Source organism: Ascochyta rabiei, chromosome 2 (genome assembly GCF_004011695.2).
Source record: "Ascochyta rabiei chromosome 2, complete sequence".
Taxonomy (NCBI): Eukaryota; Fungi; Ascomycota; class Dothideomycetes; order Pleosporales; family Didymellaceae; genus Ascochyta; species Ascochyta rabiei.
In genome coordinates, this window is record NC_082406.1 from 2,626,474 (window position 1) to 2,761,189 (window position 134,716).

The following is a 134,716-nucleotide window of genomic DNA, read 5'->3' on the forward strand; positions in this document are numbered from 1 at the left end:
TCCAAAGCTACGATCCCCTTGCCAAACGGTATCTTAGAGCGATTGCGCATCTGCAAGCCGCTGGCGAAGCTCACATGAAGCGCCGGTGTCGAGGTCGAATGGAGACGCAAGGATATGCGACGACCCGTATTCCGAGAGTGTAGACAAGAGCAGTCCAACGTGGGGCCCGAACATTGGTCAGAGCGGTGGCTGTATCTAAAACGTTGACGCACAGACATCACGGCAATTATGTAAGACCCAAGCAAGTGATGTGATTGGCTCTTCTCTCATAAATTACCAGATAGACAGAGATGACTTACCCCTGTCCAGTCTGTGTCAGCACTGACCAATGTACACTACTTTTGCCGGATACCATAGTACAGCACTTTCGCCGGCAACCACAGTATGTCGACAGACCTTCCCAAACCGAGGGTTGTAAGGCCTCAGGGACCCCGAGGGCTCCGTGGTGAAAGAGGGGTCGCAACTTCTCGCCTATCGGAATGCTTCTGATACCGGGTCTTCCCCACATTTCGGGAACTCCCTTAGCCCGTCCATATGATCGACAGAGCGCCAAGACGGGGATGCTTCGAGCCGAGTCGCTCTAAACTCGCGAGAGACAGCAGTCATGTGGTCGATATACATTATGACGTGAGTCGGCCTACGTACTCTCCGCCCTGTACAGTCGGTGGTCGCGATTCAAGACCACCGATTGTTTAATTTACTCCCAACATGTATAAAGCCAGTCGCAACTCGGTTCGATGTTGTCACAAGAGCACGATACGCCATGGCACCTTCCCTACACCTCTTACAACCAGCCGACGAAGGTTCGCACGGGCGATATTACCTTTACGCCGTCGTTGCTCTGCTTGTACTCGGTGTCGCCAAATACGTCTATCAGACCCTGACCTCGCCTCTTCGAGACGTGCCTGGTCCTTTCCTCGCCCGGTTTACCCGACTCTGGGAGCTTCGAGCGGTGCAAACTCAGGACAACCCGACCTTCAACATCGCGCTGCATGAAAAATACGGTAAGGCGGCGACACCGGATTCCTACCGTGATTCGACACCCCGGTGCGAGCAAGTCCCGCTGACAACTAAAAGGTCCAATTGTGCGCCTCGCACCAAACCGATACAGCATCAATGATGCTGAAGCCGCCAAGATCATCCTCGGACACAACGCTGCTCTTGACAAGTCGCGATACTACCATCCGTTTGGCCGGGCTGACGAGTACAACTTGTTCTCTGAGCCGAGCATCTCTGCCCATGCCAAAGCCAGACGTCCGTTTGCGCAGTTGTATTCGCAGACCACACTGCTCTCGTACGAGCCGTTTGTGGACACGTGCAACGCCATCTTGCTGAAGAGATTCGAGGAGTATGCTCAAGAAGGGAAGCCGCTGGATGTCCGGCAGATGATGCAGTACTATGCTTTTGACGTCATTGGCGAGATTACGGTCGGATCGCGATTCGGGCTTATGGAGAACGACGGCGACAGCTCTGGGATCATCAAGGCTATCGATGACAGCGTGACGTACGGGTCCATCATAGGCCTAATACCCGAGTGGCACGCGTTCATCTTCTGGGCCCTGAACACGCTTAGACTGCCAAACAGCTTCGAAAATGTCACAGACTTCATCGCCTACCACGTGGACAACCGCGTCTCGGGACGCACGAAATCGCCCCAAGACCGCAGCGACTTTCTCGACAAGATGCTGCCCTTGGAGCAGGAAGGCAAGGCAACACGCTACCACACGCGACAGGCCACCCAGCAGAACATCACAGCCGGCTCAGACACGACCGCAATCTCCTTGACTGCCGTCATTGCCATGCTCACGCAGCACCCCGACACTCTCGCCGCGCTCCGCCACGAAGTCGACGAGGCCACCAGGTTGGGCGCCCTCTCCGACCCAGCGACGTTCCAGGAAGCGCAGAAGCTGCCGTACCTGCAAGCCGTCATAATGGAAGCGCTGCGCGTCCACCCAGCCGTCGGCGCGCCCTTGGTGCGCATCGTTGGCCCCCAAGGCCTGCAAGTCGCAGGCAAGTTCTTCCCGCCGGGCACCGAGGTAGGCGTCAACGCGTGGGTGGTGCACAACAACAAGTCCATCTTCGGCGCGGACGCACACGTCTTCCGCCCGGAGCGCTGGCTCACGGACAACCAAGAGGAGCGCAGCGTGCTGGACCGCAATTTCTTTGCCTTTGGCGGCGGCCCGCGGACGTGCATCGGCAAGAACATCAGCCTGCTCGAGATGAGCAAGGTGATTCCGCAAATCGTGCGCAGGTACGATTTCGAAATCGTGGAGAACGAGCAGGGGGAAGCGTACTCGTGGACGACGAGGTGGTTTTCCAAGCCGAATTTCAAGGCCACGGTGAGGAGGAGGAAGGATGTGCAGGCTTAGTGATGTTTGTGTTGGACGGTGCATTAGGAGTATATAAGAGTATATGAGAGTATTATTTTTAAGAGTTATAAGAGTTATAAGAGTTATAAGAGTTATAAGAGAATATAAGTTATAAGAGTATATAAAAGAGTATGTGATAGAATATGTAAAAGAGAGTGTAAGAGAGAATGTGAAAGGAAATGTGAGAAAATATGTGAAAGAGAGTGTAAGAGAGAATGTGTGAGTGTGTGTGAGAGAGATGTGGATATGAAAGATGCGTCAATGTGAGGGAGGAAAAGGTGGTGGTGGTGGTGGTGGCGTGATTGCAAGGGGGTTTCCCTAGGCATGGGGCTGAACGAAGCATGGAAGGAAGGATGATGTGCATGTGCATGTGCATGCGGCGTGTGCAGCGTTTCGGTTGGCTAGGGCGGGAAAGTTTCCTTGCTGTCGGTTAATGGGATGGAATTTTGTTTTTGCTGGGGATACCCTTGAGCTGGCCTTGCTCCTCGACAGTCTGTGGGGAGAGTAGGGTATTTGTTTGGGCGTGTGTGTTTGGGTGTGCAGCCATGTGTCTGCCTAGGAATGGTAGTGTTTCTGCTTGCTTGGAGGGCTGGGCTGGAAATGCGGGTTGGGTGCTTACTGTCGGCTCAGCTGCGAGTGCGCCGTGTTCCACAGACGTGGATCGACGGCATCCGTGCTCTCAGGGTCTTTGCTCGTGCTACGGCCGGACGACAAGTCGAGACGGCTGAATAATGTTAGGGTGGAGGGAGTCGATGAGGAAAAAAGGAATTGGATGGGGTTGGATCTCTCACAGACACGCGTAGCATTGCGCAGACAGGTATCGATGGGTAGAGGAGATGGAGGTGTGCGTGTCTCAGGTCTGCTGCATGGTTTGCTGATGGGGAGGTCGACGTTTGTGCGACGGCATGGTCAGCTTCTGCCAGACAACGGCTTCAACGGCATACATCCGTCGGAGCCCTTGGTCGCACGCCGTGTCGCAGCCAATACAAAGAACAGAGCTAGCGTGATTGATGAGCGGAGTTTCTGCTGTAGAGGATGTAGAAGGCGTTGCTGTCGTCGTAGCGTGAGGCTGTGGCGGCTAAAGGCTGGGGGATGAGCGTGCATGTGCCGAGCGATGTAATCAGTAGGCTGCATGACAGGTGAGGTGGTGCGGGCCGTTGATAGTATGGGCGTCGGCCCGAGAAGGAGTGATTCAGCCGGTGCTTGGTTGGGGAGAGGATGACGGTGCAAGACTGCTGTGAGTGAGGAAGCACGTTGCAGGTGGATGGAGGTGTTTATGCCTATCGATGGAGGTGTGGATGAGGCATGTTGCAGGTGGATGTAGGTGTTGGTGCACATGGGGATGGATGGGATGCAATGGCTCAGGGTCTGTGTCGCCGTGGTCAGCCCTATATGGAGGCAGACAGCGTGCCATTGGAGAGGAGGTGGTGACGCAGACGGGCTTGTGCCGGCCGAACGCATTGACGTCGAGGCGCGTCGCTGCATGTGCGGCACTGGCAAGCCAACACGGGCACGGCATAAGCAGATGCGGCGGACCAGGGCGTTGCCCGGCTCAGGCGCGCAGGCTCGGCGTGGGTGCAGAGGCACGACGCGTCGCAGGCTGATTTGATGGACGGAAGCACGGCTTGCAGTGGTTGTGGTCGTCGTCGACAATGGACGGACGGTATGCAAAGCACGTGATGGCGGCAGGGGGGGCTAGCGTGCCCTTTGAGTCTTTGACTTTTCTTTCGATTCCTTTCCTCTGCAGTGCGCTGGCTCGAGGCCAAAAGCCCTTTCGCCTTCACTTTCTTCATTTCTCGCGCGCCCGCCCTCGCGCGCCCGTCACCGCCGGCGCTGCCTTGTCCACGCATCGAGCGGCAGAAGACAGAAGAGGTGCCGTTGCGGCCAGTAAGCGTGGCAGCGGGAACGCTTGAGCGCAGGGCCTTGAAGCGACATTTGGCGAGCCCGCTAAATCTAGTCGTCTGTAATCTGTAATCCGTACTGTGTAAGTCGCAAATCCCCAGCCGGCCGTCCGTCCGTCAGCCATGCACGTCTGGCGGCGCACTGCGCACGCTTCTTGTTTTCTGCTCTCTGCTCCCTGCTCCCTGCTCCCTGCTCCGTGTTCACGACCTGCTCGACGCGGCTAGTGGGCGGTGCGGTGCTGGGCAGTGCTGGGCGCCTGCCGTGCCTCGCGTCGGCCTCGTCGCCAGGCCGCCCGCATTTGCGCATTCTTGAAGCTTGGGTTGGTCTTGCAAGCGTCGTGGGTCGTGTTCTGCGAGCGTGCGCCAGGGGTGTCCGCCACAGCCAGGGCGCGCGCAGCGATAGGACGGGCGACGGCGACACGAGCTCCTGCTAATCTTACCCGCGCAGTGCACGACTGCAGCTTGCGTTGCAGCGAGGACCAGCGCAAACCGGCAACCGAGGCACACCCCTGGCCGCGTGGTGGCTCTCCTAGAGTCCTAGCTCGGTCGTCTGCTAGTCTGCTCGTCTGCTAGTCTGCTCATCTGCTAGTCTGCTCATCTGCTAGCTGCCCCATCTGGTTGGGCCCACGCCTCGCCTCGCCTCGCCTCGCCAGCAATCCTAGTCGCGGCCGTCCCTCTTCCTCTTGCTGGCGTCCGACCCTTAAGCTTTCAAGCGAGCTGCGGCTGCGTGCTCCCCCAGCGTCCACGTCTGCATCTGCGTCTGCGTCTGCGTCTGCGTCTGCGTCTGTGTCTGCGTCCACGTCCACGGCCAGCGTCCACGTCCCGCCTCCAGCGCCGACTCGACTCCAGCGTGCGCCGCGAGTCTGCGCCGAGCGTGGCTTCGACCATTGCTACTGCTAGCCCATGTCGCACGGCTTTTCCTCGCAGCTCGACCCGCCGCCCAACCCGCCCGCCGCCTCGCACTTTTCGCACGCCAGCATGGCCGACCTGAACTCCCAGCAGGCGCGCCCGCAGCAACACCCGCACCCGCACCAGCACCAACACCCGCACCAGCACCAGCACCAGCAGCACCAGCAGCACCAGCAACAGCAACAGCCCGGAGCCTATGCCTCGCCGCACGCCTACCCGTCCCCCACCTCGATGCAGCCCACGTACTCGTATCCCCCCCCAGGCCAGCCCACCGGCGAGCCCTACCGCGCATCACCCCCCGGCGCCAACATGTCCCTGCCGCCGCTGAACCTGCCGCCCATACGCCTGCAAGACGGCCAGCAACCGCCGCCGCCGCAACCACCACAGCAGCAACAGCAGCACCAGCACCAGCACCAGCAACCACAGCAACCCATGGGCTCGCCGCTCCCGCCGCCGCAGCATCCAATGCAGCAGCACTACCCCCCGCCGGGCTATGCGCACCCAGCCCAGCCCATGAACATGGGCCCCGCGCAGTACAACGCGATGCGCTACCAGCTGCCCCCGCAGCCCGACCAGCGCGTCCTGTCCGGCGGCCGACACAAGAAGGAGATCAAGCGGCGCACAAAGACTGGATGTCTGACGTGTCGCAAAAGAAGAATCAAGGTGAGTGCGCACCCCAATGGCCTGCAATGGGCAGACGCGTCGCGACGCGTGAGCCTCGAGTTGGACGTTTCGCTTCGCAGACAGCCGTCGCTGCTCCTAACCGAGCCACCATGAAGCGAGCGAGCCAAACAATCCACATCTCTAACCTGACCTCACACCTCATCTCACCTCACCTCATCTCACGCCTCACCTCACCTTACACCTCACCTCACCTTACACCCCACCTCACCTTACACCCCACCTCACCTTACACCCCACCTTACACCTCACACCTCACACCTCACACCTCACCTTGCCTCGTCTCAACTCCACGTCCAATTGCACGTGCGCTAACACTTCCTGTCACAGTGCGACGAGGCGCATCCCACCTGCAGAAACTGCCAAAAAAGCAAACGCGAGTGTCTGGGCTACGATCCCATCTTTAAGCAGCAGCCCGGCCCCGCCCAGATACAGCCTGCCCCCAACGCTGCACCAACACCACATTCCTTGACGCCGCCCGTGCCCGCTGCTGCCCCACCCGCCTCTGCCAACTTTCAAAGCCAGGTTCCTCAAGGGTATGCCCCCGCCTCGTCCGCCGGTTACGCACCCGCTGCAGCCGCTACCACGGCAACCCACGACCCGCAAGCTTTCAACGCCATCGACCCTGCACTCGCTGCTGCTGCCGCTCCCGGAATGCATCCAGCCCAGTCCCAGTACAACGGCATGCCAATGGACCCCGCCATGAGACAGCAGAGCTACGCGCACCCGCCGCCTCTACCGGAGCCACACAAGGGCAGACGCCTCGACATAAGTGACATCTTTGGCATTTGCAACCACAGCCCTCCAGACGTCCCGCCCCGGACGTCGCCGCCAGCCCCTGAAACCGACGAGCAGTTCTCCCAGATCTTCGTCAACGACTACGTCCAGGGTCTCGACTACATGCTGCAGACGACGTGGTTCTCAAAAGACAACAATGCCATCCACCGCATCTTCACCAACCAGGCTCTGCACGAGGAGGCCGCTTTCTTCACAGAAACCATCAAGACCCAGAGTGGTGCTGCAGACATGTCAAGCGTCTTTAGTCAAGAGGCCCGGCTCATCTGGCGCCTGCTAGGGTCGTGCAAGCTCCCCTCACTCGCAACCAACGGCGTCAAAGCGGAGGAGGGCGATGCCCACCCTGCCGAGACGGAAGACGCCGCAATAAGAGAAGCCCGCGCGCGCTTCGACGTCCTGGAAGCCCTACTCACCAACTCGAACGTCGAGACAAACCCGCTACGTGACATGGTCTACCCTGCCGACATCCACGAAGAGAAGAAGCACGAGGTCGATTTCTGGCTCAACCTCGGCGATTTCGTGCGCTATGCAGGCGACGAGCGAGCCCCACCAGGCGCTGCAGACCACGCGCTCGCTACGATGCGCACAGTCCTGCGCGTGCAAGAAGTACGAGACGCCATTTACTCAATAGCCATTGCTCGCCACTACGGAGCGCGCATAGGAGGCTTCCCCAACGCGCTACCGCAATCAATGGACCCGCACGAAGACAGCGATCTGAACAAGCTTCTCGTTGCCATGTCCTTCATCAGCCACGAGAGCCGTGCTGGCTCGCAGCAAGTCTTAGCTCGCATCTGTGACATGGCGATGCTGTCATGGACGGTGGCCAGAAGTCCTTAGTACGGCAGTTTGTCAACATGGAACCCCGCCATTGCCTGGTAGCCTCTCAGGCAGTCTCTGTACCACTAGCCGTCGGATCAGTGTCTTCACGTTATTGCATGCATGCCGCTTGAGCGGTCGTTATATCCCCCTGCTTTCTTTTCTCTTGCATTCGCTATGCTATTCTTGACTACCTTTTGTGGACTATACACACTTATCCCTACGTTTTGTCCAACCGCAATCTCTGAATACCTGCATATAGCGAGGGAGCTGGTGGTTCATGGCAGTCGGCACGTATAACAAATACCCATTTCGGTTCGACTCGAAACTGTACCGTCGAAGTGATGACTTCTTCCCGCGACTTCGTTACCCAGTTGCTTGACTGGTTCCAGCATGGTGGGAAGCAATGAACACGAAACCAGCGGGTCCTGGCAGACATGTCGGATTCACCGCCACTCTAGTGCAACCTACAAAGTGTCTTGTCGGCATCTCTCCAGAAAGACGCGTGGACATGGTTGGGGTTCAAGCGTGCAATACTCTCTCAGCTTGACACTGTTCAGCATTCGTCCTACGTACCTCAGCTTCAATGGCAATGTCACCCAACCTGTACAGTCAGACGGAAAACTACAACTACGACCGGCATTCACCCAACTCCAACACCACAACAGCGATGCGTCCCACACAACGGCTGCCTCGGAGAATATCCACTCTCTCGGTTCACATGCCAGCGCCTCACCGCTGATTACCGCTGCCGTGACACACCACTCTAATGAGCCTACGCCCCAGGCACCGACAGCTCAGCCAGAGCGACCAATCGGATCCGTCGCCGCGGTCGCACAACCGCAAATCGAACATGTGGTCTGTGGCCGTGACACCGGAGCATTTGGATTTGACCGGCCACGCCACTTGCATAAGTGGGGGGCCCTCTCCCATCAACCAAGCAACGACAACGTCCCTGTAGCACGCCGCCAGCAGGCTGGTCGTTGCAGTCTGAGACGGGCCAGATGAGCGAGTGAGATGGGCACCGCATATGCGCGGCCCATCTCCACTCCACCCTTAGCCGTGGGATCCTGGCCTGACAGCTCCGGTGTCTCCAATCCGCATCAAGAGGGCGCTCTGGATGCTGACGTGCTTGGGGTGCTGCGCATCCTGGTGTTGGACGCGAAGAGGGCGTCATGTTACACCGCAGCGCTAGCTAGCATGAACGTACAGTACTTGTAGACTTTAGGCCCAGGACGGGATGCGCGGCAGAGAGCGTTGGGATTGCATCTGAAAAACTGGTTGTCAACGTGCTGGGACTTGGTGAGCATGTCTGGGAGTACAGTGCTGTATTGTTATAGTGGTACGAGTTGTAGTGTGTAGATGGTATTACAAGTTCCGGCAACCCCAACCACTCACTGCATCTCCGCTGTACCCCACCACCCCAACCCAGCATTGAAAGCAGACCATTATAGATCAACCAGTTTTGAATCGCAGTGTTCTCGCCGGCAGGCAATCTTAGGCTCACGCAGACATCACCACTGGTCGTATGATATATCCTTTTCAACGTCAAAGGAAACCATCGAACATGAGAAATTCAGGTCGCTTAGCTCAGTTGGTTAGAGCGTGGTGCTAATAGCTTTCATCCTTGATACGCCAAGGTCGCGAGTTCGACCCTCGTAGTGACCATCCTTTTTTTTCGTTTTCATCTTTCGCCGCCCCCATGCTAAGAATGACCTTGTGTTTGCCTGGGTCACTCGTGCGTCTTTTTTCTTTTATTCGTGGAGTTGTGGATCGCTGAAGGTATTGCATGGGCTTCCTTGACGTGGTTGTGACTTGTGAGGACGCATTACCTCGATTGTCAGAACGCAGAGTGCACTCGGTGTTGGTTGATCGTTATCTTTATCTCGTACGAGGGTTTTCTTGGTTTGCCTGGTGTTGACGGGGCCGGGTTGTGGAAAGACATTGATGCGCTGCGCCGTGTTCCTGTCGGCGTCCCTGTGCGGTATCTCCTCGAACCTTCTTTTTTACAGTCGTACGAGGTTCTTCCAATCCTCCTCGTCTCTGGAAAGCGTTTACGGGAGATGCAACGCCGGAATGTGGGGGGCTCGACGAGGCTCAAAAGCGAGCTAACTCCACGCGGCATGACAACCGGCTGGCCTGCGCAGCATGAGCGTTGGCTGACTTAGCGATACAAGCGACTTGTGGCTTCCATACACACGCGCCAAGCCTGATCTGGCTGCGGCTAAGCGTAAAGCAGGTAGCGGCATCGTTCTCTTGGCAGCAAAGTGCCGTGAAGCAATTCCGCCCGACTCCCCGCAACATGACGGCACGCCTAGTCGGCGCGCCCACCACGTCCAGCCTCGCGATCCCCTACAACCGATTTTATTGCCGGCCAGATTCCAGTCCCGTGTTCCTTGCCATGGTGCTCTCTGACACTAGCGGCGTCCTTGCTGGGCATTTCTTAAAGCTGTCGATGCCGCTGCTGCTCCCTCACTGATCAGCATTGTATATACCACCAATTGATATCTGCGAGTTTTTTTTCCTGATTGCCTCGTACATTCCCTTCCTTCCTCACGTAGACACGATACTTGCAAGATGGCGGTCGAAAACTACGACATCGTCATCGTCGGCGCCGGACCGGTCGGTCTATGTCTCTCCACGTGTCTGTCGAGATGGGGGTACAAGATCAAGCACATCGACAACCGGCCCGAGCCCACGGCCACTGGGCGCGCAGACGGCATCCAGCCGCGGTCGTTGGATCTCCTGCGCAACATGGGCCTGAAGCGCAAGATCATGGAGCACGAGCCGGCCAAGGTCTACGAAGTCGCTTTCTGGGACCCGAGCTCCAAGGGCGGCATCGTTCAGACCGGCACATGGGCTAGTTGCCCCAAGTTCATCGACGCGAGATACCCGTTCACGACGCTGCTGCATCAGGGTCTGATCGAGAGGGTCTTCATCCAGGATATCGAGAAGAATGGAAACACGGTTCAGCGGCCCTGGACGATTACCGGCTTCGAGAACGACGGGAAGGATCCTACATACCCGGTCGAGGTCAAGCTTTCGCACGTTGATGGCACATTGTCCGAGACTGTACGGGCCAAGTATCTCTTCAGTGGAGAGGGCGCGAGGAGTTTTGTGAGGGACCAGCTCGGCGTAAAGATCCGGTACAAGGATCCCATTGCGCACGTATGGGGTGTCATGGACGGCGTTGTCAGGACGAACTTCCCCGATATCAAGGTGCGTCAAGTTCCGATTGTGATTGTGAATGCGACTAACAGACTTCAGATGAAATGCACAATTCACTCAGACGCTGGATCCATCATGATCATTCCTCGCGAGGACAATATGGTCCGTCTCTACATCCAGATTGCCAGCTCCACAGACAAGGACTGGGATCCCCGCAAACAAGCCACAGCAGAAGAGGTACAGGAGAAGGCAAAGGCTATCTTGAAGCCCTACGAGATCACTTGGGACCGTCTTGAGTGGTTCTCTGTCTACCCTATCGGTCAGGGTATCGCCGAGAAGTACACGCTGGACGAGCGTGTCTTCATGGGTGGTGATGCCTGCCACACACATTCCCCCAAGGCCGGCCAAGGCATGAACACCGCGTTCCTGGACGCAGTGAACCTCGCCTGGAAGATCCACCACGTTGAGTCTGGATGGGCGCCACGCTCCACCCTCTCCACCTACGAGTCTGAACGCCAGCTCATTGCCGAAACCCTGCTCGACTTCGACGCGCGGTACGCAAAGCTCTTCTCCGCACGCATCCCCTCCGCTGGTGAGGTCGCCGGCGCGTCCTCCAGCGACGCTTCTGAGAATGAGTTCATCAAGACATTCAAGGCTAGCTGCGAGTTCACCTCAGGATACGGCGTAGCGTACAATCCCAACGCGATCAACTGGGGCCCCGAGCATCCCGCACAGCACCCTCTGATCCTGCAATACGAAAAGGGTACCACACTCCGAACCGGACGCATCCTCATCCCGGCAACGGTAACGCGCGTCGTAGACGCCAACGTGGTGCATCTCGAGCAGGAAATCCCCCTCAACGGCTCCTACCGCGTCTTCGTCTTCGGCGGCGCCCTCAGCCAGACCGCGACCGCGCTCAATGACCTCGCATCCCACATGTCAGCCCCCTCCTCCTTCTTCTCCAACTTCCTCTACAAGGACGTCGACACAGCCGACCGCTACCACGAGCAGCACAACCCGCACACGTCCTTCCTCTCGCTCGCCATCATCCTCAACGCGCCCCGCGCCAAGATCCACATTGACCAGCAGCTCCCCAAGATCCTCGCCCGCTACGCCGACCACGTCTACGCCGACGACGTGTGGGACGTGCGCGTGCCCGACGCCAAAGCCGCGGCGCACGCCAAGATGGGGCTCAGCGAGGACAAGGGTGGTATTGTCGTCGTCCGGCCCGATGGGTATGTCGGCGTTGTGGTCAAGCTGGAGGAGGGCAGCGGGACGGCAGACGCGCTGAACAAGTACTTTGGCGCAGTGACGGGGAAGAAGCTGGGCGGCGAGCGAGCGAGCTTGTAGTGCGCGTATGATGTTGTGGTGCTGTAGTTTTCACTTGCCCTTTGGACGGCGTTTTAGCATAGCCAGCCTGGTTTGTTCACACAGTTGATATATCGAATCGAATCGAATCGAATCGAATCGCACGATTTCACCTCCCTCTCTCTCTCTCATCCTCTACTCGCAACGTAAACACCCTGGCTATTGCACAAGTGCTAGCAGATCTCGCACCCCTACCAACAGACTACCGCGTAAAGACCGTAAGCCGCAACCCCACATCCCAGACGATCCACCCTTCGCGCTCACCGCCCATACCGAGTATATCCTCTTCCCCGACCCACGGACGCGTCGCTATGCCGTAATGGCGCCGAGTGTTTCCCACAGGATGAAGATACGTGTGGGAGGGGATGAAAGAGGAGAAGACCACCACGCCAACGCCAACGCCAACGCCAACGCCAACGCCAACGCCAACGCATCACTCTTCCGCACCGCCACCAGCAACAGCCGGCGCGGCGACCTCCCCTCCTCCTCCCCTCGCCCCGCGCGTCCACGGCGCAAGGACCGCCGCTCTCACCGCGCACGACGGCGTGACAGACGACGTCGTTGCACGCTTGTTCTGGCACGCTTAGATCTCCCTGTGCTGAACACGGAGAGAGATGCACGGTGGCTTTCGCGGCGCCGTAGCATGCAATGCAATGCAACGCACTACACGACAACGAGATGCGAGGCTTCTGTCGAAGAAGTATGTGGATGTGAGATGCTAGAAGATGAATGATTACGCCCAGAACGAGTCACTTGCCATTCCTGGAGAAGCTTGGGTTGGGTCTAGATACAGCTAAACTAGCTGTGTAGACTCGTAGGCGGTGCGTCATGTTAGCGTGGCGAATGAGGATGGTAGTGGTAGTGGTTGTGCTGGCTGTTGGATTGTGGGGGTGGAGGATGTTTTGAGAGAGAGAGAGAGAGGGATGTCGACGATGGGAGAGACGAGTATGCAGATGCAGAAACACAAGATGATGCTTGTAGTACATCATCACATTGCAACATTACGCATTAACCATTAGCCTGCTCTCACGGCAGTCCTTTCCCCGAATTCACCGCGTCGGCCAGCTGGCTCGTGCCCGGCCGATTCTCCGCATACCGCTCGTAGCTGTCGAGATACAGGTCGTCGGTGCTGGTCGTGGCCACGACGCTCGGCTCGCTGTCGATGGCATCGACCCACTGCTTCCAGCGGCTGCCGTCGTCGGGCTCGGGCCACCCGCGGTACGGGCCGAGGACGCGGCGCAGGCGGAGCACCCAGGGCGCGATTTGCACGTCGACGAAGGAGAGGCGCGGGCCCAGGAAGAAAGGACCTGTTTTGTCGGCGGCTGCAACGAGCTTGTTGATCTGGTCGCGTAGCTCCTTTGCGTGCTCGACCTGATCGTTTTGGTCTTGGGCTTGCAGCAGCTTGTAGAACATGGGGATCACGTGTCGGTTGACGTGATCGGCCCACAGGCGGCTGGTTGCCCGGGTCTGCGGGTCTGGAGGCAGCAGGTGCGCGCCGGCGTTCAGGTCTTCGAAGTACTCCATGATGACGGTCGACTCGTGGGTGCTCCATGTTGGGCCGTGACGGATGGCGGGGACGAGGCCGCGCGGGTTGACATCTAGCAGGGACTGCGGTTTTTTGTACGGGTCCACTTCAATGTACTGGTAGGGGATGGATTTATGCTCAAGAGAGATCCAGACGCGCTGGACGAAGGGGCTGAACATGTTAGCATTTCCGATGGCCGGGGATGTGTAGGCAGTACGCACCAAAAGCAGCTCCCGTACAGCTTCAGGTCGTCTTCTTTGGCGTGGTTCCTGACTGTGATCAAGGCGTTGCCCGTGGCTTTCTTGTGGTATGTCTTCTTGGAAGAGTCCCCACCCTGGTTGGTGTCGGTCATTGCGAATTCAACGAACGACGATGATGCAAAGCAGACGGATAATGATGATGATGGAGATGGGGAATGCAGGGCAAAGCGCAAAGACAAAGGACGTAGGGGAAGACCGTGTGCGTAACAAATTGGGTGAATACATGAAGGATGGTGGAGGTGCACGGTGGCTGATATACGAGGTGGAGTTGCAGACGCATCCAGATGATGTCATTGGCGAGCCCAGCACCACGAGCAACGAAGAAGCGTATGAACGATCAAACAAACGTACCTGCACTCTCCTCACCTCCTTCTCGTTCTTGGCCAGCGTCCGCATCACAATGTTCTTTTTCAGGCGATCACTCTCCTCAAGCGTGTGTTTGTGTGGACCTGCAACGCCATCACCCTTCCCGTTCCCTCCATTGCCGTTGACCCGCTGGAAGGTGTAGAATTTCTGCGGCGGGGGCCCAGGCAGCGGCGGCGGTGCAGGCGCAAACATGCTCATGCCCGGCTGCACAAGGTTGCACGACAAGTCCCACGGCGACATGGGCTGTTGGGCTAGCATCTGCGGTTGGCGGAAGAACATGGACTGATCTGGGGCTGCGCCTGCTGGCCCGGGCTGGTGCGCGCTCATAGCCATGGGATCGTCTCCCTCGAGCACGGGCGGTGGATGGCCCATGTGCTCCTCGTACTCCTTCTGGTTGAAGAACTCTGTGATTTTGATCTTGACATCGCACAAGTCTCGCTCGCGGGCGACTCTTCTCCGTTTCTTCTTGTCTGGGTCTGTGGACTTTTTGGTGCCTGGCGGGCGGCCCTTCAGACGGCAGTCCCAGTAGTGGGAGACGAAGCTCTTCCGCTTGTGGCGCTGGGTGGAGCGGTGCGAGTAGATGTTGTCGATGTGGGGGAAGTAGGTCTGGAACTGGTGCTCGGTCAGGGTGATTGTGTCGTCGACGTCGAACAGGCGCTGGCGCCATTCGTCCAGATACGGGGGGTTGGGGACGAGCTTGAGGCCTTTGAACTGGCCGTGGTTGGCGAGCGGGGTGTTGTCATCGCTGAGGGCGCTCGGCAGCGGCGAGCTGTGCTGCTGGGGTGATTGCTGGACGGGCTGTGGCTGTAGCTGTGGCGGTCGCTGTGGCGGTCGCTGGGCAATGCGCGGGGTGGTGTGGATAGGCGCGTGGATGGGCGTGTGGACGGGCGCGTGGATGGGCGCGTGGACAGGCGCATGGGCGTGGGCGTGGGCGTGGGCGTGGGCGTGGGCGTGGTGCGCGGGGCCCGGCAGCGGGGCAGCCGTCAGCGCATAGGGCGGGCTTGATGCGAGCGCATGAGGGTGAGGGTGAGGGTGAGAGCCAGGGCGAGAGCCAGGGCAAGAGTGAGGGTGAGAGTGGGATTGTTGAGCGTGGTGGACGTGCTGGATGTGCTGCAGCTGCTCGTAGGTGTGGGGGGGGAATGCCTGTGGCGGCAGGCCGTGGTGTTCATAGTGCAGCCCATGGGCGTGGGGTGCCAGCGGTGTCTGCAGCAGCCCTCGCTGCAGCTGCTGCGGGGGTCCGCTTAACGTGTATTGTTGCTGCTGCTGCTGCTGCTGCTGCTGCTGCTGCTGCTCCCGCCGCCGCCGCTGCTGCTGTTGGTACAAGGCGGCGCTGTTGGCGTGGAGGCTCTGCAGGTCCTGCGGGTGCAAAGGCAGCGCTTGCGCATGGTACAGCGTGCCATCGGGCGCCTGCTGCAGGTCGCTGACGCTGGTGAGGCTCCGCGGCTGCACCGTCGCATGGTGTGAGTGGTGCAGCTGCAGCTGGTCCTGGTCCTGGTCCTGGTCCTGGTCCTGGTCCTGCTCCTGCGAAGGCTGCATGCCGCTAGCTGAAGAACCACGGCTTCGAGGCAGCGAGTGGATCTGATCCAGAAATACGGGACATGCGGATCAGGCACAGGCACAGGCGCAGCAAGGGACAAGGTGCGCATGAGTACGGCGGCGGGAGGGGGGCTTGCTGCACCAGCACGACGCATATGGCTAACGGCTTCTTCTTTGTCTGATTTCATTCCGCACCACGCTCCCAGTGGCCACGCTTTCTCCATCCGTCGCCCGCCGTCGTCACTAACGAGACCCTCGTTTTAGCTCTCCACGCAGCAGCAGCACCACCACCACCACCACCACCGAACAAAGACATTTCCGCAGCCTCGTCCCACCGGGGCTGCTTGACTGTACCGAACGCCGTGCCATGCCCTGACCAAGAGAAGCATTATCATTGAAACATAGACCCTGCCACGCTCCCTCGACCTTCCCCTCAAGCATCCCCCGGCAGCAGGTTCGACTTGACCGCAAACATCTTGGACGTCACGCCCGCCGTGAAGCCGTCCACCTGCCTCGCGTACTGCTCCACCTGCCTCGAGTTGAGCAGCGTCTCCAGCCTGCTCGGCTCCTGCGGCAGCTTGAACAGCCGCTGCCACTCGTCCTCGGGCAGCAACGGCTGCTTCGACGCCGACCGCGCTGCGTTCTCCGCCTTGCGCTTCGTCTGCCACGCCGTGATCTTGGTCTGCTCACGCGCGAGCGACCGCTGGTAGTACTGGTAGTTGTTGAGCTCCGTGTGGTGGTTCTCGATGCTCTCCAGGAGCAAGTCGCACGTCTTCTCCAGGAACGGGTCGATGGACAGGTCGAGCGAGTCGTAGTTGGGGTACAGCGGCGGCTGCGGCGTGTTCTGGTCCTGCAGCAGCGCAGACAGGTTGGGCGGGAAGGCGAGCTCCTCCCTGGGCGCCTGCGACGGCAGCTGGTGCAGCAGCGACGTGAGCAGGTGCGAGTTGCGGATGGTGACGGGCAGCTCGACGAGTATGTCCGAGTAGCGGAGGCCGCTCTTCTGGAGGCTGTGGCGGTTAGCAGGGATCTAGGCAGATCGACTCGGTGTGCAAGCTCGTGCATACCTCTCCGTTGTGAACTTGCTCTCCTTGTACGCCGTCACAAAGGAAGGCGACAGCCTGTACGCGCGCAGGTTCATGGCGCCCTCGGAGCTCCGGCTGACGTCGTAGACGAGCGCGACCGTCTTCTCGTTGGGCGCGTTCTGGTACAGGTACTGGTTCTCGATCGTCTGCAGGTTGACAAAGTTGCCCATGCTCGTGCTCGTGTACCAGCCCACGTTGTTGGCGTCGACGTTGACTTCGCGCAGGAACTTGATCATCTCGTTGCTGTACGCAATGTTCTGCTTGGCGCGCGGGGCCGACGCCGCCGTGTTGCTCGACGAGTCGCTCTGGCCGTCGTTGGCAGCCGCGGCGGCCTCGGGGAAGGGGAACGAGTTTGTGATTTCGAGCACCCCGTTCTTCTCCATGCCCACCAGGCTGCCCGTCGCCACGCTGGGGAACGACTTTCCGCTGGCCGTAGCGAGCTTGATGGCCACCTGCGTTGCACAGTCAGTCTCCTGTCCGTTCATGCGCCTGTGCCGCCTCGACGTCTCCGTCTCCGTCTCATCGCGAAAAGGAACAATAGCGGGGCGCCGGGCGGGCATTCCGTCGTGGCAGACGTGGCACGTACGAGGGCGTCGATCTGGACCGCCTTGAAGGTCGCTGCTTGTGTGAATTCCGCCATCTTGTTGCTGTTGTGGGTGGCTGAGACCGGGACGTGGGAGGGGCGGGGCTGCAGGCGTTGCACGTTGTTGGCGGTGCGAGAGAATTGTGAGTCTCCGGAAATGCCAAGAGTTACTGTGCGCAACGCCCGCGCTAGCGATTGCACAGCCAACACTCCCTTCCATCACACCTCCACCACTCAACCTTGTCAGACCAAGGAATAGGATGGCTAATGTTCCCAGAATGCCCGCTATGCTAGTATCCACCAACACTGCCATCCTATCCAAACCCCCAATGCTAGATGCACATGCAACCGATCCGTCACACTTCCTAGCTTCTGTCAACCCTGCAAACACTTCCCTCTCACGCCATGTCTTGATCTGGGACCACGCTTGCTTCCTCAACACTACCGTCTCCCCCTGCATCAACATCTGACTCGGCTGCTCCCGGCACAGCATCTTCCACACCATCGACTACTTCTGTCGATACACACGACACCCTCTCAGCCGTATTCTTCCTTTTGTGACCATACGGACTCCACCGTTGTACGGCAGGCGGCCGTTGTGGCTTGCGATTGTTCGAGTTTGGGTTCTTGGCGATGGAACCGTCGTCCATGCGCTTCCACTCCGTCTCCTTGCCGTCAATGTGATCGGATATGTCGGCTTGGTTCTCATCCTCCCACATCATCAGGTTTGCGCCGTTGATCTCGACAGACCGGCTGCCGTTTCGCGGGACAAAGAAAATCTCAGCGCCCGTTTTGCTAAAGTCCTGCTGCCAGGTCTCGTCCTGCTGCAGCTTGAGGATGTAGTCCATGGGCAGAGCGTAGAGAACGTTTTCGTCCTTGTCGTAGAGCTCCTTGAGCGGGTAGTCGAGACATGCCAAGCCCAGGCTGCAGTCAATGCGGCTAGACAGAGGATGTATGCGTCCGCCAAAGACCTTGGTTTCAAAGGCAATGCCACTCTCTGTCCACATGTTGTCGCCCCAGAAGACCTCGGGCTCCGACAGCAACGGATGGTCGTGATGGGGGCCTGACACTTCGCAGAAGTGTGCAATCTCGTGACTGAGGCAGATGGCGAGGAACAGGTTGAACCGCAGGACCATGGCCGGCTCTCGATACCGCAGAAGACTCAGCTTCTTCGCGGTAGTGTAGAAGTCCGAGTGCAAGCAGATGCGACTCGTATGGCACTTGTCGTTCATCTTGCGTAGCAAGCCGTTCTTGTAGTCTCGCACCAGGCCCATCGATGCGTACACGGTTTCTGGTGGCAGAGGGTTGTTGTGGAAGCAGAAGTACACAGTATCCAGCTGATTGCTCAAGAAATTGTTGAAAGCCGCATGTCGCTCCTCGGACCAAGGCACGTCTTCACGGATACGATGGCATGGCTGGCCGTACGCTTCTGAGGTCTTCAGGCACGCTTCTCGTTCGCCAAACACGAGCGTGTGCCAGTAGTGAGCTGTGGCTCGAGAGGTCAGGAACAATGTCGCAAGCTGCATGCCCGGCCTGAGCACTTCGTAAATATTATCAGGGCACCCATGCCAGTTTTCTGGGCGGAAGATGGAATGGACTTCATTCTTGAGCGTACATTCTGGAGAGGGGACGTTCTCAGCAAACGCAACAGCTTGCTTCCTGATCAACTCAACTGGATCGAATCCAAGCTTGACGGGTCTGCGTTTTGCTGCATCTTTGCGATGACCCAGCAGTCGTCGATATTTTTCCAACGCTTGCCGATCTGCTATCTGTGCCATGTGATGATTGATAGAGATCGACAGCTGCAGCCCAAAGTCTTTGGGAACCTCTATTGTGGAAGGAGTGAATGCCGCAGATTTATTGTAGCTGAGCGCCTCCGGCAAATCTTGCACGAGTTTGTCGATACACTCGTCCATGAGTTTGCCCTCCTTTAGTTTTTGGAGCAGTGCAGCGTTGTCCCCTCGATCTATGGCTTGAATATCGCCATCACCACCACCAGGCAGAAGCGGTCGCAACTTTTCAGACAGCGAAGGTGGTGGTCCACATTCTGCAGCCGTGGTAGGCGTCATACCCCCAGTGGGCGTCCAGTCCATGCTATCCGGATCCTGGTCTTGAAACGCAGCAACAGATTCGTCATGCTGCTCGGGCTGCCTGACTTCCAAGTCAACGCTCTGATGGAGTCGTTGCTCAATAAGCTGTGTCGCCTGGAGCATCGCCGCATAAGCCTTGCGGTAACGGAATGGATCCATTCTGCTTGCGTTAGTGTTGAGGATGGAGGTTGTGTAGTTGAGCTGGCATCGAATGCTGCATTCGACCAAGCATGAATTGATCCAAGTGACATGGATGTGTATACATGGACCGCCAGTGGGTCTCTTTACAGAACCAAGAGTCGATCCGGGACAATGCGCCAGAACAGAGGTGTGAAAGGACGTTGTTTCATCCAAATCGTCTACTCTCGATCACCTCCACCCTGTCTCGAGTGAACTACAGGTGACAGCTGACAGCTCCTGCATCAGCCATTTCACTTGATCTCTGGAGCCCAAGTGCTCGGCTAGGCTGCTACGGGGCTGGAAAAGCTTGCGCTAGAGGGCATGTCTTACTCGGATCCGTGAAAGCGGTCAGAGCCCGCTGGAAAGCAAATCGTGTCTCATCCAAAAAGACGCAACGATTCGATAGCGAAATCACCAATAGTGGGTGGAGTTGTTGTCGTCGTCCAGGTCGGTGAGCTGCTGTGTTGTTTGAGGCGCTAAGCACGTGCGCGTTCCCGCTGCTTCCTTCTTGTGGATGTTGGACCCACAGCGCCGGCCTGCTCCTTCCTCCACCAACTTGACATCTTGTCACTCAATCGGTTGGCCGAGGTACTTGCGAGACTTCAATCGATCGAACGGTTCATACAAGGTCAATCACGATTTCGAACACGTTCCTGCTGCTTTCGTAGTCCTATACGGCCGTTCGAAGAGAGCTGAAACATACCACGCTACGAACGCAAGACGTAGCCAACCGATAGGTTGCCAAGCTGAGTAAACCAGAGAACATGAACTCTCTCCGGAAGTACATGCAAGGAATACCGGGGAGACATTGGTATCCTGCTGTAATTTCTGTGATAAACCATGACTGTTGGCTTGGTACCTGCAGTTATGCAAAGTCAGCTCCATCCACCGATTGCTGCGTATGGAAGACCACGAATGGTACATCGCACTGAAAACCTCGGTCGGGAAATTGACAGAACAGAGGTCACGAATATCCCGACAGTACCCACCAGATAAACCATCACGAAAGTCCTGAACAGAATTAGCCCTTTTCGGAAAGATGGCAACACATTGGAAGATGCACACCAACCCAGCAACTACTTATGGGAAGAAAAAAAGTCCAAAACTGTTATGATAGGCGACAAACTGTTGGGTTTTTCGAGACAGATGAATCATAGGTTTAGCGAGTTTGAGGTCCTAGATCACGGATCGAGCTACATGCAAGCTCAAGAAGGTTACACAAACTGAGATGTAGGTGTGCACCTGTTCACGATTGTCACTGCAGCAACATACTGCCTGGATCGTAGGACCTGCAAGGTGCCCGAGCCTTGGCCAATAGATGCTAGCAGCACATATTGTGTGAATCAGCCTGGGCCAAAGCATTAGTTCACACCTTACACCAAGTCCAGCCTGCTTACCTATCAGGCCACGGTAGGTGAAACATCGTGCTGTTTTTACAGCAGCTACATGGATCGGGCTGGAGCCTCGATAAGTCTCCTACACACATGTCCAATCTGTCCTTTTCATGCGCTATATACCGGTATAAGCCTTCGCAGGCTCCTCTATGTTTGGACTGCGCGAGTTTCGCGACTAGGCTGAGGCATGTTGTCTCGGTGGCAAGCGAGGCTGTGCACAATGGTGGAGGGATACATATGGGTGGTCGCACATACATATGGTGGTGCAGCTTGTACGTATATAGAGCTGACTGCTCGTGCAACTCGCTTTCGATTCTCAACTTTCGATCACATACACCCATTGGGCGATACAACACGAGCCAACACTTCCCTCGCAGATGACGACCAAGGAAACTCGAGAGGAGAAACTAGTGACATGGGCGAATCCCTCAGTCGATGAAATCCAGAGCTCGGACTGCTGGAAGGCTCGCTCCAGCTCCAGCTGGACTCCAGTGACCTGAATAAGCGGGCGCATCTCAGAACAACACATTGAAGTCAACCAGATCGAACACCACCCCACAAAGCCCAATGTGAAAAACAAAATCGCTCAAACCAACCCCCCCAAACCCCAGCATTTCAAACCGCCATCCTTTCCGCGTCTTCCATCTTCAACCAGGAAGACGTATAGTCACCGACCCCAACCCCATCCCCCATCAGATCCAACCCCGACCGAGCCTCCCCGCACACAACGAAGAATTCCCCTTCCTCAAAAAAAATAGACTCCCTCAACCTCCAGCGCCAGGTGAGTGCCTCTGACGTCGGAAGAACGTCTCGCATCCTCCAGGTAGCGAAATTTCGCGCACGACCGGGTTTTGACTACACGATCGTAACCTGCAACTGCAACCCTGCCCATCGCATAACCTACAGCATGAGAGCATCCCACCTAAACACCAGTCCATCAGTAGTAGTAGTAGTAGTAGTAGTAGTAGTAGTAGTAGTAGGAAGGAGGTAAAACACCACACTGCTCCACCCAGACACTAAAAGGTTAGTGTAGGCCGGTTCAATGCATACGGGGGTGTTTCACAAGGGGGTTGGCGAAGTATGGGTGGACTTGCTCTTGTATCTCATGTTGTATTGAATTCCGTAACATTATAGATCAAACAATTGACCGTGTCGACGAGTTGTGACGGAAGAGGAAGATCAGGCCAAGTGCCACATGTCACTACTCGTCCACCTCATCATCGTCCCCGAATATAGCTTTGAATACATCCTCCGAGGCACGCTCCTTGGCCAGCGCCTCGTTCTGCTCCACATCCACCGTTGCATGCTCGGTAGCTTGCGAGACGGGGGCAGGCGCAGCGTCGTGAGCTGCTGGGCCCATCCAAGCAGGGCGCTGCAGCGCCGGACCGTTGGTCAGAACCTCGTGTAGCATCTTGTCCATGGCCGATTTTGACACTACTTCTTCCGTCTTTGCTTTGAACCCGTCGTCGCCTCCAGCATCGGCGCCGTGGGGTATATCAGGCGGCGGCTTGACGTTGAAGCGCTTGCACAGCAGCCGAGACGGGTGGAAGGGAAAGCTGGTTCTGGTCATGGCGCCGTACATGCCCATTTTCGCAGCCTGTTCTGCAGGGTCCTCGGGTTTCTTTGCTGGCTGCCGCACGAGCGTCTCGTCCGTACTGGCACTCGTACTGCCGCCCATTGTTGACGAAGAGGACGAAGTAAACCGAGATGCCATGATACCAGTGGTTGGTTTAAAGACCTGAGCGGCGTGCGCAAACTCTTGCAGCTCCTTGACCCAGTCAGACGTTGAAACACTACCGCGTCGCTCTGGCAGGTCGTCTTTTAACCCTGCACGCAGCTCAAGAAAACCAACATATCTCGCACGCTTCTGCAGATCTTCTGCATACGGCATCCATCCCGTGGCGCCTTTGGCCAGCGCAGCAGCAGCAGTGCTCTTATCCAAGGCTGGCACAAGGCTCCAGAGATCCTTTGGCTGCACCCTGGCTGCCGGCACGTGGCCCTCTGGCCCCGACTCTCCACGGCCTTGGGGGAGATCAGCCTTGCCAGAGAGCCCTGCAAGGCGATCTCGCGCGTCTTTGGGAATGAAGTCAAAGATGGACTTGCCAGGCAGCTGTTTTTCTCCGAGGAGCGCAGATCGAGCTTTGGCGTCCAATGTAGAGGCTTTGGCGGCATCCGTGACCGACTGGTATTGTTGCGTGTTTGCGTTGGGCGAGGTGGTTTTTGTGGACTTCCAGCCATCAGGAATCTTGGGCGGCGGGTACTTTGGCCTGCTGGTAAGTTCGGCGATATCAGCAGCGAGGACAAAGCCTGCCAAGGGAGGCCTTCCGTCCATGGATGCTCGATTGAGCAAGGTCAGCGCCTTCATCGACGCCTTCTTCGAGACGAACACTGGCCCTGCACTGGCTCCCGCTTTTGCAAACTTGCTGGGTTTCTTCGCCTTTTTGTCCTTGCCAATGGTCTTGTTGAAGGTGATCTTTGGGCCAAGCTCGTAGGGATCGTCGTCGTCAGAACCAGTGTCGTTCAGCACACCGACGCCAAACGAAGACTTGTTGGTTGCAGGCTTATTGACGGCGGGTGGCTTTCTTGAGCTTTTGGTGAAGTGAAAGTCCAGCGATGGGCCTTGGTCTGCCTTCTTCTCCTCTACCACGGCTAAGCGAGCTTCTGACTGATAGCCCAAGCCTTTTCGACGCACTTCCTCTCGCGGGATCGGCATAGCTCGCGTATCCTCCGGGGCGAACGTATAGCTGGTCGTATCTTCGGCAGCAGCTGTACCCTCTTCCAGGCAAGCTGTGCGACTGATTTTCCGGCCAATGCCCTGGTCGCGCCTCCAGCCCATCTTTTGGGCCAATTTCACCCCCATGGTCTCTTCCTGACTGGCAAAGAGGCCGAAGAAGCTGTGGTTGCCAGGGACCTCAGCACCAGCTATGCCAGCAAAGTTCTGGGCTGTCTCCAGGTGGCGTGTTTCTGCAGCAGCAGCCAGGTCCTCGTCGTCCATGAAGTCTTCTGCGCGCTGGGCTGGTGCTGGGGCTTGGTCTTTGTTGCGGCTCGAGCGCGAGGACACAAATGTCTTGGGCGTCCATCCTTCCTTGGATCCAACTGAGTTGAAGTATCTTAGCATAGTCAAGAAGTCTTGCGTTCGGCCAGAGTTGGCTCTGAGGCTTACCCTGCACTGAAGCCTCCGGTGAATGCGCCGTGCAGCCTCCTGCGGCCTCGGTCGTCCGTCACGGTCTGCTTCCACACAGGCACGAAGTCCCCGTCGTCTTTGTCGTCCGGCAGCTCGGTGCCGAGAGAGACATGGGTCAAGCCTGGGCGAGCACGCTTGTGTGCGTCTGGAGGGGAGGTCGGGCGCGGTCGTTTGTATGCCATGTTGGGTGTTGGGTGTTGGGTTGAAGGTGAAGGTGGATGTGGATGTGGATGTGCAGGTGGAGGGGATGTGATGTGATGGGATGTGTGGTGATGTGATGTCTACGCGGCAAAAGTTGCCCTGCATGTGACTGAGCACCGGCTGGAAAGGAATGCGGGCACAGAGCTCGGAGATCACGCAGGCCGGGTGTGGCTGCTGCGTGCCGTGTGCAAAGACGTCCTGTCGTGTGCGCGCGTTCCACACGGCTCCTCAAGAATCCATCTGGGCACACTCGAAGCTGGAGGCGTGGAGCTGGAGGAGCGGTTCCTGACCATCATCGTCTTGCATGGCCAGTTCCTGTTGCGTGTTAGCGCCACAGCAAGGTTGCTTGTTAGCGCCACAGTAAGAGTGGGCCGCGATGATGTAGGTGTAGGCCAACAGGGGCCGACTATCGAAGGGCTGTTGGTGGAAACTGGAAAGCGTCGGTTGCTCAGTGCAAGGACCCTGAGGATCAGCAGAGCTATTTGCGGCGAGCGCGAGCTGGCGTTTGTCTTGATGGCGACGATGGTTGCACACTACAGAGGACAGAGGACAGGGGACAGGGGACAGGGGACAGGGGACAGGGGGCAGGGGACAGAGGACAGAAGACAGAAGACAGAGGACAGAAGACAGAAGACAGAGGACAGAAGACAGAAGACAGAGGACAGAAGACAGAAGACAGAGGACAGAAGACAGAAGACAGAGGACAGAAGACAGAAGACAGAGGACAGAAGACAGAAGACAGAGGACAGAAGACAGAAGACAGAGGACAGAGGACAGAGAACAACAGGCCTGTGAGACACTCGTCATTCGACATTCGACATTCGACGTTGGACGCAGGCTTCGTTGCTGTGTTGCCCCACGACGCTGGGCCGCAGGACGCTTGTGGTGCCTCTACCGCATGGGTGGAGCTAGCTACGGCGCGCTGCTGCTGCTGCTGCTGCTGCTTCTGCTTGCTGGGAGCCATCGTGCCAGCCTCCAACACGGGCTCAGGCTCCAAGACACGAGATATCGCGCACTGCGCATCTTGGTCTGCGTGGATTCTGCTTGCCTGCCTGCCTGCCTGCCTGCCTGCCCGCCCGCCTGCGTGCCGCCCACTGCTGCCATTGTGCGTCGTGTGCTCTGTGCCCTCCCGCTGCTATTCCTGGCCAGCGCGCATTCGCCCTTCGTCTGCCAGAGCTGCCCTGTCTGCATCGAAACCGCAATCGCAATCAGCAAACGGCCCCTAATCCGCGCACGCCTCGCCCAGCCAAGCCCCTCCGCGCGCCCCTCGGCGAGCCTGTCTGCCGTTCTGCAGTCGTCTCTCCGTCTGTGTTTGCGCCTGCGTCTCCGCCGTCGCTCGCACCGCTCGCCGTCGCCCGTTCCCAGGGCGCCCGCTGCCCTTGCGCGCCGCCATGTCAGCTGCAGCCCCAACGTCGCCCGCCGTTGTCCGCAACACGTCGACCGCGCGACGGCCGCCGCCGCAACAGCAGCAACCACACATCGACCGCCTCGCCCGCTCGCAGAGCACCACCGCCCGGCCCAGCGCCAGTGCCAGCGCCAGTGCCAGTGCCAGTGGATCCTCGCAGCCCCCACAGTCCTCGCAGCCTCCACAGCCCTCGCAGCACCCTTCGCACCCTTCGCACCCTTCGCACCCCTCGCACCCCTCGCACCCTTCGCACCCCCCGCACCCCCCGCACCCCCAGCACCTCCAAGACGTCGCCGCCTACTCCCCCTCGCGCCACAGCGAATCGCGCGAGCCCCCGCCCCAGCGCACCGACTCGAGCAGGCGCCATTCGCGCTATGCTTCAGACGCCTCGACCGTCAGCGCCATGCCCACCAACGGCGTAGCCCCCGACCACCCCAGGTCCTCCCAGCCCCTGCCCACGGCCAAGCGCAGGACCACCATCACCGCACCGAGCACGGGAACATGGGCCCTCGGCAAGACCATCGGCGCTGGCAGCATGGGCAAGGTCAAGCTGGCCAAGCACAACGAGAACGGCGAGCAGGTACGTACGCTTCTCTCGCCCGTCTCCTCCTCTTGTCGCGCCCGACGCGCTACGCGACAGCCGCTCTTGCTAACCCAGCCCAGGTCGCCGTCAAGATCGTCCCCCGCCTGTCCCAGGACCAGCACCAGAGCGCCGCCGACCGCGAGCGGGCCGACCACTCCAAGGAGGTCCGCACCGCTCGAGAGGCCGCCATCGTCAGTCTGCTCAACCACCCCTACATCTGCGGCATGCGAGACGTGGTGCGCACAAACTACCACTGGTACATGCTCTTCGAGTATGTCAACGGCGGCCAGATGCTCGACTACATCATCTCCCACGGTCGTCTCAAGGAGAAGCAGGCCCGCAAGTTTGCCCGTCAGATCGCCAGCGCCCTCGACTACTGCCACAGGAACAGCATCGTCCACCGCGACCTGAAGATTGAGAACATCCTCATCAGCAAGACGGGTGACATCAAGATCATCGACTTTGGCTTGAGCAACCTGTTCTCGCCCCGGAGCCAGCTCAAGACCTTCTGCGGCAGTCTGTACTTCGCCGCGCCCGAGCTGCTGCAGGCGAAGCAGTACACCGGGCCCGAGGTCGATGTCTGGAGTTTCGGCATCGTCCTCTACGTCCTGGTCTGCGGCAAGGTGCCCTTCGACGACCAGAGCATGCCGCAGCTGCATGCCAAGATCAAGAAGGGACATGTCGATTACCCCCCGTGGCTGTCTGCAGGTACCGCGCACCGTCGCCCATGTTCTGGCTGCTGGCTAACGAGATACAGAGTGTCGAAACCTCATCCACCGCATGCTGCAGACAGACCCCGCACAACGCATGACGCTCTCGGAGATCATGAACCACCCATGGCTGACCAAAGGATTCAACAGCCCACCGGAAAACTACCTGCCTCACCGCGAGCCTCTGCAGCTACCGCTCGACACGGAGATTGTCGAGAAGATGACCGGCTTCGATTTTGGCACCTCCGAGTACATCACCACGCAGCTGACCAACGTCATACAATCGGAAGAATACCAGCGCACCGTGCGCCTAGCCGCACGGAGGACTACGGCGCAAACACCAGAGGCCGAGAGGAAGCGCGGCATGTTTGACTTCTACAAGCGACGCAACTCCATCTCAAGCCGGGAGCAGCTGACGGCCTCTTCATCAGAGGAGGTGTCACGCGGCCTGGACCCTGTCAACGCCTACAGCCCCCTCCTCTCAGTCTACTACCTGGTCCGGGAGAAGAGAGACCGCGAGCGAGCTGAAGAGAACCCAGGGGCAGTAGCTATGCCTCAAAGTCCAGGTGAGAAGCCGCTGAAGATGCCTGACCTTCCTGCCCCACCGCCAGCATACACAAACGCCGCCACCTACGAGATGGCAGGCGAGAAGCCTACCGGGGGAAGATCACGACCCAGGGCAAGGACGCACGGCGAAGACGAGGTGACGGACAGCTTGAAGAGACTGGACCTCCACAAGCCCCCCGGCTCCGTTTCACCAGCTGTACTCTCTCCACCCGTGGTGGAACACAAGAAGGAGGGCGCCGTGGGAGGGTTGTTGCGACGCTTCAGTACGCGCAAATACCGAAACCATGAGAGAGGTCAGACCGACGTGCCGCCTACGCCACCTCCTCCCGCTGTTGCGATATCGAGCCCTCCAGAACCGCCCCCGCCTCAGCCACCGGCGACTGTGCCGAGAAAGAGCTTCAGCATCCGCAGGCCCCGCGATAGGGACACGGGCTCTTCGTCCCAGCTGCCCTCCAGCACCACAAATCAACCGGAGCTGCTGTCCCCCCCAGGCAGCACAACCACCGCTTCACGGAAATTCAAGGCTCTTGGACGCTCGACCAGTGTCAACTCGGCTGATTTCCGTCGTCGTCTCAGCCGACGCGGCAGGTCATCCGAGAACACAAACGATCGTGAACCTCCGCCAACCAGTGGGTCGGACAGGTCAGACCTCAGCGGTCAGCAGCCTCGACCCAGCTACGATGCTGGAGCCGACGACATCACAACAAGCCCCCGCAAGAACCACGCATCTCGCGCCAAGTCTTTGGGTCATGCGCGAAGAGAGAGCATCCAGGCCCGACGAGCAAAGCGGGAGCAAGCTAGGGAGTCGGATGTACCGGAAGAGACGGATGCCGAACTCGCCGAGTCTGCAGCTGAGGCTGAAGAGACAAGAAGTCCCGACGCTGTGAAGCCTGTGTTCCTCAAGGGCCTTTTCAGCGTCTCGACGACCAGCAGCAAGCCCGTTTCCTTCATACAAGACGACCTGATCCGTGTGCTTCACCAGTTCGGAGTCACTTTCCAGCCTATCAAAGGCGGGTTCAAGTGTCGACATGCTCCCAGCATCGACCTTGGCAAGGTCCCCGACATGCCTACTTCCCCCCCGAGTGGCAGCCAGAGACGGAAGATTAGCTTTGGGGGGTTGATCGGCGCCGACCGTGACAGAGAGCGAGAGGAGTTCCGGGAGCAGAACCGCAACCCTCCGACGCCAAAGTCACGATCCCGGCCCTCTCCAGTGGATCGCAGCTACACCAACACGGACGAGTCCGACGATAGCGAAGACAGGGAGGACCGGCCACCTCGCTCGGGCCGCGCGCTGGCTGCTGGCGAAACCACGACACACGTGCAGAACGATGTTGGCGAGAGCATGGCTCTTGTTTTTGAGATTTTGATCGTCAAGGTGCCGCTGCTGCAACTGCACGGCTTGCAGTTCAAGAAGGTGGACGGCGGAACATGGCAATACAAGAACATGGCCCAGGCAATCCTGGAGGAGCTACGGTTGTAAATGACGGATTTCGAGCACGGCGTTTGGCATGGTTTGCTATTTAGCATCGATATGAGGGAGATTTGGGTCGCCGTCAGCAGGTCCATGCGAGGATTGTGCACGAAGTGAGCGCACTTTGTGTAAAGCCTATTGTAGAGAAGCATTCGATGGATCCTGACTGTGCCTTTTCTCTTGTCGCGCAACAAGCCTTTTCTCACGTGTAGGCTGGTCGCAAGTGCAGGTCGCAAGTGCAGTGGCCGCCGTAGGTCTGTCCGATGTCTGGCGGCGCCTTTTACTCAGGGCCGCCGTACGTCTGTCCGATGTCTGGCGGCGCCTTTTACTCAGGGCCACCGTACGTCTGTCCGATGTCTGGCGGCGCCTTTTACTGCAGGGCCTCCCTCGCCTATGGGCTCAGTTGATCGGGGCGGCCGTCGATCGCCGTGAAGCTCGAGCTCCCGCACTCGGTCGCCAAGAATACGTGGGGGAGCCGCGAACCTCCTCTCTCGAGGACTGCCCGAACACTCGCATCCCCGCCCCATTCACCGCTCTTCCCCCACCACGTCAGGCACCAGCGTCACCTGATCACGTATTGATCGTATCCATCGATCGCGCGTATTCCCACCACAACACCGAACCCAAACCCAGCGACCGCAGCGACCGCAGCGACCGCAGCGACAGATGCAGCAAATGCAACACCTCTTCACGCAGCAGCAGCAGCAGCAGCAGCAGCAGCAGCACTACCCGAGCGAGTGGTCGCAGGGTCACCACCAGCACCCCAACCACCATGTAGCTCAGCACGGCCAGCTCCAGGCGCAGGCACAGGCGGCGCAGGCGCAGGCGCAAGCTCAAGCACAGGCCGCCGCCGCCGCCGCAGCCGCAGCGCAGGCCCAGCAGCAGCACTACCAACGGATCGCAGGCAACAACGGAAACGCCGTCTCTGGTAACGGCATTGTGCCCCGCGGCCCCGCCAACGACATGCAGGCCAACACGGAGATCGGCATGACGGAGGAGAACAGACGCGTGCTCGACTGGATCGCGCAGCTCATGAAGCCAGCCACGCGCGAATCAGCCCTGCTCGAGCTGAGCAAGAAGCGCGAGCAGGTACCCGAGCTGGCCCTGATACTCTGGCATTCCTTCGGTACGCAGGACGCCTTCACCCGAGACTCCCTGGTAGCTAACAGCCGCAGGCGTCATGGCCTCCCTCCTGCAGGAGATCATCTCCGTCTACCCTCTGCTCAACCCTTCCCAGCTGACTGCCGCCGCCTCGAACCGCGTATGCAACGCGCTCGCGCTCCTCCAATGCGTGGCTTCTCACACCGAGACCCGTGGCCTCTTCCTGAGCGGTAGGCGCTGCCTTGCATCCGAGTGACTCGACTGACGGAATCCCAGCACACATCCCTCTCTTCCTGTACCCATTCCTGAACACCACGTCCAAATCGCGCCCGTTCGAGTACCTCCGTTTGACGTCGCTCGGCGTGATCGGCGCCCTCGTTAAGAACGACTCTTCCGAAGTCATCAACTTCCTCCTGACGACCGAGATCATCCCCCTTTGCCTCCGCATCATGGAGACAGGCTCGGAGCTGAGCAAGACTGTCGCCATCTTCATTGTTCAGAAGATCCTGCTCGACGACATCGGTCTCGCGTACATTTGCCAGACGTACGAGCGCTTCTACGCAGTCGGCACTGTGCTTAGCAACATGGTCAACCAACTCGTCGAGCAGCAGACAGTCCGTCTCCTCAAGCACGTTGTCCGTTGTTTCTTACGGTAAGTCACCTCCCCGCTGACAGCCTGCTTCCTTCACGATTGACGTATCTAGTCTGAGCGACAACGCTCGTGCTCGCGAGGCTCTACGCCAATGTCTCCCCGAGCCCCTCCGGGACGCGACGTTCTCGTCGGTCCTCCGTGACGATGCGGCTACCAAACGCTGTCTCGCGCAACTGCTGATCAACCTCTCTGACAACGTGGTGGACGCCGCCAACAACCAGCAGCTCTTGCACTAGGCGTTTTGAGCAGCCGGGACTGACGTCACATCACCTCTGGGCACCATCCAGTCTGGAAACTCTCACCTTGATTTCTGTGTAATTTACAGGCCTCGGCCTTCGACTTCATTCAGCGTGGCAGCATGCATAGGGGGCGGTTCGGGTACCTATCCTTTCGACCTGGACAGGCTACGGTTCTGGCGTTGGGATCTTTCTGATGCGATACCCGTGGGAACGTTGTCCAAGACAGCTTCACCCAGCATCTTATCATCTTTTACGGGACGACTCATGGCGAGGAGTTATGGGCATTGCGTGGCGTGAATTCTGTGCGTGATTTGGCTTGGGACAAGAGCAAAATGTATACTATTTGGGCAGCTTCGGTTAGCTGGAGCAATGCAGGGAATGTGCTTCTTCTACGATTTGGATTTTGGCTGCTGAATGGACTAGGTAATGCTCACAGTTTCAAAATCCAAAGACTGCAAGAGTGCCATCCTATCGGCCGCGCCTCAGGGTTCGTGTGGATTGTATCGAATCGATTGCTCGAGCCTCGATCGTAACAGAGCACTCCATTGGGTGATGCGAATGGCCAATCAAAGCCTAGCGCGCAGTGGTAAGCGAAAGCTCCGTCGCACCTGTGGCATTTCGCCGCCGCCCCGCCGACTCTTTTCTTCTTCAACCACCACACCAGAGCCACCAAAGGAACCATCCCTTGGGAGACATTCAGCCAACATGTCGAAAATCTCTGTCGCCGGCGTTCGTTCGAACGTCAAGGAGCTCCTTGAGTACTCCAACGAGACCAAGAAGAGGAACTTCCTCGAGACCGTCGAGCTCCAGATCGGCCTCAAGAACTACGACCCCCAGCGTGACAAGCGTTTCTCTGGAACCGTCAAGCTCCCCACCGTTCCCCGTCCTCGTAAGTCGCGCGCACCCAGTACCGCAGGAGCAGCGGCTGACAGTTCCCAGGTATGGCCATCTGCGTCCTCGGTGACCAGCACGATATCGATCGTGCCAAGCACCACGGCGTCGATGCCATGTCCACCGACGTAAGCACACTCCAACGCCACATCGCGCACGAGCACGACTGACACACCAGCAGGACTTGAAGAAGCTCAACAAGAACAAGAAGCTCATCAAGAAGCTCGCACGCAAGTACGATGCTTTCATGGCTTCCGACGCCCTGATCAAGCAGATCCCCCGTCTCTTGGGTCCTGGTCTGTCCAAGGCCGGAAAGTTCCCCACTCCCGTCTCTCACGCTGAGGACCTCGCCAACAAGATGACCGAGGTCAAGTCCACCATCAAGTTCCAGCTGAAGAAGGTTCTCTGCATGGGTGTCGCCGTCGGCAACGTCGGCATGACCGAGGACGAGCTGATCGGCAACACCATGTTGGCCATCAACTACCTCGTCTCCCTGCTGAAGAAGGGCTGGCAGAACGTGGGCTCCTTGACCATCAAGGCCACCATGAGCCCCCCCAAGCGCCTGTACTAGAGCGTAGTCGCCTGGGTTGCTGGGTCCGTCCAGGCGGGCTGCGCCGAGCTGTCGCGAGACGGCTTGCTGTGGTCACGATCTAGCGGAATCTCAATCTCGAAGGAATGAAGGATGGCAGTAATGTAGCTTTGAATGGCATACGTGAACCCGTCATGCAAACTTTACCTCCATGCACGTTGTAGTTGTGATGATTGATGTTGAAGCTGCCGTAATGCAGCCAGTCACGGGCGTTGTAACCACAACATCTGATGGTACTTCCCACACGCTCAAGAGCACAGCGAAGCCCACCGTCCCAGTGCCCTCGCCAGCCCCGCCAGCCCCGCCAGCCTCACAGCAAAAGCCACGAGTGGACCACAGCAAAAAAAAAAAAGCCCCCCCCCCCCCCAAAAAAGGCTTCCTGCCAAGCCTTCCGGCCCGTGCACCCGTGCCCTCGCCAGTATAAAGTCCCTCTCCCCCCCGTCCCCCTTTCGCGTTCCTCCTACATCAGTAGGTAACTTACCAAAGTTACTTTACACCGTGGCTCCGCGCAAGCGGCTTGCTGAGGGTTATCCCGTTTCTCCTGTGGATAGTCCTCCGTTCCCGGCCCCGTAGATGAAAACGCAACCGTTCTTCCTACCAACTGCTGTCCGTGAAAAGATGGATTGGAGTTGTGGGATGGTTGAGACATTTCTTTATCTTCTTTTGTTTTCTTTTCTTCTTCTGCCTTGCTACTACGAGGGCGAGGTGGTGTAGGAGAGGCTTTGCGCTTTGGTGAGGTGGTATTCAGAGAGACGCAGTGTGCGGTGGCTATCATTGAGTTTGCGGCGTTGCTCGCTGCGCTTGAGGATGGTGGTGTTGCTGGTGTGGGCCATTTATTTATTTATTTATTCCCTCCCTCCGAGTCTGGGTGCTTTTCGGCGATGAGCGAGAGTGCGGATTCATACATGGACCGGCACACGCTGCACGGTTCGCTGCGACCGTGTCCCGCACGCTATGCGCAATGGCGACGCTGCTGCTGCTGGTGTTTGTTGCAGCGCTGCTGCGTCCGAAGCAGATTCGCGGTCTTGTAGGCTTGTCGTGGTGCGCGTGGGCACGAGTTGCACGCGGCGGGTCTGGGAACCTGTGGCAGCCTGTGGCAGCCTGTGGTCTGGATTGAGTTGAGTGTGGGTATTGTGTTGTGGATTGTGTACATGGAAGATGAAATCTACTGATCAGATGAGATGAAATGCTCCTGCAACGCCAACATGCATGCGCTCATCACCATGTTCAGATGCAAACACGCTGCTAACTCGATTGCCTCTACTGCTTCGACTTCCTCTGCTGCCTCGACTTCCTCTGCTGCCTCGACTTCCTCTGCTGCCTCGACTTCCTCTACTGCTTCGACTTCTTCTACTTCCTCTACTGCCTCGACCTCTTCGACTGCCTCGACTGCCTCTACTTCCTCTACTGCCTCGACTTCTTCTGCTGCCTCGACTGCCTCGACTTCTTCTGCTGCCTCGACTGCCTCGACTTCCTCTACTGCCTCGACTTCCTCTACTGCCTCTACTGCCTCGACTTCCTCTACTGCCTCTACTGCCTCTACTTCCTCTACTGCCTCGACTGCCTCCACGCGTCAAAGGCCTGGTCTGCCCCGACATGCTCGCTTCCACATCTATCCGCTATCAGCCCCCACGTGCGCATCCTGATAATCTTCTCCACCGCCCTCTCATTCCGCATCAGCGCAGCCAGACTCTCCGTCCTGGCCTCCTGCGGAAAGTAGCGGGCGGAGTACGGGTCTAAGCGCTCATCCACGACGCGCTCGCGCGCCTTGACATGCTCGACCTGCCTCGGCACGCTATCCGGGTCGTCCGGGTCCGGGCTCGTGGCCACGGCTGCGCAGTAGTCCAGGACATGAGAGCGCACGGCCCAGCTGGGGAAGAGCACGCGCTGCTTGAAGTCGTCGCAGTGGGCCGGCGGTGTCGAGCGCGCGGGCACGGCGAGCTGGCGCGTCGACGTCGACGAGGGGTCGAAGCCGCGCTGGGCGGGCGTGAGCAGGGCGTTGAGGTTCTGCGTGATGGAGTCGTCGATTGTGCTTCGTGATAGGCGGAGGAAGTCTGCTCATGGGGCTTGCATTAGTTAGTGAGCGGCTTTGAACGGCGGGCGCTGGCTGACCTCTCAGGGCGGTTTGGTTGAAGCAGAACTGTGGCGTGAGGCGTGGCGCGGGCGAGGGTTGCGACATGTTGGGTGGGGAGGATGGGGAGGAGGAGGGAGGAGGAGCTGTTTTCCACAAGAACTTGGCCAGGGCGGTGTATTCTTCACGGGACCATCTGTGGCTCTGCACGGGGTATTGTATGTGTTGGTTGCAGGCGGCGGTATTCTATTGAATCTATTCTATCCTGTTAGCTGACATGGTCCGATGCACATGCACATGCACCATCTCGGAGTGATGTCAGCACTCGCCGCGGCCTGGCGCACGTCCCGACGCGTCTCACCGACGCGCCTGGTCGCGTTTGCCGCCTGATTCGGTGTGCGCCGTCCAGACAGAGCATGCCCGCACGCTTCAGCGCTCCCAGCTGCACAACGCTCCCATATCGCCTGGCCGCTCGCACCCTTCAGTCAACTCGACCGCAATTGCTCTCTGCTGCCACTCTCTGCCGCCATCAGCCTCGCCGCTCGCCGCCGTGCAGCCTGTCCGCTATGCCGCCCAAGCAGGCCACTCTGGGGTACGTCAAGTCTTCCCAGACCACACTCGGGTGCGGCGACGATCACCAATTGCACGGCGCCTGCCGACTGTGGAGCTGACGTGCGCATTGCAGGAAGTTCTTCGGCAAGAACGGCGCCCCCGCGCAACAGCAGTCGAAGCTGTCCTTCTCCACCAAGACGAAGACCGAGAAGAAAGATGCAGAGCCGAGAGGAGAACCCGGCTCCTCGCCCGCGGATCTGAAGATGGAGTCTGGCCAAGCGGCAGAGGCAAGCGTGGAGGTCGACGGTGCGCCTGTGGAGGCTGGAAAGAAGAGGCAGGTCAAGGAGGAAGAGGAAGACTCGGAGGACGAGCCCCCCACAAAGCGACAGCGACGGAGACCTGCGAAGGAGACCGAGTCCAACAAGACCAAACCAGCCCCGAAGAAAGGCGAAAAGCCAGCCGCAACACCAAAGAAACCGGCCGCCGCCTCGAAGCCTGTGAAGGAAGAAGTCGAAGACGAGGAGGAGGAAGTGCCAGAACCAAAGAAGGCTGTGAAGGGCAAGAAAGAGGCGCAAAAGTCGCCGACACCGGTGGCGGAGGACGACGCCATGTCAGACGCGAAGGACGAGGACGGCGTGCTCAGCTCAGGTGAAGAGCCCGAGGAAGTCAAGACAAAGGCTCGCAAAAAGATCCAGACAACACTCACGTCCAACACAAAAGACTTGTTTCCCGACTGGAAACCCGGCGAGCCTGTGCCCTACGCTGCGCTCTGCACCACATTCTCGAAAATCGAAATGACAACGAAGCGACTCGAGATTTTGGCGCACTGCTCGCTCTTCCTGCGCCAGGTAATGCGCTTGACACCTTCAGACCTCCTGCCTACGGTCATGCTCATGATCAACAAGCTGGCTGCCGACTATGCTGGCATCGAACTCGGAATCGGCGAGTCACTCATCATGAAAGCCGTTTCCGAGAGCACTGGACGGAGCTTACAACACATCAAGAGCGACCAACAGGAAATTGGAGATCTTGGTCTGGTTGCAGCGAAGAGCCGGTCAAAGCAGCCTACCATGTTCAAGCCCAAGCCTTTGACAGTGGCGGGCGTTCACAAGGGCTTGATGGCCATCGCGACCACCACCGAAGGCCAGGGTGCCCAAGGGCGGAAGGTGGACGGCATCAAGAAGCTTCTCTCGGCAGCGGACGCGCACAACGCAGGCAAGCACGTCGATATCGAGGAGAACAAGGGCGGTGCCAGTGAAGCAAAGTTCATCGTTCGTACGCTGGAGGGCAAGCTCCGACTAGGACTTGCGGAGAAGACGGTCGTAGTCGCTCTTGCACAGGCGGTCAAGTTTCATGAGATGTCACAAAATGGCAAGACTCCGTCGACGGCAGACTTGGCTGAGGCTGAGTCCACGCTGAAGACTGTCTACAGGTACACAATGCAGCCTCTCGTCGCCTGCATTCAAACTGACAACAACACAGTGAACTTCCCAGCTACGAAGTCATCGTTCCAGCAATGCTCGAGCACGGCCTCTCCAACTTGCGCGACAACTGCAGATTGCAACCCGGCGTACCGCTGAAGCCTATGCTCGCGAAACCAACAAAGTCGATTACCGAAGTGCTCGATCGTTTCGAGGGCAAAGATTTCACTTGTGAGTACAAGTACGATGGCGAGCGTGCACAGATACATTTCGTTGCGCACGATGCAGATATGGAGATGGCGACAGCGGCTCCTTCTGCGGGTAAGAGCGACCGCGGAGTATCCAACATCTTCTCTCGAAATTCAGAAGACTTGTCCAAGAAGTATCCAGACATTCTTGCCAAGCTTCCTACCTGGGTCCATGAAGGGACGAAGAGCTTCGTCCTCGACTGCGAAACAGTTGCGTGGGATATGGTCGAGAAGAAAGTCCTGCCCTTCCAGCAGCTGATGACACGGAAGCGAAAGGACGTCAAGGTCGAGGATGTGAAGGTCAAGGTCTGCGTGTTCGCCTTTGATATCCTCTATCTCAATGGCGAGGTACGTTGCCCCTATCTTGCTTACAAGCGCGTGCTAACAAATCCAGGCTCTTGTCACCAAATCCTTCCGCAAGCGCCGCGAAGCACTGAACAGCGCATTCGTTCCCGTTGAAGGCGAGTTCGCCCTCGCAAAGTTCGGCGACACAAACGACCTCGACACCATCCAGACGCTGCTTGAAGACTCGGTGAAAGAAGGCTGCGAAGGCCTCATGGTCAAGATGCTCGACGGGCCGGAATCCTACTACGAGCCCTCGAAGCGCTCGCAAAACTGGCTCAAGGTCAAGAAAGACTACCTTGCCGGCGTTGGCGACTCGCTCGATCTGGTTGTCCTAGGTGCCTACTACGGAAAAGGGAAACGCACAAGCTGGTACGGTGCCTTCTTGCTGGCATGCTACAATCCCAACACGGAGAAGTACGAAACCGTGTGCAACATCGGAACAGGCTTTTCAGAAGCCATACTGGAGCAGTTCCACAAGCAACTCTCCACCATCGTCATCGAACGCCCCAAGCCCTTCTACACACACAGCGCCGGCAACAAGGACCAGCCGGATGTGTGGTTCGAGCCGCGGCACGTGTGGGAAGTCAAAACAGCCGACCTGACACTGTCCCCGCGGTACAAGGCTGCCGCTGCAGAAGTCGGGGGTGGAGGCAAGGGTGTTTCCCTGAGGTTTCCCCGGTTCATCAAAGAGCGAGACGATAAGAAACCGGACCAGGCGTCCAGCGCGAGGATGATTGCCGAGATGTACCAGAGGCAGGAGAGCGTGGGGAAGAACAAGGGGCCGAGTGCCGATGATGATTTCGAATACTAAACAGATAGACCATAGTCGGGAGCTTGGCTCCTCGCTAGCCCTACCGTGCGAGTCTCTTGTAATGACGACTCGATACCCGTTTACATTGATTCCCTCAACTCTTCGTCGCAAGACACTAGGATACCTAGGACTCCTTCTTCTTCAACTCTGCAACTGTCCATTTCCACCCTTACAACACACTACTCGCTAATCTCGCGCCCCGTCCTACCCCTCCCGTCTAGTCCAGTCACCTGTCATTCCCATCCACGTCCCAAGCGAAGCCGCCCCTCCAAAAAAAGAAAAAAAAAAGAGAAAGAAAAAAGATAAAGAAAAAAGAGAAAGAAAAAAGATGAAGAAAAAAGAAAAGAGAAAGCCAGCCACGAATCATCCACAGCTGAAATGAACAATACAGCGCGTCTTCCCGCTGGTTTCTGGATCGCGCACTCGTGGCTCGCTTCCTGTCTCTGTTTGTATTGTGCGCTCGCTGTTGCTTCTTGGGTGGGAGGAGGTGTGTGATGTCCTGGTTATCTGTGTGTTTTGTGGTGGGGGTTGTTTTGGTCTTGTTCTTCTTGTTCTTCTTGTTCTTCTTGTTCTTCTTGTTCTTCTTGTTCTTCTTGTTCTTCTTCTTCTTCTTCTTCTTCTTCTTCTTCTTCTTCTTCTTCTTCTTCTTCTTCTTCTTCTTCTTCTTCTTCTTCTTCTTCTTCTTCTTCTTCTTCTTCTTCTTCTTCTTCTTCTTCTTCTTCTTCTTCTTCTTCTTCTTCTTCTTCTTCTTCTTCTTCTTCTTCTTCTTCTTCTTACACCACACCCCTTTCCGCCTCCCGAGCATCTGGAAGCTTGTCTTTTTACTACTTCTACAGCTTAGATGGAGATTGGGGTTGGGGCTGTGAGGGCTTGTACTCCAAGTCTTGTAGAAACTAGACTTATTGCGTCTTGTTGTCTAGTGAGTTTTGTTTTTGCACGGATAGAGGTCTGCGATAGTGCTGAGTTCTGGCAGGTTTATGGAACATATTCGCGTTGTTTTCCACGTATGAATATGCTGGGGCGGGTAGGTTGAGAGATTCAGAAGTCTGATGGCAAGGAGCCGCTCAGCTGATAACATAGAGTGTATGAGTGAAGACTGGGCGAGTCTTGTCTGGGGGTTGTGGGGAAGCTGGTTGTGGACTCGTGGGCTTGCCAGTTTTTGGGTCGGTGGGAGTGTCGTTTTTTGCTTCCTCCACCGTGTCTGGATTATGTATCTCAACTTCCCTTCCCGTATGCAGTTTTCTTCACCTTTGTTTCTTCCTCCTCGTGTATATCGCATACTATGTTCCCTGTAACCTTCCTCCGCTGTTCCCATCTGCATGCCCCATCTGCATCTCATTCTACAAAAATACCTCCTTATCCGTCTACCCTTTTTCCACCTCATCCTCCTCCTCCTCCAACTCCTCGTCCACTTTCTTTTGTACCCGCAGCGGAAGCTTCCCATATCTGTCCCTCCCCTCCCTCATAATCTGCGTGCACTTGACCAGACACATGACACAGCCCAATCCCGCGCTATCAGGAACCGAGATGATGATGTACTCGGGCACGCAGCCTCCAAGCCGCGCCTTAATCTCCTCGAACACCTCGTCCGCGGGTGCCAGCTTCGCTAGGAAGAAGCGAAAGTCCCACGGAGAGACGCGTAGGTTGTTGACGATGTCGACAGGGAGGATGATCAGGTCTGCTGCGAGGTCTTTGATATCGGGCGGCAGCTTTTGGAGCTCCCTCAGTATATCGAACGGGACGCTGGCGCGCTCGCCTTTGTAGTCGGTGAGGTTGGAATATCTGTTTCTTGTCGTGGCCGGGAACGTTCTCTCGCTCATAATTGTGGAGGGGTTGGGGCTAGGAATGCATTGCCGGAGCGTGGCTGTGGTGGTGCTGAGGGTGTGAGACGGTCAAGGGCAGCCGAGGCATGTCTGCGTGAAGTTCTGTTTGGGCGAAGATTTGGTTTTGACCATGGATGGGTAGTTCTTGGTTGCGTTGGCAATATGCAATTACCTCTTGCATATTAATCGCGACTTCGACATCTCCAACAGCATTTGTGAAAATTCACTACCTCTGCCCAGGTACCCTCGGCAAGCGTCTGCTCTCCGTAAACCATTTCGATTGTCGCAGTATCCCCGGATAGGCATCTTCACCGCCAACGTGATTCGCTAGCCAAGCGCGCAAAGTAATGCCCTTGTCCAGCGCATTCGAGGCGGAATAGGTTAGGTTGAACCAAAAGCTGAGAACCCGATCACACTCGAGCCGAGAGAAAGTGCCGCTCGCTGGCGACAGATTTCCAGCTACCGATCATACAGCTGCCCCTATTCCGCCGCATGTAAGTCGTCCCTAGTCGCTTAATCAACATGATCCCCTTAAGCCCACCGTGTGCGAACTCCCCACCTTTTGCAAGCTGAGCGTTAAAAAAACCACAACCATCGGACTTTTCAGCTAATCCTGTCAAACAGACAAGACTTACCACTCGCTTGAATCTTGAGATGTGGTCTTTGGTAAAGGTGCTGTTAGTCTGCAAAATTCGAAACGTCCAGATTGATCCGAGTACGACGTTTGTGTGGCGTGCGAGTGCATACACGACATCTGTGAGGGTTGGTGCTCGATATATTGTCTGGTAGCTCCGAACCCGCTCATGAAGTCTGTAATCAATGATTTGATGAGTGCGGTGTACTTGAAGAAATCATCAGTCGCCATGTCCGCATCCAAGAAAGGTGATTGGAAGTTGTTAAGGTTTACTTCTTGTTCATCGGAAGCCAACCTCATTTTGCTGATTGAGCCATCTCCACGATTGTACCTTCAGGTAGCATTGTACGCATAGAGGTCCACACCACCACAGTTTAGAATTCCTGGTGGAAGGGGTCCAAACCTAGGGTTGTCGATTTCCTGCAAAACGTCTTCGTGGTAGATGGTAGGTCCAACCCTGGCTCTGATTGACTTGTACGCAAACATAAAGCTTACACTGATAGGATCCACAAGTGCTGTTTGAAGCCGTGTAGTCATAGCCTTCATTTGCTTAAATGAAGCTCGTTGCACGTACCTACTCAGCATCAGCACTGGACGTTAGACATGTGTAGGTAGCGAGGCTAGCGTTGTAAGGCGCTATGACTGGATTCTATAGCAAAGTGGAAGACGCTCTGCTAGGAAAAGAGGATCGTTGACAATACTAGTTGCAGTTACCAATGCGCCAATAAACGCAAAAGACCTATCGACGGGTAAGTAGAAGCTCATCAGTGATCAAGCATCCATGTGCGGACTTGAATGATGTGAGAACAGAAGCTTCAAGCTCTCATACAGGCCACTTGCCACACTGCGCTTAGCGTCGTGAATCCAGACAATGCTGTTTCTTCGTAAATTTTGCACGAAACCTGGCCTAGATGCGGAGTTGCCAAACATCGAAAGGTATGATCTTTGACCTTCTGTCCAGCCTCCAACAGCTTGCAGAACCCAACAATGCAGGAAAGCGATGGTTCCCAACAGGTCTGCTTTTCAAGTTCCCAGTCCCAACAGACCAACAAACCCCCACGTGCTATGGGGAACTGATCGCGTTCTCTTGAACTCATCATGTTACAATTTCGGGCTACTCTCACCCAATTTCCTGATCTCCTGCCTAAGCACCTGTCGCATCTCGCCCGCTATCTGGGCCCCCTCTTCATCATCCAGATCATCGCGCTGCCCTCTCCCAAACATGGTCCAGCTCTTGTTCTTGATCTCTGGCATCGTCGCTGGCCGTGGTATTATGTGGAAGTGTACGTGTGGTACGACCTGGGCCGCTCTCGCTCCTAAGGTAGGATGAGCAAACATACTTGAATTAATGTGTGAACGCTCTGATGGCCACTGTGTCGTTCAAGCGCCGAGAGAACACAGCGGTAGATTGAGAGAAAACTTGTTCCTGATGTAAGAGGTGAGTTTCGACGAAACTATCACTCACCGTTGTTTTGTACAATGTTGTAATCGGTTACACCTGTAACCTTCGCTACAGTCCTCGCTAGCAGCGGTAACCAAAAGCCTATTACCAATCAGCTTTTTACATCAAACAAACGACCCTGCCTTTTGAACTTACCCATTTCACGACTTTCCCGCGCCTCCATATCCGCAACCTTGACTTTATGCTTCCTCGTCGTGACTAAAAGATGCCCTGTCCGCCGTCAGATCCCCCATCTCTAACACAGATCTCCTCTTCCACTATTCCACGCCCGTCCCATCTCCTCGCATCAAAAAAAAAAAAAAAAAAAAAAGGGAAGCAAAACTCACCCCTAGTCATAGGCAAGATATCCAAAAACGCAACAACATCCCGCGCCCGCACCACGACGAACGAACTCGGACTTGTCTTCTCAACCCCACACTCTTCCTCTTCGGGAACCGCATCCCTCAACACCTCCGCCTCGCTCCTCCTCTTCTTCCAAAGCCCATGCGATTCCCTGTTGCCGTCGTTGCTGTCGACATGTGTGTCAGGATACGCACCCACAATGGCACAGAACGGACAGGCGTCAGCCGGGTAGCGCAGATCCGTCTCTTGCATGTTCAGCTAGCTCTTCTTCAGACTTTGCATCTCACAAAAAGCAAAAAGGATAGATCCTGGGAAAAGTGAGACGTAAACGATTCGATAGAGTCTGTGCTAGGTGATGTCATGCGATGGGATGGAGTGAGGTTGATAGTCGTGCATGAATGGGGCTAGCGTTGGTGTTGGTGGTGAGTTTGAGCCGAGGTCAAGGGAATCTGCACGCAATCGATCAGCAATGCAACTGGTGGCTGGGCTGGACCGTGAGCGCGGTGTGATGGGGTCGCGAACACGGACGCGGTCGTGCCTCTTTGTGCATGCGTGCACCGCGATTTCGCGACATGACGCGATGCACGCATGACGTACAGCAGAGGCGCGTGAAGCGTGACGCGACCGTGTCACAGCACAAGCATTGGTGGAGAGCTCGAGTTTCAAGGGGCCTTAGACATCACTCAATCCGCGCACAGGGTTGAACGTTCATTGAACTTTAGAAACCTCAATTGCGCCGTTACGACGCAGAAAGTGCTGATCATACAGCCGCGTGTGATCTCTCGTGTTTCCGGTGCCAATATCCCCACACACGCCGCATGTATCCACAAGGAATAACCTTCGTATGTCACCATCATGGTATACCAGTCGCTAGTGCTATGAGCGAGTATCCAGAGTCGCTATCAGAGAAATGATGATCAGAGTGCTGAAAGTCAAAACGCCTCCGCAATGAAATGACGCCGGAGACTCCGCCGCAACATGAAGCCAAGAACATATAGTAGAGCCAATTGCACGCCTTTTATTAACGCCGTCCGAGAGATGGTAGGCCCTGACAGCCGAGATGCAAACATGAAGAAGTAGTTGGATGCAACAGGGGGCTTGCTGGTCAAACCCATTGACGTCATACCGTCCACGTGAACTCGTCAAGACGATAGTGGCTGTGGACGCTGGGGACAAGACCAGGGTTGCCTGACAGGAGAAACCTCTTAGCACTTGCTACGGGGCTGCGAGGACTCTTCATGCAGGGCGTTACCACATTCGACGACGTATTCCTTGGCCCACTTGCGAAGGACGATGGACGCTATGCAAAATCAGCAATGTGTTGAGTTGTAGTGGAAACATGTACTTACCCTTGAGGAACTTCTTGCTGGCATACTTCTTGAAGAACGCCTCGTGAAGGACTGGGCCGGAGAGGTAGTCAATCATCAGGTACAAGACAGGCTGGATCTCCTCTTCACTGTAGCCGGAGTAGTGCGCGAGGGTGGCGTCCCATGGACCGCGTTCGAGTACGAGGCGGGCAAGGAACATGGCAGCGGCGGCGACCTGACTGGGGGGGTGTGCGAGGAAGCGGTGGTCTAGGCAACCAATCTCGAGCAAGTACTTGCCGAGTGTGCGGGTCTGGATGTCGTAGTTGTCGGCTTTTGATATTCTGCGGAGGAAGTTCATGGGATTGGGGTAGCTCAGATCGTAGTTCAAGGCGGTGAGCACAAAGCGCTCTGCACTGAGGATTTCCTCCTCTGTGAAACCATCGTCGGCAACGTGACGGAAGTTCTGGACGTGGGGCGAAAGTACCTCCTCGTACTTGGAGGCAATGAACATGGCGGTGACACCGACCAGCTGCAGACGGTCCAGCTGGACAATCTTGGAAGATAGGAAGCGGTCGATAATGTTGACGGCGAGGAAGAGAGTCTCGGGCAGGAGACGGAAACGAGTGTGAACTTCGAGCAGCCAGTCGACCAAGATACCACGCATCTTCCACTCAAGCTCATTCTGGCTTTCCATGTAATCGGGGTTGGCCATGGTGGCAATCTCAAGCTCCTTCAGGTACTCGAAGATCTCGACGACATACTCGGAGACCATCAATGGGTCGTCGACGTCCTCCTTGTCCAGATCGACGTAGTCATCAAAGACCTCGACGGGCTCTTCACGCTTGGAGATGGGCTCTTGCTCGACAGCCTCGACCTTGGCAACCTCCTTCTTCACTTTGGCAGGCTTCTCTTCCTCTTTTGGTACAACATTCTCCTCCTCTTCCTCTGTGTCCTGCTCCTGTGGCGGTGCCTTGAGCTTCTTTCCGCCGGTCTTGTTGGCGTCGGCAGGGGCGAGGCGCTTGTTGGCGGGCTTGGATGAGAGAGCAGGACGCGTCTTCTCGGCCTGGGATGCTTTCTGCACTCCGGTAGGACGCGCTGCCTTGGCGACGGCGCCCTTGGTAGCAGCGGGCTTCTTGCCATCCTTGGCGCCGGCACCGAGGCCCTCGACCTTGATGGTGTTGCTGACGTCGCCCAGAGCGGCACGCGTTGTTCGTGTCCGTGTGGCGCCGTTCAATGTGGCTGTGGACTTCTTGGCGGCTAGGGTCTTCTTGGGCACGTCGCCGGCGTGCTCAGTCGCGCCCAGGCCAGCGGCCTTTGCACGCGTCATACGCGTAGGGCCGGCGTTCTCATCGTTCTCATTCGTGACAGCACGCTGCCGTGTTGATCGGACCTGACAGGACGTGTTAGTAGGCCTCGACGCGGGCGTGGTAAGCCCCCACTATGACGTTCTGGGACAGGACGACAAGGTGAAGCAAGACGGTAACGTACTGCGGGAGGCATTGCGAGCAATACTAGTTATGCTGGTCAAGGCTAGAGTGGTGTTGCAGAAGACTGGGTGTGTCGTAGGGCGATGTATCGAGTAGAGGTCGTGTTGTGATGCACTGTTTGGGGCGCATTAGCTTCATGTCCTGGCAATAGCATGTGGTAGACGCGTCGACGGTGAAGGCGGGCGAGACTGCAAGAGCAGCAAACACGTGGGAGGGCGTGCAGAAGCGGCTGCTGGACACGCTCCTCGGTGGTGTTTGCGAGTCCTGGCCGACCCAACACGGTCTACGGCGGGCGGCAGCGATGATGTGACGTGTGGGATGAGAGCGCGACGAACCCTTGGATGGCAGCGGCTGCAGTGGTAGACGGACGCGAGAGAAGCCCAGCTCCAACGTGCACAGCTGTGTGGAGTGGAGTTGGCGGGGGAGAGGTGGTGAGGGCGAGGGTCGGGGCTGCACCAAGGTGTGTGTTGATGGAAGACGAGGTGGCAGCTGGTTTGTTTTGGTGTGCGGTAAGTCACGTGTCCGAAGTGCGCCAACGACGCGCGGGAAACGTGAACTCTTGAGGCTGGCGTGTGCCCAGTGCGGGCCCACCCAGCTCCAAAGCGCGTAGGGGACGACGCTTACCTGCAGAGAGGTCCAAAACCAGAACCGACGCGTAATAGATGCCGTGGAGCCGAGGTGAGCGAGGCTGGAGAGAGGCGAGGGGGCAGCGCGAGAGAAGTTGCAGCGCAAAAAGTAAATGGCAGCGCGATTGCAGATGCACGCGCAGCTGGTCGGGGGCAGTTTCGAGAGGGAGAGCCCAGTGAAGCGCGACTGGCGGTTGCCTTGTCCCAGCAACCACGCTAGCACGCATCCGGCGCCGTCTGATTTTCCTGCGACGGACGAGACGACACGCCGTACGCCATCAAGACCGCGCATTGCATCGCCGCGCTCCCATCGCCACGCTCCCATCGCCACGACGCCCCCCGGGCCCAACCTGCCCGCCTGCCCGCCTGCCCGCCTGCCCGCCTGCCCGCCTGCCCGCCTGCCCGCCTGACCGCCTGACCGCCTGACCCCCTGACCGCCGGACCGCCTGGCCATCTGCTACCATGCTGCAGCCCCGGATATGTCGGTTCCAGCCCTCGCGCCTGGGGAGGTCGCTCTTGACGGCCCGCAGCTACTCGCAGGGCTTCGAGCAGCTCATCAAGCCGGCGTCCTTTGCGCCCACGGCCTCTGCTGACGGCGGCGTGCTCACCGCCGAGGGCCCACGCAAGGAGAAATTCACCCCCCTGCGCACGTACAAGCCACGCACACCCGGTCTACGTCACCTGAAGCGTGCAGTGAACGACCACCTGTGGAAGGGGCGGCCGTTTCTGAAGCTCACCATCGCGCGCAAAGGACAGCATCTGGGAGGAAGGAACAACACCGGACGTGTCACCGTGCGCCACCGGGGCGGAGGACACAAGCGCCGCATACGCATCGTCGACTACAAGCGCTACCTGCCCGGCAAGCACATTGTGGACCGCATCGAATACGACCCCAACCGAAGCGCACATCTGGCCCTCGTCACACGAGTCGAGACGGGAGAGAAGTCGTACATTGTCGCCGCCGATGGCATGCGCGCAGGCGACGAGGTGGAGAGCTACAGGACCGGTATCCCCAAGGACCTGATTGCCAGCATGGGTGGCGCCATCGATCCTGGTATGCTTGCCGCAAAGACGGCAGCGCGAGGAAACTGCCTGCCCATCCACATGGTGCCGCTGGGTTCGCAGGTGTTTAACGTTGGCTCCAAGACACAGGGCGGAGGTGTCTTCTGTCGCAGCGCAGGCACGTACGCCATCATCGTGAACAAGGAGGAAGTGGAGAAGACCAAGGGAATCGAGACCAAGAGCGTCATTATTCGCCTGCAGAGTGGTGAGATCCGCAAGGTCTCCCCAGACGCATGCTGCACAATTGGCGTGGCCAGCAACATCCAAAGACACTTTGAGCAGCTCGGTAAAGCTGGCCGTGCTCGATGGCTGGGAAAGCGACCAGAGGTCCGTGGTCTCGCCATGAACGCAGGTCAGTACCCGAGTCTATTGTGGGGCACGTCCGCCGCTAATGCCAAGCAGCTGATCACCCTCACGGTGGTGGTCGAGGTAAATCCAAGGGTAACGTCCACCCCGTCAGTCCATGGGGAACACCAGCCAAGGGAGGTTACAAGACACGATACAAGAGGAACAAGCACACATTCCTGGTCCAGGACCGACCACGAAACCAGGGCAAGCGCAGGCCGAGATAAGCCAGCTGCGTGTGTTGTGTATCAAAACCTGTCTGAACGAGCGTGTACCATATACTGCATAGCCGCACTACAAGCTGTCTCCGAACATACCAACTTGATCATCAGCGGCTTGTTTCTTGCTCTCCGTGAATGTGTTTCGGGGATGACTGAGATGGTGTCTCGCATGCTCACCTGGAAGTTGCAGCAAGAGCGTAGTACCGATCCAAACCAGCCACACGCTGCATGCCTGCAATCAAACAGAGTGGTTATCAACTTCAGTCTGCACAACTTCCAATTCCGCGCCTGTGAGCGGGGTGGTTGCTAGACTGTGGAGTGATTGGTTCAATATATATATGTGTATTCCTTAGGAATGTGGCTACCACGGATGGTAGCTGCTGTAAGCCCGTAAGCACGAGCGAAGGCACGTGACATGGATGCTCAGTATCACTCTCGAAAGGCGCAAGACCCCCCCCTGCCACTCGTCGCATGGCTAGCTGGTTCCGGAGATACGCTAGAGGCTCCGCGCTTCAACCATCGTATCATTGGTGGTCGTTGAACAAGTTCAAAACACAAGATGCGGTTGTACAGCTTCAGCAGAACTTGTATGGACATCTACGGGAAGCAGGTGCTTGACATTGCTCGAATGCAGCCTGGGCGCCGAGAGTTGGGGTCGCAACCGGCGTCCGCGATTATTTGTCCAGGATGGCTTCGATGACACGCGCCGAACTGGACGCCTGGCGAATGTGGTTGCAGGTGAACCACGACGCCAACGGGCGCAGTTCCAGCAAAGCTGACCGTTGACTGTCCACTGACACGTACATTGTTGATTGCGTTCTTCCAGGCCCTTCGTCTCCAGCTTGCAACGCCTGTGCCGATCGTACGCAAGAGTGATGCCTGATTGCCCTGCGGTGAAATGAGCCTCCCAGCGCCGAACCACATAGAACTCCCCGGTCGACGCCAGCTTATCTCGTAGACGTGTCTTGCGTTTTGGTCCTGGCCTCTGCCTGGATTCACAGTCTCAAGAACGAGTCAAGATTTCTTGGTCTCGTGCTGCTTACGCGGGGCACCGGCGCATACGGAGCACCTCGACGCCTAGGCAGCAACCGAAGAAGAAGAGCGCAAAGATGCCCTCGCCAGGCTCCGAGTCGGCAGAAGAGACGTATTTCAACGATCTGACCCAGCAAGCTCCCGAGGGGACCGGTGACAGGCAATCGCCCACGCGCAACAACAGCCAGGACGCGCAGAACGACCATACAGCCAAGCAGAAGCGCATCGCCTGCGTTCTGTGTCGCAGGAGAAAGCTCAAATGCGACGGCACTCGACCAAGCTGCAGCACATGCAAACGCCTGTCGCATGACTGCGCGTACGACGAAGTGCGCAAGAAGAGCGGACCGAAGCGAGGCTACGTGAAGCTGCTGGAGCAGAGGCTACGTAAGCCGGTGCGCTTTCTTGTTTTCATGTCGGCTTACTGACGCCCACACCACAGAACAAGTGGAGACGCTTCTCAAGAGCCAGGACACGACCGAACCGAACAAAGACGCATCCCGTCAGGACACCGCCACCGCCTACGTCGTAAACACCATACAGCAAGCGGCGCCCACCACGAGAACGCAGTCCTCGAACCCCTTCGACAAGTCACTAGAGAGTCTCCTAGATGCAAGGACGGCCTCGGTACCCGCACTTCAGAATGACACAGCGAACACAAATGTCCAGGAGCCAGACTATCCTTGGGAGATGATTGGCTTGGGCTTGGAGGAGCCAATGCCGCCCCAGGATGTCATGGAAGAACTGTAAGTGCCGGCTGAAGAGCTACTGCCAGGTGCGAGTTTGACCGTTGCTGCAGCTATGACATCTACTTCACCAAGATACACCCCTCTCTGCCGCTCATCCACCGGCCCCGCTTCATGGCCGCGCTGAACCTCGCGCCTCATATGCGACCGCCGGTATGTCTGCGATACAGCATGTGGACCATGGCAGCCTCGGTCTCGGACAAATACGATGCATTCCAGGAACACTTCTACCACCGGGCCAGGAAGTATGCACAGCTTGATGAGTTGAGGGGTCATGGAGAGTCCACCATCACGCTGGCGCATTGCCAGGCATGGGCGCTGACGTGCTCCTACGAGTTCAAGAGCATGTACTTTCCCAGGGCCTGGTTGTCGTCTGGCCGTGCGGTAAGGTTAGCCCAGATGATGCAGCTGCACCGCTTGGACGGAGCTGGACTGGACGTGAAGCAATGTCTACCGCCGCCGAAAGACTGGACTGAAAGGGAGGAGCGAAGACGAACTTTCTGGATATGCTTCACCATCGACCGTTACGCTAGCATAGGCACAGGCTGGCCGATGATCATTGATGAACGAGACGTAAGTGTCGCTGTTTGAAGAACCGCACACCCTCTAACACTCGACCAGATCTTGACGAACCTGCCGGCAAGCGATGAAGCATTTGAAAGGAGCAAAGCAATGACGACAGGCTCCCTCGAACAAGCTTTGAAGCCCATGGGTGCGAGCAATCTCGAGTCACTCGGAGCCATTGCCCTAACAGCGGCAATGTTTGGTCGCAATCTACTGCATCTGCACCGGCCGACATCCGAAGATAACGAAAGCGACATCAATGGCGGGTTCTGGACTCGGCATCGTGAAATCGAACAGATCCTCCTTCAAACGTCGCTTGGCCTGCCTGAGCATTTGCGCGTACCGAACGGACTCAGCAACACCAATGTGGTGTTTGCAAACATGTGCATTCACACTTCCGCCATCTGCCTGCACCAAGCAGCGATCTTCAAGGCCGAGAAGTACCAGATGCCCGCGAGCATTGGCAACGAGAGCAAGGTTCGTTGCGTGACTGCAGCAGCAGAGATAGCGTCCATCATGCGCATGATTGCCCACATGGATCTGTCAGCGGTATGTTTCGATTCTACAATGCACACAATATTCATTTCTAACGTGTCTAGATGAATCCGTTCTTAGCCTTCTGCGTCTACGTAGCAGCGCGAGTATTTGTCCAGTACCTCAAAACTCGACCCAACGACCAGCAAATGAATTCTTCGCTGCAATTTCTTCTGCAAGCAATGCAAGCTCTGCGCCGCAAGAACCCACTCACCGAATCTTTCTTAGTCCAGCTCGACCTTGACCTTGAAGGTGCCGGCATCCCGAAACCATATAAGCCCGTGGAGAAGAAGAACTCGGTTATACCCGTCAACACGGACCCAGTGGGTTGCAGTTCGATCTTCGAGGTTCGAGATACTCAGAGCTCAAATGCAGCCATCAATCAATATGCGAACAGCAGATCGACTTGTTCGAACGCAGCACCACAATTCTCGTCGAACAACGGATTCAGCTCCTCGACCGCCAGCAACATCGAAATCGCGCCCCAACCAGCCCCGTTCGTCCCTGTGCGAAACTTCCAGCAGGATGTCGTACAGGACTTTTCACCACACCGAGGCCTGGCCCCTGGCACCAGCACATTCATGTTCAACCATGGCGCAAACGACATGGATACGGCTGGCGATCAGCCCAGCCCGTCCACCATCAACTCACAATCTCGTGGCGGTTCCACATCTCAATCTTCCTACTCACCCGGCCAACCAAGCGAGCACCATCTCCCCTACCGCGCGTCACCGCGTTTTACATCGTCACAGATGTCAACGTCCGGTTTGCCACAGAGCTCGAGCTCTGCGCCTCTCGCGCCGTTATCCTCCTACAGCAACGACATGCCGATGAACACGGTCGGCGAAGAAGCCATCAACAACGGGCAGTACGAGAACAGCTACGATTGGGAGTTCTCCACTATGAACGGGGAGATGAGTATGGGGCAAGACATGGGAGCGGGGCTGACGCCAGGGACGTGGAACTCGATGCTGGAGAGCGTCATGGAGCATGTGCCAATGGGGTGGGACGTCTTGGCCACGCCGCACGGATCGAACGTCGATGCCCCTGGAGCTGGCACCCAGTCTTGAAGTTTTCGATCGAGTTTCTGCCGCGCACACACTTGGATACCCACTCCTTCTGCAGATGTTGTTTGCACTGGCGTTCGGAGACTGGCCGTAGTCACTGGTAGACTCGCCACTTTTGTATAATGAGCATACCTGGTGTGGTGTATCGAAGCCATTCCCTACGCAACGTTTGCCCACGCCACTGATTTGTGATGTTGTGTACGAAGCATTTTAATGCTTTACTAGGTAAGTCTGCGATGTTGTGTACAAAGCATCTTAACACCTTACTAGGCAAGTCTGCGATGTTGTGTACAAAGCATCTCAATGCCTTACTAGGTATGTCTGTAATGTTGTATATAAAGCATCTTAATACCTTACTAAGCAAGTCTGTAATGTTATATATAAAGCATCTTATTACCTTACTAGCCAAGTCTGTAATATCATGTACAAAGTATTGCAATACCTTACTAGGTAAATCTGCAAATCTTAATGCCTAGCTAGGCAAGTCCGCAATGTTGTGTACGAAGCATCTTAATGCCTCGCTGGCCAAGCTCGCGATGTTGGACAGCCTTGGCTCGGACAGCCTCGCTCACGCACGGCCGGCAAACCAAACACGGCCATGGTAATTACCGACCTTACGACCCAACCCTGCCAGCATCATCCCACCCGACTCGCACGCGAACGGAGAGCTATCGATATCGTCCTCGGGATATCCTGCTCCGATTGCAGATCATCTGGGGATCACTTTCATTCCAAGCAAGGATGCAGCTTTGTTCGCGCGTGGAGGGCGGTCTGGACGCTCACGTCACAGGGCTGGTTGCGCCGGGCAACGGCAGCTCCGCTTCGTTGGAGCAACGCAAAAGCACGCCGAAGAGAGACAGGCTGCTGTGTGCTCAACTACCAGTCTGTGTGCTACCTCAGTTGCATTCCATCCTTTTTTTTGGGGGGAGTTGCTGCCTTGCTGTTCTCATTTCTTTTCTCACTTGAATCGTGGTTGCGGACCGTAAACACGCTGTAAACACTGAGCAGGAGGACCGCCCAGCCATTCCAATGCAGCGGCCACAGATGGAAAGGGAAGGCGCAGGATCGCCTGGCCCTGGTGCGCTCCATGCGTCGCAGCAGATGAGTGCGTGATGTCGACTCGGTAATGCGCCTTCTGTCACTGACGTCGCTCTAGAGAGCTGTCTGCAGGACCTTCGCACCAACCGCCCAGCCCGACTGACTGGCTCCCGTCCACCGCCTGCGCACTTCAAGACTTGGGCGAACAGGGAGAGCTCGCGCGTCTCTGAACTACCGACCATCGCCTCGCTACAGGCTGCCTCGAAGGACATCGAGGCCAAGATTGATACACAATCACAGACAGCGCCAACACCGCAACTGCATCGAAGGGGGGCGTCGACTGTCAGCTTAGAGAAGGTCGCAGAGAGCGCAGGCAAGGCCCTTGTGCAGCCGCCGCGGGTGCAGTCCGGCAACGTTGCAGCCGCGATGGAGGACCTGGATCTGAGCGCGGAGGAGAAGCTGTACGAGGCTGCGCGCGACGAAGCCGCAGAGATTGTCTGGAAACACCGCAACCCAAACGCGCCAGAGAACAACCCCAATGCACCCTACGCGTATCCTGGGCCCGGCCGCAGCAATCTGCAACGGCCGAAGCTGCAGCGCACGCGAAGTCGCAGTGTGGGGCCGAAGGAGGATGAAGAGCAGGACTTGCAGCGCGCAAACTCGAAGCTGAGGAAGAGACACTCGATGGGCAGTGAAACCGGCAGCAGATGTGACAGTCTACCAGACGATGCCCTAACAGGCTCAGACCCATGTACCACAGTAGACGTACCTCCCAGCGCCTCTCCCACCATGAGCTCGTTCGACCTCAAGATCGCCAAAGCATCATCAGACCTGCCCCAACAACGCAAAGGCAGCGGCTCCCGCCGCAAAGCAAGTGGCACTCTCTTCCAGAATCCCAACGACCAGATCTACGAAGAGCCTGAGGAGGAATCGCCCCCTGCTCCCGCACCGACCCCCATGGCAGCCGAGCCTCCGAAGCCTGCTCCTTTACCCCTGGGCATGCGGCGGAACCCCTTCACACGATTTCAATCAATCAAGGGTAATCCAATAGTGAGGAGCAATACGGATCCAATCGCAAGCATGAAGCGTTTCGATCGATACGAAATCCATAGAAATGAGCCGACTCAGTCAAGAAACGCGGCGTATACGCTAAATGCGAACAAATCGAAGCTAGCAGCAATGTCCAAGGCAGATGCAGAGAACGAGTCGGAGGTCAAGATGAAGGACGGAAAAGAGATTCGGAGTGATGAGTTGCGCGCTGCCACAGGCTTCAGTCTCAAGGATCGCAGTCCCAAACTGCCCACGCCGACCATGGTGTCAGACCGGCCTGGCAGGCCGATTGTATCGTTCCAGAAGGATTACGGTGTGATTGAGCTCAAGGAGGAAAAGTCCATCTTGCCAGCAGACCCCACGCCGCAGCCGTTGCGCCCAGCCGCTGCACCGAAACAGCAGGAGAAAGCAGCGACAGAGCCTATTATACCGACGAGGAAGAATGTCTTTGAGAGGCCAGGTAGTCGGTCTGGACCCGGTTCTAGTCCTTTTGACAGGCCGACTAGTCGATCTGGAGCAGCTCCAAGCCCTTTTGAAAGGCCAGCAAGCCGATCTGGAGCAGCTCCAAGCCCTTTTGAAAGGCCAGCAAGCCGATCTGGAACAGCATCGCCAGCGCCTTTGAAAGAGTTCAGTCGGTCAAGCTCGCCTGCTCCTCTGGGCAATAGCCGGCCAGGAACACCAAAGGGGCCATTTGCCAATAAGAGTCCGTTGGGCAGACTCAACACAGCCTCCACTGCTCCTCCTGCCACAAGTGGTGGGATACCTCCGGTCCCGGCGGATCCATACGCGCTCCCGGGCTCCTCTACAGCTCCGACGACACCGGTGACTGCACCACCATCCTCCCGTCCTCAACCACATATTCCAAGCATATCAGTCAACGAGCCCGCTCCTGCCAGTAGAGGGCGATTTAGCAGACCACAGTCGATATCCAGCATCCCTACCATCTCTGTCAGCGAGACACCGCCCGTCCGCCATGGCCGAGCTGACAGCATCCCCTCGATCGGTGTCACGCCGCCTGTCCCCACCATCTCCGTGAGTGCTTCTCCTGCTCCGGCCACTGCACTAGCTCGAGGACGCTTCAACAGAGTGTCGACGACACAAGCTGTTTCCACCATCTCCGTCAACGAACCTCCCTCCATGACCAGGGGACACAGTTTCAATGCGCCAGTCATCAACCTGCCTTCAGAGGTTCCCACCATCTCTTTCAACGCCACACCAGCACCAGCCATCAACGCGCCTTCGATTTCCGTCACCCCCTCAGTGCCAAAGATCGACGTCAGCGACTCACCTTCAACACGCCCCCTCCCCGACCCCCGGAACTACACCAAGAGATCTTTTGGAGCACCGCCCATCGGCGCATCCCAGCCCAGCCGTCCCCTCCCCAACAACGCCCGCACCCACTGGACTCCAACCACGGTCAGGACCGGCGCTCAGTGCACACACTGCGCCCTGCCCATCGCCGGCCGCATTGTCTCAGCAGCCGGGTGTCGATTCCACCCAGAGTGCTTCGCCTGCTACCAGTGCGGCGAAAAGCTTGAATGCGTAGCCTTCTACCCGGAACCCTCCGCTAAACACGCCGCCCGCGTCGACCGCATCCGCGCGCGCGCCTCCGGACGCGACATCGAATTCGTCCCCGGCTGGGAAACCGCCGAAAAGATGCAGCAGCTCGAAGACCAAGACGGCACCGACGAATCCCCCCGCTTCTACTGCCACCTCGACTTCCACGAGTGCTTTTCGCCCCGCTGCAAATCCTGCAAAACTCCCATCGAGGGCGAGGTCGTCGTCGCGTGCGGCGCTGAGTGGCACGCGGGCCACTTCTTCTGCGCGCAGTGCGGCGACCCCTTTGATTCCTCGACCCCGTTTGTCGAGAAGGACGGGTATGCGTGGTGTGTGAACTGCCACACGAATCGGTACAGCGCAAAGTGTAGGAAGTGTCGGAAGCCCGTTACCGATACGGTGGTTAAGGCGCTCGGGAGCGAGTGGCATATTGCCTGCTTTTGCTGTGTTGTAAGTCTTTACCCCGTTCTTTTTCCTTTTTCCTTTTTCCTTTGCCCTTTTCTTTTCCTTTCCTCTTCCTCTTCCTTTTCCTTTCAGTAAGGATATCTTGCTAACATTCGAGTAGGAATGCAGTGGCCCCTTTGACGACGGGCGGTATTTTTTGCGCGGCGAGAGTCAGGATCCCGTCTGCGTGCGGTGCGAGGAGAGGCGGTTGAAGGCGTGAGCGAGTCTGTGGGATTTGGGTTAGTTTGGATTATATCGTTTTAGATTGGATCGGATTGTATTGCATTAGACTAGGAGCCTCTGCATTACACAAGATAAGCTTAGTTAAGCTAAATGCAATAAGATAATCTATAACAAGGTAAGATTAGCCCCTTTAACAATAGGCAGTATTCTCTACGTAGTAAGAGTTAGGATCCTATCTATAAGCAGTGTAAGGAGAGGCAGTAAAAGGCGTACATAAGTCTGTAGGGTTTATGTTTTAGTTTAGGTAAGGTTAGGTTAGGTTAGATTGTATTAGATTATAACAGACTAGGGAGTTTTATATTAAAGTAGATAACTATTAAGTTGTATAAGATAAGCTTAGTTAAGCTGAACGCGATGAGATGATCTACAGTGAGGCGAGACGGTTGACTTGGGTTGGCATATCTCGAAATAACAAACTAGACCATTATGCACAAGTACGAGTACAACCCCCAAGTCATTCCTGTACAGCGGTTCAGTAGCTCATAGATGCACATCAGGCAGGCAGTGAGTTGGAGTCAGGTGTGTGGCGTTGCGTACTTGGCGTTGAGGCGTGAGGGGTGGGTTGTAGTATTGTAGTAGTGTAGCGGAGCGTGGGGTATTTCCTTGTGCGACCGAATCATACAGAGATAAGTTCATATGAAAGGGCCTAAGCCTTTTTGTGCAATGCGCGGCTAGAATTGTGTACTAATGGAAGAAATGCTGATGACTACAAAGGGAGACATGGGTCTAAGGAAAGAAGAAGCCACGCTGGACGTTGTTGATCCACGGAGCAAAGTACGTTCTTTGGTGTTTTGGTATATTGTAGTAGTCTGTCCGATGCGGAATGTGTCGTCGAGTTCGAGCCGCGGCTCAGACGAGAGTGATATCCTGGTACTCTGTCCCAAACAATCCTTCGCCCACGAGCTCCACGAGCTCCACCCATCCTATTCTGCGATAGATTTTTCTCTCCTGGTCAACCGGCGTTATCATCATTGCGCCGATTATCATGTCAACATTGTCCTGTGACCGATATTTCCATCCAAGCCACGCAATGCACTTAATGGTTCCACCCTCTGCGGGAAGCGCATCTGCAGACGCGTCGAAGATTGCGAGTTCGTTCGCAGTCTTGCCGGGCATATGCACTGTCTTAGGTTTGACTGGCTGAAACACACATGAGTGAGGAAAGCATCGTTTCCTCCCGAGACTGACCACTCCATCTTCAATGTCCATCTTCCGCAAGTGTAAATATCCCATTCGAGCGCGGATTCGAACCTCGTGCGCGTGGATCGAGGCGTTCAAGGCTAGCTCTCGATTCTCTCTGGCCCTCAAGCATCCAAATCTCAGTTCCTGATTGACGGATCCCCATGACCATGAAGGTATACCTGGCAGTCGAGCTACTCGCGAATCGGAGGGATCATCTCCATTGGACACGGAAAGATCTACCATCCAAGCGAGCTCAAATATCAGATTGTGCTTCCAAACGCCCAACTCATAATGTCTTCCTGTGAGTCTGGACAGCTCACTCATCAAGCCTTCGACGGCTGGAAGTCTGTCCGTTTCCACCGTAAACTTTTTTCGAGAAAATGCTCGGAGAACGTGAAGCCAGGCGATCCTTGAAGACTCATCTATCCTGTAGTCTCTGATCCTATCTGCTACCTCGTGGATTGTCCCAAGCACCCTGTTGTTGAGGGGGGTCCCTTCGCACTCGGAAAGACACATCTCCCCGCACTGCCAGAACAGACCATCGTCCGTCCAGAATAACGTACGCGATGCGAGATACCGCTCCTGCAGTACCCAGCCGCGACTACTAAGCTCAGACTGCTCCACTGATACGTCCCAGGATGGCAGAGTGGGACGTAGTGTCAGGGTCTCAGAATTGTGCGGGCCGTCTTTGTCAACGAGATGATAGTCTTGCACAGGCCAGCGGGACGCTTCTGTTCGGTAGAAAAGCCCGGCATTGCTGTTACGTGCACTACTCGCTGCAATCGTGAACAATGAGTGTTTGTAAATTTTGCCCATATCAGACAGCTCGCGTTGCCAGTCTTCGTTTTTCCCCTCTTTGACTTGAATAATGCAAAGTGCATCAATCCAGAGGTATCTCACGTCAAGGGAACGTGTAATTTCAACAGCGTCCTGTAATGTCTGAGGCATAGTGCTTATGGGGATCTCGGACAACATTTCCCCAATGTTATCTTTCGTGGTGCTTAGTGTGTTCTTAACTCGGCCCCAGCAGTAGCTCAAAGTCACGTAGTCGCTGCTGACCTCGGAATCATGAAGAAGGGATTTCGAGATGATCAGGCGTACTGACTTCTGCCCTGCCTGACCAACGTCCAAAAGTCGTGTAGGTAGGAAGCTTGCATCTTTCTCGAGTCGAGGGCCACATTCCGTGTGTTCAGTACAGCAAGTCTTCAACCATCTTCAAGCTAATTCCACTGAATGTTTGAGGGTGACATCGTGTTCTCGATACTGGTAGGTCAGTGGTTGGTCTCCTATGTTCCCTTTCCTGGGTTCAACATATGCACTCAACTGCCCAAGAGAGAGCTTCCAGGAGCCGACATGCGAGAGCTCTACAACGACGGCGTTTTCTCTTTTCTGTGAGTCTTCATCACATGGTACATCATCCCTTACGTTTTGATAGCAAAATTCCCGACGAATGAACTTGCACAGGTCGCAACAGGTTTCTGCACATTCAGAAAGCTCTGTGAAGTTCGCGTGGATTGTAATGCGTTCTTCTTCTTCAACTGCTTCAAGAAGCCTCGGACGGAACACCCGAGCCCTGAGCTCCTGACATCCCTTGCAAAGGCTCATGTCCAGATTTGAGGAACCGCTTCGGCCGTTCGAAATTTGTGGGCTGGAGATACTTCCAGCTTAGATTATAGTTGGTGACCTGTGATAAAAGACAACTGATCAAGCTTAGCAGTTTATTGTTACTAAAATTACCGAGGAAAGGAAGCTTGCAGCATCAATACCTAGACCAGGGGTTGTAGATGCAGGAGGACCGACTGATCGATTCCAGCAGTCGTACGAGCAATTTTTGTGATCTAAAGCCTGCGAGTTGAGCGCGATAAGGCTGTGAGTACCGGGTATATGGGTATATAAGCTTTAAACCAAAAGGCCATACCTGGCTCCGCCACACACGCATTCCTGTTCCTTGACGCAGACGCGATTGGCCCGATGACCGGCGAGAAGATGACTGCATCTTTGGCCGCCGACGTGGTTGGCCATAAATCCTTCCAAACACTTTGATACGTTGGTTAATACAAGGATGGTGTTTACAATGGTGGTGGAGAGCGGGGGGCAGTGCAACAGTCGCAGCAGAGCTCTGTTGTGTCTGTCGATAACAGCAACCGCGAGCAGACGTAACGTCGGGAGCCAGAACATCGAATTAGATCCTCCAACCAGGGAAACAGAAAAAAATCTCGTCCAAGACTGAAATTCTGAATGTCATGGTCGCTATTGTGACAAGGCAGTTGACAACTATATATCGTCCGCGACAAACTAGAACCTCCCACATCACTCATAGGCCTGGGGTAATTTTCTTATACTTTCGAGTTGAGCATTCTACCTTACCTTGTTCATTTGTATTTTCATGAAGCCCTAGCACCTAAACAGTATCCATAATCCTAATCAAGTACTTCTGTACTTTTTAAACCTCAGAGATAAAACTTCTACCAGCATGTAACAACGTTTACTTTTGACCTAGTATGGTAACATACTTTTCCATTGAGCAGAATTGACAGTGAAGGCGCGGGGACGAAATCTAGAAATCTCCCCTGATTCGTTCGACGCATCAGTGTGTCGATCGCATTACTGCCACGATTGTCTCAGTCGATTTCCAACCTGGAGCACATAATTGATGTTATTTTCAAAAATTGAGAAAAGTTACGGCAACATGATCTTTCCTTGTATCCTTTGCCGCGTTTCTCATTAAACTCAGGACCGCTGCTTTGAGGCTGAGTAAATGGCATATTTTTCCAACCCCTTGGATGAAGAGCATGCTCTCGACGTGTACGGTGTTTGATCCATCGCTAAGGAAGCCCAAATTCTTCGACGCTGAGATCACGTTCAAAGCGCCACGGACAACTACATCCATGATGAAGTTGTACTCTTCAGAGACATCCAAAATGGAGTGAATCCTTAGTTCATAGTCAGAAGTGCCTGAAGATTTGGCAACACCGTTAATATCACTGAAGTTATCCCGCATCGAGGAGAATAGCTTGCGCGGCCGCACGGTTGGTGACGCTGACGACGGAGGCGAGGATGCAATCACCTGGAGGATGAAGATCGTTGGCGGCCTTTTGTGGGCGGTTGTCGTTGAGGTTATAGATACTGATGCAGGAACCTTCTGAAAATACTACTTGACTCATAGCGAGGCTCAATCTCAAGCAGGGTATAAGATGGCGCTGTAATGTGTTGACAGTGAGAAGTGCGTGAATGCATCAGGCTAAAGACGAGGCACTGCGTACAGGCTGGCCTCGAGATCGTGGCCTGTCTTCGTTGATACTTCGTTTAGAGCGACCGCGGGTTCAGTTGACTATGTCACACTTCAGGCGTACTGTCCTTATGCCTGTTGCCGACATTTGATGAGTTCTCGAGCTTACTAGTGCTGACAAGTTCATGACTTGTTGGAATCGTGTACAACGAGAACAAAAGGACATACAGGTGTTACGCACAACAACCGTTCCGACTACGCTTTACTCTGCCTTGCTGAATTCTTATCATTGAACGCAAAGCACTGTGACATTGAAGCCGAAAGTACGGTTGCGCACTCTCACACACCCACGCATTGCAAACACTCGTCACACCAACGCGAACCTTTCACAAGCTGCAAAGAGGTTTATGCATGTAATCCAGAATAATCTAAGATCCTCAACCATGTCCGAGGATTACTGAGGGATTACTGAAGGATTGCGTTCGTGAGGGACGTTCACATGTCTAGCGTGTCTAGCGTGAGCGCGGACCAATCGGATGACGTCATGCAGCGCCTAGCTGCTGCCCTGACAACGCACGACGGGCTCGGCAGGGCAACAACATCCGTTCAGCTGCAGGTGAGGTGGTTGAAGTCGACATTTCGAGAGAGAGACCTTGTCGCAGCCTCGAGCAATTGGTACCACGTCAGTCGCATTGCAGTCCAGTTCAGACGGTGCCTTACATCTACCGTTGGTGATTGTTTACCCCACACTTTCACCGAACCTGGGCCTTGGTACCAGCTGAGCATTCCACGAGCGCATCCACATTCCACGCCACGTTGTCCAAACCCACATTCCCACACTCTCAACCATGAGGACCTCCATCGCGTCTCTCCTCCTCGCCCCGCTGGCTCTCGCTATTCCCGACACCCTTGCCGCCTTCGAACCAGCGCTCGAACAGCTCGAACAACTCCCAACATCCAACAACGACACCACGCCCGTCGACAGCATCGCTGAACTGCTCAAGCGCCAGGGCAACAGCTGCGCAAACAATTACTATGCGTGCACCAACCTGAACGCAGCAGGCCTTTGCTGCCCTCGCACCGCCGTCTGCTCCGCCGACCGCAACAACGTCGTCGCCTGCTGCCCGCAAGGCGCAGCTTGCACCGGTACGCTTGGCGTCTCTGCTACCGGCGCGGTCACGGCATCGACCACCGTCCCCTTCGTTACCGCCTCGACAACCTCTGGGCCATTCGTTCAGGCGACGACCGCCAATGCAGGATCAGGCGGGGCATCAACGGTATCCAACGCTTTCTATCCTTTCCCCTACATCGCCACGACTTACACCAACGCAGCTGCCTGCTCCAGCGCTTATACGCGCTGCCAAAGCGATGCTGCGAGCTGTACGAATGCACTGATGGGCGGCGCGCGGGGCGTTACCGTCAGTGCGCCGAACGGAGGTGCGACGATCACTGCAGTGCCGAGCTTGGGGCAGGCGAGCGCGAGCAGTGTTTGTTCGAGTCTGAGTCAGGAGGCGTGCTTTGGGCTGCAGGTTGCAGCTTGTCAGGCATTTGACGGGAGGGGAAATGCCGCGCCTACTAGGGGATGTGGAAGTTTGGCCGTGGGTATGGGTGTTGCGCTGGGAGTGGCCGGGCAGCTGCTGTGAAGAGATGGGATGATTAATGGATGTGGTCTCTTTCTGTGGATACTTGCGACGAGACGAAAATGGGGTATGAGCACGGCTTCGGCCTTGCGAGAGACAGACTGCATGAACGGCGTTATACGGCAGCGATTCGACTCCACGTCTAACACGACGACCTCAATAGACGACATAGTTATGCTTGCGATGAAATATACTTAGCGTCCAAAAGTTCCACTACAAAATACTCCACAAATCACTAGCGCGCCTATCGATAACACTAGCCCACCAAACTTCATCACCACCACCATCCCGTCTCCTTCGCTCTCCAACATCCATGTTCAACTTCTCCCGCGCCCCCCGCGGCGGAGCAGCATGGTTCAACGCCGGTCCTGTCTCCTCGTACCCAAATCTGACCAGCGATGACGGCCGCCTAGCACAGCAGCACCCATGTCAAGACCAGTACGTGTCCGGGTGTAAAGTCTTTCATGTCCCTAAGGAAGATGCGAGTCAGGCGAAGGAAATCAGGATTGATGAGTGGAAAGAAGGGGAGGGCGACGCGAAAGATCAGGTTATGGTTTTTCGGTATCAGGGGGGGTTTGTGGCTGTCAATCATGTATGTTTTTTTGCTCTTCCCTGAGATCTTAAGCGTCGGCCAGTGTAGTGGCTTCGTGTGGTCGTTGTGCTTCTGCTATCTCACAGCCTCACAGCCTCTCGGTCTTCTGTTCATACCCATCGTTGTTGAAATCTTGATTGCGCGTTTCATCGTCTGACGAATCAAGGAATGTCCGCACTCTTCCTACCCATTGAGTAATGGCACACCCTTCGATATCGAGGATTTTGGTGTCAAGTTGAGTGCTGGCATCACGTGTCCGAAGCATGATTGGAGCTTTGACTTGCATACGGGGAGGAGCGATCGCGGGAGCTACAAGTTGGCGGTTTGGGAGACGCAGTTGCGAAAGTGTGATAGTGGAGATGGTGAGGAGGTGTGGGTGCGGAGAAAGCAGCGGATTGGCTGATTGCTCGTACATTGATAGACTGGATGGGGTAAACTCTCAAGCCTGCCAACGCGCCACGTGCTTGATCTTGTTGACTAACAAGCAGTTTTTCGAGTCTAGGAAGCTGAGTCCTGCTTAGATGCGGCGCAACTCACCAGTGTGTTCTTGGACACGAGCTTTCCTCTCCACGAACGTGGTGCTATGGCGTGCCCTAGAGGAGGTCATTAAGTCCAGATGAAGGGTTGTAGATACTCTAAATGCAGCTGATCCCCAAGACGAGAAACATTGCTGCATACTGGCCGTCCCTGGCCTGCTCTTTTTATTTTAGCTTCTAACTTCAAGATTTGCTAATGAGTGCATATTACAGAAGCTCTGCTAGCACCTACGGCTGTCTTATAACTTCTTGCCCCCAGATAATGTAAAGTCTTACGAAAAACCGAACTCCAGTTATGCCACTCCTAGATCAAACGCCTGACAGTTCACAAAACGTAGTGCTCTCAAAACTTGCCTTACTATAGGCTACCCATGTCAAGGAGTGGGCTCCAATCATGCGGCTGCGATGAACCGAGCAGACAGCTGTTTTGCAAACTTGTGCTCATTACCTTGCGTAGCGAGAGAACTCGGTCGGAGCTGGCATTCAACGTGGTGTTCTGAGGTGGAGTTGAGAGCGAATCCTGTCCCAGCTCGCAACCGAGACCGACTTTAGCCTCGAGAGTATTCTCCATCATCAAGTCGGATGGAGATCCAAATGGATGGCTGAGGAGGTTGACTAAACCTGCAGATGCGCTCACCAGGTGCGCATACGTGCTCTCAGAGGTGCTGAAAAGGTGGTCGAATCCGTCTGGTGGAGTTCCGTCCGAAGCAGCAACGTTTGGCTCTGCTATCGCCAGCAGTACATTGTAGTAGCGAATCGTGACCTTCAGGAAGTTTCGCGCAATCTTGTCGACAAGTGCACAGTATTCAAGAACGTCTATGCACGACTTGGCGTAGGAAAGCTCTTTCTGCCAAGTTGGTTGTGAGTAACCATTGAGTACCAATTGTGTCGTGCTGTGTAACAGCGTCAGGCAGGCCATGTATGCTGCGAACCTACGTCGGTTAGTTTCATCATCTCAATCATGTTGAACGGGAAGTAACTCACTCGCAGCACCAACATCTCTGGTAGATGGTCAAATCATCGAGCTGCAACTGGAGAATACGCGCAGCAGTGCGTGCAGCCACTAACCCATCACCGACCGCAATTCTCATTTCAGCGCTTCGTCCCGGAGTCGAATAGCTGCATAGTTGCTTATGAGCAAGGCGAGCTACGAGGATGTTGGCCGACAAGTAGAACAAGTGAACCAAATAAATCGTTCTTATCGTGCTAGAGGGGCGAGATTCTGCTACGACAAGCGAGTCGAGACGCATCCACACCGGCAGTTCCTCGTACCATTGCAGGAGATCTCTGCGAACATAGGCGAAAAATGGCGATGTGATGGTCTCGAAGCTTGCGACGCTCCGAAGCAGGTCGGCTTCTATGTGCACCACTTTGGCCAGTTTTTGTTGAATGATTTCAGCCGGTGTTGCGGGTTCCTGGTCTAATAAGGTAGATGTCTACTCGAAATTAGCCGTGTGTGTGAAGAACAGACCTAGTTAGTCGGTCGAACGTAATATTCCGTACCTTTGCTTGAGCCCCAAATAGATCCTGTGGTACGAAACCCAAGGTGCTAACGAGCCAGCTGCATCTTCGATTAGACACCGGAAGAGAACGGAGCAAGTTGCAAAAACCTACTCGTGTAAAGTGCCGAGAGTTCTCAACACCCGCTTGTAGCTTGGCCAGTCTTTGGTTTCAATACCGCAAGAGTCGAGAAGGAGAGGAAGACCGTTGTTGAATGCCACATTGATACCCATGTCTAACCGTAGTCAGTGGTTGTAAGCTGGAAGGAAAACAAGGTAGACGGTATTCTTACAGGCATAGTTTAATGCAACTGTCGCATGACCAATGGTGTTGAAAACACAGAAAGCGGCACAGGCTCTCATCGCTTCGAGCACATTCCTCTCAATGAGAACATCCAAGTATCGTTTCGCTATCTCGTAGAAAATTGTGACGTATCGATGAGTACCGTCTTCAGAAGATGGTCGAATGCCTAAAGCAGGAATAGGATACTTTGTGTACTGGAGGCCAAGAGCAGCCATGATACACACAGGGGTCAATATGACTCTAGACTCGTCTATAAGAGGGCTCCCGTAAGATGGCTGGGCCCATGTCTCGCCGACTTTCTCAATGAAGGCTCGAGCAACATTCAACTTGGCTTGCGCATCGCTCGCATCGTAGATATGGAAGATGCATCCGGTGCAGAGCAAGAAAGACTCGACGCCTCGAGTCAAGACTGGAATAACATTAGAAGGATGAAATGCAGATTGCTGGAGTGGTTCAAATTCTGGAGAGCTGCGTTCCTTCGACGTGCTTTCGGTTGTGCTTGCAATTGTGCCTGCAATTACGTTCGCGGATGTGTTTGCGGGTGTACTCGCAGGTATGGTTGCGCTGTTGGAGGACTGATCAACGGTGGGTTCTCCTTCTGACTCAGCAGGTTGCTCTTCAGGTGATTTGTTTGTAGGACCAGGATGTACTTGTTGCAACACCCGAGCAGGCTTCAATCCCGATTGTATAAGTTCCAAAGCCTTCGCAGCATTTTCTCTAGATTGTGTCTGCAGATACCTATGATGAGAGCGCGTCAGCACTGGACGCGCTAATACAGATGGCTGATTAGCGGACGGACCAGTATAGCTCCATTGTGTTGCTCAGATCATCCTGTATGCGATCGTTCTTCAACTTCAGCGCCGCTGAACGCGACATTCCCGGTTGAAATTCATAGACGCATTCTATGCAGCGAGTGCGACACTCATCGCATGTCGGACGCCGACCAGAGCACTAACAGCCGTGAGTATATCAGCCAATCAAAAATCTTGTGACTCAGCATGCTCACCCTTCTCCGTTTCTCTCGGCATATTTGGCACGCTACAACTCTCTTACTCTTGTCTGGTATCTGACTGGACAGTTCCCGCCTGCGAGCAGTTGAGGCTGGAAGCAAGCGTCGGTAGTAGGTGGGCATTGCGGAAATTTTTCTTCCTTGTATTTCGGACCGACTGGGCCTCATATTAAGCAGGACAACAGCACAATTTGTCCTTACAAGTGAGGGGAAAGAGTTGTTTCTAAATCTAGATTGCAGTGTCGCCACGTCGTCGCGGTATCATTACCCGAGCCAATTGTTGTCGTCACAGTATTCTTTCTCCCTTTGCTCTTGAGTTTGCCACCACGCCCAGATCCTTTACGGCGCGGAACCCCTCGTGATGCGCGGGTCTGTATGTCTTAATACTGTTAAAGACTCGCATCCAAAACCTATCTATGAATACTACATACCTGTGCTAGAATAGGCCTTTGTCTGCTGTCGGAACGCTAAGGTGTGGATAATTGGTTTTCGTTGGTGGCCTGGGCTGATTTCTTGACCTACACAGTATCATGTGCAACATTTAAGGATTGCTTGGCACTGACCCTTTCACACAAAATGGCGTGAGAGGCAATAATATGCTCTTTTGGTTTAGTACTCATACATTCGTCATCTTTGCTATTAGCAGTAGGTCAGAAGGTTACGGACGAAGCCACGTCTTTGTTCGCAGCTATTGTATACGCTTATCTGCACCCTGGTTATTAAAAGAGTTAACAACTAAATCAACTGATCCGAGCTACGCGGCATGCCTAATCCTGAACTCTCGCTCAAACACTGTTTGGGAAACGAAACAGAAAGCACAGCAATTCAAGTTTACGTTGGATCACGTGGCACACCTGCTCATTGCCAGTTTGGGTCACTCTCCACTTCAGCATGGTCACGTAATATCTCAGCTGTATCACGTTTGAAAGACTTCCGACCCATCTCTCCCTCTTGGGATCGTTATCACTGTTTTTTGACCATCCCCTGCTCCAATACGTCAAGTCGTATCGACAGCATCGGAACAGCATCGGAAAAGCGTCGGAAGCAGCATCCGAACAGCCCTGTCATCCGTGATCCCAGGTAATACAGTATATCATGCCAATGGATGCCAATGCAAACCCAAGGGATACCCGAGCATCCCGTGCTTCAATCTGGGACCGATCGAGTGTCTGTCGCGCCTGCGTCCAGGCCAGGCCGCGATATCTCAAGCACTCCAGCGGTACTGCAACACCAGCCGAAGGTCGAAGTGGACCAGGACACAAGGAGTGGCTCCGTGCAACCACGCGTCAAAAGCTTGTTCGCCTGAGCGATTCTTTGCTAAAACCAGCCAGCTTCTGCTCTACTCTTTACCACCACAACGCTGGCAGATGGTTTCCAAGACTGTAGGACAGCTGTGATATATCTACATACCGTACAGAAGAATCAAAAAGTGGTTGAAATTAGAGCGTAGGTATATGTCAAGAGCAAAGAGAGAAGTAAGTTCTATCGTTCTTAAATTTATTCAAGGAACCTGCCAAAATTGCAAATAACAATAATACGCAACTTATCATCTGCTTTCACTAAAATAGCGATGCGTCTCTTGGTTACAATATCTCTAATTAAGATTCCCAAGAGTGTAAAAGATAATAAATTCATCTCAAAGTTATGGTATGCAAGGGCCGACCTAGAAACCCAGACACGTTACAAAAAGCTTGCCATAACAATGAAGAGTTTTGGAATTCAATAAAAAAGTAGCCCTTGTTTTGGCCCTGAAAGCCAGAGCGGAGGAAAGTCTCGACCAAGTAAGATGTAGATGAATTTCCATGGCCAAGGACCCGTGCACTGAACACGAACCAGCTATACTCTGCGGTCAAGTCGACGCATGAACTGCGTTTACTGTTCGAGGTCATAGCTGAAGGGAGACCTTGGGGCGGATCGAGGTTGACGTCAACTTGATGCAGAAGGGTTGCCAGCTTTATTCTTGGCAGCAAAGATGTAAGCAACGGCGGCCAAAAACAATAACAACAGTTCTGACGTGTTGGTATTGCATTATATATTGAAGATGCTGGATAGCGGTAATGCAAGAAAGCCAGGATTCGGTCATTCAAGTTTCGTGAGTATTGTGCTGGTCTATCGACAACCAAGCCATGCCATCCCATTCGACTATTGCTCCGCAAGACGCCTTCTGAGTACATAAAACTCTACACATCGGGGAACAGCACGCCAACCACCTCATCCACGAGCGTGAACACCAAATGCGTATTCAGCCGCTCGTTATTCAGCATCCCCCCCATCCTGCGCGCGGCGATAACAGCATTCTGCCTGCCGACAACACTGCTCGCCAGCTCAGGGACCAACGTCTCGAGCACGGCCTGCGCCTCTCTCCGGCTGCGATCACGATCTTTCTGCGTGCGTGGTAAGGCTGCGGGATCAGGTTGCTTGAGCCGGCCGTTGGGCCACATGATGTCTTTGATTTTGTCGATATACGACGCCATGCTGTTGGCCGAAGTGAAAGCCGTGAAGGACTCGCGCACTTTGCGCTCGATTGTGCCGCCGAGGAGCTGGTGCAGCACTACGACGACGGCGCGGCCGCGCAACCAGTTGTTCTGTGCGTTTAGGCTGAAGACTTCGAGGAAGAGGTCGCAGATTGGTTTTACAAAGGGCTCCAGTTCTTTGTTTTCGAAGGCGAGGAGCTCCGCTTCTGCTTCGGCGTCGCCCACGCCGAGACCGGCTTCGAAGCCTGGCGGGGCGTTGGGGTCGGTGGGGTGGCTGTTGGTAGCGGCGAGCTGCGTGGTTGCTGCCGAGATGAGGTTCTGGCCAGCGACGGAGAGCTGGTCGAGGACAGGAATATTGCCGAGAAATTCTTCCATGCCGTCTGCGACCGATGAATAAATGCGGGAGACGAAGTCACTCGTTTCGGCGGCATTCTTCAGGGTATCCGCAGGGTTGATGGCGGAAGCCGAGAGGAAAGCGCGGAGTTCGCGGCTGCGGCAGACGGTTGGTATCTGGAGAAGTTCCTTCATGGGTATCAGCAGGTGAGAAGAGAAAGTAAGGAAGATGAACCTACGCGGAGATACTTCTCGAGGCCTAACCGTCGCTTGTGCAGGAAGTCTTTCTGCAGCTTGAGCATCATCTGCCGCCGTGGAAACTCAAGGTTTCTAACTTGAGGGAACTTTGAACGCAGGTTCTTGTGCAGCTCGTGGAACTCGCTGTAGCGACGGGAAATGACCCACGTTGCGGCCGGCATCTGATCGCCCGCTTTGCGTTTGACTTCAACAACATCTAGGTTATGTTAGTTCCAGCTCGCCGCGATTTGAGATTTGCAATGTACTTACACATGGCATACTCCTTCCCATCTTCCTCGGTACCAACCATGATGGACTGTATGAATACTGTAGCGCGGCCATACAAACTGTTGTCGCTTTCCTGGACAATATACTGTTGACGTTGCAGCTCCTTCCTTTGGATCTCTCTTTGCAAACTGGCCTTACTTTTGCGTAGGATTCGGAGCTCAGCAGCATTGTTCGTCAGCTCCGCTTTCGAGGTCAGCGAGTCCACGATAGACTCCTGCGTTACCAGACGCTCAATATCCGCAGTCAGTGCATCGATGGCTTCCGCAAGACCCAAATCTCCCGGGGCAGCTTCGTGGATGTCTTCGTCGTCGGTCTTATTGCGGGCTACAGGGTCGTCCACTTCGTCTTCGAGAAACTTCTCTTCATCGCCGAAGAGATCATCGTTGAAAACTCCGCGTGTTCTGGGTGCACCAACAAGCCCTAAGGATGCTATGCTTGGCCTCTCGCTTTCTTTCCTATTTTGCATCAAAGGCCTAGGCGACAGGGCTCCAGTTAGATCTACAGAACCTTTTCGAGACTCAATGTCCCGGGGTGGCTTCAGACTGGGGTCATAGAACAACGACCCCTCGGGTTCGTCCATGATGTCAGTCAATGCAGCGTGCATAGCGTCCACAACCTGACTATTATTTCCGTTTGGCTGATTTTGACCAAAGTCAGAGTCCAAGCTTGCAGTTGATTGCACCATGGTATCAGTATCGTAATCGTCATCAAACAGCGGTAACCGAAGAGTGGTGGGTGACTGCACATCCAGCGACCGTCTGAGGGGCGGCTCGAATTCTTTGATCACGCCTTGGCCTTTGAGATCGGAGGACGAAGCAACTGCACGGCGGAGGTCTCCGGCTGGCAGCTTCAGCATGGGTCGCTGGGTCGACTGCGATCTGGTCATCGCAGGAGCGGCAGCAGAAGGGTCGTCCAAGGTCTGCGCAATTGATTGCGTTCTAACGTTTCTGCTGGGATTCGCTGCTTCATCCATTGCAAGCCATTTGTAGTATAGGTTCGATCTCTTGAAGCGCCTAAAGTATGGCTCTTGCAACTGGTCATAGGCATCCGTCTGAGCTTGGAGCAGAGCACGCCGTGCATCGTGGTACTGTTGCGGTGTTGCTTTTCGTCCTGCTTTTAAGAATGTTGTGACCGCTTGTCTAGCTTCTGGTAAGATCTTCAGTCCTGGCTTGGATAGATACGCGTCGTGAATCTGTGCAATATCCGCACGATCAGAATCCGTCCACGAAGGTAGTGGTCCGCTTTGCCCCACAGGCTCCTCATCCATCTCATCCTCGAGAGGGTTTCGAAACCCATCCACGACTATCCAGAACTGTACGAGACGCATCAGATCGGCCTGGTCCATGAACTCCATGAAACAAGAGAGACCCGACGCATCGTAGAGGACTTCTCGAAGAGAAGCATTAGCAAACCGAGAAGACGTTCGCTTGTGCTTAGGCTTTTCCTTTGCCTCCACTTTTGCACGCACTGATCCGCCAGCACTGAGATTTGCGACCTTCTGGTCCAGGATGCTGCGTGCTGTTTCCAAGCGCCGCAGATAGACTGCATCTTGGTCCTCAATCTGCGAGTCCTTGCGCAACTGACTGGAGATTTCGCTGCGAAAGCGCCGGGCGTCGGCGAGTGTGTTCGTTTGTCTGATGGCGCGTATAAACTTCTCGAAACGCCGCTCGTTGTCGCCGGGCGCGAGCTTGGGAAACTGGATGTTCTTGGTGATTTTGGGCGAGGCAGGCGTCTGCTGATCGAGCGCGGCCCGGAGCTTGCGGACAGTCTTGCGTTCTTGAAGAAGCGTGCGACCCTTGACGAATGAGCGGCTGCTTTGGCATAGCGCTTTCTGGAAGATTGACTTACACAACCCTCCATCAACTGGTTCCACATGTCGGGGTCCGCGACCAGTTGCATGATGGGCGACAGGACAGCGCAGGCCACGAGCTCCTTGACCAGCACATTGACCGCCGGGCTGGTCATCATGCTGGGCGGCATGATTTTCGGCAGCAGGCGGGCGGCCAGGCTGCGCAGGTGCTGCTGCTGAATGGGTTTGGTGTTGGAGTACGCCAGGGACGCAGCCGGGTGCAGGCGGCCCTCCTTGTACTTGGCCGCAATGGCAAGGTCCAGCTCCTCGCTCTCGGTGACGTTGCGCATCAGCTTGCGGCCGCGTACCACCTGCTCGGCCTCGTAGGACGCGCGCAGGTGGTCGGTGATGATGGGAATCAGGCGCGACACGACCGTCTCGACCACGTCCACGGCGAGGATGCGCTCGCAGATGTCGCCCAGCGCCGCGCGCACCGCTCGGTCGACCTCGTTGACGAACGTGGGGCTCTTGCTGATGCTGCCATACCAGCTCTTTACAAAGTCGCGCAGAACGAGGCCAACCAGCACGTCCAGGCTGTCGGACACGACGAACGAGGCGGGGTAGATGGGCTCCATCATGTACTCGTTGCGCTTGGTGAGCGCTGCCACCTCGGCCGCCCACCGCTCTGGCCGTACAAAGGCGGCATGCCGAGCACCGTACTCGGCCCTGCTGCACCGCAGCTCTTTGCTCCAGGCGGTCGTGAAGGTCAGCCAGGCCTGCAGCCCAGCGGTTGCGAGTGCGCCGGCAACAAAGGCATACGGCAGGTAGTGCAGCTTCGGTTGCCAGTGGGTGAGGTAGCCCCAGGCGACGAAGATGGCGACGGCGGCGAGGACTACATCTCTGCGCTTCAGGGCCATAGTCTCTTCTTGGCTCGGCGCATCTTGCGCGTGCAGGCTGGCACGTCTCTGGCGGACGGTGAGGTTGACGTCGGCAGCACACGCGCCGCGGTAAACACGGGCCACCACCACTAGCACGAGCACGAGCACGACGAACCTACAAAGCACGAGCACGATGAACCTACAAAGCACGAGCACGATGAACCTACAAAGCACGAGCACGATGAAACCAAGAAGCACTAACGCGGGTACGAGATACGGCGACTTGTGCAAGCACGAGAGCATCCACTCATCCGTCGCTTGTCCTGTGTGCGTCTTTGGCTGCTCTTCTACTCTACAACTATGGTATCTCGTTTTGAACGCCCCAACACCTGTCAATGCAAATGCAAATGCAACGTGCCATCGCCCTCTGTGCACTGCTTAGAACACTGCCTAGAACTTCTGCCTGCCCAGCGTCGGCTGCCAATCCAACGGATGCGTCTCCTCTGTCGCGTTCTCGTCCTTCTTCCAGACCTGGATCGACTTGTCTGAGCCACCGACGATCAACCTGAGTCCGGTCTTGTCGTAGGTAGAGCACATGACGCCTGCCTCTGCGTCCAGGGAACCAGGCTGCGCAATCTGGTCCGTGTGCTGGAATCGATGCCCAGTCTTCCAGTCCCAGAAAGACATCGAGCCATCGTCGCCGCCGGAGAACATGACGTTGTCGTTGTTAACCGACAGGGTGTTGACGATGCTGTTGGCCGGCTGGAAGTTGAGCATAAAGTCACCCCGTGGGCACATCCACTGCTTGATCGACTGCGAGCTGCCGGATGCAAACGTGAACTCCTTTGGGTGTAGCGCTAGCGCTCTGACCGACTTCTTGTGGTGTGTCAATACTGTCTGTGTCTTGCCAGCCGCCAAGTCCCAGAGACGAATGGTCGAGTCCATGGAACCTGTGATGACCTGGGGATCGGCCTCTTGCGCCTTGATGCTCGAAATAGTGCCCTTGTGCCCGCTCAGCACGTGTACGTTTGTCCTGGTTCGCATGTCCCAGACTCTGGCAACACCGTCGCGGCCACCAGTAATCAGCACGTCCAGCGTTGGGTGCAGCGCAAGTGTGTAGACACCACTGAGATGTCCGTGGTAGTGGCGAATGACCTTGTTTGTCTCCAAGTCCCAGCATTTGACCATCTTGTCCTCACCACACGAGAACAGATACGGGTGTCGCGGCGAGATCTCCAACCCACGGACGGCGCTGATGTGGCCAGTCAGTGTAAGCTTGAGCTGTCCACTCGCAAGATCCCAGAGCTTGACTGTGTCACACGTTAGCAGGTAGACCGTGAACACGGGCGAAGCGACACATACTCGTCCTGTCGGCTGCACCACTGGCGAAGAATTTGTTGTCTGGATCCACAGCCAGCGACCGCACCCATCCCATGTGGCCCGCCATGACCCTTGAAACCTTCCATGGCTGGTGCCATTCGGGCTTTGTTTGCCTGACAGTGTCCTTGCGCACCAGCGAGCTCGAAGTTGCGTTTCGATTGGGCGTGGGGCCGTTCGCGTTGGGAGCTGCGCCCTTTCCTCCAGCCCTCAGTGTCAAAGCCATGGACTGTGCGTCCTTTGCCTTGTCCGCCTTCTCAGATGCGCCGTCGATCATCTTGCGCATCTTGGGATCTGACGCCTGCTCTTCCGCGTTCTGGCTCTTGATCTTTTTGCGCCGCTCTGCCGCTGTCGAGGCTGCCGCCGCCATCTTAGCAGCCAAGGCCGGGGGCAGTTGGCGCACATGCTCGTATTCGTTCCGTATGCGCGCAGCGACGTTGACCTGGTCGGCGGCCGTGGATGGCGCGGGGGTAGTGGCGGTGATGGAGAATGCAGAGTTCGCCGTATGATCGAGGGCGACTGACGACGCGAAGTCTGCCGCGAATATCTCTCTTGTCCGTTTGGCTGACATGCGCACGAGCTGCTCGGTTGAGCTTGGGACGGGTGCCGTTGTCGCCATGGTGTTGTGATGTCTTAGGGTTGTGCAGATGGGCTGGAAAGAGTACGGCGACAGCTGAAGAGTGCCGCGCAATAGCCTGAAGGTATTTGGCGCGTCGTTGGTGCTGTGAACCGCGGCATCAAGCTCGAAGAACAAGAACGATTGCTAGCGCAATGTACCAGTCTTGGCATGGCCTTATCGATTACACTTCGTCAAGATCGCGCGAGACCCAAGGCTGATATCGACATCACCATCACCACGCTTCAAGTACAAGATGCGGCCACGTCTGCTGTCTTTTGCTCTCCGGTCGGCATCCGTAACAGGCTGAGCTATACAGATGGCTCGCCACTGCGACACCCGTTCACGCCGCAGTTAGCGCTCAGCTATGCCTGTTCCTCACCATCATTGACACACCCTCGACTGCAGAGTGAACAACATACACACTCAAGCGCAATGTTCTGTGGCCAACGGCTCTCCAGTCGAGCTCAGCAGAAGATTCGTCTCGAGCCATGGTTGCTCGACGCCTGGCTCAACGTTCGAAAGGACTGCTTTCACCCTGCATCATGGTTGGCATCTGGAGCTGATCACACAGCAGTACATGACTCTTGAATATCCAGGGCTCATGCTTATGGCCCTTGGAATAAAACTGTGAGCCTATGGATATTGGCATAGGTTTGAGGCCGGCCAAGTTTGCACCAGCGTTGTGGAGCATCCCACGAAAAATCTATACCTATCAACGAACACATCAAAATACTCCACTGATTCATCAACAAAGAGTTTCGACACAATAAAAATTCTAGGAGAATGAAGAGGTGGTATAGTGAACCGCCACAACCTGCGAACATAACATCTGCCTCCGAATCGAACAAAGAGTGCGGTCAAGGCGCAAAAAGTCAAGAGTTGGAACTTGCTCCTAGGCTGTCAAGCAACGACTCCCAGGCTTGCAATACAAGCGATCCACCTCTCAAAAAGAATTCAATTGGAGCGTATCGAGAAGCGGATACACTTCTCGAACCCTTTTTGGTTAAAGCCAACAATACGGGCGTTCCAGGATAATTTACCTCATTACGTCAAGAATCCCACTAATCCGTGCTCAGTTGCACTGGCAATGCAGAAAATTCTGAAGCCAGCAATGTCCAAACAATCAGAATAGCATTCTGATCGCAGCTAATTACATGCGGAGATCGAGTTTGCTGGAAACACGTTCGCCGTCCCCAGGCTTACCCCAGATTTGTTCGTGCTTGGGTTGGGGTTCATTTGCGCACGCACATGCTGCCGAGGAGCTCCAGTCGACACCGAGCCGTCACACCCGGTATCGTGGAACGTATTCGGATCGGCAAAGACGTGTCAAAGTCACCCTTGGCTGCCCTTCAAATTTGTTTGCCATTGGAGCAAGCTCGTCGCAATCGTCACTTGCAACGACGTCCAAAATGGTGGATATGACCGCATCCAAGAGACTGCAGATGCAGGTATGGCTTGAACGCAGAAGCTCAGGAGATTTGTGTTAGTCCTGCTGGGCGAACACAATACAAGCCACTCGCTACATCCTTGGAAAGTGTTAGGCATCCAGGAGTAACGTTCAGGTGTGCGGCCCGGGAGTGTCATCCGGTCTACGACTGGTCCAGTTTCTGCGCAAATACTTGCCACTTCGGCAGAATGCACGGAAAGGGGAGTCGTGGAGCGGGATGTCGCGAGCCAAGGGATACGATGTATCGTTCGTTGCTGGAATGTCTCTTCCCAAATTCCTGGGTCACCAAACCAACTTCCCAAGCTCTCGCGCAACCTTTCTCTGCGTTTGTAGCTCGAATCGCACGCAAGACGTTCGATTTGAGCGCATGCGAGCTTGTAAATGGCCAAGCCACCCCGGATTTTCTGCATCACGCCATGCCAAAACTAGCTCCCGCCGCGATCAACACCCCTCGGACCACTTACGGAACCACACCCACTCGAGTAAGACTTGTGGCGTCTGGGGCACCGGTCTTGGTGTCTTAACAAGACCTCATCCCCGTCCACGCTTGAACACGCTGCCGCCGCAAGAGCCTAGACGTAACGGCGCATCGACAGCAGCCAATCACCTATTGCCCTGTACTCGCTCTGTGCCGAGACAATAATAATGCCTACCCCAGAAGGTTTTGTTGACTTGTTCGTTGCAGGCAATTGCTCCTCTGTGATCTTCAGTCTCATTTGCGGAGAGGGGCTTTGTGTCGGCGAGCAGGGTTTTCTCTCATCCAGGCCCAAACAAGTCGCTGAACGATCCTCTCCGCACATCGAGGAGTGATGGAAGGCACCGCTTAGCCGCTTCGAACACTTCCAGGTACTGCATGTGATGATGGTGGACAGTGGATCTTCTGAACACGGACTGTGCCTTTACAAGGCCAATGCGGCCTACTGTGTAGATATAAAGCCTTGAACATCCTTTGTGCTCTTCTCCCGTAACCATCACCGTCGTTTACACATACAAACCTAGAACCTTTACTAAGCCGTCAATCCACACACGAATTCATACACCAATCAAGATGAAGACCTTCACTGTTGCCTCCATCATCGCCCTGGCCTCTGTTGCCTCCGCTCAGCTCGACAACATCCCGTCATGCGCCGTGCGTATCCATCATTGCCGTCCTTCAAGATTACAACTAACACATAACAGTTGACCTGCTTTATCACTCCCCTCACCACTGACGGCTGCTCTGGTCTGACCGACTTCGCTTGCCACTGTAAGAAGGGCACCGAGTTGCTGGCCACCGTCCAGCCCTGCGTGCAGAAAGCCTGCTCCGCCGAGGACCAGGCCACCACCATCTCCGGCGTCGAGTCCACCTGCGCAGCCGCTGGCGTGCCCATTGAGATCCCTGACAGCTCTTCCGCCGTTTCATCGGCTGCTGCCAGCGTCACCTCCGCCGCCGCCTCGTCCGCCGCCGCTTCCGCTTCCTCTGTCATTTCTCAGGCAAGCTCTGCTGTTGAGTCGGCAGCGAGCAGCTTGTCCAGCGCTATCGCCAGCGGCATCTCCAGCGCGCAATCTGTAGCTTCCAGCCACGCCGCCACTGCTACCCACTCTTCCAACGGTACTGCTTCCGCTACTCCCTCTGCTTCCCAGAGCCAGTTCACTGGTGCTGCCGCCCAGGCCACACATGCTGCTGGTCTCCTCGGCGCTGCCGCCCTTGCTCTCTTCGCCTTGTAGACGACTAGATCTCGCGTGCGTTATGCAGGACAGAAAACGATCAATGTCAAAATGACGTTCTAATGAGGAGGAGATGGAATTAGTAGTCTGTACTATAATGCAAAACGGTTAAAATCTAATGCTATGATGACGATACTCCTAGCTCTTTACCTCTCAAAGTTACTCTTCCCGCAAGTCCAGCCTTTCCACGTCCTAGCAATTCTCACTAGCCCTGATGATTGCATTGCCCTCTGTGATCAGTCCAACTGCCTCAGCTGTTTTCAGATGCGACGCCTGTGACTCTCCAAGAAACTGTACAGGCGAACCTCCAAGTAGGTGATCCGCAAGGTTAACAATACTAGCTCAACCTTCTAGGAGTGCCAGTACACGCAACGCACTCACACCTCCTCAATTGACAAACTATGCAAGCAGCAATGAAATCAAACACGCTTGGAACGAACCCTCCGAGGCTCGCAAGTACAAAGGGAAATCAATCCTGCCCTTCGCCGCGGCTTCCATGGCTACCCAACTCTAGCGTCCTACTTCACCTTGGTACAATCTGTTCACGCTTTTTTATCCTGCTTTTACTCACAATATAGCAGCTTCTTACCGATACTGTAGCCCACACAGGTCTGCGCCTCGCCAGACGAGCTTGTCCCTTCTTCATCGATGAATTTTCTGTGGATTCGATCTCGAGCTCTATCACTCAAGCTATATGCGCCCAATCGAATAAAGCCGTGAGGAATTCAACAAAGACTAGATCCTAATCGCAACCCAGAGCATACAGAGACAAACATGTGACTCGAGACAAGTCAGAATGAGGGTTACGACACGCAGTAAGTACACATTTATTGCAATCGACCAAGCTCCTCGACAAGTATCCTCCAACCGGTGCCACAATGTTTATACAACGACCTCCAAGGTGGTGTATTCTGCGAAGACTCCAATCGTGGCAAAAATCCGTGCAGTTGCACTCGAGCAAGACTGCACCGGCGCAGCTCCTGGACCAATCACAGAAAGGGCTACCATCTCAGAAGTATGCTACGGAACGCAACACGCAGAGCTCACAATCCAGATGTTAGTCCGCTCGGTGTCGATGCAGCCACAATTATGCTTTACCTCGATCCACCATATATCCAACACGCTGCACTCTTGGAATAGCTTACGTGCGTTGTGTACACCTCGTGTCACGAAGGCCGATCACGCATGCTCGGCTTCACATGCTTGACCGCCGACCGCCGACCATGGCGGGCACGAACTTTCGAAACGTCCTGCCACACAGCGTCGCCCCCTCCAGCTCGCAGTTGAGTTGACAAGACAAGACCATTATCGCAACCCGGAGTATAACTCAGACGTTCCCGCATTGGACTGCGTCGCTCAACCCAACATCGGAGTTCTTGTACACACCGACTTCCAGCCTCGGCCGATTGTGACACTCCGTGGATAGTCTCTGGCGCGGCTCAGTCGTCAGCGAATCAGCGTTCTTACATCTGTCAATACCGACCGAGGCATCGGAAGAGTACCTAGCTACCAGACTGTCTCAAATACCCTTCGGTGTTCGCTACGTGATTTGCGAGAGCTGCACACTGCGTCATTCTTGGCGCCCTTTCCTGCGTGGACGACAAGATTAGCTAGCCTCCGACGCAGCGCAGGGCGAGCATAACGTTCTTACACCCAACAGAAACTTTCCATCAACCAGCAGCGTGCAGTACTTACCAACCAAAACTCCATTTCAACCCAGATTGTGCATTCCATAATTATGAGTTCAGACACAGCGACAATTCCCGGGCCTCCAGGACTTCCTTTCATTGGAAACATATCCGACATTGACGCCGAGAACCCGATACAGTCGCTCTGCAACCTCACGGACACCTACGGTACACCGCTCCGAACGTGTCCCAGAACACTTAAGACTAATAAGCATAGGTCCGATATGGAAGTTTTACATTGCTGGCAAAGAACGTATCGTGATTGGCTCGCAAGCGGTGATGGACGAGATTTGTAATGAGGAACGCTTCTCAAAGATCATCGCGGCTGCACTAAATCAAGTTCGAAATGGTGTACACGATGGACTGTTCACAGCAAGAGGGCCGCAAGAAGAAAATTGGGGAATCGCGCATCGCGTACTACTTCCTCAGCTGGGTCCATTGGCCATTCGCAATATGTTTCCAGAGATGCACGACATTGCTTCCCAACTCGTCATGAAGTGGGCGCGTCATGGACCTGACCATATAATCAAAGTCACCGACGACTTCACTAGGCTAACTTTGGATACAATCGCGTTGTGCGCGATGGACTACCGCTTCAACTCATACTACTCAGAAAATATGCACCCTATGATCCAGGCAATGGCAGATTTCTTAAAGGTCAGTGGAGTGCGTGCACGTAGAGATGTAGTCACGCAGATGTTCTACCGCGCAGAAAGCCAGAAGTACCAAGACGATATCGAGCTGCTTCGAAAGACAAGTTTTGACGTCATCAACACACGAAAGCAGAACCCCACGGACAAGAAGGATCTGCTCAACGGCATGCTGAAGGGCGTGGATCCGAAGACTGGAAAGACAATGACCGTATGTATCGTAGCACGTTGTTCTTGATTTCGTGACTAACCCACCTAGGACGACAGCGTGGTGGACAACATGATTACGTTCCTGGTCGCCGGCCACGAGACCACTTCTGGGCTCCTTTCATTCACATGGTACTATCTCTTGAAGAACGCTGCAGCGTACGAGGCAGCACAACAGGAGGTTGACAACGTGATCGGCAAAAATCCAATCACCGTTGATCATCTCACGAAGCTACCATACCTTAACGCGGTGTTGCGTGAATCGTTACGCCTGTCGCCAACAGCTCCATCTATTGCTCTTACCGCAAAGGAAGATACTATTATCGGCGGCAAATATCCGGTCAAGGCGAATGTACCCCTGCTTGCCCTCTTCACCAAGATTCATCGAGATCCCGCTGTGTATGGAGAGGATGCTGAAGAGTTCCGACCTGAGCGAATGTTGGATGAGGAGTTCAACCGCCGCAATGAAGAATTTCCGAACTGCTGGAAGCCGTTTGGTAACGGTATGAGAGGATGCATTGGCCGGCCCTTCGCCTGGCAGGAAGCTCTCTTGGTGATGGCGATGCTCCTGCAGAACTTCAACTTCTCCATGGACGACCCCTCGTACCAACTCCAGATCAAGCAAACACTCACGATCAAGCCTAAGGATTTTTACATGCGCGCAAACCTCCGAAGCGGCGTATCTGCTACTGCCCTTGAGCGTTCCCTCGCTTCAGCTACACTGAATGACCCTCCACCCGCGAACGGTACACCGCAAGTGCGCAAAGAGAAGCTTGCGAAGGGTAAGCCAATCTCTATCTACTACGGATCGAACAGTGGCACCTGCGAGGCACTTGCGAACAGACTGGCTAGCGACGCTGCAAACCACGGATTCAGGGCTGACGTGGTCGATACTCTGGATACGGCCAAGGACAATCTGCCTAAAGACAGGCCAGTGGTTATAGTAACAGCGTCGTATGAAGGACAGCCAGCTGACAATGCGACGCACTTTGTGCAATGGGTGGGGACGCTGAAAGAGAACGAGCTCAAGGATGTCTCGTATGCTGTGTTTGGCTGCGGACACCGAGACTGGGCGAAGACTTTCCACAAGGTACCCAAGTACCTCAATCAGGAGTTAGAGAAGGCAGGCGGTATTCGTCTTGTGGACATGGGCACTGCCGATGCAGCTCAAGGAGATATCTTTACCGAGTTCGAGACCTGGGAAGATCGAATCTTCTGGCCTACCGTGCGAGAGAAGTATGGCTCATCCGAGGCTGAAGGGGAAGGCTCTTTGGAAGCAACACTTGATGTGGAGATCTCAACACCACGGTCTTCGACACTGCGTCAGGATGTTCGCGAGGCCCGCGTCGAAGAAGTCAAGGTGCTCTCCGGCTCAGATGTCTCCGAAAAAAGACATATCGAGATCAGTCTACCTTCGGATATGACCTACTCGGCAGGTGACTATCTTGCCATACTCCCTCTCAACCCCAAAGAGAACATCCATCGAGCCATGAGATATTTTGGCTTGTCTTGGGATAGTATGCTCACGATTTCCTCGCCTGGACCCACCACCTTGCCCATCGACCAGCCTATCAGTGCTATTGATGTCTTTGGCGCTTACGTTGAGCTCGCACAGCCGGCCAGCAAACGCAACGTGCATGCACTGGCAGATGCAACCCGTGACGAGGCTGCACAGAAGGAGCTCTCATGCCTTGCGGACGAAAGCTTCTCGGAAGAGATCACAGCCAAACGGGTGTCGGTGCTGGACTTGCTTGAGCGATTCCCTTCTGTGCAACTGCCTTTGGGTGTCTTCTTGAAGATGCAGCCACCGATGCGAGTTCGCCAGTACTCTATTTCATCCTCGCCGCTCTGGAAGCCAAACAATGTCACGCTTACGTATGGTGTTGTTGATCAGCCAGCGTTCAGTGGCCAGGGACGATTCGTAGGTGTTGCGTCGAACTACTTGTCACATCTTGCGACTGGCGATAAGCTACATGTCAGCGTTCGATCGAGTCATCAGGCATTCCATCTACCCAAAGATTCGAAGAACGTGCCTGTCATTATGATCGCTGCTGGCACAGGTATGTATTCTGACGTGGAAAGGTAGTACACGTGATTAATGACTCACAGGTCTTGCGCCATTCCGTGGTTTTATCCAAGAACGCGCCGCTCAGCTTGCAGCCGGTCGTGAACTTGCACCAGCCTTGCTGTTTTACGGCTGCCACGGCCCTGACAGCGACTTGCTGTACGCCGATCTTCTCAAACGCTGGGAACAGCTTGGCGCTGTTTCTCTCCGCTTCGCATTCTCTCGCGCCTCTGATCAATCCGAAGGGTGCAAGTACGTCCAAGATCGCCTCTACCACGACAAAGAGGATATTGTTGAGCTTTTCGATGCTGGCGCAAAGTTCTTCGTGTGCGGTAGCAGGGATGTAGGCGACGGCGCCCAGGAGACGTTGATTAAGATTGCAAAGGAGACGAAGATGAAGAAGGATGGTAAGGAAATGGATGACCAGGAAGAACGAGAATGGCTCGAGAGATTGAGGAATGAAAGGTCAGTACAGCCCTGTGATGTTCGGTGCCCAGCTAACGTACGACAGGTTTGCGACGGATGTTTTCGCTTAAGCAAAGCATCGTAGATTGCGATATCGCCAGGTTCGGCGGAAGAGAGTTACGGTTCAATGTAACAGACAAATTGTCACTTTCATAAAGACCCAAATTCTTTGTTACTGCTCGAGAAAAAGTTAATCGCAGTGTATCCGTTCAAAATCTGAACGTAGAATATTATGCAGTCAAGTTCAAAAGGTTAATGTTAGCCCGTCCCTCCATTTGACATAGTTTCGCCATCCTCTCGTCCTTTCTGGCAACACTGCTTTGTGGCCAGATGCGTGGCAGGGCAGCTCGCATACGATAATTATGAATTACATTTTGCATCATGGGACATGGTTATTTACTAACAATGTGATTGTTAGACCAAAAGATCAAGCCAATAGCAGCAGCCCCGTGTCTTACGTATCGACCACCTGCTGCCGACCGGGGCGCATGTCTAAACCGTGAACGCCGATTCTGATGTTCTATGCATGTGCATAAGCGACCAGAAAGAGAACAAACCTTTCGAGGAAGAGAATCCAGCTTTGTCGGCTTCGTGTTTGTTTAAACACCGTTCGTCCCAGAATGACCACAAGTGAGCTGCGTGCTCACCATCTAGCTGTCCAAGATTGCCAGACTTTGCAATGGCATTGCCCAAAACACTCCACTCAATAGTTGCGCTCGGAATGCAACGGTCACACTTTTCGCTATCAGGATCTCTTATTTGATCCAGGCTCGAGGCCAGTATGGATCGAGCTTGATAGTGTCCCATTGCTGGCGCAAATGATCCGGACGATGTTGGCTGGCCTTCGCACGTAACCAGTCAAGAGCAGCGTCGTGAAACTCTCCGTGATTATCAAGCCACAGGAGAATCTCTTCTGCGTTAAGGTATATCGCCCCCATACGCTGTACCTGGTGTCTGCGTTCAACAAAACAGCTTTGGTCTGTGCAAATCGCATCCATCCATAGTCGGTGGTCAAACATCGCTATCGCTCAGACTCGCACCTCCGGTACCTGCAAACAGGTAATACATGTGCCGCAACTCCATTCTCAGACATACGTCCCCAGGACTTAGAGGTACGATTTTGACCAAGCGAATCGAACCAGTGCTCAGGTACAGATGCTGATACACGAAATATGACCTCGTGGAATCGTGAAATCGTTCCACAGTGGATGCTTTTAGGCTATAGATTTGTGTAGGTGAATACATCGCGATAGGAAAAAAATTGTAAAGCGTTTCTTCTGATTTTAAGACTGCAAGGTGATACAGAGTAAACGCAGGCATTGTACGTTATTGTATTTTCATGCTGCTGCAGCTTCACGCTGGTCGTTTGTAAAAGGCAAGAGCGACACGGCTGTGGCCAAACCACCACGAGGCTTGCTTAGCGTATAATTCCACGATAACATCTCAATGTCGGATGAGTGGAAACAAGAAAGCAAGAAAAACTAACTGGCGTATTCATTCTTGAGGTAATCCAGATAAAGGCAATTCGCAGTTCACGGTATTTGTGGTGGTGCCAAGACGCAAAATTTAACGTGAATCTAACACGCATATGGCACCCATGGAACGCTATCTCCGACCTCATGCTCACTCAGCCTTATTTCCTTTCTTATACCTTACACCAATGTTGGCCACATCAGAGCCCAGTGTCAAAGTGTCAGCTCAATCGTGTGAACAGCATCACAAGGAGTGTATATGGTCTTTTGAATATTCCCATGAGGAAGTTGTGTGAAACAATTTCTTAAATTGTCTCACAAGGCTTTGTTTCAGCCTATCTTGCTGAGCGGGTTTAATAGTTGGCAAGCAGATGTATCGTATTGAGGTCCAATAATGTAATGCCGGCCGTTACAAGTTCTGTTAACAGCCATTATGAATTGGATTCTGCGAATAATTATCGGTTATTCCCGGAACATACACAGCTCAAAAAACAAATCTTCAACATGCAAGTGTTTTCCTAACCTGCACTGCAACAACAAAAGAAGCTTACGAGCGCGCTGTGTCCACGCTCGGCCGGAAGCTATGCTACACCCTGGACGCTTACTGTAAAGTTCGGCGAAGTGATATGCGCTGTGCTACCACCTTCCAAAGTCCTGGGTCAATTTGTGGGACGTCGCTATCCTTTTTTTGGGTGGATTGCTGCTGACGCCAAGGCTCACAAAATCTACATGCCTTCGCCCTGTGACGCTCAACAGCATTACAAGAGCAGCTTTGGTTGAACCTAATACTGGAAGATCAAGCCCCAGGCGAGCAACACTCTTATCGATGCGAACTCTCTCTGAAATACAGAAACCCTTCGACGATTTCCCGTTCGACAGGGTCTTTGAGAGTTTTTGGTTCAGCCTGGCTGCCCTTAATACCTTCCATGCGGGGTGCAACATGCGGGGCCGAGCTCTGGAACATCAGCAAGTGATAGAACGAGACCTCAACATCTGTCCGTAAGCACAGGTGAGTCTCCACTTCTTGTACGCTGCGAAACTGGTAACGCGAATGGGCGCAAAGCCACACCGTCAGCTGTACAAGAAAGACCGAAACCTCGTAGCTCTTCTAGAGCTATTCGAACTCCCTTGAATCACTCGCAAGTTCGAAGATGCGCCCGTCATTGCTCTTTGCATGGGTAGCTGTCGTGGCTGCACAGCAGGATCCTATTGAAGATTTTTGCCGCCGCCACCAGCATCAGACGTGTGTGATTGATGACAAACTTTACATTGATGGCGGAAAGGTGTTTTATGGCGGGTCTATCGAAAATGGTAGCATTGCGCAACAAAGTAAGTTTGTCGCGGTTCAACGTGCCAGCCTCGCTGACCAGCAGACACTCGTTTGTTGTGGGAGAACGTTCTAGCCACTGACAATGAGACCGAGTTTCCAACTCAGTATAAGAATCTGACGAAAGTAAGAGGGTCTCCATCGACCTGAATTCGCAGCAGCTGACTATCTTTCAGCATTCAGAGGTGCCTTCCGTAAGTGGCGGCGTCCTGTGGCCCGACATTACCAACAAGTTGTTCTATCTGTTCGGCGGAGAATATAATGATGTTGCAAGCGTACAACCCTTCACAAAGCTATGGTACTTTGACGTCGTCTACAATACCTGGAATCAAACAAGCCCCTCTCCAACTCAGTCCGGCATCTCCTGGCCAGCGTTTGGGTCAGGTATAGTGACGGAAGGAGGTACCGCATATTACTATGGAGGTTATCTAAGCAACAAAACTACACCGAAATGGAACAGCGATCCTTTGATGCTATCCTCGCTGATATCTTTCGACATGGATACGCAAACCTGGTCCAATCAGACGTATGACAGTACTTCGCGGGCTGGAGGATCGCTCCAGTACCTTCCAGCATCGGCGTCGGGTATACTGGTATATTTTGGAGGTATTGAAGGGGACTCTGAAGGGGGAGTACGATATGTGAGTGGTGAAAGATGCGTGGCTAATACGTCCATTAAGCTGACATAGCTAGGCAAACATGAGTGTAAAAGTTGCCGTGTTACTTTTTGTAAATTCTACTTGCTGATGATGAACTAGGAGATACGAGTATTTGACATAAACGAGAACAAGTGGTTCACCCAAATTGCCAGTGGAGACGTGCCTTCCCCAAGACGTGGCGTTTGCGCGGGTGTGGCCTGGGCGAACGATCATTCATCTTATAACATGTATGTTCAGGCAGAGGCTCACGCATTTATATGCTGACGTCCACAAGTTATGTTCAAGGTGGAGTCAGAGATGACGGTGCGACATTCGGGGAGACATACATACTAACAATACCTTCCTTCCAGTGGATACTGGTAAGCTATCCCACCATTATACATACTGGTTGATACTCACGCCCGTAGATATATCCGGAACCTAGTCGCCTCCCGAACATAGCTGCAGGAAAAGGTTGGTCTTCTTGCAACGTAGTTCGGAGGAGTTCCCAAATGATTATTATTGGTGGTTATTATGCCAATGCTTCGTTCACGCAATGCGACGTACCAAAATACTACGGGCAACACGGTCTCCTTCTGGGTCAAGAGAGCGCAGAAGTTGCTCCACCGGAAGTAAAGTGGTTTTGGCGGTTCTGGTCAGGGTACAACAAGTACCGAGTACCTGACAAAATCGTTTCACTTATAGGTGGCAAGTAAGTAGCACACATGAATCATGTTCTTTGTTATCACGCTGACTTTACTGCAGTACCGATGGGCATGCTACCAGAACAATGCCATTACAAGGTTGGACAACCCCATCTCCTCTGGGACCATACTTCCAGCACCTGAATTGGGAGGGTCCACGCACGGCATCGAGAGCTCTACCGGGAACACCAACCGCAAGCAATCAGCCTACTCAAAATTCGCAGAGTGGACCCAATGTCGGTGCTATTGCAGGTGGAACTGTAGGCGGTGTGGTCGCCCTCGTCGCATTGATCTCCACCATATTCTTTTGTCTCCATTGCAGACATAGCCGGGAAGCACCCAATCAAAGCCAAACAGAACTTGACTCCAACACCAAATCTGAGTTGGACGGTTTCCATAAATCCAATCCAAGCCATACCGGCTCCGAGGGTGGGACTGAGATGAGCTCCACGGGTTCAGCTACCTCATGTTCACCCCAATTCTCACTACCGCATGGCACCAATTCCTGGAATAGAAATCAAGCCTACTATCAAGTGTCGCCACCTCAACGTGGTGAAGAATGGACTCAACAAGGTGCCTATTACCCACCGCCCCCGGACCTTTCACAAGCATACAAGCACCCGCACGAGATCAGCGCAGAACTACCGGAAGCTAGAAGTCCAGTAAATGCGGAATTGTCAGATTTGAGCAGCCCAGCATATGCTGATTTACCGGATTCACGAGGGGTCTAGTGCCTCTTCGCACAGTCTCCAGAACGCACAGAGAACTAACACTGGGATTTCAAACGTTGCAGGCTACAGTTTGGATGGCTCATAAGTCTATAGATATTGCTGTAGCTATGCGCAAAAGCTCTGATTGTATAACTGAAATGGATCTAGGAATGATGCCTTCTGCTTTGTCGATTCGAATGAAAATTTACACTTGGCCAATCAAACCGCCTTCGCAACTGTTTCGCAATACATAATAGTTTCGCCAGGCATCAGGCACTGCCGCCTCTTCTCTTCTACCGACTGTGCTAATATCTCGTCTTCGTCTTTCTCTCCCTGATCGTACCGCCGTCGTATCTGGTGCCCGGCGTCTACTCTACTACAAAGTTCTGTGATAATGGTTACTTTGAGTAGCTCTACAACCTGATTTTCTATGTAGGCACAAGGGTAGTTTTCATGCGTAGCACGCCGCTGGGCGTTGCGTGTCCGTGCACAATGGAATCCTGTTTCGCGGGGATTGTTATATAAGTACCATAGCAACCATGCAGTGAACAGATCAAGGGTCGTTCAGAACAAAGGAATATGTTTAATGTTGCCGATGAGTCGGACTGTGGATGTTTCTCACCAAAAAGTCTCTCCTCCACACCACAACTACACAAGCTGACGTCTTTTGCTAAATAATGTTGGGAGAGAAAATCTCATACGTCCTAACCCATCAGTTGCCTGACAATTCAAATCCAGTCTGTACTTCAATCGGTGACAAATCCCATTCGTAGAGATGTTAGCAACATCGCACGTAGGTAATCACCAGACAATTACTACCTCACATAAATCTAAAATACGAACCTGGTGCATTGTACTTGTAGTAGTTAGATTAAGGCTCGTTGTAGCAGCAGCGAGTCGAGATCCAGGGTCCTCTACCCAGACGGCCCGTTCCCGGCTTTACACGGACACTACCGTTCCTGTCACGCAACGTCCACTATCCGTCGAACTATTATTCTCCACCTATTGAATCCAACGAGCAGCGTAATCCCAAGAGTCAGGAGCAATGTACTAGGTCTTAGCGCCTGAAGATACGCGAGATCTGAGCGCCACCTAGCGCCGTCTGGCGCAATCCGGAGCATTACTCGCCACTGGGAAATGTCATGGTCAAGCTACTACTACGGTCTCCAGCGACAGTTGAGTACCATGGCCAGTGCGGTAGGTCTTGTGCAGAAACACCTATTAATATTTATAACAAGCGCGCACAGATGCTGTTGCAGATAACAAAGAGAGAAGACGCCCGCTAATAAGTGTAAAGCTAAAAATACCTCGGAAGTTAGACTTACTAAGCCTCTGCTTTTCCTCCATATTGCACTGGCCATAGAACCCTACTTTTGCCGGAGACCATAGTAAACATCGAGGGCTGTGAATAGCGCTTGAAACCGATTGGCTGACAAGACCGCTCAGCTCGTATAGACCAAAGCTCTATCGGGAAATAGAAAAGTAAGCCATACCTGAAATTAACCATGTATAAATTGTAACTGGTAACAAAAAATGGCATTCTATCGACAGCAACCTGACAAAAAGTTGCGAGTATTCATGACAAGCTGAACGCTTAGAGCCCTCCGGAATATATGTACAGACAATGTGCGTGTTACCCCATTTTTTGAGCTGTCTACGAGAAGACATTGGTACGAGCACCCACATGCCTGGAGACGAAAAATACGAGGACTATGTTAAGCTCTAGTGCCATTGTCGATTCAAGTAGTATTTTCGGCTTCATTCACGGGCGCTCTACAAAGACGCCCTTACGAACCAAGGGTATTGACTGATGAAAAATTGTCACCTGCTGTACATACTATAGCCGTGCAGAGTCTGGATTGTGCAAGTGCCAGTTCTGGATTTGTATAAATGCTGTGTCGACGAAGCGGAAAATGAACATAACAGAGATCTTCAAGAGCTTCGAGCATTACTTCTACCTCACTACCGTACTACAACGTCAGAACCAAAGAATCATACAATGTCTGCCTTGAACCTTAGCCTCATTTTTACCGCCTTGGTGGTGTTCAGCAACGCTGCGCCTACAACAGACCTGGACTCTGCGTCTCTATCGGCAGCTAATATGGCCAAGCGCGCAGGCCCATGTACCTTCAGCGGCCGCATCGATCTCGACAAACTCGTCGCCGGACTGCCCACTTGTACCTCAATTACCTTTGACTCCGTCATTGTTCCTGCCGGAAAAACGCTAGATCTCTCTAAGCTCGCCGACAAGACCACTGTCAACTTCAAGGGCACATCTTCTTGGGATGTCCAGAAAGGCTTTGCCGGTCCTCTTCTCAGCATTGGTGGCAAAGACATTGTTGTTACCGGCGAGGCAAACGCCAAACTCGACGGTCAAGGTGCAAAGTACTGGGATGGTCTGGGTAGTAACGCCGATGTCGCGAAGCCCAAGTTCTTTGCCGCGCATAATTTGCTTGGAGCATCTTCTATCAATAACTTGTACCTTTTGAACACACCCGTCCAGGCTGTGAGCATCAATGGTTGCAATGGTCTGACCGTCAGTCATATGACCATTGACAATTCTGCTGGCGATGCCCTGCCTACCAGCAACGCGCCACACAACACTGATGGTTTTGACATCGGGTCGAGCTCTAACATCCTTATTGATCATGCCATTGTTCATAATCAGGACGACTGCGTTGCAGTAAACTCTGGAACGGTGAGTTGCAGAACCGCCGGGAACGTTGTAGTAACTGACTGTAGAACTAGGGCATCACGTTCCAGAATGGACAGTGTACCGGCGGGCACGGTCTTTCCGTTGGATCCGTCGATCATGGAAGTACTGATGATCGCAACACTGTTAGCAACGTCAAGTTTCTGAGCAGTACTATTACAAACTCCGTCAACGGTATCCGCGTCAAATCCTTCTATGACGGCAAGGGAACCATCGACAAGGTGACCTACAGCGGTATCACCCTCAAGGGTATCTCGAAGTATGTTGTTAAACTCTTGCAATCATGTTCGCGTGCCTCGTATTAACAGTGGGCTAGATACGGTATCCTGATCGAACAGAACTACGATGGCGGAGACCTTTCCAAAACACACGGTCCCGGTACTGGGGTGCCTATCAGCGGCTTGACTATTCAGAACATCACCGGCAGTGGCGGCGTGCTAAGTACTGGAACCGATGTTGCCATTGAATGTGCGAACTGCAGCGGATGGACGTGGAGCACAGTCACAGTCACCGGCGGTAAGAAGTTCAGTTGCAAGGGTGCACCCAGTGTTGTTCCAGCCGGCACTTGCGCATAAGAACACCGATGATGCGTGTTATCGTTATTTGGGGTTTGATGTAGTAGTGTATAACTAGAGTCCTTCAGTACGTTCGAATAAAAAATTGATTTATTGCAATGCAGCGTGGATTCATTGGGTTTGCGAATCCTGAATGATTATTGTTGGACAGAAAACGCTTGAATGACGAAGTCTTGCCTCGCCATGCCCGCCTGGCATTGTTGAAACGCATATCTATCTTGGTGTCGAACAAACTGACGCTGTCCATAACACTACCACTACCTTTTCCCATGCTTAGTGTAGAAGTCAAAATCGAAGAAAATCACTGTTTTGCGGGAAAAAGGCACTGCTGTGATGGCCTTCACCACGGTCAACCAGGAGACAATTGAGATCGCGGCGTCACAACCCCAACCACTGCTACGCTGACTAGCTCAACCTTTTGACTTGGAAATCGACTCAAAAGAAGTGTCTTCACCGACTACTATCTTGTAAGCAATCTTCGCGTACCCTTCCGCTGTTTTTGAGTCGTTCCATAACCCAATTGCTTTGAACGCTCCTTGCGCCTCCATGAATGCTTCGATCAGATGATCGACCAACAAACCCCACTTCAAGATTTTGAATGGTTCTGGCGTACAATCTGCACCGGATACCACGAACCCAAGGAGAGAAAGAACTTCCATAAAGGACTCCAGAGCCTTCTCCCATTTCCCTTGAGCTAGATATATACGCGTCAACAGCGCCTGCGGGTCCCAAAGCAAGAGACGTGGTACTTCATCTGTTGGGCGCGTATAAGTATTTTTCAAAGCCTGGAGAAGATCTTTTGCTTTGCCCAGCTTTGTCTGATGTTGAGAGGCTCTTCGAAGTACCAGCTTCAGTTCTTCGAGGAGCTTGTTTCTCTTGGCGGTTGTAGCAGCTGTCGTCACTCTGTCATCCTCACAGATTGCACAGGTGCAAGCAAACTGCCAATTTTGAAGTTTTTCCTGCAATTCCTTTGCTTTGCCGTTGGGCGCGTGGTACCAGAACGTGATTTCATCGCCAGGTTCAAGATCTCGGGTTGCGCGTACAATCATCATGTCGCCAATGAATGAGCGGCGGACGTTGCTTGTACAACCATGATTGATGTACGAAGCTTGAATCCAGATGCCGCATGAGTGATAGGCTGTTTCTTGCTTAGACTGGTCAGACGCAGCGTTCTTGTAGGTTTGCAGACTGGAACGCGGGCAGCCGAAAACGTTGAAAGTCATGATCTGCTCTACCAAGAATCTATACATGGAATTTCAGTCAGTATTAGTGGTGAGACCTGTGCTTCCCCTCCGAGTAATGCTTACGTGTCGACTACCGGTCTTCCATCCACTGCGGAGGTGCTAGCCGGTTTGTAATTCCCATGGTGTAACGCAGTGAAAGCTGCAGCAAGGGATGGGTTGCAATGCATTTTCTGCACGATGAGCTTGATGAGGCTGGCCTGACCACCTAGGAACCCTCGGTTTGTTTCGGAATTGATCAGCAAGGCAATACTTGAATCTTCAGAGCCACCTTCGACTACATATGCATGACTGAACGCTTTTTCGCACAAGAGAAGGTCTCCAGCCTTAACAGGTTTCGTCACAAACAGACCACGGCCTTTTCCTGGAACTTTCTGAACTTTGACCGGCCCTACGTAAGTAGCATGATCCAGATGTGGAGGCTGAAGCTTTCTTGCCTCTTTCTGAAGCAGCTTGAAATCGTAGACCCCGGTGTCGGCCTCTGAGCGTCGACATTGAGCACGAATGGAAACAGTCGACGCTTGCTTGTTGTGCGGAAAAGTTGAGCGTATCGTATCCAACACATGGCTGCTTTCATCGAATCTTCGAAGAAAGTACAGAGCCTCTGCCGCGCGAAACAGGGCTTTTTCGGAGGGGTTGGGTCCAAAGTTGGGAAACCCTGTATCACACAGGGCATTGTCGAACTGCTTTGTTTTGAGATACGCGAGTGATCTGTTCCGCTTGATGATCTCAACCCTGTCTGATGTTGGTTTTTGGGATATCGCTTCCGAGTATCTGCCGATATCGTTCAGTACATTGCTATGCTCATGCAGCAGAGGGACTTACTTCTCAATAGCTTTCCAATATCTTCCTTCACCCATGGCGAAGTCGCCCTCGGACTTTGATATCTCAGCAGAACCCTCAGTATCGGTTATACGTGGACACCACCGTTTCGGGAGTATGGGATCATTTTGGTCGATACGCAAAACGTCAGAAAGATGATCAACGCGCAGCCCATAGTCTCCAGAAGCCATGATTTTGAAATACGGCTCCTTAATGAGCAGTGTTGTGCCAACGTCGACTACGTCAGTAGCTGGACGGATATTTTCTTCTTCTTGTTGATACAGCTGCAGCACAACAACGTCCTCGTATTCATCTTCAGCAAGTAAAAGTATGCCAGTCATGCGGTTAGGTGGTGTGATAGCCTTGAGCAGGAGGTACTTCCCGCGGTGATGCGTCTCAAGCGTAAGCTGGTCGATTGCAATTGGCGTAAGTTGTGCGAGAGGCGTAATACATGGTAGATATGCCGGTGGAATGAATGAAGAATGTATCAAATTGTTTTTCTTGCTTCGTTCCATCGTCGAAGTGGCCATGAGAGCCATCATGAATTCCATGTACATCTGTCCTTTGGGAGTTCGATCGCGAGGACGCTGCCCTTTTCGGATTTTGGCTTGCTGCAGAACTCGCTTTTGGTTTTCGATTACTTGAAAGTATTGGCTGATATCTGTGTCGACGTCCATCTTGAAGATACTAGTAGTGATGATGATATGCGGGTTGTCATAAGATTTACACAGAAAAATTGGGTTGGACAACTACAGAAGTTGCCTTGATTTTATTACTCCCATCTCTATACTAGTGTATAAGGACTGACTGTTTAGCACATTAATTGACAGTGAATACTGCAGTTGTTCGACGCTATTCTGTATGAGTGTTGGCATCGTGTCGAGCAGCCATTGGCCAGTAGGTCAAAATCGACTCACATACCACAGGGCAGGACTACACGTGCATAATCTATTGAAAGCTCGCTTTGGATCCAATAATCGAAACCCGAGGGTCTTATCAAAATGCTGACAGCGTTGGCAGAGTTGCACAGACTGGTTGATCTTGGCTGTGAGAAGATGGGACAATCGCACCGGGTGTGATATTGTGTGTAGAGGATTCTGTTGAGCAAAGCCCAGCCTGGTACCCCGCAGTGGGGCTTGCTTGGCTTACCAGTGTATTGTTCTAGCCATTGTATCTATGTAGATCGCTGTAGTGAGCTTGACAGCTCAGGCTGTATACCCCAGTGTTGTTGGTGTCAGACAACCAGATCTTCTCTAGCGAGTGTGACAAGCGACACCCGGGCTCCGACCAAACTTGATATGCGCCAACCTCTCAGAGCTTATCAGCCCCGCATTTGACTAGGAATCAATGAATGTATGCGTTGTCACTTTACATCAATACCAGTCCAAGATTTGAATCTTGCAGATCCCATTTAGTTGCCTTGCGGGTTTACCATCTCATGCAACAGCCTGTACATCGACACAGCATGCTGAATTTGCGTCCTCTTTGTCTTCATTTTGGGTTGCATCGTATTCACCAGCAAGGGCGGTCACACATGCCGAATTTCAGCTTCCAATTAGACGCTAGACTTACGCGTTCCTCAGCAAGATAGTACCTTCCTGCTCTGCGCCGGCCCGCGGAAATCTACAGGCCAACAAAGATCCATACAATTCAGTAGTGTGTCTGGTAGGCCCTCAAGCATGAGATTGGCTTAACTGTCATCGCTGGAGGCCACAGTAGCTACTGTGTTTGGGACGACATTGTCTCAGTCGACACGAGTGCGTTCAACCAAGCACACGTTCTTACGACAGAGGAAGGCGAATCGCCCAATCTTGCAATTTTCTCTGCAAAACAAATGTTTTCTGCGGTTTTGACTTCGATCTTAGGTGTAGAAGAAGGCCATGTTAAGAACGTGGACGGCGTCGGATTGTTCGACACCGAGATGTACGTTTTTGACAATGCACGGCGGGCATGACGGGGGCAAGGCATTTTCATCCAAGCACTGTCTGTTTATGGAAGACATAGGTGATCGAACGGTTGCTGAGCAATTGGTAGCAGCCGTAGAGGCTCGGCCGTCGCCACTATGCTACCTTCATCTACTGCGCTGCGGGCTCCGGTAATCTGGTCGCATGCTGATTGAAGGCCAGCATGATATCGACCGAGCCGAAAGATAGATGATCCGGCTAATGCATCACGGAACCTGCGATTTAGGCAGCGAAGTCGTTCAACACCTGGTCATCATCTGCCACGCTTACAATCCCGACGGGGAAAGAGGCAGCTTGATGGCACACTAGGCCGTCAAGGTGTAAGGTTCCGTCACGATGGAAAGTTATCACCATATCGCCTCTCAACTTGTTGAGCTTTCCTAATGCCGTTCAATGCCCTTTTGTTTTGATTGAACGCCGGAAAAGCTGTGGCAAAAGAGGATGACGTCGTATCATCTGTCTTCGTCCCCCAAATTGCTAGTGCTGCCATTTCTTGTATTTTTCTGTGGAGGAAACAGAAAACGATAAATGGTCGATGTATGTTTCAGACAAGAGAATGATGATATCGTATCGTACCCAGGAAGAGCCAATTTTCTAATTCTGCCGCAAACAAAGCCCTAGGCTCAAAAGCATTGTAATCTTGGATTTTTCTTCCTTCATAATCAGGAAGACTTTCAAACACACCTTCCGGACCAGCTCCAACCTCAAGAGCAGCTCTTGACTCGAAAAAAGGAGCTAATAGCTGCGATAATTGCGGAACGATGAAGCTCTGATGGTTCGTTAAGCCTTGCTTTAGAATGTCGAAGTCGGCGGCGTACTGCGCATCTGATAATGCTTGTTTTGAGGAGGTCGTCTATAGTATGGTGTTTGGTCGAAGAACGCCCTCCAAATCCTGGAGAATAGTCATTTTAGGAATGATGTACTAGTGATGGTGGCGAACATTGTGCCAAAGTCACTCGTCGATTGACAGAGACGTGGAGCAAAGCAGGCGATGATAACGCAGCGAATGAAAGCGGCGTGTAATAAAATTTGAGTCCTGCACAGTAGCTGTCATTTGTTCTTAATGTGCTGTACGGCGCAGCAACTGCAGCATCGCCTTTCCGGTGACTATGCCGTTCTGGGGTTGCTGAATATCGAAACGTACCAGAAAGAGTACATGCAGGCCTTGTGATCGGTTATATGTATTACTCTAGTTTAGGTGTGAAATATTGCAGATCAATGCATGTCCTTACTTAAAAATAGCTGGGTGCATGAGGCACAAGCAGGTATGTATGAAGATGGACTTGAATGCTGACCCACAGCAGACTCCAAGTCAGCTCGAGTCGCGCCATAGCAGGGGCCTTCTAATGTTTGAATTGGGATCGAAACACAATGCGAACGCATCTTCTTCCCTGACAAATGAAGATGACACGCGTAATGCGGCAACGAACCTGGGCTCAATGCAATTGTCTTAACATTGACTAGGGCTTAGTCCTTCCTTCATATGATCCAATATTTGCAATTGAATTTAGCCTATGCCAATGTCAAAGTGACACGTATGACTTGAATTTTTGAGAATAATTGGTTCATTTTCATTTCTCAAAGTCATAACTTGATCACGATTCCGAACCTTCTTAAAGAAGTCATCCTGTCTTGGTTTCTAATCATCATGGCATGACTAAAGAAAAATTACTACGTTGTTCTCAAAGGCCACTCCCTACCGGCGATATACACTTCGTGGTTCTTATACGATCTTGCTCAAACCAAGATGTTGTTGCGGGCAGTTCAGAGAAAAGTTACAGGGCTGTTGCCTGCGCTTTCACGCGTGGCGCTGAGGTCAACAAACACAAAGTATTCGCGGATTTGAAGAATCAAAGGTTTAAATGGATAAGAATGAAATTTTTGCATGCCCGGTAGTTAGTAATCTTGGCGAACTAGGTCCGCACACAGTCCCGGGCCATCAATGGTACTACGCTGTAGCAAACGGTCGAAAAAGGCATATACAAATGCTTCCAGTACGTGTGCCACCAACAATCACATGCAGTATTTACATAAGCCAAGAATGAGGCCAAGAAACACGTAAATCAATTCTCGCAAGCATTTCATTAGCGGTTTGACAATCCCGAACAAGTTAGGTAAAGCATTCATCGCGAACTATGAAAATGCGATTGAGGGTGTAACCATACAGGAAACCCCTCAAAGCTTGTCAACAGAAGACATGATGCGACGTCTCGACATTTCATTGATATATTTGATTTTCTTATTAAGAATCTTAAGTTTCTTTCCTCTCACTATTCATAATATTGACTCTCTACACTTAGACATAATGAAATCGTGTACAATAAAAAAGGTTTGCCTTGTAACAGCGAAGGTTTTCTGACCTTACATCGTATTATTCAAACGATGTTGTTCGGCAGCAACTGTGTCGCTATAGCGAAACTCTTGATCAAACCCAATAGCGCTAAGGCATTTACCTGCAAAGCGTAGTCCGTGTCTATCACTGCACATTTTTTACCAGGACTAGAGCCTATGTCCTTCATGTTTGCTCCAGAGACGTTCTCAGGTAGCCGACGCGAACAATCTAGCTCTGCTTTGCTGTAATAAGAGAACTGTCGTAACCATCCGAGTTGCTGACAAGTTCTTGTCAAGGTAGCACGATCAGTGTGGAGAGAAAAAGCTAATCACTTGATCCTATCATCCTTGATGGAGATTACAGCTTCGCAGACCTGGAGACAATTGACATAGTGGCGTTACAAAACCATGCCGCAAAAGCACAAAATCTCCTCCGACTGAATCAATTTCCTGATCTGCGAACAAAATTTGGTTTTGATCAAGTTGTGGATAGAATCCCTACGAATGACAAGCTATGGATCCTGATTTTTGAGATCATGAGTTCAGTAGCACAGCTACGGGCCCTGGCTGCGCAGTGCTTGAGAGTGATCCTCAGAAACTAGTGGGCATAGACTGAGATTAAGTAGGCCTTTGGGATGACTACCGAGACATTGGAGGTCAAGAAGTTCCATGGGATAAACAGTGCCGCTTCCCAGTGAACATGTTGCCAGTGCTACCAGAGAGGGTTCAACAAACTGGCTTAGACTCTTGAGAAGTGGGCCTTGTTCTTGAAACAGCAACTGAGAGAAGTGAACGAAGCTCGCTTCAGTCACAGATAGCAACCTGTTTGCATCAGTCTACGAGAACGCGGTTTAGATGGTCATTGTGCACTTACATGTTGTCGGTCAGCGAGACCGCCCCAAACGATGGTCCCGAAGGAAGGCGAGCCAGTATACCAAAGCCATAGCTCTGGACCAAGATATGGAGGTACTTTGCTAGTTTCCTCAGCCGCTTCACCTTGCGGCGAGCCGTCTTGAAATCTTCTGTCCCAGGCTGTACATCTGGCATGATTCTGTAGAGCAGTTCATTCGTCAGGCTGGCGTCCAGAGCTAAGACAGGATTTCCTGCATTTGGTCTTCCGGATACACCAACTGTACAAAGGGTGTCCATATTCATATAACTACTGTGACGATCGTGTCTTTGTACATCCTCACAAAGGTTAATGGTGTGATATCGCCTCAGGAGAACGCTCAATGCTTCTGACTTTTCCAGACGGCAGATCTCAGTGTATGTTTCTGCAGCATTCCATCCAGAGTTACCTGGGACTCTAAAAACACTTGGGACATATCTTGCTAGCCGGAGTTGATTCTTGAAATCGTCAATGGTATGCCAGCTGCCGATAGTCAGGTATAGGGAGTGAAGCAGGATCGAGGATCTTTTTTCTAGCTCGCGAATCTCAGGATGCTCCAGATGTCTCGTTAAACTCTCTGTGCTATCTTGCGAGACGAATCCCAATTTCTGTTTCTCTGTGTATAACATACCATGGTATATTAAAATAGCCTTGGCTTTGCTGTCTTCGGTTCGTTTTCTCTTTACAGACGGTGTTTTCGTCGCATAGCTGTCCGCATTCTGCCACACTTCAGATGAATGGAAGACGGGCCTTCTATGAAGACTATCATGGCCCACTTTGGGTACTTTATCGAACTCAACACCTGATCTTGCACACAGTACAAGATCTTGGGAGCTCATTGTCATGCTAAGCTCGCTCAAATCGCCTGAATGATAGCTTTCAGAAAAGACGTTTTTTTTCAGTTTCGACAGAGGATTCGTCTGGGAGTCCCTGTGACTCTGGAACAAGACCTCCTTCTGTAAATAGCCTTTGGGGAAATTCATCGAATGCACGGACAAACGAATCGCTTGAGAACGTGTCTATGCCCTTTTGCTCTTGCCACATAGCTAAGCCAGTCATTTCAGGTTGCTCAATCGGGTGTTTTGTCACTATACTGGAGATTCGAACCACCGATTTTACAACATCGTCTTCGCTCAACCTGGATTGTGAGCTTTCTAAGACTGCATCTATAACTTGCAGCACTTCCAAAACAGTACAACGAGTATCTGCAGTTGTTTTCTGCTGACATTCACAATCAAGCCATATAGCTCCGATTACGGCACTAAGTGCATTGTCGAGCACTGTTTCAGACGCAGCCTGATGCTGTTGTCGGGCACTTCGTGTGATGAAAGGTTCGAATCCTAGAGCCCTACACGCTGATGCTCGACCTTTTTTTGTCTTCGACCAGTGACTTTGGCAATTCAAATCGTCTGTTGTTGTCTTTAGCAGCCGCGGTAGCCATCTAGCGCGAACTTACGTAGTGTCCGTCGACTCTCCACAATGGCATTATAAGTTTCTACCATTGATATCGCTGAGACTCCATAGTGCGCTAGGCCCCGGTTTCCGTCATCGATTACTGAATCGTCTCTATGAGCCGATCTGAGAGCCAATTTGACAAGTTCTTTGTCCCCGAAAGTGTATCTGATCTGGTGCTGGACAAAGTCTGACATTCTGTCCAAATATAAGGATATCTCGCTTCACAAGGTGCTATCTCGACCCAAAAGCGTAACAAAAAACTTAGTCTGTCGGAGCGATTGATGGGTATCATGGATGGGGGTTTACTAAGTAATTACTTAAGATACCCATTGGGTATCATGCTCAGTACTGCATGGCGAATGATGGAGCTGATTACCATGCATGGATGGGTTAGCCACTGCCTATGCAGCTAGACTGGTATCGGACAGATCTACGCAATCCGACCCCGCTTTTGTGCGATCAGGTCGGAAGCTGCAGGTCGAACTGCCATTGTTCATCTAGCCTAATATTTATCTCATCCACATCCGCCCCACAGAGCTTCTTAGCGTCTAACCTAGCTCTAATAAACTCTAGCAAAGTCACGCTAACTCTAGCAAGGTCTAGCAAAGTCACGCAAACTCTAGCAGCTAATTAGAGGACGTAGAGGCAGAGTAGGGCAAAGCTCTGCAGAGCGTCTAAGAGTTTTTAGTTTAGTAATATATAGGATGTAATTTTGCGTTTATATGGCGTAAGTAGCAATCTTCTACCCTATAGTTATTACTACTAACACTATTAAATTATATTAGTTTTATGCCTAAATTAGTCCTAAGACCCTAAGATGTTATTTATATATAACTTAGAAAACCTAGCTATATATCCTTAGCTGTTACTGCACATTAAGATACTACCTATAAGCCTACTCTCTAACACACTAACTAATATATTTTTGCCTTAGTATAGCCCTACTAGTAAGTTTATGTTATTGCTAACCCTATAACTTTACAATTCTACTAAACTTACGCCTTAGGACAGCTCTAATTCTTTATTAGATAGTAATAATAGAGCTAATGCTAGTATACTAAGACAATGTAGATATATTAGAATAAAGACAAAGTTTAAAAGGATTCTTTAGACGCTACAAAGCGTTAGCTAGTTATTTAATAACTTTCTTAAGGTCTAGGTTAGTTTAACAGAGTATTAATAGACTATTAAGGTGTGCTATACTAAGTACTAATTATATACCTAGCAGTATAATATCCTTAATTATATAATTAAACACTTTAGAAAGGAGGATATTCTAGGTAATAACATAAGGTTTATAGACAGCATTAGGTTAGAACTAGAGCACCTAATTACAAGAAAGCTTTTTAGCAAATTTAGGTTCCTAGACACTACACCTAATTAAATTAACTACGCTACTACTATTTAGACTATTAAGACTTATACTCCTTAGTAGTACAGCATATTATAGGTTCTAATAGTAAACTGTTATACCTACTAACCCTTATACGCTGCTGCTAAAGACTATATTATAGTTAATAAATAATTAGTCTCTGTTACTAGTATAGTGTACTTCTCTTATATAAGATAAGAATTAGATATAATACTAACTATTATAGATCTGTATCTTTAGGGGTTAGAAGTACTGCAGTGTATAGTTTAGACGCTATATAGATTAGGGTTATGTTACTTATACTATACTAGACTTAAGTAGATAAAAAAGCTTAAAGAATATGCTAAGGTATGTTATCTTACTTTCCTAGGCTACACCTGTGTAAGTCTGCTAGAGTTAGAAAGACATACGTAGGCCTGTTTTTATCTAAGAGGCCTATATAAGTCTGCTAGAGTTTACTAGAGTTTACTTAAGTCTATCTTACTACTAGAGTTTACTAGAGTCTATCTTATATATCTACTAACAGTAGTCTAGTCTATATAACTAAATATTTAGGCTAAATCTATACTAGAAGCTCCTCTAGGCCTAGGCCTTAAACTAATAAGCTGTTACTGTTTATAATAATATTAACTTTACTAATTATAAGCGCTATAAGCAGGTTAGCTATACTATAGAGTTTTATTCCTTTACTAATACTGCGTAGGTTATATATAACTAACTACTAGTACGTAGCCTAACCTAGGATATGCACAACTAGTCTATACTACTAGAGTTTAATAATATTATTACTAGCCTAGGTCTCTATACTAGTAACAGCTTTACTTATAATATCTTAACAGCCTTTATCTTTAAGGCTGTCTAGCGCCTACATAGTCCTACTATTCTTAAGGTGTTTAAGGACCACAAGGATATGCTACTATCCTTTCTACTGCAGAGTCTACTACTGCTGTTAAAGACTTAGTTCTGGCAGTTTGCTAGTATTATAGTAAACAAAGGGACTATTAAAGGGATATACTAGGTCTATAATAGCATCTTCCTTAAATAGCTAGGGCTAACTAAAGACAACAACATTATACTAGGAAGTATTTTATAAACTAGCTATTCCTTATATACAGTAACTAGCTTACAGAGTATTATATCTAAAGTATATAAAATAAACAACAGTATACTTAGCAGGATTATAACTATTAAGAGTAGATCCTTAGGGTCCCTGCGTAGTTCTATATCTAGATAAATCTGCTGTACACTATTATGCGCACTTATAGTATAGTAGTAGTAGAGGAGTTAAACATTTATATAGTGTATAGCAATGCTTTGCAATAGAACAGGTTACAGAATAGCAAAGAGAACATAAAGTACTATCTTATAGAGCCTATTATTACATAGAGATTTACTACCTATATAACTGTGTTGTTCTATAGTGCTATATAATAAGCTAGGCGCCTTAATATTAACGTTAACATCTACAGCTAGAAGGAGAACTTCTATGCTGCTATCTAGAAGCTTACAGCTACCTAGTTCCTAGAGTTAGTTAAGGACGTCTAGAACACTGCATTTGCTAGATTAACTTAGGTAAAAAATACTACTAATGTTAACTTTATTACTATGTGTTAGTTCCTGTAAGAGACTAAGTTATTCTTAATAGTGTAGCGCGTAGTAAAGTATAGTAATATTAGCATCTTCTAATATGTAGTTAACCTGCTTATAATTACATTCTTTAGGGCTAGCTAGAGCAACTACAGGCGTAAGATGCTATACTATTAGTAGCTGCCCTTACCTGCTAATACAGACGTACTTTAGTATACAATCCTTATATCTAGCTTAGTTAATTAGCGTAGCTTTAGTAACTCTTTTAAGCCTATTAACTTGTTACTTAAGCACCTTAACTGTGCTTATAAGATAAACCTGTAGAATAATAAGAACTCTACTTATAATATTAAGGTAGTGTTTAAGTAGACTACCCTTTGTAACACCTACGTTTAGTTAGTGCGTAATTATATTAAGAGATAGTTTAGCAAGTAAGTGTCTATAGCCTATACCTCTCTATCTGTAGTTAAAGATATATTCCTATTAGTATAGACGTTATACTCTTATAGATAGTCTACTAAATAGAGTAGTAATTAACTTTCTAGGTTACCTATATACGCGTCTCTAGACATCTGTGCTAAGGGTATACATAAACTAGAAGTATAAGTAGATTAGTTTAACACTATGTATGTCTATTAATCTGCTATTAGAGTTATACCTGTTATTAATAATACTAAGGACACTAGCTTTATTAATATTAATAATATTAGCTTATAGGAGTATGCTATAGTTGTATATAAGGGTTATAATTAGTATAACAACTCTACTATTTAGGTTAAGTCTTAGGAGATAGATATAATTAATTTTACGTAGAAGTTAGCATCTTTCTTACTTAGCAGACTAGAGTAAGTCCTCCTTACTGCTAATAGCGGACTTAGTGCCTAGTAAGTATAACAGCTTCTAGAGGATTTTAAATAGGACCTAGGTTAGCCTATTAAGCACAACAGGGTCTAGAGGACTTTAGACAGGACTTAGGTTACTCTTAACTATATCTAGTTTATCTATACTTATAATCCTCTAATAGACACTAGTTATACGCCTATAGGCCCTAAGGACAGTAATAGGTATAAGGTTAGATATGCAGGATAGGCTAATAAGGTTAGTTTGTACTATGCACAGGTGTAGGTTATAGTATTAATAGAGGAGTAGGACAGGTCTTATAGGCTAGGATTACAGGCATAAGTTAGATCTAGAAGTAATGTTTAAGCAGGATAAGGATAGCTGCTGCTAGAGTTTGTAAGAGTTACTAGCGCAAGTGTTAGTTAGCTGCTAGAGTTTAAGATCTGCGCTAGTACCTCCTACAGACTCTAGTAGCTAACTAACGCTTGCAGCGTAGTAGGACGCCCTACCTTAGCTAAATCTTCCTGTCCCTGCCTGTACTAAACTGCTATTATTGCCTAAAGCTGTCTAATGTCTTAATAACATGCTTTCCTACATACTATAATCTCACCCTTACTAGGGATTTAACTATTTAGAGCTCCTATTGCTACCTTAACACTACAAGCACAGCTAGAAGTTAGGAGTTAAGAAGGCCGCAACTAGGAAGTCTAAGACTAAGGTTACTAGATATAATTATTACCTAATAGTAGGTTCTTGTCTAAAGCGTCTATCTCTTTATGCTAACCTAACTTAGAGAATTAAAACCTAGTCTATAGCTACACAGCCTAAAGCCTATAATAAGCCCTTTTTATCTACTATCTGCGTATTACCTCTACTCCTCTACACGCCTTAACTACTAACGTACCCTACCCTCTAATATTATAGATAAGAAGTAGTATATAACACTTTATAGAAACTAGGCATAAGTTATTATAGAAGACTAGTTTAATTATTAGACTCTACCCCTCTAAATATAATAGACAATTTCTAGCAACACTATAAGTGTCCTACTTACTAGCAAGCTTACTTACTATAGAAGGTTTACACTAACTATATACCTAAAGTATGTTTAGTCTTAGTATTGTCTTACTAGGCCTAGCCTTCTAAGACACCTAGCTTGCTTTCCTATACAGTACTTACAACTAACTAGAACCTAGTTAAACTAAACCTAATAAAGATGTTAACCTTAACTGCTATATACTTAGACTAACTACAGTACTTTTCCCCTAGAACTAGAGAGAGGCAGACCCTTAGGGCTACCGCCGTTTCTACGTAGTAACAGTTTGTAGCTACTACCTAAACCTTACAGCGTTTAGGGTCCTGTCTCCTTCTTCTGTAGGTAGAGACTGTAACTACAGCTCTAGAGACAGCACTAATTGCAGGTTAGCTAGGCGTTAGGCAAACTACTACTGTCTTATAGTAATATACACACTATATAGCCCTTAGTCTAATAGTACTTATACCTGTTATTACTAGTCTAGTATAGCCTAAGATCTATCTCTACTAGCACACTAGCTATTATAAACAACTACTAGTACACTAAGCTTAACACTTCTCCTGCCCTATTATAGGTTAGGAAAACTACTAAATTATAGTATTAACTAGGGCTTAGCAGTACCTAATTAACAGGTACTGCCTTACCCTAGCAACCTCTCTAGAGTGCTACTACTAAAGGGGCGCAGTTATGCTAGGTATAATGAGCAGGTCTAGCTAGAGGTTCTAGCAAAGGAGCCTGCCTACTAGTACCTATAGAAGAAGATCCTAAGGCGCTATATATATATTAGCATTGTTTATATATAAGACTAGAAGGCTAGTTACCCCTAGGTAAGCGCGCTAGAAGCTGCTAGGGGGTTGTTTGTAGGACCCCTACCCAAATCTACCTCCTCCTCCTCCTCCTCCTCCTCCCCTCCTCCCCCTACAAACCCGCTGAAGTTATTGTTGTTGTCGTTTTCATTGGCGGCGGCAGCGGCTGCTGCTGCTGTTGCTGCTGTTGCTGCAGCAGCTGCTGCTGCTGTTGTTGTTGTTGCTGCTGCTAGTGCAGCAAGGCAGCAGCAGCGGCCTACTACTGTTACTGCTGTTACTACTACTGCTGCTGTTGCTGTTGCTGCTGCTGCTAGCAGTAGCAGTAGGCAGCGCGCTATTTATATTGTTAGAACGTGTTTAAGACTATAACTATAACAAAATATAATCTTACGCAGGCACAGCAGATAATAGCCTTAGGGTTAGGGCTAACCCCCTCTAGGTTGCTAATAAAGGCGTTAAAGAAGTAGCAGTTCTGCATATTTAAAAAAAAAATTAAATAGGCAGAGTTGTGTAAGTGTTAGCTATAGCTATCTATAAACTACAGACTTTTACTATATAGCTACGCTAAGCAGTAAAAGTAAACACTAGCTACCTAACATACCTAACTACAACATTTACTAAAGAGAAACAGGGTCCTGTAGACTCTAGCAGGCGCTTCTATTAGCTAAAACAAATCTTACAAACTCTAGCTATCTCCCTAATTAGCTAAATTTGTAGTACAGCATATATATAACCTAAACGCAAACTCTATAGTAAAGGCTAGTCCTTTGTGCAGCAGCTAAACTCTAGCAGGGTCTAGTAGCAGACCTGTTAGGCCAGTCCTCTACATAACAGCTAAACTCTAGCAGAGTCTAGTAGTAGACCTGTTAGGCCAGTCCTGTATACAACAACTAAACTCTAGTAGGGTCTAGTCCTTTATACAGCAGCTAGACTCTACCTATTATCTGTAGTTCTACTTAAATACATCTATCCCTTTCTTAGTTAATGTCTACTTACGCCTACTGCAAGACACTAGTATAAAGCTTAGGAAAGGCTTATTGCGTCTAGGTGTAGCCTTTTTTACCCTAGGTGTGCCTAGTGTTAAAGGTATAATAATAGACAGTGTTAAACCCTTATAAGGCTTATTTCTAGAAACCTTACTTAAGGGCGCTTATGTAGGAGTTAAAGCTACACTATTACTGGTGTTAGTTTTCCTATTCTAATGCGTATACGTTAACAGTGTTATAAGTCTACTTAAGTATTAGGACACTACTAGACTTAATGCTACTAGCGTACTTATACTAGGCAATACTAGCTAGATAAACTACGCTGTTATGCTAGCATTAAGACAAGCTATAAGTTGCGCTAATTAAGAGTTAAGACTTCTATCTAGAGTGGCCTGTAACTGTGTAGCAGTAGAGACCTGTAACTACACTATCTAGTTACACTGTTTCCTCTTCTTAGCCTTAGCTTTTCTCTTAGCCTTATTTCTTTAGTAAGCATTTACTGTAAGCATAGGGAGCTTACCTACTAGCTACTATACCTTATTATTAAAACGCGTCTACTACTTTAGACAGTTAAAGTTCTTAGCTAACTACTCTACTATGTATAAGTGTGTCTTACCCTTCTTCCTAATACTTTTAGTAAAGACGTAAACAAACTAGAGGCGTAAAGAGCTGTGTATAAAACTACTAGGTACTATAGGATAACCTAAATTAATAAACCCTAACTTAAGAGTAGCCCTTATTATTAATAAGGTGTTTAGCTCCTTAAGTACAGCAGTAGTAAGAGAGCTAGCCTGCAGCAGCTTAACAGGCTTTAGCTAGTCTAGCAGCTTAACTAAGTCTACGTGTAAGCTGGCGTTACAGGCAGAGTAACACTATCCTAGTAGAACAATCTGCTGTTGCTCTAGTAGCAGGTTATACTTGCCTAGGTCCTTAAAAAACCTATAATAATAACATCTACTATTTACTATCTTTAGCTAGAACAGGATGCTATTGCGCTACTTCTTCTTGCCCTTAGTCTAGAATTAAAGTCTCTTAGGTCTGTTATAACTATTAACTATATTAGTTAGATTAGGTTCCTCCTGTAGCTTGTCTATGTTAGCAGTGTTACCTAGTATTACATACTATAACAGCTAGCTTAGCTAAAAGCTACCTACTAAGGCGCGTAAAGTAGACGCCTAAGCGCGCTTCCTTAACAACTGTTGTAAGGACGCTAGAGTAGACAACTGTGCTTCTCCCTCTACTACTAGGGGCTAGGTCTTACCCTCTAAGTTAAAGAGCTAATATAGTAGCATAATAATAGCCTTACTAAATAGACTATCCCTACGCGCACTATAACTAAGGTATTACTAGAGATTACCTAAGCTCTTACTAATTAGTATACTGCAAGTTATAACCCTTATAATATCTTTAATATTAATACCTATACCTAATAAAGTTATAGTAAAGATAATACATATATAAGAAGTAGGATATTTAAACTTAGTATATATCTAGTTATAGTTAAATTTAGTAGTGTTAGTATAGAATATATATACTACGTCTAGGACACATAAGCCTTTATTAGAAGAGGCTTTAGTGTACTTCTTCTTAGGCGGTAGAGTCTTAGACAGGAACACTAGAGCTTCTATAACCTACAGCGCTGCTGCCTAGAGCTACTGTTATCTGTTAATAAAGATAATAGTCTTAGGGATCTTCTTTAGTGTTGCCTTACTATTATATATAGCCTTAGTTAACAGAAAGGCTAAGGTGTCCTATACTCTCTACTTTATGCGTAGTATTAGTACTAGGTAAAGAGACATATTAGGCTAATTAATTAACGTTTATATAACATGCGTCTTATACACCCTTTTACTACTAATAGCTCTAAAGCTAGCTTTCTAGAGTATAATGCCTTTAGTAGCTGTATTAAGAGTAGTAGTGTATCTAAACTATATTACATTGTTATAAAGAGCAGTACGTAACTTACTTAGCATTACAAACTTTAGTTAGAAGGTTTCCTACTAGGAGACAAGGTACACCTTATTAATAGCTACTAGTCTAATACGCGCCTAGAACTCTGTCTGCTTTAGTGTATCTTAAAATACTATACTAGATACCTATTCTAGCCTAAGAAGAATATATATAAACTCCCTCTTAGTAATCTAGTCTATAAGCTTCTTTTTAGCAGTGTAAGTCTTCTTGTTTAGCAACACTAGGTTAGTACCTAGCAGTCTCTTAATATTATCTGTCTGCTCTTTGCTAAGCTTGTTTAGTAGTACTAACTATAGTGTTATCTTCCCTATTAGCAGTGTAAATATATAGAAGATAATACTCTTACTAAATCTAGTACGTGTAATAAGTAGAATGTCTAATCTAGCAAAAATAAGCATCTATAGTGTGTAAATTTATTCTAGTTAGAGCGTAGCAGTGTAACCACTATAGCACAGAATAAGCGTAAGACAATGTTTAATAACCCTAGTCTAGAAATTAACATTTTCTTCTAACTACGCAGTGTTAATAAGTTCTAGGAAGGTCTCTATATCTTAATAGCCAGCAATTTAATCTTTATACAGTCTAGCCTCCCTATTAAAGAGAGTAAGGATTTGTGTCTGCTCCTTTTCTGTCCTCTCCTAAAGCCCTCTTGTCTTCTGTCCTGCCCTAGAGGCCCTTGCGCGCTTACTTTAACTATCTATTAAAGCCTTAGAGCTTCTATCCTTTTACTAGCCTATTAAGCTGCTAGAGTTTACTAGACTTACTGCCTATGCAGGCAGCTAGCAGATAACAGATAGCTGCTAGAGTTTACTAGACTTACTACCTGTGCAGGCAGCCAGCAGATAACAGATAGCTGCTAGAGTTTGCTAGACTTGCTACCTGCTTAGGCAGCTAGCAGATAGCTGCTAGAGTCTATAAGACTTGCTGCCTTTATAAGTAGCTAGTAGATAGCTACTAGAGTCTATAAGACTTGCTGCCTTTATAAGCAGCTAGCAGATAGCTGCTAGAGTCTGTAAGACTTACTGCCTTTATAAGTAGCTAGTAGCTAGTAGACAACTAATCTAGCTGCTAGAGTTTATTAAGTCCTTTCTGTATATTAGATGTAGTGCGTAGTAGTATATAGTAGTAATACTACACTAGACTAGTTATACTAGACAGGGCGCTGTAAGAGTCTTAATAGAGTTATAGACAATGCTAGTAAACACTATAAATACTTTTAGTAATAATAGGTAGCGTAGTAGGTGCTTGCTAGTAGTAAACAGAATTAAAGTTTTAATATAATACCTTTAGTAGTATAGTTGTTAATAAGAAACCTAGTAGAGTTAGATATAATAGGTATAAGGAGAATTAGAATTTCTTGCTCTAAATATTTATATTACTGTAAGATAATTAGACGTAGTAGTGTTGTATAGTTAATAGCTAACAACAATTATAACTAAGGCCTAAAATTGCTTTATACTAAACTAGGAACTAAAATCTCTTAGACACTCTACTTAGGCTTTACGCTAACTTATGTTATTAATCTGTAATTAGCTGAAATTTGCACTAGTATGTGATTGGCTGCTAGAGTTTACTAGAGTATGCTAGAGCCTGCAAGGGTGCGCTAGGGTAAGCGGAGTGTCAGATTAATGAGATAACCTAATATGGGACGTTGCGATTGTGAGCATTCGCAACGTCCTCAATACAGCATAGCACAATAGTGGAGGCTCAGACCAGTAACCTTGCACATCGCTGGCACTGCAAAAGCTGTTGTTGTCTAGCCTTACTCTGACTATCCAAGGGTTCAACAGCAATGCACTGCAGATTTGTAACCAAATTTTTGCCATCCTCTTTTTATAATCGTTTAGGAAGGGCTCTTAAATTCAGGTATTTACATTTGCTCGCTGATGAAGTATAATTAGTTCATTCTCTATCAGTCTGAAATGTTGACTAGGCAGCTCTGAATTAATTAGCGCTCTAGTAATATATTAATGCTTCTCCACGTGAAGAAGTAGATTGATTTTCATTTTTAAGGTAGCTAACAGTTTAAAGCCAATGAAAAAGAACTAACTATACTGTACCAGTCAGCATGTGTGAACTCCTAAATTCTCTTTCCAGGCAAAGCAATCCAGTATCTAGGGTTCCGGCAATTTTATGAGCTTAAGACTAGAGGTTCTTATAGACTTTTGCTCTCACTATAATCTTTAGTGTCCTGAAACACCAAAAGCCTCATGATATTCAAACACAGCTTATTGTGTTGAGGGCCTGCTCTGAGAAACCTAGGTAATTTCACAGGAATTTGAAGCAGGTTCATCTCGATGATCTGCATTTTTCGGAAATTAGAAAGTCATCATCGCCCAGTTAGCGGTAGCATACCAGCGAAGCCCTTCATGCCACAAAGGGGAGAACGTTTTACTTGTGCGACTTATGATAAGGTGGAAGACCCCAGAGCGTGGCACAAGAACTCGACAATGTAATCTTAACGAAGTTCCTACTTGTATAAGACTTCAGTATGTGCTATACTTTCGCCATACCACTCTTATCTTCCTCTTACATCATTATTCTACGCCGTTATCGTCTTTCAACCCACCAAAATGGAAAGCAAGAAAGATTCCACTTGTTCTTGCATGTTCCCATCTTTACATCAAGATGTTGCAAGTGCAGTCTCGGAACACATCACGGATTTACGATTCCACGAGAGCAACACTGAAAAAATGGTCAACAAACAATACTCAACCTGCATTACGGGAGTTTTTTTATGCCAAAGACGTACCTGTCCGACGAACGCTTGGAAGAGTGGCAAAGTGACGATATTGATACGGAGTTATCAAGACGGGAGCTACAATGCTGAGGTTTTCAAACAACGTTGCAAGGCCTGCAACGAGCTAGGAACCTTGAAATTGGTCGAAAAATCATACGTCGACCGAGTTGCATACAGGCTACTAAGATGGAGTGGTATTGCCGTTGAGCGACCAGACTATGGCCCCAAGAAACTCCAAGAACACAAGGTCCACCTCTGCGAAGGTTACAGACGAGGTATTTGTCGAGAGGCTGATATGTAAAGCTGCCAGCACAAATTTATGATTTTGTCGCATCTCAGTCTAGTAATTAATTTGAGAATTTTGTGTAATTTACGTAAGATTCTTACGCTGCAGCTGAAAAAGATGGCGGTTGCAATCATTACGCATGGAAGTAATTCGGTTCATTTGGGCAGGAAGGGTCAGTCTTCATTGCGGTTGTTTGCAAGCCCTAAAGTGCTTATTTTGAGAATAAGTATAGTTCAATGCTAGCACATACCGACATTTCGATAAGCCAAGACTGGTTCTGCTAGATATCTCCTATGATGGATCGCTCTCAGGATACCGGGTGAGTGCATCTGGCTTCATCGCTCTTGTTTTTGAGGCCCGTGACAAAGAAATTATTCAGTTTATGACCAGACACATTAGAAGACCACTAATGCTGTCGCTTTGAAACTCAGTGCAAGTCCGATCGTTCAGCCTGCGCTATTCCTTCTGTTCAACGTTTGACAACTTTGACCTGATAACAGAAAAGCATGCGTGCAGACTAAAGCGGCTAGAAGAATTCTGAAAGATATGACGATACTTGAGAGTCCATATTAGGAGCGATAGAAGAATTCTGGTCAAGCAAAGAGTGAGAAAGATTGCTTCAACTGAAGCAGGGAGTGTTCAAATTGCAAGAATCTTTCACAGCGATTATGGCGCTTTAACTTAACAGAAACAGCAACGATGGGTAAACATTGAGCCCCTCTTTTAAAGCAGCTGTAGGCAATGGATGTAATGTTAGACGAAATGAAGAAGCTTACCTTCGGACGAGGGAGACGTCAACATTCCGACTAGAAACGGTGCTTTTGAAACGGTAGCAAGGAACATCAGCAGTGGGAAAACGGTAATGGCGCCTTTGGTCAGCACAATGAGGAGCGACTCGTCGGTAACAGAGAGTACGGTTAAAGCAGAGGTAAGTGACCCAATCTGTATAACAGCGATATAGTTCTGGCGCTATTGTAAGGTGCTGATGCTACTTCTGGGCTGATGCAGTCGTATCGCAATTGCAGAAGGCGTTGTCAGTTGGCAGCATTGAACCGGAATGGTGAAGGATCGACCCAGGCCTCTGTGAATGACGACGGACTTGCTGAAGCTGCGGGGTATGGTAAACACCCCAATCCACCAACTCAGGTAAGGAAATAGACAACGACCAGGAGAAGATCCAAATTTTGTGACAAAATATTCAATCAGATCACGCATCGCTCGCTCCGTCATTCTCTGATATACACGATCATCGCGGAATGATGAGCTACAGACAACCATGTATCGGATTCTTTTCAGGCTGTCGTGCTTTGAGTGAGCCGAATCGAATGCCTGCCCACTTTTTCTTGTGAGTCTGGTTGATGGTGTATCTAAAGGAAAAGTTTTCAGCGTCATCTGTTCGCAAACATCGTTACGACCTGCCTCTACGACTACTTGGGTATGAAGCCGATGCGGGTTCTGCGCAATACTAGTCGACAGTTCTCTTATCTGTGGCTATATTCCGGCTATTGCGTGTCTCACGTCCTGAAACAAGCTAGTAAGCTTTGCTGTACCGATTGATGCAGTACAATGATGTACAAAGCTTTCACGGGTTTAGAGCTACATTTTCTCGCATCAGATACGGAAAAAATTGACAACAAATATGTAGGTGATTGGCTAGGAGTGGCTTACGTCAATACTAGTTATCGCATCTCCGTCACACAGATAAACGCGACAGCTGGCGAACCTCACCAATTCGGGATACTCGGATCTTTGCGAAATGTGCTGCCCATTACAAAGGCAGCTACAACGGCTTCTCGGGAACCGCTAGTCACCTTTGCCTACTTTGTTCGTACACGTACGGCCAGTATACCGTTTCACCGTGGTCATCATCTACAATGGTTGTCAAACCATTTGATAACCGTGTTCTCGATGAGCTCTGCTCAAGAGATCAATTGGATCTTCTCGACTCGGTAGACCGTCTCCGCTCCCAAGGCATCGATCACTATGTTTCTCTACCACAAATAATCGTTTGCGGAGATCAGTCCTCCGGAAAAAGTTCTGTACTCGAAGCCATCTCGGGGGTCTCTTTCCCAGTGAAGAGCAACTTGTGCACTCGTTTTCCAACAGAATTAGTCCTTCGGAAGACACTGCACGTTGGCGTTAGCGTGTCTATTGTTCCGGATCACTCTCACAACGAAACCGAGCGTGCCTCCCTCAGCAATTTCCGCGAAACCCTTGACGACTTCCATGCGCTTCCAGACTTGATCGAAACTGCCAAGAAGGCAATGGCCATTGGTAGTTTTGGTCGAGCATTCTCCAAGGATCTCCTGCGCATCGAAATCTCTGGTCCCGATCGCCCACACCTCACAATCGTGGATCTGCCTGGCCTCATTCATTCTGAGACAAAGCAACAATCTGCAGCCGACGTTGAACTAGTACAAGACGTCGTCAAATCATACATGAAGGAGCCCAGGAGCATCATCCTTGCAGTTGTGTCTGCAAAGAACGACTACGCCAACCAGGTGGTGCTCAAACTGGCTCGAGCTGCAGATAGAGCTGGAACTCGTACGCTTGGCGTGATCACAAAGCCTGACACTTTAATCCTGGGATCCGACAGTGAAGCCATGTACGTGTCGCTTGCCCAGAATCTTGACGTAGAGTTTCGCCTTGGATGGCACGTTCTCAGAAATATGGACTCAGAGATCGGAGCATGGTCACTTCCCAAACGCGACGGGGAAGAAAGACACTTTTTCAGTGAGGGCATATGGCGGACCCTCGCCGATTCAATTCTCGGCATCGCGGCGTTAAGAGAGCGATTGAGCAAACTACTCTTGGGCCAAATTGCTGCGGAACTTCCAAGTCTTATAGAAGAGATCGAGATCAAGTCTACCGCCTGCCGCACTCAACTGCAAAGACTTGGCCTACCCCGAGCTACTATCGAAGAACAACGTCAGTATCTGCTCACCCTTGGCCAAGCCTTCCAGTCCCTGACCAAAGCCGCTGTGGATGGAACGTATAACGATGACTTCTTCGGTAACGCTAGGACTGAAGCCGGTTATCAGAAACGCATTCGTGCTGTGGTACAAAATCTTAATCAGTCATTCGCTGAAATCATGGCACGTGAGGGCCACTTCTACGCTGTCACAGATTCTTCTAAAGATGATTTGGCAATGGGCAATCCAAAGGTCAAAACAATAGCACGTGCCCGCTATCTCGAACGCGTTGAAACGCTGATGAAGCGAACCCGAGGATGTGAACTCCCAGGCTCTTTCAATCCGATGATCGTATCCGATCTCTTTCTAGAGCAATCACGTCCCTGGGAAGCGCTCGCCAAACGTCACGTGGAGGGAGTAGCACAGGCAGTGACAAAGTTCCTTAGACACCTGGTTTCGCACATTGCAGACTCTTCGACAGGCAGCGCGCTATTCCAAACGTTAGTAGAACCCGAGCTGGAGAACATTTTCAAAGTTGCAAAGCGCAAGACGGCGGATCTACTGGCTCCACATCGGTAAGGGCACCCAATCACGTATAACCGTTACTTCATCGAGACGGTGCAGCAAGTCAAGAAAGATAGAAGAGAGGCAGAACTCACTCGCATCATACAGGACGTCTTCGATGTGACGTCACTGGCTCCTACTGCACCAGCCCAGTTCGTGCAAATGGATTACCGACCCCTGTTGAAGGCGCTCATGGAGCAAACTAACCCCGACATGAATTGCTATGCGTGTTCTGAGGCTTTAGATTGCATGCAAGCTTACTACGAGGTTCGTCCGTGCTCATAACAATCTCACGTGGTTGTTCATTCAGAGAGTGTCTTTACTGAAACTGATTCCCAATCAGGTTGCGTTCAAACGTTTTGTTGATGATATCGCCGTCGAAGCTGTCGAAACCAATTTCATCGCCAGACTGGGCGACATCCTCTCGCCAATTAAAGTCACTTGGCTTGCCCCCGAAGTCGTGACAAGTATTGCAGGCGAGTCCGACGAGAGCCGTGCAAAGCGTAATAGTTTGTCGAACCAGCTGAATGTTTTGATCCAGGGTTTGCAAACCTGCAAGAAGTTCGTAGTGGGCACATTGTATGGTACGTTTTCGGTTATTTCATCAATGCGATATCATGAGCCAGCGGTGGAGGCTAACCTACGGCTGTCGACAGGCAATCATGATGTGAATATCCCTTCAGAACGACTAGAAACTCTTTCCCTAGATCTGTCGTCACTATCTCTTCGTACAGAGTCAGGTGATATTGTCACGGACGAAGAATCAGAGGTATTCGAGATATCTGCCGAAGAAGGACTTGTTGCATCGAGTTTCGCTGAGACTTCAGAGCCACCTGTCGAGGCGGTTTATGCTGACGAGGCGGATCCTGAGCCCGTGAATGACTTTTGGGGGCGGCCGACGGCGGCAAGATCCTTAAAGAAGAGTAAAAAAAAGAAGGTAGCTCTATAGTCTTTTCAACTGCTCTTTTGCGATTCTTAGAACCGAATGCCATCTTTCAATATACGCTTACACATATCTACTAGCCAGTGTTGTTGCTAATTCTTTCCTCTAAACACACGCAAATCAGTACTCACCTATGAGCCATGGCGCTTCTAGCATGTACTATCTTTACAGAATTCACTTAGAGAAGAGACAAAGTACACACAAGGTAGAAATTTCCTGGTGTTCGATGCTTTTTGAGTCATCTAACAATCCAAGCAACCAGGCAAAGGGTAATTCAACTGTGCGGGTCAGGACGTTCTGCGAGAACTGCAATTCTTTTTGGAGAAAACCCAGAAGATATCGAAAAAAAAAAAAAAAAAAACTGTACAAATCGAAGATATCAGTTCTCTGACTTCCTATATCTACCATGACGCATAAGTGCGATTTCAGTGCGTGCTGTCCGCCGGGGGATCACTGTCGCTGAACGAACAACCCGCGTACAACGCATGTCCTAGCGCTTCATTGCCGTCATGCGAAATGGATACTCTTACTGAATTAGCCGGCGAATGCGGCCTTTTTGGAGACAGCAGTGTTTTTGCGCTTCTGTACCTGATGAATTTGCCCAAGGAAGACTTACCAAGAAGCCTCTACACACCAAGCTATTTGACGGCACATACCGAGAACAACAGACGGACTGACTAAAGCTGCTTTAGTTTTTGTATAGCCCTCTCGTAATTTTTATCAAGGCTCGAAACTTCAGTATGAGTTTACTCCAGCGCGACTATAGCGATCAGCCAATGAGCAGCATACAGCGTTCCGTCGTATTCCTCAAGTGGAGAGTGCCTATCTATGGATACGTATGGGGACGCCGCTGCTGGACTTGAATTTGACGGATCTGGAAAGTATTTTGCTATAGATAGTGTATATAGCTCTATGTGAAAGGAAGCTTTGCAGCACCGCGCTTATGACCTTGTGGTCGAACCCTTCACTTCAGCAATCACACCATTCTACATCCTCGGCCTCCCTCATCCTCCCTAACAACCTCTGGTCGTTGCTAGCCAGCCCCCTCCCCACACCCCTTGGTACACCTCTCTTTCTCTGCTTCTGCCTGCTTACCTCGCTCGCGACCATCTTCCTTAACCGTACCCTCTTCACCCTTTCAATTTTATCGCACAGCTCCGACAGCCGCTCATTGATGTCTTCCCCTAGCGCCCAACCCTCCTCCTTACCCCTCGCCAACACCTCCTCGGTTTCACGCCAGAGGTCTTGAATAGTGTCCCTTTTCAGGAGACTCACCTCGGCCTTGTGCTCCTCCATCTCGCCCATGAACTCCGCTGTTTCACGCGCACGTACGTCATAGGCGGCGTCCTCAAGCTGCTCGAGCGTTTTGGTCACCAATTTCTCAAAGTCCTGCAGCTGCTGAGCCTGGTACTGCCGGAACTGCCCAGCGAGATGGGTGCGGAGGTGTGGGATAAGTTTTTTGCTCAAGGGTGTCAGGGATGGCAGTTTTGGGTGACGGTTGCCGTGCGAGTCCATGGAGGTGAAGGAGGTGGCAGGGGAGCCGGGGGTGGTCTTCGGTGCGCCAGTAAGCAAAATGTCAAGTATAGTTGGGAGAAGGGTTGGGAGGACTGTGTCTAAGTGTTTGGCGATCGCGGTGTTCATCGCCTCAGACTGCAGAGCTTTGTCAAGATGAGCGGTAAGCTGTTCCTTAATCGCGGCGTTGATCACTGCAGTCTGGATGCTCTCAAGATGTGCCGGAAGCTGCTTGCTGACCGCGGCGTTGATCGCTTCAGTCTGGAAATCAAACCCAGGCGAAGCTTTTCTGAGCGCCCTTGCAAGAGCCTCAGCTGCTGTAACTGGACTAAAGGGAACAGTCCTCTCAGATGAGTGCGATTCGGTCGGTGACTGGGGTGCGAAGCGTTTCGGCGACTGCCTAGGTGACGTGGGGCTTGCTACGCACGTTAGGCACTCAGTCAAGGCTGTAGGTAGCTACAACACTCACCCTGCCTTGGCCTCTTACGAGCGCTGGAAGTGTCGTAAGGAGGCGGCGCCTCGACCGCGTCGACGGGACCAAAGATCTCCCAGCTCGTCTTCCTTAGCTTTTGTTTCTTGAGAGACTCCTCCACCGGATACCCGACCAGGCCTTTGGCAGCCTTGCAGAAAGCCCTGAATCCGCCCTGGTGCTCTTTGCGTATATGCTTATAATCGAAGACGATGTGTATTGTGGTTGATCTGGCAAGGTCCACGAACTGACGGAAGGCCTGCTCGTATTTAGGGTTGGGGCTGAAGGATTGTGCATCCGTGCACCAGAGAGGACATGGTTTCTGGATGCTCAAAGCGAGGGTTTTGATGTCGAAGTGCTTGTTGACCTTGTCGCGCAGGAGATCGTCCAACTGCGGCCGGGGGAGAAGCTTGTTGCCGCTGCTGAGGCTAACGGTGCCAGAGAGCAGGCTGTCAGCATCGTACTGCAGGACGAAGACCTGTGTGTTACAAATTGAGGGTAGCCTCAATACGAGCAAGACAGTTGCCTGCTTGGAAGCATCATCACACCTGAAGATAACGGAGCACTGGCACGGCGAGACGGGGTTCGAGAGGTCCGATGCAGGATAGGCAAGCGCATTGACCTTGCAGTTCAAGTTCATACTATTAGCTATCCAAAAGCACGCCTGTACTTACTAAATCCCCCTTGACGCGACCGCAGCGAAGGAACCTGTCGATGTCGGGATGCGCAAGGGAACCCGCCCACCCAGGCTTTGGAGCAGCCTTGACTCGGCGTGCACCGCGTGCACTGCTGACACCAGGTACGCGATCCTAGTAAAACAATCGAAAGCCCACCCCGCTGATGGCAGCCGGCAGATGCGCAGTACCGTCGGAGGTAGAGTCGCCCACCTTTACCGCCAGCGGCCTTGTGAGGTTCGCAAGGATGATGGGCCTAAGTCGAGTACTCGATACGCGCAACAAGTGGAAGGGAGAGCGAAGGCGCGATCGGTATATGAGAGAAATCGTAAATGCGACGAACGACCGTCGAGTTGGTGTTGGTGATGGTGAGGTCGCAGTTGAGGGTGGCTGGGAAATGGCAAGCGCGCTGTCACTTACCTAGGCTTGGCGCGCACGGACTAAGAACGTTCGACCACTAAGAACGAACTTCGTAAGATCGGCCCCCTAGTGTTCGGCCACCCCTAGTGTTTGGCCACCTCACCCAAGTAAGCTTTACTATTTTAAGTTGTGATTTTTTAATAACAATAATTACAATTGCTACTCTGTACACATAGACTGAAGCGTAAGAGCTACTACTGCTACTACTACCTTTTTAGCTTTGTCTTCTCCTTGCTATAATGCCTGCTTAGCTTGTAATGCTGCTGCCTAATCTATAGCAGCCTTAATCGCCTTAACGTTGCTATAGCGCTTATTTAGATTAATATAAACTTGCTTTCTTAAGTAAGTAATAGTAGCACTATCTAATTAATACTTAAGGCGCTAATTTTTAGATTCTAGCCAAGCTGCGTAGGTGTTAGCTCTAGCAATAGCCTTGCCTACCTTGCTAAGTATTAGGCGTGTGCTCTATAAATAAGATTCTAATAGAATAAGCTGCTAAGCCTTATATAAGGCTTGTAAGCTCTAAGGCGTAGCAAACATATTATCTAAGGCTTAAGTAGATAGTAGAGAAGTAATAGGCTAGTCTAATACTTAAGATAAAAGTAGTATAAGGTCTATGTTGTTGTTACAATCCTGTGCAGAAGGAGCGGCACAGCAATAAGTATCATCCAACCAAACCCTTGACTTCCTCCTAAAGGAACAACAAGTGGAGAAAGACAGAATACCTAGGGTTGTTACATAACTACTTGTTAACAAGCATAATATACGTAACTACTTATTAATAAGTATAGTACAATATGCTTGTCTATAAGCACCCTTATGCATTTTATTAGACTAACTCTAGTTACTTATTAATAAGCATTATATCTCCTTAGTATATAGATTACAGAAACACAACCCTTAAGGTTTGTATTTAACTTTGTTAATTAACTTTGTTATTAGAATATCTTAACCCTGCTTGCGAAACAGATTGTCTACTCTATACTCTTCCTTGCAACCCCTAGTTACCACAGTCTTTAACTAGACAACTACCCCTTCGAGAACCCCTACACGTACTTATCCCTGAGACCTAATCAAACGATCACTTACAGACTTTGTCTAAAGTGTGAAACTCAACAGTTGTATAGGCAGAGGCTAGCAGCCTTCTACCTAGCTTGTATAACTCTCTTAGATAGTCCCTTATCTCTTACCTTATTATATAATGTAACAAAGCGCTTCTTCTTAATAGGTGCTACGTTATTAAGTGCTAAGAAGGCTTAGATCCTGCTACGGTAACAAGATTTAAGTACTAAGAATAGAGCTAGATCTAGTAGCTAGAGGATGTGTAATGTATAAGGTGGGAGGTATAGGAGATAGACCTTACTCTGCTTACAGAGCTATATAAAGTCTATTAGGGTATAAGAGCTGTAGCTATTTAGTATAAGTAGCTGCTAGTAGCCAGGTTAAGGTGTAGTTTAAGGCAGAAAAATCTGCTTTAACTACTTAGATCTAATAGCATTTAATGTCTATCTATTCTCTAACGTTGTATAGAGCTAATTAGGTACCCCTTATGCTAGGAACTACATAGGTTGTAGATGCTTGCCTTTAAAGATAACTAGGTATTAAAGCTTCTTACTAATAGCTAAGATAGACTTAATAATAGACACCTACTTATAATCCTCTAGAGATTTAACATAAGCCTTCTTCTTTAATAAGCTAGTAACTACACAGGAGTTGCTATATACCCTAAGGCCTACCCTAGTCTTATCTATATTCTATATATTCTTATATTATATACCTAGCTTAATCTATATACGCTTAAACAACTCTAGAAACACGCGTATAGTCTTATAGTTAGCTGCTGTAGTCCTTACGCTCTTAATCTTTCAGCTAACTATAAAGGTAACGTGTAGGTTATGCATAATAAATTAGGTTACCTATTTATGCCTAAGTAGCTTGTAGTTACTGTTTATATAGAGGATAAGGGTAGCTATTTCTTATACGCGTAGATGGGAGGGTGGCTGTACGCATAAGTCCTCTTTAAGTATCTAATCTACTAGAAATTGCTCTTATTCTAGAGTTAATTACTGCTGTTAATAATAAGCTATTGCGTTAGGTTGGCAACTGTTAAGGCGCTCTTAGATTGTTAATTAGGGGACGCTATAGGCCTTAGCAGCCTGCTGTTAGCTTATAAAAACACTAGAATTAAGATTAGTAATAGTAGATTGTATAGCCACTTTACAGGGATCTATTTTAATAGCGTGGCGTTGAGAGTATAGAGCGTCAAAAACAGAGTAACGCGTTGTGTTAGGTGGCCGAGCACTAGGGGTGGCCGAACACTAGGGGGCCGATCTTATTCAACTAGGCGAATGCTCACGCATCCAACGATGTCGTGGCCTGTCAAGCCTAAATAAAACTCGTTGTCCTAATGATAACATTTGCCTAAATCTAGGTATGACAATCAGTGACACGCTTTGTTCTATTAACTCGAGACACACATGCCATAGATGTCACGACAGCCCCCTTATCTGGACCACTACTTGATGACCACGTTGCTTTCGTCAAAAGGTTCCACGACTGCAGCCGGAAATCGGGACGGACCATCCGTTGAAATCAATGCAGACATATTTTCGCATGGGACACCTCCCATTACTGATACTAAATTTTGTACTGCGGTTGACGCCTCCGCAGTTATTAACACATCCCTGACTCGGACACTCATCGTTCTCGCAGCGTTTCGCCAAGTCATGGCCGTGGTCGTGGTCATGGTCGTTGTGGTCGTGCAAGTCCTTGTATCCAAAGTTGTTGACAAAGACATTCTTAACGTGGTAGTGCGGCAGCACCCTCTCCGAAAGAAAGAAACCCCCGTCTTTGATGATGTTGGCGTTTATATCTTGGATATGGTCCGTCTGGTAGCGGTGACGACGGCGCAGTCACTGTCGAGCCAGTCCATCTCGAACTCCTCAAGCTCGTTGGCCTCAACCATGCGGGAGCCGTGCTCTACAAGGGCGTTCTCAACCAGGAAATAGATTCAGAGCTCCCGGCTGGCCGCATCGTAGAAGTGGCGCTCAAGACGCTGCAGTTCCTCAAAGTTGGGGTGCTAGGCCTCTGCAAAGCGGTCGACATCGGCCTCCGGTATCTTGATCATTTTGAAGCCGATAAGCTTGACGGTTGCGCTCGAGTGCTTGTAGCTGCGGGAGCCGATGTAAAATTCTCTGAAGGTATGAGCTCCACGCCTTGCCAGCTCGTGAGACGCCTCTGGCCAGGCCTGAGGTAGGCGTTAATGTCAGTGCCGAGGCTGCAAGAATTGCAACTTGGGAGAACGAGAAACGCATGTTGATATCGCGTTGAATAATCGCGTGAATTTACTAGTGATGTTTGGGTTGATTCAGCTGGGAATCATTCCACAAACACAGAAGGGTCGACAACTGGAGATGAGAGGGAAAAGGTAACTACCTGCGTCTGTGACACAGGAATCCTATAGCTAGATAATAAATATATTGTAGTGGTTTGCACGGAAATAATCCTAATATTGGTAGATCCTTAAGCTGCCACGAACATTGTGGAACAAGCGACGATACTTACTATAACAGGTGGCTAGTTGTATAAATAGGCCTATGTATCATGTTTATGTGTACATACTTGATTTGGTGCTAGTATCTTAATCTTAATACTGAAAAGAGATATTAGATCTATAGGTAAGAGCTGAGGCAGCTTTCTTAAAATTAAGTACTAGACCGTTAAAGGTCTTGGGTTAAAATTAATGGTTGTGCAACCTTGGATTGCAGATCAACATATCTAAGACTGTAAAGGATGATGAGTTGTGAGCTTAACGCTAGCCTACAGCTGATAACATGGACCGAGTGGTACACTGCCATATCTTTCCCGACAAAAAAGTTTGAAGTTAGGACCTCCTGCATCTACACATTTTGTTCTAGCAGCTATGATATTTCTAAGTCTTCTAGCCCTCTTTACAGGCCTAGCCTGCGCACAGCATGCACGGCAAACTGGCCCTGAGATTGCAGCAATTCGGACATACTTCTATGTTGGTGGCGACTATAGCGAGAATAGTAATAGGGGTTACATCTTCAGAGACCATATGTATGTGGAAAAGATATCGCCTCTTGCACCTAAACACGATAGAGCGAGCCCCACTGTTCTGATCCATGGCCAGGGCCAGACCGGGACGAACTTTCTGAACAAGTCAGACGGTGAAAAATCGTGGACCTCACACTTCCTTGATGCGGGTCATACTATTTACATCGTCGACCAGACCTTTCGCGGACAGTCGACCTGGGCGCCTCGCATAGGCGCACAGGCACCATCAACATACCCGGCTAAAGTCATTCAGCAACGTTTTACTTCACCGGAGCGGTATGATCTGTGGCCTCAAGCCAAGCTTCATAAGCAATGGCCGGGAACAGGCACCATGGGAGATCTGATATTCAACACGTTCTACTCTAACGTCTAAGTCATCTCCAACGCTACATACCAACAGGAAACAGTACAGCTCGCCAGAGCCAAGCTTCTTGATTCGATTGGCAGTCCTGTGTGGCTCCTGGGCCATAGTCAAGGAGGGCTGATGCCTTTGCTGATTGCGGATGCCTGTCCGAGTCTCACCAAGGGTCTCATTCTGCTGGAATCAACAGGCCCGCCCTTTCAGGAGTCGATTTTTGGGACTGCCTCATCTCGTCAATGGGGCTTGACAGATATTCCTTTCAGCTACTCGCCTCCGGTGAGCAATCCTTTGACAGATCTTGTGAGGCAGGTGGTCACGCCACCGGGCTATAACGGCAGCAACGCAAGTTTTCCTTGCATCTTGCAAACTCAGGACCCGGCCCCTCGCAAGCTGCTCAGCCTGGCACCTCTGCATATCCTCACGGTCACGGGTAAAGCTAGTTATCATGCGCCCTATGATTATTGTACGGTAGAGTTTTTGGAACAGGCCGGCTGCGCCAAAGCTAGTCACCTGGAACTTAGAAAGGTTGATATTCATGGAAGCGGACACATACTGTTCATGGAGAAGAACAGTAACAAGATATGGAACAGCATTTTCGAATAGCTAAGCAGCAAATATTAGCAAAAATGCTTCCAGTGCATCTATTGAACGGATGTCCTTGCAGTAAGGGGGTTGTGGAGGGTTTGTGAATGTCGTTTGTACTCGTGTTCAAAGGTTGAGAACCTTATCCAAGATCGTATACGCGACCCAGTCATCAAGTAGCTTGAATACATGTGAATCACCAGAGTTCCAATAGGAAAATGAACAAAATTCTGTAATGTTGCAACAACCGTCGTAAACTTTTTTTCCGCTGTTCCTCAGACAAAAGAACTGGCTCAGAAATTATGCAATGCCACCTTTACACGTCCCTAGAATCTGTCCCTCGAATCCACGCCACGATTTCTTTCCACACTGTCGCAGTATACGTCAAACTTTTTAATATAATACCTTCCCCGACCTGGCAGTCTCCACTTGCCGCTTCTGAAGTGACGCTGGCCTGGCAATGTGTATTGAGAATTGGACCCTCATAATCCTCTTCGCGACGAAGGTTATCTATGCTAACATTAGTAGATGTAGAGTTGCTAGGGGTAGCGCAAGATCCTGTAGTAGTACTTATCTTAGGGTGTCAGATAACCGACCTTGCCAAACCAAGTTGGGGGATTGGGGTTAACCTTGGTTAACTCAGGGGCTAGCGACACACACACATAAAATTAGCCATTAAGACAGATAATTATTAATTAATTACTTTTATTATTATCTTTGCATATTAAGTATATTATCTAACAATAAAGAGTCTTACTAACACTACTAAAAATACCCTTTTAATATGTTGCTATTAATAATGCGTAATTTAATAATAATTCTTGTAGATTATATAACCTACACACCTTAGTTATATTAACTACAGACCTACTGCGCCTCTCTAGACGTATAGGAGAAGATAGACCTAAATTAGACTATCCCTCTAAGGACTAAGCTACAAGTACCTAACGCCCTAGACATTACTAACTATAAGAGGAGGCTAGCCCTTAGCAATAGTAGACAAGGAAACCCTTAGCTTCTAGAAATCCTATCTAAACTATTAGCTAACAGCCTAAAAGCATAGAAGGAAGAGAATAACTATTAGAAGAGCTGCCTTAAATCCTATAAGATAGCGGATAGAAACTACTCTAAGAAACAAACTAACCTAGATAAGGTAGTAATGTTTATCTAAAGCTTAGTATTACCTTACCTTATAAAGAACTGCTACTAACTAGGTAAATTAATTTATATATGGCTTATTAGCCTTAAATATATAGTTAGTATTAATGCTAAAGAAGAATAATTGCGCGCACGCTACTAATACCTAGCAGCCCTTAAACTAATAAGACAACCTAGGAGCTAGGATACCTAGCTCCTTAAGTATAATTATGCTGCAACTAATACTAAAACTAAGGGTGTTACTAAATTATACAATATACAAGACACAATCTAAGACTTCTTAGATTTACTAATAAAAATAGCGCTAACTTAGGTAATAATATTCTAGGACTATAGTAGATAAGAACAAAATATAACTTATAAAGAAATAATAAAACGCTTCTAAGAGTATATAAGTAAGTACTACCCTAAGGGGAGATAGTAAAGAAGCGCCTTTACTACAGGGAACAACTTAACTCTTACTACTAGTAGTAAATCTACCCTAGACACTAACAGAGACGCTTCTTATGTTGTTAAAGATGTATTATCCACTTCTACTACATAGGGGAGTTAGGGAAGACCTTGTTAAAAACAGAATATTAGTTAAATAACTACATCTAAGCAGTCCCTAAGAGGGGATACAGCAGCAGCTAGAGAAGCAAAATCCCCTGCTTGTAGACAATGCTATAGACTAGAAGATTGCTACTATATCTATAAAGATAAAGCACTAGAATAGTTTACCCTACCTAATAGAATTGCTAAGATAGTACAATTTAGGATAGAACAAAATACTAACCTTTAAGATTAGGTTAGATCTGCAAAACAAGCTTGTACTAAGACACTAGCTATTAAGATATCCTAAACACTAGAGGCACCTCTAGGATAACTATAGGGATAGAAGATATTAGTAATTAATATAAGTCTAGTTAAAGAATTATATAATATAGAGCTACTAAGCTACCCTCTTAGGAACTCCTTTATCCTTAACTTAGGATTAACAATCTACATTACAAATAACAAGGACTAGATACAAGACCTTACTCTACCTATATTAAATAACTACCTATAGGTAGGAAACTCCTAGGTATAGATATAGGGATATAGCACTGTCTATCTCTATCTATTAAACACAAGCTAACTAACTACTCTTAAACTACATAACGTAGCATAGTGCCTAGACATACTTTGCAACCTTATCTCTTTTTAACAACTACGTTAACAGGGCATCTAGTAGGACACAAAAGGAGATCTAACTTAGCTTAGATAAGTAGACAACACAGCTATTACATCCTTAGATAAATAATATAGATAATAGGTACTTAGGGAACAGCTATAAACAGCGTTTGTAATATAATTAACATAAAGCTAAATGCCTAAGACTGCTACTACTCTGCTATAGCACAAGTAAATAGGGCACCCTAGAGCTGCTACTATTAAACACCTTATCTAACAATCTTAGGGGGTAAGAGTTAGGGGTATTACTACAGTCTAATGTGATGCTTACAGACAGGCTAAGACTAAGAGGCAAATTAGTTAAACACTACAAATAAGCAATAAAGGACTAGAAGAATGCATAGTAATTAACTTCTACTTATATAAAGAAGGAAGTTTTACTAAGAAAAAGAGCTAATTGCTTGCTGTTAACAGGCAATCTAGCTTCCTCTAGGACTTCTATTTTAAAGATAATTAACTAGAAAAGATAATTATCTACTTCCTAGACACTCTTATATAATTCCTGTTAAAACAATATAAGATCTAGGTTAAGGTAATTAAGTGTAATAGTAAAATTACTACAATAAAACTAGAAGTATTGCAATAGTGCGCTGCATAATTAATTAGGCTTAAGCCTTCTACACTAGACACCTAAGCACAGAACAGAGGTGCTAAACGCTTAGGGGGTGTAATAAAAGATAAGGCACGCACTATAAGATTGGACGCAAACCTACTATAGGAAATGTAGCTAGAGATTGTAAGGGCAGTAGTGTACCTACACAACTAAACACTAAGGTTATTAAATAACTAGAAAATACCCTATAATGTGTTCTTTACCTATATAGCTTAACTAGCTAGCTTAAATATATAAAGCAGGAAAGTAAACTAGGCATATCTAAAAGTATATAGATGTAAAGCCTTTACTCTTATAAGTAACACCCTTTAAGGAAAATTATAACTCTAGTAACTAGACCTAAGAGTATAGGTAGGATACCTAGTAGGGTACTAATCCTTAAACATATATTAGATATAGATTCCTACTTTAGCAAATGTTATTAGCATAAGAGATGTGATCTTTAATAAGGATACTGTCTTTAGTAGCTAGACTTAGAACCTAATAGGCAACCTTATGCACAGCACTCTTAAAGAGATAGTAATATAGATAAGAAGCGTAGAGCTTCTGCCTCTACCCTAAAATAAGGCTAAAATCTAGTCATTCTATAAGGACAACACTATTACACACTTAAATACAACAGAAGATTAACTAGGATATAATAATAGACAGAAAGCTAGATATATATATCTAACTCCCCCTCTAACTCTGCTACTAGTTGCGCTGTTGATAAATATGTTATTGTTATCCTAGTTAGTAAGAGGTGACAGCTAATTAGGAGCTGGCAGGTGGCACTGGTTAACTGCTAATTAGTTAGAATTAACGCTAGCGTAAGCTTAAGGAACTTTATAAACTATCCTGTAGAAAGCTGCATTTATAGCTGGTATATAAGGCAGATGTATAGGCACATATTAGGGAAATAATATTAATAAGGCTAGGTTAAAACAAATGCTAATAAAGGGGCTTAAGCCTTATTAAAGCTAACTCCTACTAGAGCTAACAGCATAATTAAACCTAAAGGACTACCTGCTTTATAAATAGTTTAAAGAAGCTAAGTAAGAACACCTTAGCAGCTATTAGAACATAAAGTTATAGTCTAAAGTACCCCTAACAAAGACTAAGGTAATAGGACACTAGATACTTAATTGTATGTAGGTATACACGTACAAGCTTAATAAGAACTACTACCTACTTAAATATAAGGCGCAACTAGTAGTCTAAGGTAACTAGTAATAAAATATTACTTCTAAAGATACCTACGCAGCAACACTAGCTAGCAGGTCCTTTAGAATGCTTATAGCAATTTTAGCAGCATATAACCTAGAACTTAAGTAGTTTAATATTATAAACGCTTTTATTTATATATTAATTAATAGAGAAGTCTATATAAGGATGCTATATAGGTATTAGAAACTAGGCATAGTCCTATAGCTACACAAGGCACTATATAAACTAAGAATCTCTCTACTCCTCTAGTAGAAGGAATTTACATCTACTCTAATAAGCTATAGATTTATAGTTATTCCCTATAAACCCTACTACTTACTTAAGAATAGAGTTACTATCTTCTTCTATATAGATAATATTATTATAGCTTATTACCTAACTAGAAAATATAAGGCAGATAATGCCCTTAGCTATATTACTAACAAATACTCTGTTACAGGAGGAAACAATCTGCAATAGTTCCTAGGAGTAGAGATAACCTAAGATTAAGACAACCTAAGGATCCTTCTCTTACAGGCGTTATACATTAATAAAATTAGCTCTCTAGTAGATAAGACAGACATATAACATAACACACTAATATTAAGTATTAAGCTTCTACTAAATAAAGGGGAAGCTGCAGTATTAGAAATTAACAAATACTAGAGAAAGATTAGATCTCTCCTCTATACTGCGGTCACTACTAGGCCTAACATTGCCTTTGCTATATCTAGGCTGGCATAGTTTCTAACTAACCCTAGACAGCAGCACTATAACGTAGTAGATTAAGTACTATTATACCTATAAGGAACATAAGACCTATCCCTTACCTTTAGAGGCAACAGGCACCTAGTAGTTGCTAGTAATGCATTATTTGCTAATAATACCCTTAACAGGAAGAGCTCCTAAATATATACTATTAAACTATATAGAGGACTTATTACCTAGAGAGCTAATAAATAAGACACAGTTACTACATTAACAACTAAAGTAGAGCTACTTGCCCTAGCACAGGTAGCTAAGGAAGCTATCTTTATCTTATAACTATTGTTAGAACTTAGTATATACCTCTTATAATTAACAATTACTATTTAATATAATAATACCTAGACTATCTAATTAATTAATAAGGAAGTCTTAAAACTTTAAACTAAACTACAATATGTAGACATTTACAACTACTAGCTATAATAAGAGGTAAATAAAGGCACTATAATAGTAACCTATGTCCTATTTATTAAGATGTTAGCTAACAGACTTACAAAGGCTCTGCCTGTAAGTAAGTAGTTAACCTTTCTAAGGCAGCTAGGACTAGAGAAACATACTAAACGAAGAAAGCTAGCTAACACCTAGATAGAATTACTTAACTAAAAGCTTACTGACCTAGAGGTACAATAAGAGCTAATTATGTCCAGCTTTAATAGGGCCTTAAAGCTAAGGGGGTGTGTCAGATAACTAACCTTGCTGAACCAAGTTAGGGGGGTTAGGGTTAACCTTGGTTAACTTAGGGGCTAGCGACACACACACATAAAATTAGCTATTAAGACAGATAATTATTAATTAATCACCTTTATTATTATCTTTGCATATTAAGCATATTATCTGACATAGGGGTGTTTAAAATATCAAGTTTAACACTTTAGATAAAGTCTAAAAGTTATTATCTAATTAGATCTTAGGGACAAGTAAAGTTATAGAGGTTCTTAAGAAGGTAGTTGCCTAGTTATAAACCTTAGTTGTCAGGCTCTGGCAATGACTTAGCCTCTCAGCCTCCGGCCTGTGGCAGTGGGGTCCACCTCTGACCTGGTATGGCAATTAAGTACTGTTCTGGCCACAGGCTCACTATCTGAGTGAGCGTTGATACCTTTTGGAGGTTTGCCTGGCACAGTGGGTCAGAGCCGTGTCCTGACATTAGTAACTAGGGCCTGTAATAAGTAGTACAGAGTATACTCTCTACTTTAAGAGCAGGGTTAAGATATTTTTATAGAAAAGTTAATTAATAAGGTTAAACACAAACTATAGGGGTTGTAATTCTGTAATCTAAATACTGAGTAGATATAATGCTTATTGATGAGCAACTAGGGTTAGTCTAATAAAATACAGGAGGGTGATTATAGACGAGCATATTGTACTATACTTGTTGACAGGTAGTTAAGTATGTTATGCTCGTTAACAAGCAGTTACGTGACTACTTTGTGTGTTCTGTCTTTATCCACTTGTCGTTCCTTCAGGAGAGGAGCCAGGGGTTTAGTTGGCTAGTACTTATTGCTGTGCCGTCCTCTGGCATAGGATCGAAACACGAGTATGCGTACGTCCCATACTACAGAAGCAGAAAGAAAGAGAAGAAAGAAGAGTTTGTCTCTTCTCGTATAAGATAAAGCTTGGTGCTAAGCTGTGTTCTGCAATCATGTGTGCAGGTCCAGTATGTAGTTTATACAATCAGGGCCTAGCCTATCACACTATGTCTATCCATAAACAAAAGAGTTTTAGGGGATTCAAAGACCTATTTACCAGCATAAGATCATCTTACATAACTCATTAGTTAAGGACAGTACTAAATGCTCAGTCATGCTCTTAGTGGATGTGCTTACTTGCAGATATGTTGGTGTTATTGCTTACAATCATTTGTGTTAGCACCAAAATAAGGCTACACAGCCACAAGAGCCAGCAGCTTGGCTTAGAGGAAATAAGACGCTACTCGTATTATCAGTGCGGGTAGGTCCGCATTAGGAAGATGCTTCGATATCAAGTACCAACTAGGGTAGTAACTACGCATAAACAAGCGCGCGACAATCGCCACAAGGCTGATAGTGACTTCTTGCTCGTGTAGCAACATTATGAGGTCCAGATAAAGCCTGTCTGTCAATCTAAAGGGTTTTCAAGGCGCATGTTTGGTATATTAAGAGACGATAATAGTCTACAGTAGGCTGAGTAACTTTTGACAAAAGGCTGTAGATTAATCCGATGCGCTCGGAGGACTAGAGTCGCTCAATCTCAAAGTACCTGCAATCCGTCCCACCACAGGGTGCGACCCATGATCCAGGGATATACCTTAATGACGCTGCGAGCACGTTCTGCGGAGATCGGCCGTGTAGACAAGCGAACGTAGCGTAATATAGCCGCATTCGTGCGCCACCTCTAGTCGACAGAAAGGTCTCGCCTTTGCACACAAATGCGCTTGATTCCACAGCCGCAGTCGAGGTACTTTTAATTACCGCCAGTTGTTGCTGGATTTTGCTACAATCGCGGGATTTGTAGAGGGACGGAGTGGACACAAGAGCGATAGCGGCACCAACAGGAGTAGAACAGACCAACGGTTACAACATTATCTAGGTCTACGTCTAATATAGGCTATACATGTAATTAGCCCTCCAAACAAGAGACTGTATGTATGGACACATTACTGGTCGTGATTGGCGACATCGTCCCATAGCTCCGCCTCAAGCCTCTGGAAGTTGTCAATTGCGTGTGGAAGAGATGCAACCACTGGCTCGGTCTTCTGTTGCAGGTACAGAGTAGCCGCATGCTTCCCCTGATGGTGGTACAGTTTAGCCCTGAGCTGCCCGTTCTTCTGCGTCAGTTCTTCTACCACTTGAGAGAGACTTGGTGTTGATTTCTTCTTTGCCGCTTGCACTCGGCCTTGTGTAGCTTCGATCGCTAACGTCGAGCCTTTGTGGCTGGCGGTCCTGAGGTCAATAGCTGCTGGTGCTGGCGGTGCGCTGTTGTGGCTCGACAGAAGCCTGTCTCGACCTCGTTTATATTCAAGCATGGCGAGATATGCCATTAGAGAAGCAGAACCTTCTAAGAAGGGGGTGCAGGTACGCGACTTATACAGCTTAGGGGGTAAAGCGCTGGAGGGTAGGATATTGGGCACTTCCGTAGGCCGCATATGTGCGCCGCGACCCAGAAACAGTCCTGCATGCCTGTCGGAGCGCGCACGTGGTCTTAGCAGATATGCTGCTCCTGGGTCGCGCGAGAGCCCATCGAAGAAAGGCCCCTCGCTCGGGCTCCGTCTACTCGAGCAGATGGGCACCACCTGGTTGGTCGCTTCGATGATGTTCATCCTGTTACTGAAAAACGCCAAAGCCTTCAACACAACAGCTGTACGCAGTAGAATAATTGTCAAGTCGCTGGCACGAGTAATCACTGTTAAACTAGCAGAAGAAGGCTCTTGATCACAGGTGGCTGGGAAATGTCCTCGCTCTGCAGGAGCATGATCTCAGGCGTGTATAGAGAGTATTATCTGCTTCAATTCTCCTGCACGAAAATTTCTATCCCCCAATGACACAAATCGCAAATGCTTGCAGGGTCAACAGGCAATGGGGCTCAGCAGAATGCTCCCACCTCACAAGAGGCCGGTCCAGCGGACTTCGAGCATTTGTTCTGCCGTTTGCAGAGAGTGCGTCGACCCGCAATGAATGTGTGTAAAGTGAACCCTGGAGTAACATCCCGAATTACTCGTTCGTTGGTATCTTTGCAGCTCATGTTCTACAAAAACCCACGATACAGTATAGTCATAAAGGAATAAGCACGATTGCGTACTCTAAAGCTCTTGCCCGTGCGGTCTATGCGAACTCCACGGCATGGTAATGATTAGTGTGCCGAGACAACTCACGCCGGAATCTATGCATGCAGGTCCCTGCCTGTTAAAGACCGGTACATTTCCCATACAGTAGCATGGAGAGTCAAATACTCGTTGGACCTCATAAAAGAGGCTCCGCCATTCCAGAATCAGGATGCGGTGATAAGCATCATCCATGGCTCGCGTGATGACTTTGTTCCATCCGAAAGCTCGCATGAGGGACCGTACCGAGCGGGAGACGACACAGATAGGAGGATATTGCGGATCTGTTCCATACCGGTGACCAATTGCAGTGAACGCATTCAAGTACAGTCGAGTAGTTCAACATTAGACAGACCAACATCAACAAGGGTTAGTAGCAATAATGAGTCCGCGAGCTCGGTAGTACGGAGCGACGGCCAGGAGAGTTTTCTTCACATTACATCCTAAATAGTTCCGTACATGTCGAAGTGCTACACTCTCGTCATGCAGCATAGAAGGTCTATAGCTCAGGAAGAATTGTCTTCGTCACTATTAGCCAGTTTCAAGAAGGCCACCTTGTTGGCAACGCGATTAATCCATAGGCCAGAATTAAGGTTGAAGAACTCATGCCCTTGCTGACTTTCCCCGGTGTGAGCGATCCACAAGTGGAGTCCGGTATGCTGGAAGTAACGAGGCTTCACAAGTGCATTTAAAGCAGCCCTGAATATACAGCTGCAATTTGCTCTCGTCTTGAGTGAGTTGCGGCGTGCACCATCGATGTAGCTTGCCCTTCCGCACCTTGGCCTACCTCGAGCTAGTGTTGAAGAGCAACGCCTGTATCTGCTCATTCTTGGTCAAACATTCCAGTGCCTGACTAAAGCCGCTGTGGATAGAATATATAACGACGCTTCTTCAGCGACGCCAAGACTGACGCCGGCTATCAGAAACGCATTCGTGCTGTCGTGCAGAATCTCAACCAGTCATTCGCCAGAACCTTGGCGCGTGAGAGCCACTACTGCGCTATCATCGATTCGTCCGATGGCGATTCTGTGCAAGAGGGCAGTCCAAAAGCCAAGGTCCTCACACAAATCTGTTTTCTTGACCGTATCGAAACTTTGATGAAGCGAACTTGAGGTTGTGAACTTCTCGGCACTTCTAACCCAACGATAATATCCGATCTTTTTCTCCAGCAATCAAGTCCTTGGGAAACGTTTCCCAAACAACACATTGAGCCAAATGGTTGGTAGCTGACATTATATCATTGCGCTAATATAGAACGGGTTGAGATCGTCGATCTCCAATATCAGCTAGAAACTCACCTAGTGTTGGAGGTCGCCAGACAGGAGACGGAGTCATGATGACTGACACAGCGATTGCTACAGGCGGGGCCGAACGAAAAGATGTGGGTGGCGGTAGCGGAGCAGGTGCTGAAATCGGCACATATATACAGGTCGTTAGAGAAGTCGTACCTGGAGCAGATGTAGGAATCGATTGAGACAATTCTGATAGTGGTTGTTGGTGTTTGTCGAGTCAACTACCAAAACCCAGTTTCAGAAATGCACTGCCGAATTGCAAACTGCTTATGGTGGGCATGAGTGTGTCAATACAAACCGCGCTAAGATGCTGCCGGGGGAAAGAAAGTGGCAGATCCTGGAAGATGATCTTCGGTTGTCAACGCATTGCCGCTCTTCAAGGGCTCTATGAGCTTCGGTAATATCATCCAGACAGGATCACTATTTTCCTAAACATCGAAGCAATACTACGGTAGTGGAATTATAGCGTTGTAATGGCCAGATAGTTACTAGTGTTAGATACATCCATTCTGAGGGATTTGGCTATTGAGATTACTGAGACACCTCATGAAGTAATTTTCAGCAGATGCGCCTGCAACGCAGCAACGAACGTGTCAAATTCATCCTTCCACTCTGCAGAAGACCCTTTGAGTAAATTTTCCTCGGCGCCCTGATCAATGAACCTAGCAAAATGTAGCCGAGCTCTCCGCTCTGCACGCAGATCCTCTCGCTGTGCCCTTGTCCTATTCATGAATGCAAGCGTCGCATAGTAGTCCAAGTCTTTTGTCTCCGTCGAATCGTACGTGGCAGGCGCACTCACGATTTGGCACGATTTGTCTGCAATGTACTTGTTATACGGAACAAGCACATCTCTGAACCCATACTGGCTGCCCGCCGCGTCGAGTATCCATGTTTCGCTTGTCGAACGCAGTCGCACTTTCAACACGGTGTGCGGGACTGCGCTAGCGTCCGGTCCTGGAACGAGTTTTGTAGAAAAACGTGGTTTTCCAATGTGAACATCTAGTATCTCGATCGTAGAAGCTAGTCCTGTTGGATGCTTAATAACAAGGTCTACTATACGTTACTGTAGTAAGAATATGTTGCACCTTTAAGCAATTTCCGGACCAAAGGGCCTAATAGCGCCATTGCCAGTGTGCATTGATTGTTCAGCAGAGCGGCTTCTCTATGTTCAGGGTTGGTAGTGAGATGTGCCGGAAAGCGAACAAACTTTGTCCGTGTTGACATAGATCGTAGATGCTGATATAGGCAGAGAGCGCCGTCCTGTTGTTCAATTTTTTCCAGGTCAACATCGTATCGGACTTCTCTGTATGTCAACAGAGTTGCTTTGAATATTTGCGCTGCTCGGAGAAGTGTGGTTCGTCGACCGAGGGCACAGCAGTGTGCTTTATGCTGCGGCCAGTGCTGGGTTTGGCATGTCCGGTTACAATACATGGTACATGTTGCATCGCCTCGGTTGTATTCTGGCACATCTAGGCAGCCTCCACATCGCATTATTGCTTTGTCCACTCCGCAGCTTGCGCAAGCTGATGCCATCTTGAAGTGCCAAGCGACAGGGTGTTGTGGGGAAGAGATCGGAATAGACTGGGAGTGCAGAAGAATCAAAGAAGCCAAAGACAATATGCTGCTATCTGGGGAAATGTATTCTTCTATCTACTAGTGTTGTTCCCCGCAACTGTGTACCACGTCACACGCTGATGAATCGCTACTTTCTTCCGCCAATTACGTTGGGAATGCATCACCACAAGTCAGCCTTGGCGTTGATATCCTGTCCGCACGGGTCGCATGGACGCTGCATCTGTTACTGTCAGGACCTGAGGCAGTATTTACCCAAAGGTCAATTCACAACACAGGTT

General features: G+C 50.8%; 27 protein-coding genes across 28 annotated transcripts, besides 88 other annotated features; 15 read left to right on the forward strand and 12 right to left on the reverse strand.

The window, feature by feature from the left end:
- Nucleotides 1-763: 763 nt before the first annotated feature.
- Nucleotides 764-2,369, forward strand: EKO05_0001750 (uncharacterized protein; the record flags this gene model as incomplete). The annotated part of the gene is made up of 2 exons (XM_038937552.1): nt 764-1,004; nt 1,078-2,369. 2 exons carry the CDS (start codon nt 764-766, stop codon nt 2,367-2,369), a joined length of 1,533 nt encoding a protein of 510 aa, XP_038802501.1.
- A 59-nt stretch (nt 2,370-2,428) lies between these two features.
- Nucleotides 2,429-2,494: a tandem repeat.
- A 152-nt stretch (nt 2,495-2,646) lies between these two features.
- Nucleotides 2,647-2,666: a tandem repeat.
- Nucleotides 2,667-2,725: 59 nt separating this feature from the next.
- Nucleotides 2,726-2,757: a tandem repeat.
- An 897-nt stretch (nt 2,758-3,654) lies between these two features.
- Nucleotides 3,655-3,723: a tandem repeat.
- Nucleotides 3,724-4,319: 596 nt separating this feature from the next.
- Nucleotides 4,320-4,357: a tandem repeat.
- Nucleotides 4,358-4,432: 75 nt separating this feature from the next.
- Nucleotides 4,433-4,467: a tandem repeat.
- A 351-nt stretch (nt 4,468-4,818) lies between these two features.
- Nucleotides 4,819-4,879: a tandem repeat.
- A 15-nt stretch (nt 4,880-4,894) lies between these two features.
- Nucleotides 4,895-4,921: a tandem repeat.
- Nucleotides 4,922-5,015: 94 nt separating this feature from the next.
- Nucleotides 5,016-5,067: a tandem repeat.
- Nucleotides 5,068-5,122: a tandem repeat.
- Nucleotides 5,123-5,173: 51 nt separating this feature from the next.
- Nucleotides 5,174-7,492, forward strand: EKO05_0001751 (uncharacterized protein; the record flags this gene model as incomplete). The annotated part of the gene is made up of 2 exons (XM_038937509.1): nt 5,174-5,842; nt 6,191-7,492. 2 exons carry the CDS (start codon nt 5,174-5,176, stop codon nt 7,490-7,492), a joined length of 1,971 nt encoding a protein of 656 aa, XP_038802502.1.
- Nucleotides 5,266-5,366: a tandem repeat.
- Nucleotides 5,542-5,556: a tandem repeat.
- Nucleotides 5,557-5,602: a tandem repeat.
- Nucleotides 5,984-6,151: a tandem repeat.
- Nucleotides 7,493-10,048: 2,556 nt separating the features above from the next.
- Nucleotides 10,049-11,989, forward strand: EKO05_0001752 (uncharacterized protein; the record flags this gene model as incomplete). Its single annotated transcript, XM_038937214.1, has 2 exons — nt 10,049-10,690; nt 10,739-11,989. 2 exons carry the CDS (start codon nt 10,049-10,051, stop codon nt 11,987-11,989), a joined length of 1,893 nt encoding a protein of 630 aa, XP_038802503.1.
- Nucleotides 11,990-12,080: 91 nt separating this feature from the next.
- Nucleotides 12,081-12,109: a tandem repeat.
- A 284-nt stretch (nt 12,110-12,393) lies between these two features.
- Nucleotides 12,394-12,439: a tandem repeat.
- A 472-nt stretch (nt 12,440-12,911) lies between these two features.
- Nucleotides 12,912-12,931: a tandem repeat.
- Nucleotides 12,932-13,033: 102 nt separating this feature from the next.
- EKO05_0001753 (Glutathione transferase) lies at nt 13,034-15,694 on the reverse strand (the record flags this gene model as incomplete). Its single annotated transcript, XM_038937502.1, has 3 exons — nt 13,034-13,703; nt 13,754-13,866; nt 14,144-15,694. 3 exons carry the CDS (start codon nt 15,692-15,694, stop codon nt 13,034-13,036), a joined length of 2,334 nt encoding a protein of 777 aa, XP_038802504.1.
- Nucleotides 14,927-15,041: a tandem repeat.
- Nucleotides 15,075-15,113: a tandem repeat.
- Nucleotides 15,414-15,450: a tandem repeat.
- Nucleotides 15,638-15,682: a tandem repeat.
- A 70-nt stretch (nt 15,695-15,764) lies between the features above and the next one.
- Nucleotides 15,765-15,794: a tandem repeat.
- Nucleotides 15,795-15,962: 168 nt separating this feature from the next.
- Nucleotides 15,963-15,998: a tandem repeat.
- Nucleotides 15,999-16,127: 129 nt separating this feature from the next.
- Nucleotides 16,128-17,416, reverse strand: EKO05_0001754 (uncharacterized protein; the record flags this gene model as incomplete). The annotated part of the gene is made up of 3 exons (XM_038937210.1): nt 16,128-16,701; nt 16,759-17,228; nt 17,363-17,416. 3 exons carry the CDS (start codon nt 17,414-17,416, stop codon nt 16,128-16,130), a joined length of 1,098 nt encoding a protein of 365 aa, XP_038802505.1.
- Nucleotides 17,242-17,297: a tandem repeat.
- A 341-nt stretch (nt 17,417-17,757) lies between the features above and the next one.
- On the reverse strand, nt 17,758-19,608 carry EKO05_0001755 (uncharacterized protein; the record flags this gene model as incomplete). The annotated part of the gene is made up of 1 exon (XM_038945053.1): nt 17,758-19,608. One exon carries the CDS (start codon nt 19,606-19,608, stop codon nt 17,758-17,760), a length of 1,851 nt encoding a protein of 616 aa, XP_038802506.1.
- Nucleotides 19,609-21,962: 2,354 nt separating this feature from the next.
- Nucleotides 21,963-22,003: a tandem repeat.
- A 221-nt stretch (nt 22,004-22,224) lies between these two features.
- On the reverse strand, nt 22,225-24,389 carry EKO05_0001756 (uncharacterized protein; the record flags this gene model as incomplete). Its single annotated transcript, XM_038937173.1, has 2 exons — nt 22,225-24,133; nt 24,187-24,389. The coding sequence occupies 2 exons, from the start codon at nt 24,387-24,389 to the stop codon at nt 22,225-22,227; spliced, it is 2,112 nt and encodes a 703-aa protein (XP_038802507.1).
- Nucleotides 24,390-24,421: 32 nt separating this feature from the next.
- Nucleotides 24,422-24,474: a tandem repeat.
- Nucleotides 24,475-24,943: 469 nt separating this feature from the next.
- Nucleotides 24,944-25,191: a tandem repeat.
- Nucleotides 25,192-25,203: 12 nt separating this feature from the next.
- Nucleotides 25,204-25,241: a tandem repeat.
- An 88-nt stretch (nt 25,242-25,329) lies between these two features.
- Nucleotides 25,330-25,364: a tandem repeat.
- An 84-nt stretch (nt 25,365-25,448) lies between these two features.
- Nucleotides 25,449-25,497: a tandem repeat.
- Nucleotides 25,498-25,686: 189 nt separating this feature from the next.
- Nucleotides 25,687-25,737: a tandem repeat.
- A 62-nt stretch (nt 25,738-25,799) lies between these two features.
- EKO05_0001757 (Non-specific serine/threonine protein kinase) lies at nt 25,800-29,153 on the forward strand (the record flags this gene model as incomplete). Its single annotated transcript, XM_038937649.1, has 3 exons — nt 25,800-26,393; nt 26,477-27,104; nt 27,154-29,153. 3 exons carry the CDS (start codon nt 25,800-25,802, stop codon nt 29,151-29,153), a joined length of 3,222 nt encoding a protein of 1,073 aa, XP_038802509.1.
- Nucleotides 25,927-25,962: a tandem repeat.
- Nucleotides 26,009-26,068: a tandem repeat.
- A 657-nt stretch (nt 29,154-29,810) lies between the features above and the next one.
- Nucleotides 29,811-31,133, forward strand: EKO05_0001758 (RNA-binding protein, CCR4-NOT complex subunit Rcd1; the record flags this gene model as incomplete). The annotated part of the gene is made up of 4 exons (XM_038937149.1): nt 29,811-30,270; nt 30,320-30,475; nt 30,522-30,897; nt 30,950-31,133. The coding sequence occupies 4 exons, from the start codon at nt 29,811-29,813 to the stop codon at nt 31,131-31,133; spliced, it is 1,176 nt and encodes a 391-aa protein (XP_038802510.1).
- Nucleotides 29,837-29,869: a tandem repeat.
- Nucleotides 29,940-29,987: a tandem repeat.
- Nucleotides 29,988-30,013: a tandem repeat.
- Nucleotides 30,014-30,029: a tandem repeat.
- Nucleotides 31,134-31,841: 708 nt separating the features above from the next.
- Nucleotides 31,842-32,598, forward strand: EKO05_0001759 (60S ribosomal protein L10A; the record flags this gene model as incomplete). Its single annotated transcript, XM_038937454.1, has 3 exons — nt 31,842-32,025; nt 32,076-32,155; nt 32,209-32,598. The coding sequence occupies 3 exons, from the start codon at nt 31,842-31,844 to the stop codon at nt 32,596-32,598; spliced, it is 654 nt and encodes a 217-aa protein (XP_038802511.1).
- A 666-nt stretch (nt 32,599-33,264) lies between these two features.
- Nucleotides 33,265-33,299: a tandem repeat.
- Nucleotides 33,300-33,585: 286 nt separating this feature from the next.
- Nucleotides 33,586-33,620: a tandem repeat.
- A 161-nt stretch (nt 33,621-33,781) lies between these two features.
- On the reverse strand, nt 33,782-34,795 carry EKO05_0001760 (uncharacterized protein; the record flags this gene model as incomplete). Its single annotated transcript, XM_059635745.1, has 3 exons — nt 33,782-34,180; nt 34,276-34,670; nt 34,729-34,795. The coding sequence occupies 3 exons, from the start codon at nt 34,793-34,795 to the stop codon at nt 33,782-33,784; spliced, it is 861 nt and encodes a 286-aa protein (XP_059491728.1).
- A 9-nt stretch (nt 34,796-34,804) lies between these two features.
- Nucleotides 34,805-34,833: a tandem repeat.
- Nucleotides 34,834-35,103: 270 nt separating this feature from the next.
- On the forward strand, nt 35,104-38,064 carry EKO05_0001761 (uncharacterized protein; the record flags this gene model as incomplete). The annotated part of the gene is made up of 4 exons (XM_059635746.1): nt 35,104-35,309; nt 35,373-36,671; nt 36,722-37,256; nt 37,303-38,064. The coding sequence occupies 4 exons, from the start codon at nt 35,104-35,106 to the stop codon at nt 38,062-38,064; spliced, it is 2,802 nt and encodes a 933-aa protein (XP_059491729.1).
- Nucleotides 35,190-35,236: a tandem repeat.
- Nucleotides 38,065-38,256: 192 nt separating the features above from the next.
- Nucleotides 38,257-38,316: a tandem repeat.
- Nucleotides 38,317-38,601: 285 nt separating this feature from the next.
- Nucleotides 38,602-38,839: a tandem repeat.
- Nucleotides 38,840-39,415: 576 nt separating this feature from the next.
- Nucleotides 39,416-39,474: a tandem repeat.
- A 2,148-nt stretch (nt 39,475-41,622) lies between these two features.
- On the reverse strand, nt 41,623-42,577 carry EKO05_0001762 (uncharacterized protein; the record flags this gene model as incomplete). Its single annotated transcript, XM_038937418.2, has 4 exons — nt 41,623-41,837; nt 41,987-42,064; nt 42,119-42,193; nt 42,310-42,577. 4 exons carry the CDS (start codon nt 42,575-42,577, stop codon nt 41,623-41,625), a joined length of 636 nt encoding a protein of 211 aa, XP_038802516.2.
- Nucleotides 42,272-42,293: a tandem repeat.
- A 306-nt stretch (nt 42,578-42,883) lies between the features above and the next one.
- Nucleotides 42,884-42,949: a tandem repeat.
- Nucleotides 42,950-43,530: 581 nt separating this feature from the next.
- On the reverse strand, nt 43,531-45,132 carry EKO05_0001763 (G2/mitotic-specific cyclin; the record flags this gene model as incomplete). Its single annotated transcript, XM_059635747.1, has 3 exons — nt 43,531-43,625; nt 43,675-45,022; nt 45,121-45,132. The coding sequence occupies 3 exons, from the start codon at nt 45,130-45,132 to the stop codon at nt 43,531-43,533; spliced, it is 1,455 nt and encodes a 484-aa protein (XP_059491730.1).
- A 962-nt stretch (nt 45,133-46,094) lies between these two features.
- Nucleotides 46,095-46,194: a tandem repeat.
- Nucleotides 46,195-46,207: 13 nt separating this feature from the next.
- On the forward strand, nt 46,208-47,379 carry EKO05_0001764 (mitochondrial 54S ribosomal protein rml2; the record flags this gene model as incomplete). The annotated part of the gene is made up of 2 exons (XM_038937345.1): nt 46,208-47,159; nt 47,210-47,379. 2 exons carry the CDS (start codon nt 46,208-46,210, stop codon nt 47,377-47,379), a joined length of 1,122 nt encoding a protein of 373 aa, XP_038802517.1.
- Nucleotides 47,380-48,482: 1,103 nt separating this feature from the next.
- EKO05_0001765 (uncharacterized protein) lies at nt 48,483-51,316 on the forward strand (the record flags this gene model as incomplete). Its single annotated transcript, XM_038937523.1, has 5 exons — nt 48,483-48,789; nt 48,845-49,148; nt 49,202-49,721; nt 49,770-50,261; nt 50,312-51,316. The coding sequence occupies 5 exons, from the start codon at nt 48,483-48,485 to the stop codon at nt 51,314-51,316; spliced, it is 2,628 nt and encodes an 875-aa protein (XP_038802518.1).
- Nucleotides 51,317-52,342: 1,026 nt separating this feature from the next.
- Nucleotides 52,343-55,622, forward strand: EKO05_0001766 (uncharacterized protein; the record flags this gene model as incomplete). Its single annotated transcript, XM_059635748.1, has 3 exons — nt 52,343-52,418; nt 52,470-55,408; nt 55,524-55,622. The coding sequence occupies 3 exons, from the start codon at nt 52,343-52,345 to the stop codon at nt 55,620-55,622; spliced, it is 3,114 nt and encodes a 1,037-aa protein (XP_059491731.1).
- Nucleotides 55,425-55,492: a tandem repeat.
- An 11-nt stretch (nt 55,623-55,633) lies between the features above and the next one.
- Nucleotides 55,634-55,692: a tandem repeat.
- Nucleotides 55,693-55,880: 188 nt separating this feature from the next.
- Nucleotides 55,881-55,923: a tandem repeat.
- Nucleotides 55,924-60,904: 4,981 nt separating this feature from the next.
- Nucleotides 60,905-61,699, forward strand: EKO05_0001767 (uncharacterized protein; the record flags this gene model as incomplete). 2 transcript variants are annotated; one of them, XM_059635749.1, is made up of 2 exons in its annotated part: nt 60,905-61,333; nt 61,389-61,699. In XM_059635749.1, 2 exons carry the CDS (start codon nt 60,905-60,907, stop codon nt 61,449-61,451), a joined length of 492 nt encoding a protein of 163 aa, XP_059491732.1. The 2 variants fall into 2 exon arrangements, with proteins under 2 accessions (XP_059491732.1, XP_038802521.1); XM_038945056.1 differs by having other exon boundaries at nt 60,905-61,699.
- A 1,483-nt stretch (nt 61,700-63,182) lies between these two features.
- EKO05_0001768 (uncharacterized protein) lies at nt 63,183-65,503 on the reverse strand (the record flags this gene model as incomplete). The annotated part of the gene is made up of 6 exons (XM_038937364.1): nt 63,183-63,756; nt 63,809-64,260; nt 64,328-64,385; nt 64,439-64,559; nt 64,617-65,365; nt 65,427-65,503. 6 exons carry the CDS (start codon nt 65,501-65,503, stop codon nt 63,183-63,185), a joined length of 2,031 nt encoding a protein of 676 aa, XP_038802523.1.
- A 2,313-nt stretch (nt 65,504-67,816) lies between these two features.
- EKO05_0001769 (tRNA (guanine-N(7)-)-methyltransferase (tRNA(m7G46)-methyltransferase)) lies at nt 67,817-71,674 on the reverse strand (the record flags this gene model as incomplete). Its single annotated transcript, XM_038937487.2, has 4 exons — nt 67,817-68,632; nt 68,683-68,897; nt 68,951-70,763; nt 70,817-71,674. The coding sequence occupies 4 exons, from the start codon at nt 71,672-71,674 to the stop codon at nt 67,817-67,819; spliced, it is 3,702 nt and encodes a 1,233-aa protein (XP_038802524.2).
- A 95-nt stretch (nt 71,675-71,769) lies between these two features.
- Nucleotides 71,770-71,933: a tandem repeat.
- Nucleotides 71,934-72,085: 152 nt separating this feature from the next.
- EKO05_0001770 (pre-mRNA-splicing factor prp46) lies at nt 72,086-73,631 on the reverse strand (the record flags this gene model as incomplete). The annotated part of the gene is made up of 2 exons (XM_038937362.1): nt 72,086-72,945; nt 72,998-73,631. 2 exons carry the CDS (start codon nt 73,629-73,631, stop codon nt 72,086-72,088), a joined length of 1,494 nt encoding a protein of 497 aa, XP_038802525.1.
- Nucleotides 73,632-76,126: 2,495 nt separating this feature from the next.
- EKO05_0001771 (uncharacterized protein) lies at nt 76,127-76,785 on the forward strand (the record flags this gene model as incomplete). The annotated part of the gene is made up of 2 exons (XM_038937130.1): nt 76,127-76,207; nt 76,258-76,785. 2 exons carry the CDS (start codon nt 76,127-76,129, stop codon nt 76,783-76,785), a joined length of 609 nt encoding a protein of 202 aa, XP_038802526.1.
- Nucleotides 76,483-76,539: a tandem repeat.
- Nucleotides 76,786-78,523: 1,738 nt separating the features above from the next.
- Nucleotides 78,524-81,931, forward strand: EKO05_0001772 (uncharacterized protein; the record flags this gene model as incomplete). Its single annotated transcript, XM_038937365.1, has 5 exons — nt 78,524-78,641; nt 78,691-79,334; nt 79,383-81,390; nt 81,440-81,860; nt 81,907-81,931. 5 exons carry the CDS (start codon nt 78,524-78,526, stop codon nt 81,929-81,931), a joined length of 3,216 nt encoding a protein of 1,071 aa, XP_038802527.1.
- Nucleotides 81,932-84,483: 2,552 nt separating this feature from the next.
- Nucleotides 84,484-86,732, forward strand: EKO05_0001773 (uncharacterized protein; the record flags this gene model as incomplete). The annotated part of the gene is made up of 7 exons (XM_059635750.1): nt 84,484-84,661; nt 84,706-84,785; nt 84,836-84,853; nt 85,418-85,545; nt 85,593-85,677; nt 85,726-86,009; nt 86,063-86,732. The coding sequence occupies 7 exons, from the start codon at nt 84,484-84,486 to the stop codon at nt 86,730-86,732; spliced, it is 1,443 nt and encodes a 480-aa protein (XP_059491733.1).
- Nucleotides 86,733-87,079: 347 nt separating this feature from the next.
- Nucleotides 87,080-87,205: a mobile genetic element.
- Nucleotides 87,206-87,866: 661 nt separating this feature from the next.
- Nucleotides 87,867-88,100: a dispersed repeat.
- Nucleotides 88,101-88,710: 610 nt separating this feature from the next.
- Nucleotides 88,711-89,999, forward strand: EKO05_0001774 (Galacturonan 1,4-alpha-galacturonidase; the record flags this gene model as incomplete). The annotated part of the gene is made up of 3 exons (XM_038937406.1): nt 88,711-89,409; nt 89,460-89,683; nt 89,741-89,999. The coding sequence occupies 3 exons, from the start codon at nt 88,711-88,713 to the stop codon at nt 89,997-89,999; spliced, it is 1,182 nt and encodes a 393-aa protein (XP_038802529.1).
- A 410-nt stretch (nt 90,000-90,409) lies between these two features.
- EKO05_0001775 (uncharacterized protein) lies at nt 90,410-92,739 on the reverse strand (the record flags this gene model as incomplete). The annotated part of the gene is made up of 3 exons (XM_038937197.1): nt 90,410-91,241; nt 91,307-92,014; nt 92,066-92,739. 3 exons carry the CDS (start codon nt 92,737-92,739, stop codon nt 90,410-90,412), a joined length of 2,214 nt encoding a protein of 737 aa, XP_038802530.1.
- A 6,472-nt stretch (nt 92,740-99,211) lies between these two features.
- Nucleotides 99,212-99,669: a dispersed repeat.
- A 215-nt stretch (nt 99,670-99,884) lies between these two features.
- Nucleotides 99,885-100,233: a dispersed repeat.
- Nucleotides 100,234-100,290: 57 nt separating this feature from the next.
- Nucleotides 100,291-100,618: a dispersed repeat.
- Nucleotides 100,516-104,418: a mobile genetic element.
- Nucleotides 104,419-104,452: a tandem repeat.
- Nucleotides 104,453-104,507: a mobile genetic element.
- Nucleotides 104,495-104,507: a tandem repeat.
- Nucleotides 104,508-104,573: a tandem repeat.
- Nucleotides 104,574-104,654: a tandem repeat.
- Nucleotides 104,574-108,136: a mobile genetic element.
- Nucleotides 108,027-108,269: a mobile genetic element.
- Nucleotides 108,137-108,380: a mobile genetic element.
- Nucleotides 108,342-108,935: a dispersed repeat.
- Nucleotides 108,391-108,433: a tandem repeat.
- Nucleotides 108,936-115,086: 6,151 nt separating the features above from the next.
- Nucleotides 115,087-115,105: a tandem repeat.
- A 608-nt stretch (nt 115,106-115,713) lies between these two features.
- Nucleotides 115,714-117,365, reverse strand: EKO05_0001776 (uncharacterized protein; the record flags this gene model as incomplete). The annotated part of the gene is made up of 2 exons (XM_038937442.1): nt 115,714-116,675; nt 116,726-117,365. The coding sequence occupies 2 exons, from the start codon at nt 117,363-117,365 to the stop codon at nt 115,714-115,716; spliced, it is 1,602 nt and encodes a 533-aa protein (XP_038802533.1).
- A 388-nt stretch (nt 117,366-117,753) lies between these two features.
- Nucleotides 117,754-117,788: a tandem repeat.
- An 89-nt stretch (nt 117,789-117,877) lies between these two features.
- Nucleotides 117,878-118,439: a dispersed repeat.
- Nucleotides 118,011-118,029: a tandem repeat.
- Nucleotides 118,440-118,924: a mobile genetic element.
- Nucleotides 118,925-118,937: 13 nt separating this feature from the next.
- Nucleotides 118,938-120,153: a dispersed repeat.
- A 389-nt stretch (nt 120,154-120,542) lies between these two features.
- Nucleotides 120,543-120,581: a tandem repeat.
- Nucleotides 120,582-123,346: 2,765 nt separating this feature from the next.
- Nucleotides 123,347-123,420: a mobile genetic element.
- Nucleotides 123,411-123,414: a direct repeat.
- Nucleotides 123,415-123,594: a long terminal repeat.
- Nucleotides 123,415-128,630: a mobile genetic element.
- Nucleotides 123,430-123,486: a dispersed repeat.
- Nucleotides 123,487-128,615: a mobile genetic element.
- Nucleotides 123,524-123,554: a tandem repeat.
- Nucleotides 128,082-128,135: a tandem repeat.
- Nucleotides 128,449-128,630: a long terminal repeat.
- Nucleotides 128,606-128,705: a mobile genetic element.
- Nucleotides 128,631-128,634: a direct repeat.
- A 59-nt stretch (nt 128,706-128,764) lies between the features above and the next one.
- Nucleotides 128,765-128,914: a dispersed repeat.
- A 12-nt stretch (nt 128,915-128,926) lies between these two features.
- Nucleotides 128,927-129,306: a mobile genetic element.
- Nucleotides 129,307-134,716: the final 5,410 nt, after the last annotated feature.